The sequence below is a fragment of the Lepidochelys olivacea genome (assembly GCF_965140295.1).
Source record: "Lepidochelys olivacea isolate rLepOli2 genome assembly, chromosome: 7".
Taxonomy (NCBI): domain Eukaryota; kingdom Metazoa; phylum Chordata; order Testudines; family Cheloniidae; genus Lepidochelys; species Lepidochelys olivacea.
The window spans coordinates 84775832-84920010 of NC_140417.1; the positions used below are offsets into that span (position 1 = coordinate 84775832).

The 144179-nt window shown below is 43.1% G+C and overlaps 2 protein-coding genes across 2 annotated transcripts; one reads left to right on the forward strand and one right to left on the reverse strand.

Moving 5' to 3' along the window:
* Positions 1 to 2813: 2813 nt before the first annotated feature.
* LOC311524121 (steroidogenic acute regulatory protein, mitochondrial-like) lies at positions 2814 to 13957 on the forward strand (the record flags this gene model as incomplete). The annotated part of the gene is made up of 7 exons (XM_084634912.1): positions 2814 to 2877; positions 4958 to 5080; positions 6440 to 6585; positions 7505 to 7663; positions 10351 to 10535; positions 11545 to 11638; positions 13578 to 13957. The coding sequence occupies 7 exons, from the start codon at positions 2814 to 2816 to the stop codon at positions 13677 to 13679; spliced, it is 873 nt and encodes a 290-aa protein (XP_084491038.1). The 3' UTR covers positions 13680 to 13957.
* Positions 13958 to 15710: 1753 nt separating this feature from the next.
* ADAMTS14 (ADAM metallopeptidase with thrombospondin type 1 motif 14) lies at positions 15711 to 120177 on the reverse strand. The gene is made up of 22 exons (XM_084633268.1): positions 119732 to 120177; positions 117959 to 118380; positions 99198 to 99354; positions 93817 to 94013; positions 62676 to 62759; positions 59414 to 59570; positions 49317 to 49422; positions 47236 to 47379; positions 45652 to 45784; positions 44845 to 44958; positions 40849 to 40997; positions 39575 to 39750; positions 38037 to 38170; positions 37058 to 37181; positions 34768 to 34851; positions 32045 to 32208; positions 30828 to 30993; positions 27969 to 28101; positions 27065 to 27272; positions 25907 to 26036; positions 24895 to 25005; positions 15711 to 21829 (listed from the first exon to the last, which is right to left on the reverse strand). The coding sequence occupies exons 1-22, from the start codon at positions 120060 to 120062 to the stop codon at positions 21201 to 21203; spliced, it is 4053 nt and encodes a 1350-aa protein (XP_084489394.1). The 5' UTR covers positions 120063 to 120177; the 3' UTR covers positions 15711 to 21200.
* Positions 120178 to 144179: the final 24002 nt, after the last annotated feature.

Genomic DNA, 144179 nt, shown 5'->3' on the forward strand with positions numbered 1-144179 from the left:
TCCCTCAACCCACCCAGCAATATTGTTAACCTATCCAACTATACTCTCAGCCCAGCAGAAGCAGCTGTCCTATCTCGCGGCCTCTCCTTCTGCCCCTCCACCCCCACGAACATGTTACAGTTCTGTGGTGACCTGGAATCCTATTTTCGACATCTCCGACTCAAGGAATATTTCCAACATACCTCTGAACAACATACTAATCCACAGAGACCTCCCTACCAACACAACAAAAAGAAGGACTCTAGGTGGACTCCTCCTGAAGGTCGAAACAGCAGACTGGACTTCTACATAGAGTGCTTCCACCGACGTGCACGGGCTGAAATTGTGGAAAAGCAGCATCAATTGTCCCATAACCTCAGCCATGTGGAACACAATGCAATCCACAGCCTCAGAAACAACTCTGACATCATAATCAAAAAGGCTAACAAAGGAGGTGCTGTTGTCATCATGAATAGGTCGGAATATGAACAAGAGGCTGCTCGGCAGCTCTCCAACACCACTTTCTACAAGGCATTACCCTCTGATCCCACTGAGAGTTACCAAAAGCAACTACAGCATTTGCTCAAGAAACTCCCTGAAAAAGCACAAGATCAAATCTGCACAGACACACTCCTGGAACCCTGACCTGGGATATTCTATCTACTACCCGAGATCCATAAACCTGGAAATCCTGGGCACCCGATCATCTCAGGCATTGGCACCCTGACAGCAGGATTGTCTGGCTATGTAGACTCCCTCCTCAGGCCCTACGCTACCAGCACTCCCAGCTACCTTCGAGACACCACTGACTTCCTGAGGAAACTACAATCCATCGGTGATCTTCCTGATAACACCATCCTGGCCACTATGGATGTAGAAGCCCTCTACACCAACATTCCACACAAAGATGGACTACAAGCCGTCAAGAACACTATCCCTGATAATGTCACGGCTAGCCTGGTTGCTGAACTTTGTGACTTTGTCCTTACCCATAACTATTTTACATTTGGGGACAATGTATACCTTCAGATCAGCGGCACTGCTATGGGTACCCGCATGGCTCCACAGTATGCCAACATTTTTATGGCTGATTTAGAACAACACTTCCTCAGCTCTAGTCCCCTAACGCCCCTACTCTACTTGCGCTATATTGATGACATCTTCATCATCTGGACCCATGGAAAAGAAGCCCTTGAGGAATTCCACCATGACTTCAACAATTTCCATCCCACCAACAACCTCAGCCTGGTCCAGTCCACACAAGAGATCCACTTCCTGGACACTACAGTGCTAATAACCGATGGTCACATAAACACTACCCTAAACCGGAAACCTACTGACCGCTATTCCTACCTACATGCCTCCAGCTTTCACCCTGACCACACCACACGATCCATCGTCTACAGCCAAGCTCTGCGATACAACTGCATTTGCTCCAACCCCTCAGACAGAGACAGACACCTACAAGATCTCTATCAAGCATTCTTACAACTACAATACCCACCTGCGGAAGTGAAGAAACAGATTGATAGAGCCAGAAGAGTTCCCAGAAGTCACCTACTACAGGACAGGCCTAACAAAGAAAAGAACAGAACGCCACTAGCCGTCACCTTCAGCCCCCAACTAAAACCCCTCCAACGCATTATTAAGGATCTACAACCTATCCTGAAGGATGACCCAACGCTTTCACAAAACTTGGGAGACAGGCCAGTCCTTGCCTACAGACAGCCCCCCAACCTGAAGCAAATACTCACCAGCAACCACATACCACACAACAGAACCACTAACCCAGGAACCTATCCTTGCAACAAAGCCCGTTGCCACCTGTGCCCACATATCTATTCAGGGGACACTATCACAGGGCCTAATAACATCAGCCACACTATCAGAGGCTCGTTCACCTGCACATCCACCAATGTGATATATGCCATCATGTGCCAGCAATGCCCCTCTGCCATGTACATTGGTCAAACTGGACAGTCTCTACGTAAAAGAGTAAATGGACACAAATCAGATGTCAAGAATTATAACATTCATAAACAAGTCGGAGAACACTTCAATCTCTCTGGTCACGCGATTACAGACATGAAAGTCGCTATTTTACAACAAAAAAACTTCAAATCCAGACTCCAGCGAGAAACTGCTGAATTGGAATTCATTTGCAAATTGGATACAATTAACTTAGGCTTGAATAGAGACTGGGAGTGGCTTAGTCATTATGCAAGGTAGCCTATTCCCTTGTTTTTTCCTACCTCCTCCCCCCAGACGTTCTTGTTAAACCCTGGATTTGTGCTGGAAATGGCCCACCTTGATTATCATACACATTGTAAGGCGAGTGATCACTTTAGATAAGCTATTACCAGCAGGAGAGTGGGGTGGGAGGAGGTATTTTTTCATGCTTTGCGTGTATATAATAAGATCTTCTACACTTTCTACAGTATGCATCCGATGAAGTGAGCTGTAGCTCACGAAAGCTTATGCTCAAATAAATTGGTTAGTTTCTAAGGTGCCACAAGTACTCCTTAGTACACTAAGTAACACGGCTGTTACGCTGAAACCTGTCAGTAATGAGTCTGACTGCCCAAAACCAAGGGAAAGTGCTGACTGTAAAATGCTGAAACAAACAAAAGCAGTGATTTCTCATTACTGTGGGTGCCTCTCTCCAGCCCCCCCCTCTGGTTGCCTTGTCCTTGGATGCTCCTCATTCCCAGCTGCTTTCTAGAAGCATGGTCCATATCATCAGGTGTTGTCCTTCAAAATCACTATAAAGGCATGATTTAGTGCCATTGTCAGCTTTTACACTGAATACAAGAGGCAGCAGACACCTCCACACCATGTTGTCAGCAACTTTCAAACTGTGCTGTGGGATCTCACATGAGCACCTCCGAAAGATGACTGGTAAGCAGAACTCTCCTTGGTCTATAAAGCAGAGCATACAATATACTGTAAATATATTCCTCCATGTAGTGTCAACCATAGAAAAGTGTTGTCCTCTGAATAACTGGTGTGATTCTACAGGACAACCACAATAAATCGCTATGTCCTATACAGTGGACGCTCTCAGTCGCACAGAAAATAGCATCAGTCACCACTCTATAGATAAAATATATATGTATATATTTATATAGACATATAATCAGACAGACACATTTATAAACAAGCTGACATGTATATGGTGCATATATTCCTATTTTGCTATATCATGTTTAGGAAGGGTCAGATTTTAATCTGTAAATGCTGCTAATTGTTCTTTCCCTTTATGCAAAAAAAATAGCATAAAAATGGGATCATTAATAATCAACATATATAGGGAGGGAAAGTTGAAAACACATGGAACCAAATCCTGAGACCATTTATATCAGCTGAGGATCTGAACCATAGGATACGTTGCACTGGTAGACAACAGGTACCTTCTTTGCTAGCAGACCTAACAACAAATCATTACATATTCTCATGGTCAAAAATTATGACTTGGTTCCTGAATTTATTATATTCAGAATAAACAACATTATTAGTATCTTGGAGAGGAACAGTAGTTCCTGCTAGTGCAAAAATATCAACTTAGAAATATCTGGAAATAAACATTGGCATCCACTGAAATTTATCATCAAAAATCAAATCCTTCCAAACCAGATTATTGATGCCAGGGAACAATTCATTGTGATGCCCATGAATCAGATTTCCCCCAACATAGTGTTTCTTGCTGCACTGTTCTGCAGAGAGACCCTGTTCTATGATACAGGGATCCTTTTTGCTGCAGTCAAGTGCAGTGTATTACAGTAGGATGCAGGGGGAGGGTGTGTTTTGAAGCAGATATTACTGATTTATCACAGAGGTGCAGAACTGCAGTGAGACAGGGCTACAATGATGTGCAGCAGCTCAGTGAAATATGATGCAACATCCTGGGATTAAAAAAATGCACTGTGCTCAACATTTTAACTGTGGCTTTCATTAATTTATGTTTTAGACAGGAAAATGTTAGAGAAAACTGAAAAAGGCAAACTCCCCTCATTCCTCCACTGGAATGTTTTTGACACCCAAGGTCAAATGGAAGTCACGGACTTGATGCAGGAATTACTGGATGAGTTTCTAAGGCCTGTGTTATTCAGGAGGCAAGATTAGATTATCTTAATGGCCTTAAATTCTATACCTCTGTACATCTGATTCTTTTCTGCAAGCTACCAGCAGTGTGATGTCATTAGAAATTTTCACCATACTGCTTAAGTGTCCCTCATTTTGTGGGATGATACTCATTTTAATCCCCAAATTACCTGCATTCCACACAAATTTGATGTCCCCTTACCTTTATTATTGAAAACTGTTTACATTAAACTAAAAGTATAATGAATACTGATGTTATAAAAAGACCATTTACCCTGATGGAAGCAATCCCACAGCATTTGAAGTTTCCTCTCTGAATATTTGGTTCATGCTCCTTATTTTGGGCCATCATCACAAAGTTGGCTTTGACAGTTCATGAGGCCAACACACACCTTACTGAGAGGAGTCCTGCTAGATCGGATTGAAAAATCGGAACATTTCTCATGAAAATTTTCCTGTAAATTTTATCCCTGTTTGCATGAAAAATTTTGAAACTCACCACTTTTCTGCCAGGTAAAGATGCCTTTTTTACTGAAAAAATTTGAAACTTTTTGGTCATCTCTACAGTTCCAGGCAATTTTCTGGCAGTTCACCAGATTCTTCCCTCTCCAGACAGTTGATTGCTACTCTACCATGGCTGGAAAAACCACCTGTTATGAGGCAAGAGGTTTCTTTAATTTTATTTTCCAACTAAAACAAACTAATGCGTAAGGCAGTGAAATGCCTTGCCCAAAAGCCATCCACGGTCATCCAGTGAGCGAGTGAATCTAATTAGTATTCTCTTTGCTCTCAGACCTTTGCCCCAATCTCCAGGCCAATATGCCCCCTTACTGAATATGATACATTTTAGCAGCTGTCTATGTTTGTCCCCCTGTAGGTTTGAAGAGAATGGCTCTCTCAGCTATTGGGCATGACATAAGAGGACTCATGTCAAAAGGATCTCACTGCCTGTCTTCTACAGTTCCTGATTATATTCAGAGGATAATGTGGGAGGACCCTGGTAAGAGTTCTGTTTATCACAGATGCTTGAATGTTGCATGTCCTAAGAAATCTCCCATAGGTGGTTCCTCCTGCAGCTGGCACAGCCTGTATGTGCTTCCTGCAAACCCCTGGATGGATGGATGTGTATTAAGACTGCCCTGAATGTGACTGATCTATAACCAGAGATAGTGCTATACTGCAGAGAACACAGAATTAATGTTATTCTCACCATATGAGAGGTCTCAATACCTTGAATAATTCATAACCATCTCAGTATTGGCTAGCGGCCAGACTTTTGTCTAACCAATGGTATATTCATCCTGAGACTTGTAAGAGAGACCAAATGAACTTGTCACAAAATGAAATCCAAAAAGACTTGTAGCAAAGGTTGAGTCCAGTCAACAGTGTTTTGTAATATCTAAACAGTGTTTTTAGGCCCACCTAATAATTACCCAAAGATTTGCAGATGGGAACTACCTGTCCTGTTCTTTTGAACCATTCATTGGAGAGGCAATGTGGTATATGGAACACTACTAAATAGTCCCCATCTGCATTCAGTTTCTATCACATTACTGGTGGGAACTAGTTTTAAGTGCAATTTTTAAAAAATACTTTTCAGCAAGTCAGCTCATAGCTAGTAAGTGCCTCCTGCAAATGGTTTTGATTTTATCCAGTTGTGCCCCATCTCTATTGACCAATACAACCATGGTCACTGAAGATGTTTTTATACATCGCACTTAAAAACAGTTTCGTATAATGGTAAAAACTGATGTAGATGCAGGTGCCTATATGTCAACACTGGGCTTTTGAGAGCCGTTGTCCAAGTGAGGCTGTTGTAGACAAGGCTTTTCATTTTGTTTTATATATGTGGCTTGATTTCAGGAAAATTTTGTTATAGTGTGGTGGAATGATGCTACCTCAAGTGTTTGGGCCAATCAGCATATTGGTGATAGTTTATTTGGATATTAATGCTATTGCTTAAAAAGTCACCTGTTTAAATGGTTTTCTACTTTAAAGATATTTTATTCTGCAGTTGCGATGTCATGACCATGACTCATAGCCTTCTGACATCAACAATGGGAAAACTGACTTAAATGGCTAGCTGGCAATGGGATGTTGCTCTGTACGTTATATTGGAGAGGGCCCCCCAAGCAAAGATGTTCAGGTCTGGACTTTTCCAAAGTCAGAGACGATTCAGATCTATCTTCTTATAGGGTTGGGCCTGAGCTGAGAGGCCCATCAGTGCACACTGTAATTCCACACACAACTCATAAAACAGCAGATCTATTGTGTATCCTTATCAAAGGCCAGAGTATATAGGCAAAGTAGGGAGGCTTTTGAACATATATGAACAAGTACTTTGCGCTTGCTCCTGTAGCTGTGGATCAAGAACATGGCTCTGATGTTAACTCCAGCTGGTTTTCAAACATGGAGCTTTCCTATGTGAATCAAGGAGAAGCCACCCTGCGTGGAGCTTTAGGGATACTGCAAAGGCAAGATGGCTGGCAGACAGAAACCTACCAGGTACAGTCTTTGCACTTGTTGCCTTTGTTACTCTAGTAGTCCAAAAAAGTTTCATGCTGAGAAAATCTTGGGGGATACGGAAGGGCTAGATGGAATTTATCACTTCCTCTTATTATTGTTAATAACGATCTCTAGCAATGCCCTCCCCCATAGAGCCCCTTTCAAGATTAAAGGGCCAGTGTCAAAACAGCAACGGCAAAATGTCTATCACATTTCCACCTGCCTGTGCATGGAAAGGACTATGTGTGAATTAGTTTGAGAGGCTAGAGGGCTGTGTGTGTGTGAGAGAGAGAGAGGGTGACTGCCAGGGCATATGGTATGAGTGAAGATACAGAAAAGCAGGTAGATAACAGGAGGGCTTACAGGAAACTATTCTACATTATGGTCAATGTAAAAGGAAACAGGTGCAACTTCTAACAGACAATTGGCTAAGCACACGCACGAATACATTAAACAAATAGACAAGATGAAAAGGCTTTGAGGGGAAGTCAGTCAATCATAGTCCCCGAGAAAGTTCAGAATGTTTATGCTACAAAATTAACAGACACCAACTCATGTCTGTGTTCTGGTTTTTGTTATTTATGTGCTTATATATTAAGACCTTTAGAAGGATAGTTTCCTTTAGCTAGAAAGGAAACAGCAAGCACAGAATGTACCTCTGGTGGTGAATATTTTATAAATAAATAGTAGTGACATGATTTAAAGATAATGACTTTCATCTATAAAACAAATGGTGATGAAAAAGGACCAAAATCATTTATTAGAAAGGCCCATTATGTCAGTGAATGAGTCAGTGCCAATCTGTGCATGACCTGGCAGGGAGTGCGGGCAGGCTAACTGATATAGGCCTGGGTCCTGATTCTAGCACACCTACATCATTGTGATTAGGATTACCCTGCCATGTGTTCTTTCATCCCAGGGAAAAGGAGAGTTGGTGCTGAGTACAGTTCTTCCTAGGCTTGGCAAAGTCTTCCGAATGGAGGCGGTGCTAGGCGTTCCAGTGGACCAGCTATACTATGAACTGTTTGAGAAGCTGGAGCAAATGCCTGAGTGGAATCCTACCCTTAGTCGAGTAAAGGTAAATGGAGAGATGGGTCTGGGCATTCTACAGCCTCCAGTTTCTTGTCTGCTACTGCTTTGCCTGCTCACAAATCTCTCCCAAAGCCTCCTGCAGTTATTTATTTACATTTATATAAATGCTCTCAGGACCCTTGACAGAACTTGAAAAAAAACCACAGCCAAAATAAACACCCAAATATAGCTAAAGTGCAGCAGTGTCCTTCAGCATAACCCTCCAGCAGCAAACCAGGCAACTCAGGAGCTCAAATCCCCTCTTCCCACTAAGTAATTCCCCATTTATGACCGCTTCCCACCCACACTCCCCTCCATTTCCAGTGCCTGGATAAAGAGCTGAACTTTGCAGCATGGCCTGAAGGTCAGCAGGCTGGGGTTATTTCAGGCCAAGGGGAAGGGTGAATTCTAATGCCATGGGGCCATTGTCAAGAATACCCTGCCAGCAGTCCCTTTGTGTATTGTATATGCCAGTGGGGCTTCAGCTCCAGCTCCTCTGCTGATCTCCGCTGTGACAGTATGTCACAGGGAAAGAGGTGGTCTCTCCGATAGGTAGGACCTAAGCCATTTAGGGCTTTGTAGGTCAAAACCAAACTCTTCAGACCTTACTTAAAAATTCACAATCAGCCAATACTGATAGTGGAGATCCAATAGAATATACTTGTGATAAGAGTCTCCACCTACGGGCTAGACCTAGGCTCACAGGAACCTATATAGGATCTTAGAAGAGAGAACTGTATTGAATGTCAATGCCATTCCCTGAAAGTGCAGGATATAATCCCAGACAACATTGCACAGAAGGACTCAGGCTATTTAGAAGAGGTAGAGCCTATTACATACAACTATTGCACCTTGCTGAGAACATGGACCTCAAACTAAATGCAGTAAAAGAGCAGGTGTTAAAGTGGGGCATGGAGTTCTGATACACTAGCATATATTTTAAGATTTACTTGAGAGTGAGAGCGCGGGAGGGCTTTTTGTTTTGGATACTATATTCATCAAGAAAGAGGAAGTAAAACAATTTCCTTGGGCACCTTGATTGTAGGAAACTTATATTGATCATTGTCAAATATATTAGTGACTGGTCCAGGAGACCAAAGATGGAACTCAGAACAGGGCTGTCATCCTCTCATTGTTTGATCAGCTGTTAGATATTTGCACAGGGTCACAGCAAACAGTAAACTGGAAGAGTTTAATTTTTATACAGAAACAAGCTGCTGCCTTTATGCCCCCATGCAGACATCAGTGTGCAGAGTTTCTTTATAAGACCATCAAGTAAAGTGACCATTAACTAATGCACAGATAATGCTAATTAACTGAGTGAAATGAATGTATGTGCTGAGTCATTTAATGAAGTCCATGTAAATCACAAAGTTCACAAGTCAGAGATGTACAGCGGAAACCTATTGGAATGCTGACAGCCACTTGGATAATTAAACTGATTGTACGAAGTTCTTTGAAAGGGTCTTCAACAATAAAATAGAGAAACACACCTCCTCTCCCCACCCCAAGCACAATAGAGGGTTGGGTTCTTAATAGGAGGTCAAGTACCTAATCAGAAGTAAAAGAAATAACTAGTCAGAGCAGAAACAGCCTTTTCCCATTGGCTAACAGACTGCAGATCTGACCATTCCTGCCCTGGGGTGTTTTCCCAGAAATGTTCTGTTCTTCTCAGGACCCAAGCCTGCTAGTAATGCTGCTGCACTGCAGTGGGGGGCATAGCACTGGGAGTAGATTTTGAGTGCATTGCATCTTAGAATTAAGTCTCTCTAGTTTGTTTTGATTTGGCCTCTAATTCCTGCTCTCCTGAGTTTAGTAACTTGCTAGTCAGAGATCAACATTACCTCTGCTGCATTATACCGCAGGGCACATCCCTGGCTAGCTTCTACACAGGCTAGTGGAGTCACACGGTATTTTCTAATCAGTACATTCTGTCTCTTTCAGCTTAGCTTCCACACTAGTATTAGAAACACTCCCCACCCCTTTAAAGGAAGTAATCGTATTAGAGAAGTACCTAACCCATAAACTATTGCTAGCTAATAACATTTCTTCTTAGGTCAACAGGACTAACTACTTCTTACAGCTTATCACTCCTAATATTGGTTAACCCAAGTTCCTAGGGGCAAATCCCCCTTATACTGTACTGGGAGGATTATTTAATTATCCGCAGCTGGTCAAGCTCTCCCACCCTGCCAGTCCCTGCACTTAGCGCTTGCAGCTGTGATCTTTCCTCTGCTGAGGAAGATAGGGTTAACCCCAACCCTGCCAAGTCTTGGTACAGGTTGATACTTTCCCAATCATGCATTAAGCCTATATATTCAAGGAAGGAACAAGGTTCTAAATGGGGCATGAAGTCCAGCCTTTGCTCCTGTAGATATGCCTTGATCATAGCAGCTTTGGAAAAAGATGGGAAGGGATGGTTAGAACATTCCACCTCTACTACTCAAAGACGTACCAAGAATACATTTAAAGGTGGGTTTCCACAGCTGTGGAAAGGTGCTAGCAAGGAGAACAGGCATTTGTTTTGCAAAACCATTAGTGCCTTTAAGGGAACAAAATGGCCAGTTGGTTCATGGGCTGTTGTCACCCCCTATGCTTGTTTGGAAGGGGACCGGGTTTTCCAGACTGTTTGGTTGTTACAGTTTCCCATCCAATAGTTTATATTCAGTTCTTTGGTTTGTGTCCTTGCTAAAGATCCTTCAAAGAATTGGGAAGGACACCCTGTTGACTCATGAGATCACTGCTCAGCGCCCTGGAAACCTCATTGGCCAAAGGGACTTTGTCAGTGTACGGCACTGCTGGAAGAAGGAGACAACTGTGTATCTGGTTGGCACTGCAACCCACTCCGAGTTCATGCCCGTGCAAAAGGGGCAAGTCAGGTGAAGGCTCTGAATGTTAACAGGAATCTGTGCATGCATTATTTTAGCATGTGTGTTGTGCACTCAAGAGGTACATCTTCCCTATAGGGGGGTGTGTGTGTGTGTGAGAGATCACGAATACACAATTTCGGTGGAATACAAATATGTTCAACACAACACACATCTAGGGCCACACAGAAACCACTCTTCTGAACAGTTAGCACCTAGCAACTGCAAGGCAGGTAAGGCATTAAATAATTGAGCTTTTAAATTTTATTTTTAACAAGGCACCGTTACAAGTGAAGATCCCAGCCCTCTTTTGGGCCCATCACAAACCCAGTGCACAGGTAGACACCAGTATTCATCTCTAATCAGGAGATCTGAAACAGAATAAGGTGCAGCTCAGGAATGTGTTATCTTGGTAGAAGGGGCAGGACTGGAACGGTAGGGTCTGATGCAGATTAGGCCTTAGGTGCATTAGATGGGCTGTATAGAGTGCTCTACTTGGTTTCTAGCCTACATCGCTGGTATACTCCATTATTTTCATGAGCTTTAAATCCACTTACAAAGTATGGGCCTGACCCTACAATAACATCTGTACAGGCATTCCCATGTGGCCACGCAGAGACACATTAGCTGCAGGGGTCTGCCTGCACAGAGGTCATGGAAGGACTGGGCCTAGGAATCTAAAATGAAATGTGACTAGTGAGGTGATGCCTATTAAGATGAGAGCTGATACCTGTACAGTTCAATGGCTAGTCAAACTTCTTTCCCCAGGAAGAACTACCCATCCATGGCATTATCAGACCTCAATACATGTACTTTTAATCTATTTGTATTTAATTAATGCACAATTGGCTCAGTCCAGTAAGAAGGGATGTCATGGAGAGCTTGTAAGCAGGTTTCAATGTAAGCAGATGTGTTAATCCAAACCTGAGATGGCTAGAGCTACTTTAGTGTCCAAGTCAGAAGGTTCAGTTGGTCTCCCTTCAGAAAGAAGCTAAATTCCTTTTTCTCCCCCAACTGCCAGGGCTGAGTCTGGGTTGAGCTGCATTGTTCTGCAACCATTGGAAGGTGACCAATGTCAGACTCGCTTCACCTGGCTCCTGAGCATGGACCTCAAGGCAAGTTCATGCTGCCTTGCTAGGATATATGACCACTTTGCTATTGCCACAAGTTGCCACATGCCACCTGTGGGAGGGAGACGTGCAGTATAAGGAGGACTGAAAGGCAATGATCCTTTCTGGGAGCTGGGGAATGGATTGCTGTAAAATAATAGCCAGGCACTGACTTTGCGCTCCTTAGCATGGTTTGTCATCACATTAATACTGGTAGCTAGCCAAGCTGTATATACTCTCAGGAGCCCCCAGGATGGGTGCATGCTCTTTTCCTTTGCTTCAGGGAAGGAATGCACAGTGCAAGCTGACACAGTACTCCTGGGGGAATTCTGCACCACTGCACATGTGCAAAATGTATGTTCCCTGCAGATTTCTTTGCTTCCCCACAGAAAAATGACTTTCTGACAGGGAACCAAAGGGAAGCCACAAGAGCAGTCTTGCAACCTTCCCCAGCAGTATGTTTCAGGTGCCCAGGGCAGCCAGCGGAGAGGTAAATCACTGTGGAGCACAGAGTGGGACTGAGGAAGACCCAGCTGGTGGCTCCTACTCTGCACCGGGCTCAGCTGCTTGTCCCAGCTGGGCTGGGGAGGACAGGACTTGTTCTTCCCCTGTATGGCATCCGGGGCTGAGTCAGACCCTCCCACAGCTGTAGGAAGCTCTGCAAACTCCCCACCCCCGACCATGCTTCCTGCACCCATCACTCCTTAGGTGCAGGGGGCCAGGGGCTCACTGTACAGGGAGCTGCTCCCACATCCGCCCAATCTCTGTGCATCCAGACCCCCTTATAGCCAGACCCTCCTGCACCCAGAGCTTCACCCCCCTGCACCCAGAGCCCCACTCCCCCCGCACCTCCCCAATCAGCCACTCATACCCAGATCCCCACCTTCCTGAGCCCCAACCTGCTACACCTGAATTTCCCCACCCCACTGAGCCCCACTCCCCCAGCATCTTGACCCCCTCACTGAGTCCCCCCCGCCCAGGCCCCCCTGCTGAGCTCTATTTCCCCCCCCACATAACCCCACCGCTGAGCCCCAAACACCTTCACCCAGACCCCCCTGCAGAGTCCCATTATCATTGCACTCAGAACCCCCCAACAAGCCCCTGTGCATCCAGATCCACCCTGCACCCAGATCCCCCACTGAGCTGTCCACACCCAGCTTCTCCCACACAGAACTCTCTCAACCCACACCTGGATCCCCCCACACTAAGCCCCTCCACACTTGGATCCTACCTTGCTGAGCCTGCCTGCCAGCACACACCTGGTGCACCTGGCACGGAGAGGGCAGAGGCAGGGGTGTTTCTGGGGCAGGCCTGGTCCTTGCACTGTGTCAGGTTCAGGTGTAATCTCATTGCTGAGTCCGTTTCCCCGGGGGGAGAGAGGGGGAAGGAGCTGCACAGTGATCTCCTGATCTCCCACCTCTGTGCAGCCAGTGGCCTGTGCTCCCCAATGCCATGCTGGAGCCTCCGGTGTTTTGCAGAATTTTAACATATTGTGTGCAGAATTTTTATTTTTTTGCCCAAGTTGTGCCGTGTGGGCAGGATTCACCCCTGTGCTGACACTGGGACAGGAACTGAGAGGAGGCATCTTACACCTCCATTGTTCAGATTAGCTCGAATTGCCAGGCCTTAGGATAACCTCAGGTCTCTGTCCTTGTCTCCTCTAGTCCAACCTAGTATGACCCCTGACCCCAGGACTACTGCAGTGGGTGTACAAAGCTGACACAGCCAGTCTGTACCTGCAAAGTGTCCCCCTCCCTCTAATCCACATATCCCCCACTCTGGGGACATTCCCCAGAAGAGACTCCAGGCTGCCAGACTCCAGAATTTGCACCTACATGGATGGAGTCACTCCAGCCACTCTCTCCAAAACTGAGCTGAGGCTGGCAAATTCGTTGCACTGAAATCTTCAGCCCTGCTTATTTAAAGATGTTTTGTTTTTTTTAAGGGATGGATCCCCAAGTCCATTATCAACCGTGTCATACCTCAGTCTCAAGTGGACTTTATCAGACACCTACGCCGGCACCTTTCCACCACAGCACACCCCTAAGCTTCTGGGAGGACGGACTCTCTCACAGCACAAGGCTGCCATAAAGGGAGAAGGAGGCTGCAGGAAACAAGGGCTAGGCCTGTGCCTTTCATGTTTACTTAAACGCTGCTACAGCCAAGGCGGCATTATAACTGGAGATCGGCTGAAAAGCAAAATTCTCATCCTGGCGTGAAACACCCCAAAGCTTGGAGGGTGTGCAGCTGCAGCGCATGGGCTGCATTGTAGGGCTAGGGCCTATAGGGATGGTTTGGGCTTCTCTCTACTTACGTCTTTCTCCACCACTTTTCTGTCCAGAGCTGGACTGGGCAGTGTCCCCAGCAGCCAGCAACATACAAGTTGCGATCCGGGTAGCTTGTAACACTAACAGGAGCTCAGTTAGGGGCTGTTGGGCTGTGTCCGGAAGTGTGGGGATGTCACTGAAATAATCTGTGCTCCCTTGCACTACATTCTGCCCAAATGACAAGGCACTTGCCTCCAGAGCCTAAGGATTACCCCTAACTGTGAGCTCACCCCTTCCTGTACTAGAACAGTAATATGGTGTCTGGCTCCCTCTAGTGGTAAGTCAGCTCCTACCACAGGACCTACAAGATATTTTATACTTTTTCATATTAACTTCTGTTCGACGTTTATGAAGCAGAGTTTCTCTGCTCTAGTCTGTTGCCAGTTTCATCTGACACTGAAACACTTGGGTGCTGGTCTTTGGCTTGAACTGGTCAGTCACCTTTTCTTTAGAAAGTCGAAACTCATTTTTATTTTTCTCTAATTTGATAGTACCAGATATTAAGAGGGAAGCTTCAATCCCCAGAGCCCTAGGCCCTGTCTTGATTGGCAAAAAGGGTGTGTTTTTCAAACACGTTAGCCTGTGTCTTGACGGAACTTTCCAGTCTTATTAAGCTAACACATTTGAAGCCATGTTAGCAGGCTGTGCAGTAGCCAAGGATGTAGTCAAGGTTAAAACAGGGCCAGGTAACATGGCTTCAAACATTCGAGCCTAGGTCTTGATGGGGCTCTCCAATCATGTTAAGCCAAGTTGAATGAGGTAAGACACTTTTTGTCCATCAAGGCAGAGCCCTGGCAATTAAACTGTACAGAGAAGAGAGATAGAATTGCAGTGAGTTACAAATACACTTGGATTCCAGTGACATTCTAATCTGTGAATAGAGGTCATGATCTGTCCATGAGATGGGATTTCCCAGTGGTTGCATTGCTACACATTTATAACTAGGATAAACCATACTAACTGCTCCAAATTAGAATCTTAAAACCACTGGGAGCCATTTTTCTGGCCCTTTAACTAGCATGGCCTTCTTAGAAATGGGATGTTTGTTTGAATGAATCCATCCCCATTTTGCTCACCGAACAGATGGCCGCATGTCTCACTGCACAGAAACTATGAAACATAATTAAAACCAAACACTGTAATAGTGGGTCAGACTGCATGAACCAAGCAGGCTCATCTGGTTTTTATGAAATGTAGTTATTGCAGCCATTTCAGTGTGCTTGCTAATTTATAAGTGTGTGTGTTTGTGTGTTTCTTGGGTCACTCTCATTTACTGAATAGAAACATTGCCAAAATGTCTCTAAAATTTCATGGGACACAGCCAGGAGTGTGTGTGTGGGTTTTGTTGAAGTTAAATAAAGAAATGAAATACTGTTCTCCTTAAAGCCTGAATTAACTGATAGTGCTTCTGATTTATACCCCAGCCAGAGAGGTGGACTGGAGGTGAGGAAAGGGTTATTGAACACAGTCCCCTAATGATAGAAATATGGACAAAGCTCATTCTTTGGATGTTACACTCCACTAATCCAGACTCAGCAGTACTGCATACTCACTTTAAACAGGTGCAAGGCAGTGGAGTCACTTTTATAACCCTCCTCCCCATATCATTCTTCCTGAACCCAGAATGAAATCTACTTCCTGCCCATTCCTTCCCTCTTGCATAACGCACAGGGAGCTACAATCTGGGACTACTGCCCAGGACCCCTGCTACTGCTCAACCCACTTCTCAATAATCACACACAGGTTGCATTATTCACATGGTATATTTCCCCCACTGCCCTCAAAAATAAACCAACAGAAAAGGGTGAGGGCAATGACTGGATTTTTTACATTAAGAGTTTCAAAAAAACCCCACCACCAACAAAATTAATAAATATTAAAAAGCTCTGAATCTTATATGTACAAAACTTTACACATCGTAACACTGGACAAGGTTACATCACAGGAATGATTTGACGTGTTCATCGGCCCAGGAGGAGATAGGAAACTATCCCAAGTCCCAGCTCCACTCACCCGGTTAGGTATCAGCTGCAACATACAATCTTCTTGTGGGTGGGAGTGGCAGAGGTCGGGGAGACAAATCTTCACTGCTGTGGGATGGAGAGATTGGTGATGTGACTTGCCCCATACACATAGTATCATTAGCTGTTGTGACAATGGTACATCCCTGTGCAAGACCTTAAACTGCACCTACTTCACATAAATTTGAGTCTCACTGTTGTGCCCAGCTCTAGTGGTGACTAGTGTTTTCTCTGGGTTTGCAAACCAAGTATGTATTAGGACCTCACCAACATCAAACAAATGCCCAACTCACTATAGATCTGTCTACACTACGCAAGAAAACCATTTTAGGCACATCAATCACATCAACTGGTTTGTTGTGTTGCTTGTCCATGCAACATTAATACTTTTGCAGAACTCTCTTGGTACATCCACACACAATCTTACAACCATTGTTGTACCAGTGGGTTCCAGGATTCTTGAAGCACCATCCTACAGCACTCAGTCATGTTGCAGGGAGTGAGGGCTTTGGGGTAATTTCCAAATCTGACATACTGCACTGTGGAACATAGGCGGCAGGAATCCGTGTACTGGTGTAGCTGCTAAGCCTATAGCTTCCTGCTCACAGTAGGGACAAACTACTATAGACGGTGCTTATTCAGCCAGTCCTGAGATAAAGACTTGCTCCTAGATGCTGCAATACAGAACTCATACAATGCCTGGGACAGCTGTTGTGTGTGGAGTGCAAGGGCCTGCACGTGTGCTGCTTTCTGGAGACATCCCAAGCAATGATGGTTAGCAATCATTTTTTAATGCTTGAAGTAAACAGGTTTTGTGAGAGGCAAAGAGCAAACGTGTTGAACCTGCTTGAGGGAAAAGTTTTGCTTCACGGGGAAAAAGCTGAAAAACCGCCTATGTTCATCTTAATCCCAACACTGTATTGAGTTGCCACAGGCCACAAAACTAGCAGGAGAGATGCATGTTACCATCTCCAGCAGGGAACAGTTCCCTCCTCTTAGCTTTTCCCTGTGGATTCAAAGTAAATGTCATAACAGATGTGGCCTACAAATTACTAGTTCACGTTGTGATTTTGGAGCTGATGCAGTGAGTCATCACAATTATGTACTACGTTTTAGTGCATAATTTATATTAATTATGTGCTATGTTTATATAATGTGTCACACCCACCCCTGATGTCAGGGCTCTCAGTTTGACTCCACATGTGACAGGTTTCCAGATCTTAGCCATGCTGGTACACTGGGAGTAGTTGTTGATGAGATGGAGAACGGTTCCTACCCCACCCCAAACTCTCCAGAGGCTGGGGCTGCAGTGGAGCTGCTGGCATTCTGGCACTCAAACCTGCTCACAATACTGATCAGGGATGACCACTGGCTACAGACAGTAATTGTGGAGCATGATGCGGTATTTTCTAACCCATTCGTCCTAGTGGGTGTTGCCATCTAGGTAATGTACCTTGGTGGGAGCTGTAAGCTTCAGGTGAAAGTCTTAGAAAAGAATGCTCTTTAAAGAGTAAACAACACACAAAATGAAGCATTATCTCTGGCATAATAAATAAACACTGACACTCAAGCACTTCCTTAAAGAGTTCATAATGATATTTCAGAGGGACAAGCCACTAATGTTGTGTGCAGTTTGCAGTAAGAAGTTATCTAAGGGCCAGATTCTGATCTGTTACACCAATGTAAATCTGGAGTGACTCCATTAAAATCAGTGAGGTTACTCCAGATTTACATTGGTGAAGCTCTTGCCAGAATTAGGCCCAAGGTTTGCAGCAAACCTATGAAAGGGTCCATGATGGTTCCAGAAACCTGCATGCCTCTATCACAGACATCCTGTTACTACATTTCCTTACATGTGTTGTTTGTTTTAAGAATGCTTGTTTCTTACATTTTGGTAAGGGGTCTGCGATGGTCTGACATGAAATTGCACTAGCTCCCTGAATTAAATGAACCTTTGTAAACCAATCAGGTTTCTGCTTTCACTAAACCCATTTTATACACCAGTATAAAGTGTCTCTGAGGGACAGCGGGTCACAAGCAGTTTGCATTCAGGGACTGATTGATCTGATCTCCAATAGCTTCAAATTCCTTACAACAGAAACTAACCAGCTGCAACAGACCAGGCCGGTATTATTGATACAGCATGCACAGTGTACCAACTAGACACTCTGTCCATGGCTTCCTTTTCTTGGGCTAAGTCTCCCGCACTACACTGGCCTTTAAATACTTAATGTAGCCTTCAGAAGCATATAGCTGGGACTCTGAGTTCCGAGCCTGCCAGTGACCTCACCTCAGGCCCAAAACACGTGGGCAGCCCAGCTATCCCTCCCCTGTCTCAGATTCAGAGAGAGAGTTCCCTACCCATCTTGTCAGCCACCTGTGAGGGTGCAGAGAGTCACTACCAACCCAGACACTCAGCATTTTTTGCCGTTGGTTAAAATGTCACAGCAAGCCTTCCAATGCAGAAGGTAAAAAACATAAAAATGTAAGAGGCAGTAAAGAAAGAACAAACCATTTTTCACTACTCCCCATTCCTTCCAAAAGGCCCCAAAGGATTTCATTAGTTTAACAAATTATTGTTTTTTTGAGCATTTCTACCCCTTTTGTCACTTTGGTGTATGTACACTTCATTCATATTATAGAGCTCTTCTTCTTGCAAACATATCATTTAAAATTAAAGCCTTAAAAGCACTAACCAACAATATATGCGTATGGACTGGATTACACCTTGTTATGGGCTGAGTTAAAACCTCAATGCAACTGACATATGAATGTGACCTCCACTTAAAATTGCTGTGAGACATTTAAGGAACCACACTTAAAACAAGGCCAAACAGAGCCCACTCAGGAGTTTTGGATTGTGTAGGTGGAGGGGTTAAGTTGGGGGAGAGAGGGAGAACACACAGAAACTAAAGACAGACAAGAACAGAGAGAGAGGCACGCAAAAATCAAGAAAGCCAAGCAACAGCCCGTGAGCACAGTGTGATCCTGGACAAAGCTAGTGAGAAAAAGCTTTTGGGCTGTTGGCTAAAGAGGCTTGGGGCAGTAAGCTAAGGAAATGTCCCTTTGCTCTTGATTCCTCCTGCGATCAGAGAAACAGGGCTTTGCACATTCCTTGTAAATAAACAAGATTGCAGCAAAGAAAATAGCAGACTCCATCAATTGTTACTTCCAGCTGGAACATCCCCATGGCCCTGAAATTTGACTAGCTGCTCGGGTCAAAAAGGGGTAACAATATTTTTCTCTTTACAGCATCCTTTTGAGGCAAGTGAGCGTCCTGGTCTCTGACACAAGAGGAAGATTATCTAGGCCCCACACCTTCTGGATGCTGGGCATCTCCTACAAAGGGCTGGACTTCCTCAGCAGCCAAGTCAAGAGGAGGTCTGGACCAGCCCTTCACACGAGGCGGATCTGACGCTTACTGAGCTGTGAACACTCCATGAGGCTTGCAGTCTACAGTCTGAGGGCATACTGCAGATCAGCTGACCCACGTTCTTTCCTGCACTAGTGACAACTACAGGGGCACAATCCTGCTCCCACTGAAGACAGCAGGGAATTTTGTCACTGATTTCCGTGGGAGCAAAAGTAAGCCCACAGTAAGCACAAATTTCAGAAAAATGTATTTTTGAGAACGCATTTGCAGCTGGACTAATGTCTCAACATCCGTCTGCCAAGCATGGCCTCGCTTTCAAACCCACCTACTATTCCAGCAATTTTGCCTACCTTATTCTCATTTGCAATCGTCCCTCACCCGCCTTTGCCCGAACTGTTGTCTTGTCTTATTTGTGTCCATCTTGTCCAGATTAGGCCTGGCTCCTGCAAAGCACTGAACGCCAGCTGCAATCTTCTGAGAGCTCTCAACTCCCACTGAAGTCAGCCCTCTCAGGAGATGTTCAGCACCTTGCTTGACTGGGCTCAATCCTGCTCGTGGAAGTTTTGCCATTGACTTCAGTGGGAGCACGAACAGAGTCAGACTAGATGGGTATGTCCACACTGCAATTGAACACCAGTGGCTGGCCCGTGTCAGCTGACTTGGGCTCACAGGGCTCAGGCCACAGGGCTGTTTAACTGCAGTGTAGATGTTTGTGTTCAGGCTGGAACCTGGGCTCTGGGACCCTCCCCACTCATGGGGTCTCAGCAGGAATCAAAACAGCACCTTATAGAACAGTTTTAAAGGACAAGCACACGCCCCCACAGCCAAAATTTCAAATGAAGAGAAGTGCATTGTGGGAGCCACACGTCGCTAACCAAACTGTTCTACGCAGGGGCTGCTCTCCTCAGGACCTTCAGGCAACACACTTCTGTCACAAACACAGGAATCTGCAACATATTTATGTACTGAATTCCCTCATTTTCTCTGTGGTTAACGCCACCCTCCTTCCCCCACTTCTGCCTCCTTCTCTGGTGACTGACCTTGCCATTGCCTCACTACGTAGGGCCTCCAGACACAAACACAGGCTGCCCACCTTGAAAGGACACCCTACGCAGCTGGAGACAGGTTGTGAGCGAAGTGCAGTCCAAGGACCACCACACCCCCTCCCAAAGAAGCCAAACACCCCTGCCATGTACCATCCCTCTGCCAGCTGGGTCAGGATGCTGACAGCCCCTCCCCTGACCCTGCTTTTGAAACTGGGTCTCCCTATCCACATGTATGGAGTACAAGTCCATCTGGCCTGCTGTTCCCTTGCCCCCTGCTCTGCTCTTCACTGAGGTTAAGAATAGAAAATCTATTTGCAGCACCATTTCCAACAGGATTTCAGAGTCCACTGTGATCCTTGCCACATGGATAACAGCAGCAGGTGAGTGAGGACTGAGCTGAGGGTCAAAAGGTCCTTTCTGTTGCCTTTTGTTTTATTGCTCGAAAAATCTCTTTGTAGCACCTTGGAAGGAAATGCCCGATTGATTCAAGCCACTCTCTGAGGTAACCAGGGGTGGGCTGCACAAACCATGCAGGCTCAGCCACTGCTTGGGGTTCATTTGCAACCCAGTGGCCTGTGCTGTTTCTTCCTTTTGTTTCTTCCTTTGATCTGATCTTTTTTCATTATTCCAATAAAGAATGAAAAAGTGCCACTGCCGAAAAGTCATAAAAATGAATCCATTTTTTCGGTAGCCTTCCGTTCGGTTTTTAATTCTGTGTCTCATCTGTTTCCGAAAGTGGCTCGGAAACTCAGCTGCTCTGCCCATGTAAACCGTCGACAAGAGAGACTTTGGGAAAATACTTCATGTCACAACAGGGGAGGAGATCCTGAGACTGTTCCCCAGCTGCTTGGTTTCAGTATTATGCCTTCTCCGTCGTGCTATGCCCTGGGAGGGGACAGAGGAATCACTTTCGCTGTGTGCACCGGCAGGTTTGTTCAAGGCTGGAGAGAACCACTGAAAGGCAGTTCTGCCCCAGAGTTCCCCAGAACTCTGCCCTGCTGCAGCCTGCCGGCTAGGAGGTAGTGGTCTTGAGGTGTCAACTTTTGAAGCATCATCGACTGGAGTGCCCCGAGACTGGGTCGCAGCATTAGCCCAAGAGGTTCCATGGGAAGCTGAACCTTCTGTGCTGGACAGCTGGACGTGAGCAGCTTGGGATGCATCTGTCTCTTTGGCAGCTGTGCTTTGTATCCTATGTGGGCGGTGCCGGGCAGTGGGATGAAAGGGCAGTGGTGTGACTGGGCTGGGAAAGAAAGCACCCTCATGACTTTCAGTCTCTGAAGCACTTTGGTCTACACTGGGCGGCATGCTGGTGGTGGAGGCCTTTTTGCCACAGGACTCACAACAGAGTTTGTTGTAGCCAGGGATGGAGCAGTAGCGAGCCAGAACTTCCATCTGACAGAATATGGACTTGTCCCCAAGGCAAGGCTCTTCTGTGACAAAGACATTTATAAAGAAGCTAGTAAGTATAACCAGACATACAATAATAATGTGCACAAAATACAATCCAAAATCACTGCATACATGGGTTTAAAATTATCCCATAAAGCTGCTGTCAGAGTAAAATGCCATATTACACTTGGTGTTACATCATGTTTAGCATTGGTCAAATTTCAAATTCAAGGTTTGGTTTAAGCATGGAAAACTGTGAACTCTCCTGTGGTCCTCTCTGATCTGTAGATCTTGACTTTCTGGTTTCAGGCATGTTGGAAGCACTCAGCTCCTCAGAGGAAAGGTGTAACAGAAGTAACAAAATATTATTAATTATTATTATTATTATTAGAAAGACTGTGCATACCAAAGGTACAGCTTGCTTCTCTGCAGTACTTTGGTACTCCCACTTCCTAATAAAATCAAGATGTGCAAAGATGCACAAATGTTTTCTTAAATGAACCAAAATGGTGAAATGTTTGGCTGAAGGGATTAGTAATAGGACGTAGGACCTTTCCCCTTTAAGAGACCAGTTCAAATAAGGCAGGCATTTCAGCTACAATTGTCACTACAAACCAAGATAATCGAATGACTCCATTGTTTTAACTTTTCTAGATGACGTTAGCGTTGAGTGGTGGGTGCTGGAGTCACATTGCTGCTGGAGACATCCACCCACCGACAGGACAGAAGTAAAATCAACAGCAGTGGAAGCTCCCCCACGCCAACAGGCCTCAATGCTTCTGAGGAACAATCATCTTAAGGGATGAGACGCTAATTAAAGACTCCAGGCTCATTTAGGGCCTGATGCAAAGCCCAGTGAAATCAATGGAAGGCATTCCAAGGGCTTTGGATCAGGCCCTTAATCCTTCTCATGTCTACTTCTTTGGAGTACTGATATAGCAAAGTACTTAAGAACATGCATAATTTTTAGCATAAATCCCATTGAATTGAATGGAATTACTCTGTATGCATGTGTTAACATGCCTTGCTGAACTGGGGCCTGGGACAGGGACTTTGTCTTCTTCACATCTAGACAAGAATCGAGCATACTTTTGGCAGTAACAGATAAAAATGACAAGAAAGTCATTTGTTAGAATCATCTTCTGATGTTGACATTTGCCCACTAATAGAATGGGACTATCAGCTTAACCCAGAGAGGCCATTAAATGATAACTTCCTGTGACTACCTCCCTATCAGATTTGAAATAACTTAAAAGTTACTAATTCCCTGTCCATGTAGCTATCCAGTTTCCTACCACAACACAAGATGTCTAAGATTAGGAAAAGGCCACCTGACCCAACGTGTCACTGCTCTCTGTATCACCACAAGGACTTTAAAAAATAATGACAATATTTACAAGGGAATTCACGGGCAAAACCGATACTGGCGTTTGGCCACGTTTGTGTGAAAGAGAAATGTAACGCAAGGGATCCTTTTAAATGCAAACTCCAAAAGTTAGCAAATGACATTTCTTATCCATAATGGTAGTATTGGTGAGGCAAGGGACAGAAACCTTATGCTCAAATAAATCTGTTAAGTCTTTAAGGTGCCACCAGACTCCTCGTTTTTGTGGATACAGACTAACACGGCTACCCCTCTGATACTAGGAAAATCCTTACAACTGTATATCAAGGGCCACTAGATGGCACCCTAATTTCAGGGTTAGATACAAAAGTGAACCCTCAGTGACTTGTTTAATTGTCAAGGGAAAGACTCAGAAGAGAGTTTGGGTCATCCTCCAACTGTAAAACCCACAGAAGGGAGCAGGGAGGGTGGCAAGAGAAGAAATGGGGAAGGGAACCTCTAACACTTGAACAGAATGCTGCAAAGGTCAGGTTTCTGAACAAGCAGCTCAGGTGAATGCTGAATGCTGACTTTAGGGAAGGACAAAGAACAGTGTTAGTGGTCTGTAGGGAGCCAGGGTGGCCTCCTTCCAAACCAGAGGGTAAAGAGCCACTCTCTCAGCCTGAGTGGGCGGGGCCAGGCCAAGCTTACTCCACCCCCCCGGAAGGGGAGGGGTGGAACCGGAAGTACAAAAGGTGGGGCCCTTAGCCCAGTGAGGGCAGCACCAGGGAGGGAGACAGACACAGACTGCTGGCTGTTCCCTGCAGACCCTGCTGCCGAGCCAGGGGAGGCCCTGGACCAGGGGAAACCTGACCTTGAGGAAGGACTCGGGCTACCAGGACTGCCAGCCGCAGAGTGCCTCAAAGAACTGGAGGAGCTGGGCAGCGACCTGAGCCAGAGGGAGCCCGACACTGAGGGTTAGCAGGAGCTACCGGGGCTACTGGTGGCTGAATATCCCGACGAGTTGGAGGAACCAGAGGGACCCACTCGAGAGACCGGGTAGGAAGTAGCCCAGGGGCAGAACTGGACAGTGTGGTGAGTCAGTATTTGGTCAGCATGTTGCGGACGGATCCCCGCTGACCCAGTGGTGGGACCCTCTCCTCCCACCACTCTCAGGGCCCTGGGCTGGAACGCAGTGGAGTCAGGTGGGCCTGCGTTCCCCTACCCTGGCCACCCCACCGCAGGTAGCAGAATCCCGATAAAGACCATGGACGCGTGCCGGCGCTCCCCTGCCTGAGGGGTGCGCCACGGACGCGTGCCGGCACACCTCCCTCCGCTAACTCCCCATCGACAGAAAGGTGTGACCAAGGCCTTTCGGTGAGTCAGTAGCTCTCCACCGCCCCCCAGCGGCTGGGCGGACCAACTGAGACCCTGCTACGTGGTCTAACTTCAATCTCACTAAGCATGAAATAGGGAGATGGTGGGGCATTTTCCAGCACACCCATCTTAGCACGGTAGCATTTGACAACTTCAGACTGCAACCAAACTAATCTTGTATTCTCTTCTGGTGTCCATTATGGAGCATTAACCTTTTGATCTCCCTTTGAGAAAGGTCTCCACTAGCCTTCAAAAAATGGTGTCCTCCATTAAGTTATTTCCACTTCAGTCACGGAAGAGAAAGAGGGCGGCTTGTAAACATTTAATAGCAGAATCCCTTCCTATGTAATGCAGGTAAAGAAACTTCTGCTCCAAGAGACAAACTTAGGAAAAGTGGAAACTTACTTGAAGATATCTTATTAACAGGATTTTTGGGCCCATCCTGGGGTACCCACTGTACTTTCGGAGTCACATGATCACTGGTGTCTGTGTTTGCTGCAATACTTGGTAGCTTTCCTGTAGGTAGATCACGGCCAAAAAGTTTAGTCATAAACATTAGCCCAACAAAGGCATTTCCAAAAAAATTTGAGACTAGGTGTGGTGGGGAGGGTTACTTGCACTAGCCCTTGTCTTCTAGAGACCCACCTCAAGATTTTTTAAAGTAACATCGGCTTTGGGGTGCCTCAATTTTTGGGTGTGCAACCTGAGCCACCTTAAAAAGGGACCTGATTTTCTGAGAGCCCGTGCTCAGCTTTCTGAAAATTAGGCCTCGTAAGGAAACTTAGATTGGGCACCCAAAACTGAGGCATCCAAAACCACTGTTAAAAATCTTGGCCAAGGATTAAAATAAATTTGATGGTCTCACCTTAACCATCAATTATTCATACATCACAACATCCTCAGAAAATTTTACACGGTCTTTGGTCCTAAAGAAAGGACGAAGACTGGAAAGACCAGGAGTGCTATACATTTTGGTAATGTCAGTCTGGTCTGTTAACATTTTTCCCTGCTGGTCCTCAAGGTCACTTCAGCTGTGTTGCCAGTGTTTCATCAGCATTCCCCTGACGCTGATGGAACAAGAGGGCTTACTGACTAGTACAGTTAGCAGCACAGCACAGGTACTCTACCAAGACAGTAACAGTGGCTGTTTTAAATTGAAGCGAATGGGAATATGTGAATACCGGTATCTAGGGAAGTGGATTTTCAGGAACAACCTGAATCCTTAACTTATATCTTGTAACACCTTCTTCTGCTCCTCGGCATGTAAGCTATATCACCCTCCATAGCCTTACACATCAGTAGAATAGATCTACATGCAAAGGAGTCCAACCTGTACCACATCACTGACCGTTTCTCAGTTTGATTCCATGACTGACTCTAGGAGAGTCTGCTCCAGTGACATTTCAGCTCCTCTCACCTGGGCATGCTGCCATTTTGCAGACATGGACAGTCTCTGGTTTCTCATCTTCACATTGCCCAATGCTATTGTCACTGGCCTTGCACACCACCTGGCGCTGCTGGATGCCTTCTCCACAGCTGACTGAGCACTGTGTCAAATCACCAAGGAGGGGAAAAAATACACCTATCAGTGCCGGGGGAAAAAAGCAGGGATGGAGACATCGAAATGCACCTCATGCTACCAGGAGCTTCAAAAAGAACTCTGTGTGTGTGTGCGCACATGTGCAAGACTATATATAAACACACACAAATTAGTATTCAGACCAATGGATAGAGATCTTCCCGGCTCTGGTGAAATTTGTCCCCTTGGCTGGATACTGCTTAACCTTCCAAGCCAGAATGACTTTCATCTCTATATCATGAAGGTACCTCTGGAGATGAAATGTTTGGCTTCTCAAATGCACTGAAGTGAATCAAATACCAAGTATTTCCCCCTAGCTTTGATAACACTGGTCACCCATTATAAGCGCCCCCCGCCCCCCATCCCTACTCTGCCACCAATGACTTAGCTTTCTTCTGGGCTGGACAGAGGCATTACCATGCCCACATATACACACCCCTGTCTGCCTCTAAAAAGGGACTACATGGAAAGCTACTTTTCTCTTGTCTTCCTACAAACCCAAACAATAATATCACCTGCCGTCTATGTCATTATCTAGTTCACTATAGAATTCATTTGCTATCTAGGTGATTTATATTAACCCATAGCAAGGAATTCAATGGAAACCATTCTGTTGACTTCACTGGGCTTTGGATCAGGCACTTAAGAGTGAAACATATCTCCAGATAATGTTACACTGTGTGTGCTGTATAAAAATATCCTCCTGACTGTGAAAACGCTCTCAGCTCCCACCAGAATAAGGGAGGTTTCAGTGCTAACCCCCAGCTACTTAGCATGGCCACTGGCCACCAATCACCAAAGATTGGTGGGTTTTCCATGGTAGTGAAGCAGGTTCTTTTGCAAGTCAGCAGGCTCTCGAGATGTATGATGATCATGCTTTCTGGAGTTTTTGAATCAGGTAACAACCAATTACACTGGAATTGTAATCTGCAGATCTTTGGAATAAAAGCTTTACTATACAACATTGTATGCATTGCAGAACCTGGGCTCACGCACCTGGGACCAGGCCCCTGTCCTCCATTGGGCTGGACAGGGCAAGCGGCTGCAGGCCCTGCGTGTGTCCGGTCGATCTCCTGTGCAGTATTTGGTGTGTACCGTCCGGTTCGTGCCATTCAGGAGGTGCTGGACACACTGCACCACCCTTATCTGAACTCCTAGCTTGCCACAGGACTTGCTGCAGGCTCCCCATTCCTCTGCCATCCAGCTGAATCATTAAAATACAGCACTGTCAACAGGTTGAAGGGGAGAATATTTGGATTTTTCAGATTCTGATTGGCTTATCTTTCTGGAGCTTTGAGATCACAGATTGAGAGTCCTCAGAAGAGATCTGGAAGCTCATATTCCTAGCTGTAGCACAGTCTTCAGATTAAGGAGCAAATCCTCCTCAGGTGTCAACCAGGATCATTCCACTGAACTCAGTAGAGCTACTTGATTTACAGAAGCTGAGAACCTGTCTCTCTGAGCCTTACAGTTGGGTTTTCTGCTGATCTAATGTGTTGGACTCCAGTAGGCCAAACAATGGCAAGTTTGTCTTGGTCCCTCTATGACAGCCTGCATAACCCATTAGGAACAGTTATGCCTTCCATGACTTAAAGTCATTGTCAGTTCCCTCGCACGTGTCCCTGCCTTATTTGGACAGTACTGGGTCACCAAGATTTTATCCTTTTGTACTTTTCAGGATGGGGGTGGGATCAGGGGGGGATTTAAAAGAAAACAACTTACTCTTTGCAATATTTGGATCCCTCCACCTCTTTGACTTGGGAGGAGGAGGGAGAAAGGCTGCTCATGCTAGCTCTCACATCAACGCCAATAATGAAAATGACCAGAGCCTCCTGCCTTAACCCTGAGAACCTTCATGCAGGCACAGCACAGTGTCATGATCATAGGGGGGAGAACTCACGCTGGCTGGGAGCACTCCTGCGGGTTACATCGCCTCCGGATTGGCTTGGGTTTCTTGCCATTATCACAGAAGTTCCGATGCACCATCCGGTTATCGCTTTTCCTCCGACAGCCATACTTGGTGTACTGGATGCCTGAAGGAACCACAGAAAGAAAAATACACAGGGAGTAAGGGAATCACAGGTATACACACAACTTGGTTTGGAACTCCATCTTGATAACCATTAGTTGGATCCCCCTAATTAGCTCGTCTTGCTTTTCTGCTATGACTTTGCACTCCAACTTTGGAGTTCAGCATGTCATACAAGGGGCCATAATGCAGCCAGATAATACTTCCTCTAGGCTGTACACACACAAACACACAAAGGCACCAAATATATTTGCAGTCAACAAGGAGGTGGTGGTGAGATAATGCTACTCAGTCTGGAATACCCCAGTCATTCCCATATTCCTGCCTGACCCATATGGTTGCTGGCTGCTATGTAGCAATGGGAAATGCCATTTCACCTCTGCAAAACTAGGACCAGATTCCTGACTGCAATCCAATTCTGCTCAGACACAGTGTGAGTGTGCAAGAGAGTAGCTCTAATTTAGGCCACTGCCATAAGGTCCCTCAGGGATCACAAAGCGGACATAGCGGACGAGCCCCTGAGCTCTGGTGAATTTTTGACTATTGAAAAGAGTTTGATGGGCCTTAGTTTGGAGCTTACTTCCCCTGATGGAAAAGAAAAGAATCCACATCACAAGAGAGACCCAAAATGTTAGAATTTGGCATACTGGTCACATTTGCTTGCAAAAAGACCAGGTCTGGGCTAAGGTAGCCTGAAGCATGAGCTTCCATTCACTCTTCAAGAGGGTGGTCCCTCCATCTCAGGATTATGTTCATTGGTGGAGTACATATAAGAGAAGGTCATATTGCAGCCGCTTGTAGCTAAAACAAGGACTTCGGTTCCATCTTTGCCAGTCCCTAAACCTTCCCAAATGCCAATATTTATTTTTTAAAAATCACAGTTACAAGGAAATGCGGACAAGCTGGAGCCATCAGATCTGCATTGACTTTTAAAAACTGATTTATTTCAATGCTCTGGATAGAGTTTACATTTATTTGATCCATAATTATTATGATTTCACCTGCCTTGAAACGGGAGCTATAAGGATTTGGTAACTTGTGTAAGTGTGGCGTCTTATCCATTCATTTGGGTAACAAGCACCCCAGAACCTGCACACAGACACACACACTTCCTGTCTCTCAGTGTAGGGAATGACCCAGGTACTGGAGGGAACAAACCAGCAATGACAGGTGGAAGTGTTACTGGGTCTTACAGGTCTTTCCATTTCTGTAATTTGCTATGATTAGGCCCTTCCCCAAATCTGTAAGAATAACAGTGAGATGATTTTCATTTGTATAGAGCCTGGGTCTGTACTTTTAAGCAAAGCTTCAGAAACCTGACTTAAAGACCTGGTTACATTTTCAGAGATCCTCCTTAAGTGAGATTACAAAAATTGCTAGTGCATCTTGTGATTGTGCAAAACCAACATTCACACATAAAAAATGGCACCTGTGTGCACAATTACCTGTTCTGTGTGCACAAAAGATATCCACTCAAACTTCTGCAGGTGTAATTAAAAAAAAATATTGAAAAATATGACATGCATTTGGAGTGGAGCTGCATCAGAGAATGCTCTGCAATAATTGCAAAGGTCTTTATAACTGTCATGGGGCAGCCCCTTTGGTGCCCTCCAGCGTCATGCTGCAGCACATCCCATGCACGTGCCTGTTTCCCCTTCAGTGGATCATCCCAGAAATAGTGCACAAAGACTTTCCAAGGATACCTAGCCTTTGCAGGGTTAGTTTATTACCAAATAAAGCTCTGTGCACATAAACCATAACAACAGCCCCACAACCATAATCCAGAATTCCCCAGCACAGTCCAAATAGTACAGTCAGTCTCCAAGTCCCAATAGTCTATGAACACACCAAGTATGGTCCCATCATCTCTCACCATACTCAGGCTCTCCAGTACAGCTCCAACATCTCTCACCATGCTCACCTTTCTAGTATGGCTCCAGTGTCTCTCACCGCACCTCCCCCAGTCTTAAGTCCTCTCCTGGCTCTCCAGCTCAGCTCTCCGGCTCAGAGAGCCAGCAGGTATCTCTCTCTACTGCTTTCAGCCTTCAGCCGTTTCCAGCCTTTTCTGGCAAAGATGGAAACTCTCTGGCCCAGGAAGGTCAGCAAGCTAGCCCCTCCATTGGCTTCTTGGCCCTCAGCCCTTTTCAGACTCCCAGCACTGGCTCAGGAAAGTCAGCAAACTAGCCCTCCCTCTTTTCAGCTTTCCCTGGAGACCTCCTCCAGATTCCTGATCTCTGACAGCTATCACCTTCCAATCCCCTGACTGACCCGGTCTGTTGTCAGGCTCTCCCACTTATATGGCCCAGGTCCCATCTCTTAAAATCCAATTGGGAAGCAGCTGACATGTCACAAGTGCATTGGACCACCCCAAAACTTCCTAAAGAGGCCAACCTCCCTGTGACACTCAAATTATCATCTTGTAAATCCCCGGTTCTAAGAAGCCACAGAAATCTTAAGCAAATGGGAGCATCAGATGATGCATCAAACCAGACTCAGAAATAAAGCAGTATATCAGAGTACTGCCAAAGGAAGTTAGATTGGCTCCCCAAGCATGCTGGAATTTAAGGCTTGGAATTGCTAAAGAATAGAGAATTAGGTAATTAAAGTATATGGATATCTAAAAACCAGAGGTACTTTGACTCATACTGTCCTACAGGTCCAAGAAATCTGACCGCAACATACATGTGACCGAGTATTACAACTTAACAGACATATAAAAGAGAAACAGACCTCCTCCGCAAGCCTTTGAGCACTGAGACCAGCTCTTGAGGGCCCACTCATAGGAATCCATCTCTTCAAGAAGGACATTATTGTTTCCAATCACTGGCAGCAGGTCTTCATGGATAATGTACTTATACATCAGGCTGCTCTTGGACTCATCTTCCTCTGGGATAACCTGTGATCAGAGAAACAACAAAGGCAGTGTAGAGGCAGCAAGGAAGAGAGAAAGAGAATGCAATTGTGGGAAAGGGTGAGAGTGGAAGGAGGAGAGGAATTAAAGAGGACGCAAACAATGACAATGTAGCATATAGACACATAACATGAAAAGTAGAAGAAAAGAAAGAAGAAGAAAGTAACAAGGAAGAAATTAAACAAGTACCACAGGTAGAAAAGAGAAAACTTTTAGTTAACAAGAAGAACTCTTGATCCATTCAAAATATTTCAATTAATCTAAAATGAATCATAGAATATCGAGGTTGGAAGGGACCTCAGGAGGTCATCTAGTCCAACCCCCTGCTCAAAGCAGGATCAATCCCCAACTAAATGATCCTAGCTAGGGCTTTGTCAAGCCTGAGTGGAAGGATTCTAAAATACTCACAGAACATACTCTGTATTGGACCACTGCACATGTACAGAAGATGCCCATGACATATCAAAATATATGCTCAAACTCTAGACTTCATACACAGAACTTTCTACCTTATCTACATAAATAGGAACCTGTACTATAACTTTAGACAGACGAAGAGGCATAGAAGCTTTGTTTGTAACACTCAATATCAATAAGTGAACATGTATTCCAAGACATTGGGGGGCAGGGAGGATGAGCTTTTCTTCCAGGGAGGCATGGGGAATCTAGATCCCGTTAATGCTGGGAAAAGCCAGAACAGGGTGTGTATTGGTAGGCTATGGTTGTATGCCTTTATACATTGTCAGATGCAAGGTCAAAAACATTCAGGCTTCTAAGAAGTGCATTCATAGTGTATTTCTGCACATCCTGAAGTATCTTAATCATATTAGATTATGGCTAGTTACTTTCACTTTTTAAAATAACTTTTAAGAGTTTTGTAGGATTTACGCCCTATGTCCTTCCACTATGAAATTCGGCCACTCCATTCTACACTGTATATCAGTCTCTTCTAGCATTTGTAACAGTGATTGCACTGTGTGCTCTGCTTCAGTGAATGACTGAATGATTCTCCAGAGGAGAAGCCAGTGTGACTCACCAGCACACTGATTGCTTCATGCAGGGGGCCGCTGGTTTTCAGGCTCTCCTTGCCATTCTCAATTGTGTATTCCCACTCCAAGCCCATCTCAATGAAGGTTTTGCTTTTGGCTTCCTTGGCTTTGGCATTAAGGATGAAGTTTCCAGTAGCTTGATTCTTAACAGCTGGGGAAAAGAAGTTCACAAAGTAATTTTCCCCTGTCAAAGACTTTTAGGGACACAAAAATGAATTGTGAGCATAATGCATGGGAATTTAACTGATCACAAGAAATCCCTAAAGATGGGAACTGTATGGATAGAACTTCATGGTGAAAATATTCCTCATAACAGATCAGATATTCATAAAAAGAATTCAGGCTCAGCTGGTTGGTCTTTTGAAAATCTGGCCATAAGTATCACAGTGGGAGCAGCTGGGAGCTGAGCAAACGGGAAAATCTGGCTCTTGTTTAGGTGCCAAAATGAGCGCTCAGCACCTGCAACTCTAGTCCTATATATTAGCAATTGTATACTATTGACTGTAAGCAAAGCAAGTCCTATTAGTCTTTCGATTGTGGCCTAAACATCAGAAAGGTTAATGCAATGTTATTCAAAGGATGAGACTGCAGGTCTGGACTGTGCCATGGGTTAATGCACTAGATCTTTACAGAAAAACATCTGGGCTCAAATAGTAGCTTAAATGGCAAGTCAAATGGGTTTGCCCACATCACAAACCGACCATTTAAGATAACACCCCTAGGAATCTACGTACAAGGAGGCCCAAAAAGGAGATAGCAGAGGTGCTGTGGGTCAAGAGTGAGATGCACTGGCAGAGCTGTGTAAGGCCTAGGACTGGAATAGCAAAGTGTACTGCCAGTTGGAACTGAGGGGCACTGGCAGAGGCCTCAGGCCCAGAATTCAAGGCGACACACAGGCAGATGAAAGTGTCCCTTTTCAGCCCTTGTGTCACTTGTCTCCGCGGTGCAGAGAACAAGGCTGTGAGCAGCTGCTCATGGAAGAGCCTGGATACATTCCATTGAATGAACAGGCATGTGCATGTAGGGCTGGTGATCAAGAAAGGGGCCTTGGCAGGGAATAACCCTTTAAATGTGTAAAATCTAGTGACCACGCTCCACACCATGCCTCTCCAGCCTGAATCTCTTATTTCCCCACCCTTTAAGAGAATCACACTCCCTCCATCCCACCTCCCAGTTGTTCCAGGGTCCCCCTGCTTTCCTAACATTAACTCTCTTCATCTTCTCTAAACAGTCAGTCTGGTTTGACCGTGCTGCTGACATACCAATCCCCCTGACATTCCAACTCATCCTTTGAATTAATGGTCTTCTGAGCAGAAAGAAAACACACATACACATACACACCCTTCCTATGTCTGAAAGAGATTTGGCTTCAAGACCCAGCCCTCTGAGAATATACCTCACACAGAGGCATATTGTGTGATTTCTCACTACAGGATCACACAGGCAGAGCTCGACTTGCCAGCTTCACTGGAAGGTTCACTAAGAAGGATTTTGGAGACAGCAGAAAAGGAAAGCTGCAAATTGAAATGCAAGAGGCTGGGGAACAGCTACTCCAGCTTAACTCCTTGGTCATTTTCAAGTAACCTTCTCTCTCAATCGTACGCACACACACAAATACTCACTCACTCTAATGTGCTTTTAAACAGAGCGGAATAAGAGAAACAGAAGGGTCACTCTATAGAAGACCTTAAAGGCCAGGATGTTGCCCCGCTGTGCCTCCCTGGCTTAACCAGATACATGAGCTTCCCCTAGTGTGGAGAAATCCTCAAGTGGCCTCGGGCCAGCACAGCAGCTCCTACACTATCCCCTATGCTCCTGGTATAGGAAGATGTGGCTGGGGAGCTGCTCTATCTAGCCAATCCCCAGTTGCTGTAAGGTCCCTTGGGAGCCATTAGCAGCCAGTGCAGCTTAGAACAGCCATAAGGATGTTCTTAGATGCACCGCAGGACAGGCTTGGCACCCAGCAGCCATAGGACTGGGTGGGGTAGGATGGGTATTAAGGTTGTCCCTTAACATCCTTCCCCTCTGAAACTGTACCAGGCCCTGTACCTTCCCCCCTGAAACTGTACCATCCACAGAAGGCCCCGTCCCAAAGATTTGGCCCCAGGACTCTACACTTTCTTTTTTTTCAGCTGACTGTTAGTGCTCATGGAAGTGAAGGAATGGAACCAGTGGCTAGCGCCAGCCATGACCAAAGGCAAATGTTGTACTAATTCTTTGGCCCTCTGCTGCCAGCCCTGCCAACATACCTCAATTCTGACATGGACCACGCCTTGCTATTCCACTCCTGAGGACACACACCCAATTCTGCCCAAACAGTTCAATTCTTCACCACCCTCTGTTATTCCATTCCAAGGCTCCTCCTAAGCAGCAACTGATAGTCAGACAGAACTGGGCTAAATTGTCTGGTAGTTCTGTGATAAGAACAAATGTTAGTCTTCTCTGACGTTTGTGCAAGAAAGTGGGCTGAGAGCTACTCATTTTACTGTGATCAGCCTTTTGCACTCAGTTTCCCATTTTATCCATGCACCTAAATATTTTGTGTGTGCAACTGCCCCTTTGCACTTCCATACACATTTTGAAAGTGTGACTACCACATCTATTTTAGAGAACCCAAGTCTTAAGGTTTCTTTGATTAAACAACACTAGGCCAAACTGGCTAACACCCACCTCTGAGTCTGTCTGTGCTCTCTGGTTGTTCAGTACTCACCAATGCTATGGGAGGCCGGCTCCATCTCTTCTATCTGAATGTATCTGGCCCCAGCCGGAATCTCAAACATTTTCAAAACACCCACTGAAAATCAAACAAAAGTAAAGCATTCTCAAAACTGATAGCAAAGCAGGCAAGTTTAAATTCTGTGGAACACTCCCACTAGGTTTTGAAACCACAGGATTCTTCAGTGAGAGAAAGGAAATGGAGAAGAGCATTTTGGTTGGTGCATTTACCTTAGGTTTTTGCTAATGGTAAAAGACTGGTTTTATATAACTGTGTTCACAAGATCAGCCCCAATCCAATTATGCAGATAATAAATACAGTAAAGCACTAGGAGGCAGTTTACTGAGCTAACAGGAAATGTGTGTTTTTATTAACTATGGGTCAAATTCAAAAGATCCAGTGATTCAATTCAGATAATCATCCAAAAATATGGATTCTTATCTAGAATGTATATGAACATGAGTCGTTTGCCCTCCCATTCTGCAGTTCTCTCATAACTCTGTTTTCTCTCCTGAAACCTCCCCAAGATTTGCCTAACAGTCTCCTAGCTCCCCTTCTTCTCCCTAAATCTTACTTCAATGAGAGCCTTGCAGCTTCCTATCTTTCTCTTTCTGATGACCCCACCCCTGCAAAAGTATTGCATTATCCTTCTCATCTCCTGGTCAGGTTCCCAGCATTCTGTGGCTACCCCCTGCACTCTTCCTTGCTCCTATCACATCTCTCCCTTCTTGCAACACCATGTTTCTATAGAAAGGCTCTTGCCTTTCCACTACTTTGTCCTACTCCTAACCCCTGTGAGATATCAGCTAAATAGACAGACATTTTCACATGGATTGCTAAAGATACTGTAGTATCTTGACTACTCTTATGCAAAGTGGTGCCCCCAGCAAAGCTCTCTATCCTTTCTCACTTCCTTCATAGTGTCTTGAAGGGTCAGACTCCAAGTGGCATCAGTGTGATCCCACCCATCTGTTAGCAAAACACCTACATGAGGATGTATGTCTTGAAACATGCACTGAAGTTGGTAAGGTTGGGGGCTCAGGCTGATCTACAACAGAAGCAAGCTCCATAACCTTCACAAGGTACGCCCTGGACTCTGTCAGCTAAATGAAGCTGCCACACATGGGCACAGACAGGGAAGCAGTAGCTGAGATAGCCTGGCCCCAGCGCACCAAGGGCTTTGTAGATGAGGACCACAACCTTGAACTCAATAGGCAACCAGGACCTGATCCAAGCCCCACTGACGTCAATGAGACGTCTTCCACTGATTTCAATTGGCTTTTGATCAGGCCCCTGGCACAAGGGGGAAAGCAGTGGTATGATACAGTTGTGCCAGTTTGTGTGGTTTAGCAGATAATCCACCGTGTGCTGTAAGAACTGTAACTTCTGGGTAGTCTTCTCCTTCAGTGCATTGCATCGGTCTAGCCTGGTGATGCAATAGCTTGAATCATATAAATTGACAGATAATAGATAGGCAGAAAGAAATAGATACCATAAATAAGCTGTTGTAATTAACTGAATAAATGATTCGGTCCTTGCTCAATCAACAGAAGACCAAGCACAGTTCGGAGCTATCACTTTGGCAGTTATAGAGGGCACATCCTCAGGAAATGTCAACCGGCAGAGCACCAATGAAGTCAGCAAAGATACGCTACCTGACGACCATCGTATCTGAGCACAGAACCAGCACCTGGACATCAAATTTCTGGGCTTTCATTTTGTTTGCCAAAGGTCTGCAGAGTAAGGCAAAGGTCTAGTCTTCTTTCTCGGTATTTATTTTTCATTTCAAAATGCAAAACCTGGATGTAAAAGCCCATTGACTAATGTGCAGTTGTCCAGAGGCAACATAAGCAAGCACTCCGAGCCTGTAGATACACTTCTGGCTAGAAAGACATGGCCTTCATTTCAGCAGCAGTATCGCTCTGTAATGGTCTTTCTGTTCTGTTTGTGCTGTGCTTCTCACAATGGGGTCCTCGTCGATGACTAGGGCTCCTACGCATTACAATAATACAAATAAATACTACTACTACTACTGATGATAAACTACGAGATGTAGTTGTACTTCTGTCTGTAGGGCCAACTTCTCATTTCAGCGACACCCGTGTAAATCTGTAGTAATTCCAGTGGACTTCAACAGAGATACTCTAGAATAGGTTTACACAGGCAGAACTAAGAGGAGGTTTTAGCCCACAGATGGATTATATTTGTTACGTGCAAAGGTATATTAAAGCAATCACTTCCAAAATATGAACACTCTTCCCCTACTCCTGGGCCAGACTCTCACCTGGCTGCTTCGGGGATTTGATGAAGGTCCCTTTCACCGTCCGGCAGTGCGAATTGTCACCCCCACAAACACCACACTTGTCATCCTGCTTCAAAGAACCAATTTCCTTGTCACATCCAACATGCTGTCACCAAAGAGGGAGAGAAAGAGATTTTAAAAAGGTCACATATGTAGAGCCTCAAAATGCAAGGCGGGCATCACACCTCATAGCTCATCCTGGGCTTTAGCCACCCTCCAATCTTACAGCAGTATGACAGCAGTGCAGATGTGTATGGCAGGGGAAGATGGTAATTACTTTCCAGCGCAAACCCTCACAAAAAACTCTGCCAGCTGGTGAATCATTCTCACTAGCAGTTGCTCCCCATGACAAACGGGAAGATGGATCTGATATCATGTGCCCTACTTCTTTTATGGTGCTAGGGAGCTTTAGGCTGATGTAAGCCTTCAGGGTGGTCCTGCTTCAATCCTCTGCTACACTTGACCACCACCTGGTAGCTCCAAGTCCCCCTACTTCCCTCAGAAAGAGTCTATAGGGGTGAACTGTGCAGACTCGGGTGCCAACTTTGGATGGAAGTCTTAGCCCATCCACCACTATAATCAGCCACTCCTCTACAGGCACATTTGATTCTCTGTTTACAAAAACAGTGTGAAGTAAATAAACAGAACCTAGAGGAAAGTATTTAACGGGCTTCCCCACATTGCTAGTTGAATGCATATGAATTGCCTCCTACACACACACAGCTTCTTTACCATTGTGAGTGCCAGGGAAGCCTGGGTAAATAACAGTGCACCTAAAGCTTTACTTACTCTTCACACAGTGCTCCAGTTTAGAAAGGAATTTTAGATTCCTATGAAAAATGTAAAATGTTTAAGATTCCACTGACTCCAGAAATGTTCATGCTTGTTCCCTCTCTCTTCCTCTCATTTGAATAGAGGACAGGCAAAAACTGCCAGACCCAATGATTAGTTACATACGTACCACACACTCCCCCCGAACACAGGCACTGTAGTGGTCTCTGTAGCTGCATCTGGTACCATCATGAACCACCTGGTTCATGAACACCACATCTCCTGTTTCCTCTGACTGACAAATCAGTTCACACTTCTGAGCATCTGCAGCAAAATACATATTGAAAAACCCATGTTCATGGAAACAAAATGGAGTCAATACAAAATACAAAACTATCTTAATAAGAGGAACTCGCTATCTTGAATTAGAATGTTCTCAAGAGCCATTCCCTTCTTGTCTCTAAGTCCCTCCTACATTTGCCATTCGGTACTCTATATTCTCTTACAACAAACTTAGGGAGGTGGATGTTCACCGCAACATATTAAGATTTCACTCTGGCAGAGCAAATGAAATGATCTAAGAAGTACATGATTGGGCAAACAATTTTCAGACTTTGTTGAAATCTGAAATGATTGTTTATGTAGTGAAACACCAAATTCTGCCTGCAGATATGCACGTCAAGTCCCTTTGACATCCTCACAACTGCAAACACGTTGAGTCAGCTGGTACTACAAAATCACTTGATTCCTTTAATTCAATGAGAGTTGTGCATATCTGAGGACAGAATTTGTCCCACAACAGCTACAAATACAATATATCGTCCAGCACTGTAAAGCAACACAGCATTATGAAAAGACTGTAAAACAGTGACAAAAATCCAACCTAAAAAGGTGCAGACAATAAATTTATGTTTAAAACAAGCAGCAGATTCTCTCCTGTATCACAGATCCTATTGGTGAAAGACAGTGGGGGAGATATCAGAGCACTGATTATGGCTCCCCGATTCTGTTGGCTTTTCTTCACTGTCCCCAGCCCTGATGTAGGTCAGACCAACTACCTATGGACCGCACTAACGAATATCCGTGGCACAGGAAAATCAGTTTTGCTCCTCTCGCTTGCCTGGATCTAGGTGCAGGGGTTTTATTTCCCCTGCAATTACTGACAATATCACAGATAATGCAAAGAGCATTTTCCTGCTGTATTTCAGGTACTTGTGATGTCCTTAGTGCTCACAACGGAAACCCTCAGCTTCTGTAGGTAAGGGAAAGTGAGTTTTGGGAACCTAAAGGGCTGGTGATGGAATATGGAGCTTTTCACCCCTGGTCTTTAAAGAGCACTGAGATAATACAAGCATGAAAGATATCACATAAAACCCAATTCAATTTTTTCTCTTTCAATGACAGCTCAGTGGGGGGGGGTCTTTGATAGTGTCCTACCAGTGTGAAAGGCATAATCACATACACCTGTAGGAGCCACTACAGTAGGCAAACAGTGGCAGCAGTGTCATTCCAATAGCAAGGAAAAAAATATATACAGGTCATAAGTTGTGGTAACTCAGGACCAATCCCAGAACTGTCCAAAGAAAGAGCTATCCCCATTGCCATACTGTAGCCTATCCAACCTCTTCTGAATGGTCCCCAGGGAATGTATGCAGCCCACAAAGCAAACAGAAGTCCGGTCGATGGCTACACTAGCACTGCCTGGACGAATGGGCTGTCTCCACTCACCATCATGGTGCTCATAAGGAAGCCACGTGTGTTTGGAGTTCTGGTGGGTATAATAAGAGTTACGCTTAGAACACTGCTGGGCACGGAAATCTTCATAGGGTCCACGACACTCTTCAGTATTGCAGACCTGGTACTCATAAATGGCACCTGGGCAATGGCGCCCACCATAGGCTGGACTAGAAAATAAATAGGGGGATAAAGAATTTTGAAACTATTTCAGAAAGGGGTACTGAGACCTGACGCAGCACAGCTCTACTTGGGATTGTGCGTGAGGGAGGCTTTCATGACTGCCTCTCTGAAGCATGGAGGTTCTAATACAATAGCATAAGGTCTCATGAAAACTTTAACTCTAGAAACACCGTCCACAGGTCTCCGTGAAATCTTTTTTTCTCTTCACTTGACTGACTTTCCCCACAATCCAGTCCAGACGACCATCATGTTAAAGGACAAATGTGTACATAGAAAGACTTATTTATATTAGGTTAGTCATTAAAAGCACCAAAGTAACAGTGAAATCTGGTGAGCCCACAATTCATACCTATCACTACCAACTTCGTGCTACTTTGACAGTCCATGTGAGCACACTTGGCTCACAGGTTAGGATTCTTGTCCCCTGCCAGCATGTAAGAGCAATGAAGTGGTACAAAGTACACGTGTATTTCCATAACTGCGAACTGCTATCACCAGGTCACTGAGCCGAGAAGCTGGGTTTGATCCGTTCGGAGCCCATCTGCCTTAACAGTGCTTCCTTATTGTTACTGCTCCTCTGGGCTAAAGGAAGGTGACCAGCTCAGTTTGATTACGTCAAGCTTCAATCCTATTAGGTGCATGTGGAGAGAAGGAGTTAAACAAATTGTAGCTCAGCGTTTAAATTTAGGGATTACAGCTGGGATTTTCAAAGGAGCCTAAGGGAGTAGGATAAACAAATCCTATGGGAGTTAAGAGCCTAATTCCCTCAGGCTCTTTGACAATCCCATCTTACATATCTGACCATAAGAGATGCCCATGATTTATAGCAACCCAAACGAAGAAAGGATGGACAAGTATATCCCTAAAGTTTGCTAGGCTCTGTGAAGGAGAGTTCCCTTTAATGCTCTGACACTCCATGCTGTGGTACCTAGGCATGGCCCTTCCTCTCTCCAGTTTATTCAATTGTCCAGAACTTCGCCTTCCTTATGACTGACCTACTGGAGGAAGGAGGAGGAGGCCGCCCTGGTTCTCTGCCACTTCCAATGCGGCCAGGTCTAAGAGAATTAGCAGAAAGCCAAACTTACGGTGGGTTGCTGCAGTTCCTGCTGCGGGAGCGCACCCCACCCCCACATGTCCTGGAGCAGGAGCCAAATCTGGACCAGGAACTCCAGCTGCCATCCTGGCTGTAAGGCTGCTCTGAAGTCTTCCAGATGCAGTGACCCTTGAAACACCACTGGAGCAGGAGAAGAAACGGGTTACTGGAACACCTGCCTCTTCATAACTGTCTAGTGGTAGTGAGGAGAGAGATTCTATAGCCACAGGGGCACCCGGCTTAACAACATGGTTTGGAATCTGGGTCTCCCTCTCCTATCGGTCAGATGGACATGACAGACAGTGGCGACTATGAAGTCATGAAACCTTAACGTAATAAAGAAAGATCTCGGGGGCCTGAGTGGAGGAGTGGACTAATGAACTAGCCTATCCCCTCCGGAGAGCCAAATTCAAATCCTGACATAGGTCACCAGTGAAAGTGAGCTGGGTTTGGTGGTTTCATCCTAGTTCCCATTTGTTCACTCACATTAGGTAAAACTTCTGCTCAGAAGGCTAGGAATGGTTGGCAGGGTTCACTGCACAGGTACAGTTCTCTGGGTCCCAGCACCAATATATCAAAGGACATCACAGATCAGAACTGAGGTGCATTGGCAGAGCTTGCACAGCATTTGCCTCTATTATGCTTGGTTCTCACCATGTGCAACAAACTTCTCACTTTCACAAACACAAAATTCAGTAACAAAAGTTATAACAAAATCTCCCATAAACTAGAGATTTGTCTCCATGAAAATTGCCTGGCTCCAGAACCTCAGCTACAGCCAGAGAGCACACAGCTCAGTTCAGAAAGGGGTGTGAAGGCTGCTCTAAGTCAACAGTTGCCAACGGTTCTAAGGGGCACATACAGCACCAGAGGCACTGGAGGAATATAGAGATGTCCTAGCCATGCCTCCTTTCTCTCAGCCACACCCATTATGCTGGCACCCTGTGGCTGGTTCTGCTAGCTACGTGCCCAGATTACAATAGTGAAGTAGCAGCACGACACTCCAGGACCTGAGCCATAGTTTTGGTTGACTTTGGTTTTGGGCTTGATACACTGCATCTAATTATTGCGGACCGCAGGGTGTATCCCATGGATCCCACAGCGTGAATGGCACGTGTCCCTCAGCCTCGCATTTAAACAGACAGTGAAGCAATCCAAATCCAGTGGCTTTGCCACAAGAGCATAGAATTACTCTGCGGCCAGGACTAATAGTCTATACTACTTCAGAGGAACATTGTCAAGCAGTTGAGGCTCAAAATTTGACTTTCCTTAGAACTGTTACAAACTGATGAAGAATATCCCCTAGTTAGTAAATATATAGGGCCAGATCCTCAGCTGGAGTAAAACAGCATAATTCAACTGAAGTCAATATAATGCTTTATACTAGCTGAGGGTCTTGCACCTGGTTTATTTGGGGTTTTTTTGTTTTGTTTTTGTTTTAAATCATCTCTTCATATCTGAGAAACTGAAAAACACAATGGTCACTGTTTATTCTTGACAATATCGTATGTTTGCCCCATTGCTGTAGAGACAGAGGCAGAAAGTGCATGAGGACAAGTTCAAGTTTGTTACCTGTGAATGCACAAACCTTGCTAGAAGCTGTTGAATGCACAAACACACATCATTAGATGATTCATCTGCAAGAGATGCCCTTTAAGATCCTTTTTTATGTAAATTGTTTTTTTGGGTTCGTGGCTTGTCTTTCCCTCAACCCGTTAACTTTCTGTCTGTTCAGACACTCCAGCATGCACTGCATTGATGATGTCAATAACCCCTGTCATTAGCGCTGCAGTCTGCATATGAGGCAGGATAAGTCTGTTTGCATTCAATATTCAGCAGCTTTCTACATTTTCTGGATTTTTACATTTGAGTTCTATAGGATATCAAATAAGAATATTCAGCCAAAGCATTTCCTTGGCCCTTCTGCAGGCAAAACTCTTGTTGAAATCAGTGGGAATTTTGCTACAGTAAAAACTGAGTATAAATTTCAGGATCTGATCCTTTAAGGGGAAAATGTTATTTTGAATAAAAAATGACTGGCTGGAATGATGTAATTGAGATTGGTCCTGCTTTGAGCAGGGGGTTGGACTAGATGACCTCCTGAGGTCTCTTCCAATCCTAATCTTCTATGATTCTATGACTTGCCTTATCTCGAAAGCATTTGGTAACTTCTAAAAAAGTTAGCTTGCTTCTTGACAAATCATGTCCAAAAATATTTGCCAAACTGAAAAGGTCCCAACCATTAGGAAAAGGAATATTAGGAGGCAATAAAATATGGATAATAAAACAAATAAGCATTTTAGCAGGTTTGGCTGTATTCCTAGCTCTGCCACTAAACAGTTGTATGACCTTAGGTGAGTCACTTCATCTCAGTTTCCTCTGCAATCCTTTGTCTTTCCTCTCTATTTAGACTGTTAAGTTCCTCAGGGACTGTCTCTTAGTCTGTGTCTGTATAGCACCTCGCACAATGTGTCCCTGATCAGTAGATGCTACTGTAATAACAACAAATAATTTGATACGCTGCATAGGCTTTCACATCTAGTCAGCCAATTCAAATCCAACCCAGGCAGAGATATGGAGCTGTCTCTACAAGGTCCTTTTTTGAAATGGGTTGGTCTTCTCAGTCCAGATCAAGACAAGAATTCATAGCCCCAAACCACCACCACAACTGGCATTAACTAGCCCCTTTTTGGCAGCCACAGGAGAGAGGAAGGGAAATGAACAGGGCTGCAGACTGAACTATCTTTCACCTCTAGAAGCGACAGCTCGTGATCAGGGTTGAGAAACACTGGCAGGATGATGCCACTGCTGCCCATGCTATGCCTGCTGTGTGGATAAACCACAGATTTCAGTCTCCAGATGTTTCAATCTCGGCACCTTTCACCACCATTATATGTAATGTGCACACACACACATTTACAACCTAATTTTAGAAGTTCTTGACAGGGCTCATTTAAGGACAAGCTGTTCAATAAGGCAACATCTTGTGTGAGATCACTGTGACTTATTTTAAAGTTATTAGAAATTGTTCATTATTTTAAACATGTCCATCCACTATGACAAGATTTCATTCTCAAATGTTGGCATGATATGGAATAGGAAGTTTCATACCACAACATCTAAGCATTTTATATCCAGATTTCCCCTTCAAATAAGTCTATTTTGGGGGCAGCTTCTTCAAAATGCAAAGTTTTCTGCTGTCATTGCCTCTGGGACTTCATGGCTGAATAAAACGCTCCAGTTGCTTTTCTGACTCATTGGCACTTGCATACTGTGGTAACGAACATTATAGGAAACCCTGAAGTAGACAGATCCTGTGATCAAGTCATAATCCTGAATTTATGACATCACAGTCTGTTACCATGGCATTAACTGTAACATCACAAAGTTAGCAAGCAGTGTGGCTTCACTTTAGAACAGAGTAGCAGGAGCAAATGGTCTGTAAGGAAGAAAATCCCTTGTCTGAACATAGATGTACTGGATAATTAGGGAAAAAAACAACAATAACTGTACTCCTTTAAGTGAGGAAAATGTTGAAAGCCACATAAGTGGAAATGATTATGAGTGAGTTATTATAAAGTAATGCTTAGCATGGACATTTCTCTCAAAGGCGCACTGTTGTCTCTAAAGGAATGGGCCCTTCCAATCTTTCTGAATAAAACATATGGTACAGAGCAGATGTAAAAAGAGATGTGCTTTTCAAGATGCATGAGACTATAGTTCCTCTTTTTCCCAGGCCTGTAATTTAAATATGACTTACAAACACTTTTCTTACGGAGTACAGTGTACATTCAGTGTGTGCACGTGCCTGGATCTGCATGAGTCAGTCTGTGCACGCATAAATAAATATCAGTGCATGTATCAGTGCGTTCGCATGCCTCAGCATGTATGTGCATGTACATTTTTGAATGTACCATTATGATGAGGGTCATGTCTATTTCCCAGTAATAGTGAATCCAGTTTGTATCCTGCCCACTACCGCAGGTACCTTGCCTGATGAACATTCGGTCCCATCCAAGGGGGGCCCTTTCTTCGTTTTGCAGAAGTAAGGGTTATCTGGATGGCTGCACCACAGCTGCTTGCAAGGGTCAAAGGTTCTGAACTGTGAAGCAAACAAGAGCCCTTCTGTTATTGTAATGGGTAGATAGTCTAACCACCTCATCCACTCCCAACCCTGAAATTATGAGCATGTGAGAGAGAGAGCAGGTAGAGTCAAGAACTCTGAACCTTTCCCATTGCAGAGATTCAGACCCCAGGGAGGCAGAAGCAACATCATGAAATTAGTTTTGAAGTGAAGCTGAGAGTGCCTCTTGTTTCAAACAACTGTTTTCAACCCACTTGGACCCCTTCCCTCTTCTACAGTCTGAATGTGGACAATCCTAGCTCCTTCATTTTGAAGTTGCTTTTCTAACCCCCCGTCCAGAAATTTGTTGCAGCTCTTCCATCGGGCCAACAGAAGATGCAATCATCCTCCAGGGTGCTCTCACTTCTGATCCAATCTGGTGAATGGGAGGGAACAGAAAAGACTGGAGCCAGTCCCTCCACCCTAATCCTCTTGGAGGCTAAATAAGCCTAATAAACCACGCCAGACAATGACGTGACATTGACATCGCAGAGACATCGCAAGATGCCAGCAAACCCAGGGCTACTTCACACTTGGCCCACAGAACCGCTACGCAACAACCCCCCCGCCACTGCCTCCTTAGTGCACTCTGTCACTGAGTGGGACTTCCTTTCATTCTACAGCCAGAGAACGGGAAAAAATCCAGACCCTATTAATAGGAGCAATACTCACAGCTGTGCATGTTTTGTAACCCACACCAAAGTCAAAGCGGCACTGTTCATCCATAGAGTAATTGATTCCCGGGAGCTCTGGTAACTTGGGCCATTCATGCTCAAAGGGATCGTCTAGCAGGCAGTCATAGGAACTGCAATGACATCAGGCAAAGACAAAGTTGCATTGAATGTTACAAAATCTACTCTTTCCCCACACCTTTCTTCTTTATTGTTTTGTGATTTTACCTATCTATTCCCCTGACCTCCTGTATTAAGACATCTTTACTTTCTTGACCCTCCCCCACAACCCTTACAATAGCCACCACCACCATGTGCATTTTTCCATCAGCTAGGAGAAGATGATGCATGGCCTCCACCATAGCCACTTCACAGGCTGGGAGCAGCACCCTCTGAGAAAAAATTTGTCTCTGCTACAACAGCTCTGGCGGTGTCCATCATCACTCGCTGACAACTCCTCCCTTGGGGTGAAGAACTGGCAAGTTCACTACCAGGTGCCTAACTGTCACCATCAAGGAAAAACTCTACGTTAGCAATAGGTGCTATAGTCACAACACATGCAAGGTGGTCAGAAGATTCCAGTCCAGGATTTATTGCTACTTCTCCTTCCCAAAATAAAAAGGTTGAAATGAAACCAAATCCTGGCTAGATTCAGCTGGTTATAAAGCTGTTCCTCCTGTAATTCTTTTTAAATTTTGCTTCAAACAAATGCCCAACTTACTGGGGCGTTACACTTTCTGCAAGATGCAAAACACTGGCCAGTCTAAAGGCTAGGCAGGGGCATTGCAGGTAGAAACATGTGAACTGCTCAATTCAAGCTGCAAAATTACTTAACATCAACTTTGATGTGTCCTCAAAATAGCAATGATTCACTTGAATTTTGTGTGAGAGTGTGTGTGTGAGAGAGACTCTGTGTGTGTGTATATAACTTTTTGTGAACCTCAGCTTCAGCGATATCTGCATCTTTTTTCAGGCTACTATTTGCACAGTCCGTTGAGTAAGAACCTGATTTGTTAAGGCAAGTCACGGGAGGAGGTCACATATTTTTCTACTGTGTTTCTGAATGGCTAGACCTATCCCAGGTGATCAGAAGTGTCAGTTCAGCAAAAGTCACTTTCACATAAACATTTTTTAATGAAGATATGAACATGATCTTTGGAGAGACCCAGGGGCTCTCCCTCCAGTACGTTTTTTCATGTGTTGAGTATGGTATGTTCTGAGCCTATTCAGCAATGATCATCAGTCCATAGCACAAAATTAACAGATCAATAAATGCAATAAATGCAATTCATTATATCACTAAAAGAAGGGGAGAATTAACAGGGAAGCTAAAGTAAGCACTATCTTTCAAGGTTGGGGTTCAGAGACTAGAGTTAAGGCCCTAAGAGAAAGTTTATATTGTGTCTGCTGCACAAGATTCTTTTTGGTTTTGCTTTCCTTATTCAAATGTATCTTTGCAATAAGAATGCTTCCACTCTCATTCTTCCATGTCTACACTAGTTCATACAAATGCATGCAATCATTCATTTGTACAATAAAAACATAGACTAGCTAGTCTAAATCATAGTTGTTGAAATTGACCTACTGTATGTATCGGTTCAACTCCTGCTTGCTGCATCGGGACCAATGGTAACGGTGGAATGCAGCTTGCACTAGTGGTGCCATAATGCTCCCCATGCTGGTCTCATCTGCACACCGGTTCCCCTGGCCATCATGTTCCATACCTAACCTGTTAAAAAAGCTGGTGAGTTGTGTTCCAAAGGGACATGCCAGATAGACAGTTATCAGTAGCATTTTGGATAAGGACATTTCCTGTAAAAGCCTCTATTTAACTGGATGAGGAAGGAGGCATATTTACTGCATCTCTTCCACTGGTTGAACCAATAGTTGCGACTTTTCCAGCATTCCATGCGATTCCTGCACCAGTAAGAGTGCTGGTCTGCACAGAGACAGAGCAGGAATAAAATGCAAGGAACTGAACTTACCAGCTATGGCTATTAGAACTAAGAGCCGGCCTCTAGGATATGGCTCAGGCTCAATTCAGGGGCATAAGAAAAGTCTTTGTCCAAGACAGGAACTTACAGAAGAGGCTTCTAAATTTTTCACAGCTAAGATCCTGAGTAGTGATGTACTAGAAATTCAAGGATTGCAGACACTACAGGTCCTAGCAGATAATGCTCCATTTTGATCCTAACAGTCCCTTCTGAGTTAAATAAGGAGCCTTTTTTGATGGAACATGTACTGTCTGCCTGCTGCACACCAATTCTAAACGTGGGCACAGGCACAGACCTTGTTGCAGAACTTTATTGGTCACATTTGGCCTGTGGGCTTCAGTTTGGGCATTTTTTCTTTAGAGGAACTTCAGAATGCTGACTTGAGAAAAACTCAAATGTCTGAAAACCAGAAAATGCAAAGTTAAGATTGCCCATGAAACTTAACACATTGACTGCAGCTGGAGTGTATGTAAACAATTCCCATTGGCTACTGCCATGTCCAGGGGAACAGAGGGTAAGTGGCATGGATATTCTTTTTTTTTTTTTTTTAATTTTATTCTCTAATAGTGCTAGATGGAATCCCGTGAGAGACACTGAATGGATATATAAAAGGAGGTGAAGAGACGGTACATTTCTGGGGTTGATAAAGTAAAGATATGTGTGTTAACAGGGCACACTGGTGCATTGCTGAAAGACGGCAGAGTTAAGGTTGCATAGGCAACCTTAACTCTGCATTTCCTGGTTTTCAGAAGTTTTGAGTTTTGCTCAAGTTAGCATTCTGCAAGATGACATACCACCAAGCAACCTTAACTCTGCATTAATGTAGGTTGGGTTTTTTTTGCCACTGAATACATATACATACTCCCATTAGCATTGCTGAGGAGAACAGAATAACGGAAACGAGATGGAAGAGGTCTATTCATATCAAGATCGCTCACTACAATATTATTTTCAGAATGTTTGTCCAGTCTAGTTTGAAATTATTCAAGCAATAGGGCTTTCTATCACTTTGTTCAGAGCCTACTGTTTCTCACTTTTGGAAATATTTCTTTCTGTGTACACCAAATATTGCTATTCTTGATTTCATCCCATTATTCCCTCTTACAGCCCCTTGAATCACTCTGTTCTCGACTGAGAGGCTGTTGTACTCACAGGAGAAGCAGGCAGACAACCTGGGGGCACTTGTACATACCAGAATGTGTCTGGTAATTAAAGGACTTTGGAGGTTATAGTTTATATCTATACATGAGTAGTAGGTGAAATTTTATGTTTCTGCCCACTTTACAGCACCTCCACCTACAATTCACGTTTAGAAACAAAACACAACATCCAAGGACATTCAATTTCCAGATGCATTCTGGTACCAAGGTGACAGATTTTAAGATGTGCAGATATGTAGACTGTAAACTCTAAGGCAGAGATTGCCTTTGAGTTGCTCACTAGACTTACTATACTACAAAGAGATTTATTCACTCCTGTATTTGCCCGTTTTGGCAGCCGTGTCAGTAACTTGGAGGGCCATTATTTCATCACATCACAACTTCTCATACGTCAGCAAGTCCACTGCATACAGCAATGCTGAGCCTGGGGGACTAAACACCCTGCTGAACTACCATGCAACAATGAAGAAAAAAAAAGATAAAATGTCCAACTGTCTCTTCCAATGACTTACACATGGCCGGTCTCGTGGGCAACCACGAATGCTGAGGAGAATCCATCTTCGTGGTTGAGAGTACAACTGCGTAGAGGGTGGCACATACCAGTGACGGGAGCATAACCTGGAGCAAGACAGAAGACAAAGCAAGAGAAAGGAGGTGGGTGGTTCAAGAGAAGGGAAAAACCACAAGCTAGAGCCATTCCAAATGTATTTCATGCCCAGCTCCCTGCTGAGGGACACGGAATCCACAGCTGCCTGGGAATATAAATGAAGTCTATCAGATGTTGCACCGGCTCATATCTCACGGAGGGAAACGGGCCTGGAGGGTATTAGAATTACACACTGTTTGAACCTTGCCTTGCCACCTGCAATAACTGTGTTGCATTCATTCCTGGCTCATTCTCACCCTAAGGGAACAGAAACATTGTCCATATCTTAAACAAATGCACCAGCAACTGCTATAATCCAATGGCCACCTGTTCAGATGGATTGAAAACATATTTGACAGCCTCCTCGCCCCTTTCTGCACCTATTCGCATCTCTGACTGCACATCTGACTTGCCAGCTCCTTCTCAGATTAATCTCATAGTAGTTTCCTCTGTAATTTTCCTCAGAAGCTTGTTGCGCTAGGTGGCAGAAGGGATTGCTCATGGGTTACAGAGTCTTTTACCCTGAGATTGCTGTTTCGACTCTGGTCCAATCCACAGTCCCGAAAACCGTAATCATCTGATGGCTGTTTGATAGCCTATGTCAGTGGCTCTCAACCTTTGCAAACTACTGTACCCCTTTCAGGAGTCTGATTTGTCTTCCGTACCCCCAAGTTTCACCTCACTTAAAAACGACTTGCTTACAAAATCAGACATAAAAATACAAAAGGGTCACAGCACACTGTTACTGAAAAATGGCGTACTTTCTCATTTTTACCATATAATTATAAAATAAATCAATTGGAATATAAATATTGTACTTACATTTCGGTGTATAGTATATAGAGCAGAATAAACAAGTCATTTAGTTTGTACTGACTTCACTAGTGCATTTTATGTAGCCTATTGTAAAACTAGGCAAATATCTAGATGAGTTGATATATCCCCTGGAGGACCTCTGCATACCCCCAGGAGTATGTGTAGCCCTGGTTGAGAACCACTGGCCTATGTGAAACGGACTGGCAGTCTCAGCCCAGTTTATAATAGAGAGGTGGACACCAACTGACAATCTCGTCAGACAAAAACTTAATCAGCCTGGAAGCCAATCTACCTTCACAGTTTTCCAGGTCAAGGAGATGGGTGGTGTGGAGCAGCCTGTACGCTGCAGCTGCCAGCGCAATGGATATACAAGGGATAGTCTCTGTGGCAACTTTCATCAGCACTAAATACAAAAAAAAAATCCCTCTGACCCTGGAATGCTCCCTGGCATTTCAGGCTCTTTTGGGGCAATGAGCAAATGGAGAGAACTGATCAAGGATGTGCGGGAAGTTCTCCCCCATCCCTCTCACAAGTTGATTTAATTTGCACTAGTTATTCAGCAGTGAGTGACAGTATCTGGAGCAGTGCCACAGCAGGCAAAACTAAGAGGGCAACGTGTCAGGTAGGTGGCAAGAGGGGAAAACAAACACTACCAAGAAAGAAACCTAAGCCAAGGAGTTGACCAAATACCTCAACTGGTGAGTACCCACTGGGACATGGACATGGTTTCTAGTGAGGTCATCTTGGTTGCCTGTGCCAAGAACAGGCTAATATTACACTTACATACCCAAACATTCCTAATATTTTCCATTCCATAATGGTAATGCATCTTGCCTAACCAGACTGCATGTGCAGAATGGCACCACTGTTCAATTTAACCCCATCTCCTCCTACAGGCAGCAGACGAATGTACAGATTCTATGTCGATATTGGTGGCTGCCACCTTCTGCGCCACGGGCCATGAGCACCCAATACAGCTGATGATTCTCATTGCTCTGAAGAAATTCGATATAAAACAGGCCATAGAAAAAGCACCCCAGCCAGGGCAGCAGTTCCTTTAGAGGGTGAATTTGGGGACTAATGAAAGGGAATGGATGAGAGGTAAGCATAATGTGTACTAACGTGCAAGGTTACACAAGCAGCCTTGTCAATGCACCTCTGTGCTAATCTGCAACACCCCTCAACTCTCCTATAGCTGTGTGAATGCTGCACTTCCATCCTGACCTGCAGATCTCTACTATACACATCCCGGTGCTCTCCAGACCAGAGATTACAAAAATGAAGAATTATGTGGCTGATAGGACATGGACAAATGTTCACAAGGAACTGAGATAGGATCATAGAGCAGGGAAGGATATGCATCTACCCAGTACACTATCCTTCGATCAAGTCATGTGCAGTGGGTCAGCTGTGCATGGCGTAGCAGATTCAGTGATGTCCCATTTTTCAATCTTGTGGGGAGGGGTGTTTCATACTTCATTTCTGCCAAATTCAAATTCAAGCTTTTCGAATGAACTCTGAAATATATGGCTTTTAAAAGACCCTTTTTGGGATCCAGGGAAAGGCAGCTAATGAAGGAAAGGCTTATAAGTTCTACAGAGGTTTATTAAAAGTGGGGCCAGATCATGCTGTGCCACTTTGTCACCAGGCATTTTTGGATAGTAAAGATATTAAAGGAAGTCTAAATGAATTATTTATGGAGCTGAGCTGCTACTAATCAGCAGGAGATGGGAGTTTGGTGACCATATTCTCACAAACATCCATGTTCTCTGGGATAATTAGGATAGAGGAGAGGATAATTAGAACTGTAAGAATAGTTCAGGTGGAAATCTGAACCCATCAGAATCAATCCCATTCACATGTGACAAAGGAACTCAAACATATGAAAGTCTGGGTTCAATGCCCTTGGCATAACGTCATAGCCTGATGCTGCTTGCCTCACAGTGATCTGTCAGCACAGAAGAGTCTGCATTCCAGAGGATGGGCACAGGGAAGGTCTCTGTGCATGGGCAAGCAGTCAGCTAAGAACGCCCCTGAACTCTGGGAGCCTGTCCCTATGTCTGCTTTCCATGCCGCTGCCCATCTTATTCCCACGCTCTGGAAACTGATGCTTGGTCTATCCTGAAAAGTTGGCATTTTAAAGCACATGAGCTTGCTGCAGTGGCACTGAAATGTCCGGAAATGTGCACAGACACACTGTCAAAACTCTCAGTGCCAGATTTATTACTGTGATCTCTAAGTTACTGTAGCTTCCATGTTTAGTCATTTTGGCCCAAATTTGTTCCCACTAAAATCAATCAATGATCAGTGCTAGCAAATAAATCAATGCAGCTGACCTTAACAGGAGCGGCGCTGTGCTCTAACGACTGTTTCAGCCTGACTGACTCCCTCCCCTGGCTGGAATCCCTATTTTGAACATTGACACTATGCTGCCATTTTTCCAGGAAGCTCGTGACTGCAGTGACTTCTCTGTACTATGTATCTTCCAGGCCATTTGTTTCCCAGAAACCCAGTAGTGGTGGAACAACCAATATTAATTACTCTGGAACAAGGTGGAGTGGGAAGGATGTGAGTGGAACTGAATCTAATTCATAAACAATGGATTAGTGGATCAGCACTTTGTACAGCTGGCCAAGGATGATAAAATAACACAAAAGTGAATAGTTTCCTGAGGACTCCTCCCAAATGAAGGTCCGGAAGACTTTAGTAGTTGACTCCATGGCCACCCTGATAGGACTGAATGCCTGCAGTAAAGGCAGTTGTTAAGAAAAAAGGAGTTCAATTAAATCGTTGTGTAATTCTTTACACTTGTGCTCTCTGTCTGTGTGTTTACCTCATGCTACAAGGAGTTTCCAAGACCAGCAGCTATGTTCCAGTGTTCCCATAGTAATGGTCCGTCACAAGTAAGGTAGTCAACTGGGCAAACACGGAACTGGACAAGACATGACTTCTAGGCTTCTAGAGAGACAATGGATTGGGGTTCCGGCCATGAGAGTCATGTTTGTAAATAGGGATCTTAAGGAGGTAAATAAACAGGGCCCTTCCAGGGACCTTCTGGAAATGCACTGAGAGAGTCATAGAAGCTACATATTTGGGGCAAGGGCCAACGGTGTAATACACCTCTAGGTGCTCCATGGTTGGTATCCTAGCAGCCGCCACTGTTAAACAGGGATTTGGGACAGGGAAAAAAGAAGCCTCCCTGAAATAGTCTGAAGGAGGCAGCTCAAAGACTGAGCCACATGGAGCCCAGAAGAGACTAGGGAAGAGGAGAGGAGGGAGGAACGACAAGAGACCATGTTGTCTTATTGGGCTGTGCTGGGTCAGATACAGCCAGTTATGACCATACTGCTGGGCACACTAGCATTACTGCAATACAATCCCCAGGCCATTAAAGAGAAATCAAATAGTGGAAGATGGGGAGCAGGACAGGAGCTACTGGGGCTTTGACTGGTACAAACAACACAAATACACTTCAGGAGGACAACAAGGGGGGCATATAGCTAGCAAGTATGCAGCAGTCTCCCAAACAGCTGATTCCTAATCATTCCTTAAGGAGAGTTCAATAATGGTACAAATAGGCACCAGTCAATCAAATGACTACTCCTGACTTTCAATCATTCCTATTTATGCGCCCTCAGGGTGCAATGGCCAACTCTGGTAGCTGCCTCTGACTCGAGCTCAATAGTGTGGACCTTCTGAGATGCGTGCGCACACACAGTATGTGCCATGTTATGTGTATGTTTATTGAGAGACTGGATTGAGTACTATTTGGTGAATATGTTATTTGGCAATTTTGTCAGTTTTCAACAAATAATTTTTAATGATATTCAACCAGCTCAATAACCGGTGAAATACTACTTATCAATTAAATTGTTTGCTAAAAAACCCAGCAATTTTAAGTGACTAATTTGTTTGAATATTTTTTCTGACATTCAGCCAATTGTCCTTAGAAACAGAATGTATATTTTCTATAGAGCCTGCTTACTCTGGAATTTTCAAAGGATCATAAGTTTCTTAAAATACCATTTTTCTTTTTTTTCAAACCAACCCAAGTCAAGTTCTTAAAAATGTAGCCTTCTCTTTGAACAAGTATGGTGAGAATTTTTTAACATGGAAAATCTGCGTTCACCCTCTCCAAACTCACATGGCTAAAGGGACTTTATTCAAACTCAAACTTTCAGACAAAAAAATATTATCTTCAAAAAAAGACCGATGCACAATTTTTGAGAGCTTAACGAAATCATCTGCTCTTGGTGAGGTGGTGGTCAAAATGGCAAGCAAGATGTAACAGGCTGAATCAAGAAAAAGACAGAGAGAAATGCTGAGAGTACAAGAATCTCATTGTATGGGCCACACCTTAAATACTGTGTTCAGTTCTGGCCAAACCTTTTAAATAAATATATTGAAATGGTCCCGAGAGGGTGCAACAAAAATGATTAGACCCATGGAAAGTTTTTCTATTTGAGGAGAGATTGAATAGATTTTGTTTAGAGTCCAATACTGAATGGTATAAGGAAGGTCAATTTACTCTCTCAAAACAGAAGACCACCAATGAAGGACAGTACCCAATGAATTAAAAGGACAATCCATTTGAAAATGATAAAAAAATTACTCAAAAAATACTTAACCTGTGAGCCTCACTGGCAAAAGGTTTTACTGAGGCAAAAAGCACAGTAGGATGCAAAAGATGAGGAGATATTTATATGGATAATAAAAATGTCCTAAGTTATCACAGCTAGCATTACAAAATATTCAGTAACATAGATGTTCGTGTTTCCAAACACTTGCTAACCACTAACTGGATTTAGCAAGAAACTTCCTCCAGCAACTGCCTGTTATCAAATTATTGCCCATTATTGAGGGTTTACTCCTTCCTGTGGCATATCTGGTGCTGGTCACTGCAGAGGAAGCTACCAGCCAGATGAACCATTAGTCTAACCCATTATTATAATTCCTATGTTCAGGCAAAGACCAGGCACGGAAAATTTCAAACCAATAGATTAATGTTTTGGAAAATTATGGGCATAGGAAAACAGAATGCTATAATGGACACAGTTTGCAACCTTAACTATAGTGGCTTCACTGTGTACATGCTATAGGGGGAGGGAGGGAATCTTATTTTGCTTCAGTTTAAAAATTCATTTTTTTCTTCAGTTTCAATGTGCGCTTGAGTGTGTTTCTGAATATGATCAACTTGATTCCCCTGATTCTGACACCTTGTGGGACAATTTCAAGAATAAGACACTAGCTACTGCCAAGGATGTCTTTGGAATAACAAAGGAAAAACAACCTGACTGGTTCGCCGTGCCTGAATATCTGCTGCTCCCACTCATGGAAAAGAAGAAGCAAGATCGCTTAACTTTACTTCAACTCTACTAGGTCCAGAACTCTTACGCTTAAAGAGGCTACAGCTGTGGTCCAGAAAGCCATCAGAGAATGTGCCCAGAAGTATTAGCAAGACCTGTGCAAAAAAATTCAGACCTGCTTAGAAAGAGGGGACATTCGTGGTACCTATGATGGAATCAAAGAGGCACTTGGTTCAATTTGTAAAAAGACTGCAAACCTGAAAGCGAAAGATGGTAACCATGCTGACAGACAGGCAAGAACAACTTCTCTGTTTATCAGGGTTGTGTCCTCAGTACCTTCCTTTACGGCTGTGAAAACTGGATCACATACTCTGAACAGGAGCAGAGATTGAACAGCTTCCACCTTCGCTGTCTCAGAAAAATCCTTGAAGTCACTTGGGACCAACAGATCACTAACTACGAGATCCTTGAGAGAACCGGCCTACAGTCTATGCAGACTACGCTGGACACTCACAGACTTCACTGGCTGGGACACGTGGAACATATGCCTCAAGATCATCCGCCAAAATCTGTGCTCTATGGCCAACTCAAGAACTACTCACAATGCAGAGGAAGGCCAAAACTTTGATATAGCGACAAGGTCAAGCAAGGCCTCAAGAAATTCAGCATTCCCACTGACAACTGGGAGAACCCTGCCTACTGCTCAGTCTAGAGAAGCCAGGTCAAGGCTCATGCAGTCATCATGGAGAGCCATAAGAAACCCCAGCCTGAGGCCTGCAGGCATGCCGGGAAGCAGAGTGTGCTCCAACCTCCAACTGGTGAATGGATATGTAGCCACTGTGGGAAGGTGTGCCGTTCATGCAGTGCACTCTTCTCCCACACTACTGTTAAGCACTATTGACTAACTGACTTTGCCATCTTTCCTTTCATCTCTCAAGATGTTGGATGGCCACGTAGTCCACATATTTAGGCTAATTCAGACACCTGTAATTTGTTTTATTGGGTTGGACTTCCCCATGCTATGGTTCTAGACTCTGAGGTCGGTGGCTCAGTGCTGTTCCCTGCAATTTGAGCCAGCTATGCTGCTGCATTCTGGCACCCATCCGCTCACTCAAAAATACTGTGTGAAGAACTGAATGACTATGGATGTCTACTGGAATTAATCTTTGAATTCACTGGTCCTAGGAAATTAAGAGGAGCTATTCCAATATGAAGTCTGTCAGTTAAGCACACAGATCCTATTGTTTGTTAGTTTGCACTATGTACTAGACTAAAGCACTCTGCTTTGGAATAGAGTTCTATGGGCTTGGCAGGTTCTGCAGTTTCTTGTGTGGATGAAGAGCAAGGGTGGACCTGTGATCAGCTAAAGACTGATTCTTGGAAGAGCTAACAGAGGCTAGCTCAGGATTCTTTTCCTATTCCTCATCCTTCCCACACATACCAGAATGACTCAAACCAAAAATGAATGTGTTTTTATGCAATGTTCCAGTTACTGATGTGTTTCATTATCTTCATCAAAAATCTCAGACATTGTCACCACAGAGGGAATGAGTAGAAGGAAGTCTGGAACTAGTCCTTTGAAAATGATGGTATTCAAAAAAATGGAACCTGCTAAGACAAAGAAAGGAATTAACCCTCATATGGCCACAGAAACCCTGCCACAGACACTCATTTTTCAAAATGAAAACGAAATGCTGGAAGGCACTTCATCAAATTCACTGATATCTGAGCTTTTGCGTTCCTATGCACAGTATAATCTCAGCCTCTAAGGTCAGAGGGCCAACAGAAGCACAGGAAGTGCAAGGGAAGAAGGCTTTTTTGGGTTCATGGAATGTTCCCATTCTCAGCTCTATGGTGACCAAGGAACTGGCCCTTTTAAAACCAGGTTTTAAAATATTTTGTGTGCAGAGGTCCTCCCACTGGGCACAATGAGCAAAGCTGAAGTTTTATGCTTTCTTTACATTGTTGTTGTTTTGGTTTGGTTTGGGTTTTTTTGCAGTACCTGGGACATTATTGATAGGTAAGTGTCTAATGTCCAACATAGTCCTAGTTGGGTTTGTGATGACCAGGAGAGCCACATGATGAACTGACAGCCAGGTGTAAAGATTTCGGATCTCTCGAGACACATAGCAAGACTTATGTGCAGTGCTGGGGAGGAGCTTGGTGGTTCTGGTACATGTAGGTACCAATGACAAAGGGAAAGGTAGGAAAGAGATCCTGGAGGGCAAATTTAGGCTACTGGGTAAGAGATTAAAATCCAGGACCTCCATGGTAGCTTTCTCTGAAATGCTTCCAGTTCCATGCACAGGCCAGTTAAACAGGCAGAACTGCAGGGTCTCACCGCATGGATGAAATGACGGAGTACGGGAGGAGAGGTTTCAGTTTTTTTAGGAACTGGAGAACCTTTTGGGAAAGACAAAGTCTTTACAGGAAGGATTGACTCTACCTAAACCAAAATGGTACCAGATTGCTGGCATGTAGAATTAAAAACTTTGTATAGCAGTTGTTAAACTAAGGGTTAGGGGAAAGCTGACAGATGAGGAGCACATGTTTTGAACAGGGACATCCCTTAGGGGAGGATCTATAACAGGGATTATCTATATTCTAGTAAAGAGGAGATGATAGAAGTTGATAAATACAGGTAGGAGCTGAAGAGAAACAGTCAAATGAAAAGAAGTACCATTCAATTACATCACATGAAGGTGGACAACTAAATATCGACAAATTTTATAACTGCTTGTGTACAAATGCTAGGAGTCTAAAATGGGTGAATTTCAGTACCTGGTATTAAATGAGGATATTGATATAATAGGTATCACAGAAACTTGGTGGGACCATAATAATCAACGAGACACAGTAATATCAGAGTAAAAAATATACAGAAATGACAAAGTAGGTCATGCTGGTGGAGAAGTGACACTTTTTGTGAAAGAAAACAGAGTCAAATATAGTACAAATCTTAAATGAATCAAACTGTACTACAGAATCTCTATGCATAGAAATTCCATGCTTGAATAATAAGAGTATAGGAGTAGGAATATACTACCAACCACCTGCCCAGGATGGTGACTGTGACTGTGAAATGCTGAAGGAGATTAAAAGAGGCTATAAAAACAGAAAACTCAGTAATAATGGCAGATTTCAACTCATAGATCAGTAACTGGTTAAAAGACTGGAAACAAAGGGTAGGAATAAAGGTCAGTTTTCAGAATGGAGAAAGATAAATAGCGGGGACCCTCGTGTATCAGTACTGGGATCAGTGCTGTTCAAAATATTCATAAATGATCTGGGCAAAAGAGTAAACAGTGGCGTGGCAAAGTTTGCAGATGATCTAAAATTACTCAAGATAGTTAAGTCAAAGCACACTGCAAAAAGTTACAAAGGGAACTCACAAAACTGGGTGACTGGGCAAGAAAATGGCAGATGAAATTCAATGGTGATACATGTAAAGTAATGAACATTCAAAAACATAATCCCAACTATACATATAAAATGATGAGGTCTATCTTTCTTGAGTGGTAACAGCTAATTTATTTTGCAGTCATTGTGGATAGTTCTCTGAAAACATCTACTCAATGTACAATGGCAGTAAAAAAACCTAACAAAATGTAAGGAACCATAAGGAAAGGTCAAAATAATAAGGACCCCCCTGGGGTGCAATTTTGTCTTTTCTCCATTCCTTTTATTAAGTTCTCATCTGTATAACTTTTTCCAAAACCTTTCTGGACAGTAACCTCAGCCTGTAGGCACACAGACTGTGTCAGCAGGAAACCCCTTCCAATTACTGGCTTTCCCCCAAGCCCAGCAAACTGCACATACATGATCGAGATGAATACAGTACCTTGCATACCTGCAGGACCAAAATCTTGCCTGGTGAGGAATACGGCATGGTCATGGTATTCAGCATGGTCTGGGTCTGAGCGCTGCTGAGAATGGGCCCAGCGGCAGACCTGTTCCAAGCTCCGAGATGGGTTCCCCCGCTCTATCAGGCTGACTGACTGGGGGGGTGAAAAGAAAGGAGGGGGCATTACTGGGTGACAATGAACCTGTCCAGAGTTTTGAGGTAGAGGGTATGGAAGATCCCCAGATAGAGTTTCCACAACATTAAAAATGAAAAAATAGTGTTTTAAATTTCATAGATCATAGCTTAAAGCCAGCAAGGACCACAAGATCATCTAGTCTGACCTCCTGTATGTCAGAGGCCACTAAACACCACCCAGCCCCGCGCTCTAAACCCAAAAGCCAAAATCAGACAGATGAATTACTGCCCTCAAGAGACTAAGCTCTTGTGTCCCACAGGGAGACAACAGGAGGGGCCAAGGTGCACCGGTGCCCAGTGCCCCTCCGATGGCAGGGAACTGATTGAGATATACCCAGATGATCCCAGCAAGTGACCTGCATCCTGTGCTGCAGAGGAAGGGGAAAAACCCCCAGGTCACTGCCAATCTGATCGGGGGGAACACTCCTTCCCGACTCCATGTACGGCCATCAGTTAGTCCCTGAGCACATGAGCAAGAACCAGGCAACCAAGCAGAGAGAGAAAATGCTTCATGCCACCTCAGAGTCCTGGCCCACTCCTCTCCAGCCACGGCCATCTCTGATGCTTCAGAGGAAGGAGACCAAAAAAACCACAAACAGAATATATTTGGGACAAAAAAAAATCCTTCCTTGGCTCCTCCCAGAAATTACAGACATGCAGCACCCCCAGGAGTGGAGGCTGTCTGGCACACAGTAAACAGAATAGCAGTATGGGGAGGGCTAATGCTGGACAAAGATCCCAAAGTAAGTGCCTAATCTGATGAAAACCTAGGTAAGATCTTCAAGCACAGCAGAGAGGATCTTGATTGTTAAGTCTTGTTCAGATAACCCATACATAGTAAACTGCATGGAACTCAATTACTGTAGAAGGATGAAAGGCTGAGTTGGCCCTGTCAGGATTGCAACCTGTGGCTTCTAGTTCACCTCTCAATGCTGAGACGTTCTGCTCTTGACTCCCTTGCATCTTCAGTATATCATCATCAATTAGATGCCAGCATTAACACCTTAGCTGAAAGGCCAGACACCCTATCTCCTTCCTCAGATGGAAATGATATTCTATTGTCACCTGCCTGGGGGGTGCCTGCCACACTGTGGGCTGTCTCAAGTCTTTGATCACTACCATCAGGATGCATGCAGTTTCTGCTCACCAGGAATATTTCTCTCATAATCAAGTATCTTCCAGGAAATGCTGGTGTTCTGTATCTCCAGCAGCTCATAAAATGTCTATTTGCTCCAGTTCAGCAGTTACCAGACAGAAAAACCCTTCCATCAGTATAGGTTGTGTCTACATTACAGGGTTATGGCAGTACAGCTATGCTGGTAGGGCAGACATACCCTTTGACTCCTTAAAGGTGTTAAGGGTGTTCAAGACCTCAGAGAAAGCTCTTTATGCCATTTTGCTAGCAGCACCACAACACTTTGGGCTTGTGCTGTACATTATAGCACATTTAATGAGAGGATCTCAGTGTTCCACCTCAGCTGACCAGCCCTGTGATTTAAATATTCTAGTAAGTGACAAAATCAGAATTTGAACCCATGATACTTGACTCCCACTCACTGAGAGGCAATGTTGTCTAGTGGACTGAGAAGCAAACTAAGCCTGACTCCAATCCTGGCCCTGACACTGATTCACTGTGTGACCTAGGGCAGTTCACCTAACCTTTCTGTGCTCTGGTTTCTCCATTTGTAAAATAGGAATTCAAATAGTTACCTGATGGACTGTTGTGAGGATTAGTTAACACCTGTCCCCTGCTTTGAAGAGGTGAATCATGAGGGCCCCAGTTTGGGAAAGCATTTCATTAAGTGTATATCCATATTCAGGATAGCACTTAAGCCTATGCTTCACTGGAATTCAATGGGACTTGAGCGTGTGCGTAAATCCTGTCCTGAGTAGCAACATTTTCCTGAATTGGGGTTTATGTAAGTGCTAATTATCACTGCTAGTAGACATTAAACCACACGGTTGCTGTGCACTTAATTCCCTTTTGAAAGGCGACAGGGGAGTATTGTGCCTTGACTCTTACTACATACTACATGCGCCCTCCACATTGCTCTTTGTCTTGGTGAAGAGCTCAAAATGAGTGCAGCTATAGCAAAACAAAAACCAAAGGCCACAGAACCAGTCCAAAAAGCTTCTTCTCGCTGCACTGTGGTGTGACAGAAAATCCCTGCAACCAAAAATTAACCTCAGTTAACCAAATAAGATGTTAATTACTGAGAGATTAACCCTCCTGCCCTACCCCTTCCCAAGCCAGCTCAGAGCTGTAGTCAGCAGCAGCAGTGGGGGAAGGGTAAGAGCTCTCAATCAAAAACACAGGGGTACTGTAAGGCACAGATGTCCTCATGTCTGCCTTCTATAGAAGGAAAATCTTTGGAGTCTAGGAATTTCAGCAAGTCTCACGTGAAACTGAGAGCGATTCAAGATAGTTTCGTTTCAGTCTGGCAAAGCCACAGCATGTGACAGCTGCTTACAGAGGGAATGGAACTAATATTTCATATTTAAACAGAAATCTATTCGCCTTTCACACTTTAGCAAAAGATCAAAAATAGCTCATCAGAGCAGGAAACTTGCCTTACTGTTTGTAAAGCATTGTGCAAATTTACCGCACTGCACAAGTTATTTTTAACAACAATAATTGTATCTGCATTTAAAGTAAAGCATTTGCTCCTTTGTTTTTCCATCCTAGCAGGTCCTGTGCTGAAGTTACAATGCTGACTGCTGACCTTGAGATCCCAATCATTTCTACAGTAACGGATTTTGATACCACAGACATATGCACAGAGGATTAGCTCAAGGAGAAGCTTGGCTGTGAGGAAGAGGATCTCTAATGCAAACACTAATATAGAACTAGAATGAATCCTGAGTCATCTGCCCAAACATACACACCAATCTGAAAGGAGAGGGTGCAGACAGACAGGGAAGTTAGCTGAAGGTGATGTTTTTATAGACATAACCCAGTCTGGAAGCTCATTGCATCCCTCAGCCCAAGCCTAAGCATGCTGTATATTGTGACTGTCCCCTTCCCCTAGAGAGCATCTTCTGCTCACTCCACCCCTGTATTTACCTGTCTGTATCCCACCATGATCATTCTGACCAAGACAATGTTAATGTGAACCCCCAAGGACTCGTCGTGGTAAATTTCATCCACCTAAGAAAAAAAACAAAATAGAAAATAAAGTTAAAAATAACCCTACTATTTTTTAAAAAGAAACTGGCTTTTGAAACGTCCTCATGCCTTCATCAATAGGCAAACCTCTCCAGATCCTATGACAGTTCAAAGGATCTGTTAGCTTTCTTCATGTGACTATTGATCTAAACAGGTGCAGTGGAACACTAAGGGTATGTCTACACTATGAAATTAGGTCAAATTTATAGAAGTTGGTTTTGCAGAAAATGTGTTTTTACAGTCGATTGTATGTGTCCCCACACAAATGCTCTAAGTGCAGTTAGTTGGCAGAGTGCATCCACAGTACAGAGGCAACCATCAACTTCCGGAGCGTTGCACTGTGGGTAGCTATCCCACAGTTCCCGCAGTCTCCACCACCCATTGGAATTCTGGGTAGAAATCCCAATGCCTGATGGGGCAAAAACATCGTCGTGGGTGGTTTTAGGTACATATCATCAGGCCCCCCCTTCCGTCCTTCCCTCCGTGAAAGCAATGGCAGACAATTGTTTCGCACCTTTTTTCCTGGGTTACCCGTGCAGACGCCATACCACAGCAAGCATGAAGCCCGCTCAGTTCACAGTCACCGTACATCTCCTGGGTGCTGGCAGATGAGGTACTGCATTGCTACACAACAGCAGCTCATTGCCTTGTGGCAGCAGACAGTGCAGTATGACTGGTAGCCATCGTCACCGTACTCCAGGGTGCTCTTTTAGCTGACCTCGGTGAGGTCGGTCAGGGGTGCCTGGGCAGACATGGGAGTGACTCAGCCAGGTCATTTCCCTTTTAAGTTTTGTCTCATGGCGATTCAGTCCTGCCAGCAGTCGTACTGCACCGTCTTCTGCTGAGCACCCAGGAGATGAAGATGACTAGTGGTCGTACTGCACTGTCTGCTGCCAGCAAGATGTATAAAGATAGATGAAGTCGTTCAAAACAAGAAAAAGACCAGATTTCTTTTGTATTCATTTTCTCCCCCAACTCTCCCTCCCTCCGTGAAATCAACGGCCTGCTAAACCCAGGGTTTTGAGTTCTATCCTTGAGGGGGCCATTCTGTTTCTCCTTGATGCAAAGCCACCCCTTTTGTTGATTTTAATTCCCTGTAAGCCATGTTGTCAGGCGCCCCTCCCTCCGTCAGAGCAACGGCAAACAATTTTTTTCAGCGCAGACGCCATAGTACTGGGAACATGGAGCCCGCTCAGACCACTGCAGCAATAATGAGCACTATAAACACCACACGCATTATCCAGAAGGATATGCGGAACCATAACCTGCAAGAAAAGCGAAACCAAGCGAGGAGGAGGTTTCCCCTGCAATGTGCACATCATGGTGTCAATTGGGCAGGTTCATGGCGTGGAACGCCAATTCTGGGCCCGGGAAACAAGCACAGACTGGTGGGACCGCATAGTGTTGCAGGTCTGGGACGATTCCCAGTGGCTGAGAAACTTTCACATGCGTAAGGGCACTTTCATGGAACTTTGTGACTTGCTTTCCCCTGCCCTGAAGCTCAAGAATACCAAGATGAGAGCAGCCCTCACAGTTGAGAAGCGAGTGGCAATAGCCCTGTGGAAGCTTGCAACGCCAGACAGCTACCGGTCAGTCGGGAATCAATTTGGAGTGGGCAAATCTACTGTGGGGGCTGCTGTGATGCAAGTAGCCAATGCAATCACTGAGCTGCTGATATCAAGGGTAGTGACTCTGGGAAATGTGCAGGTCATAGTGGATGGCTTTGCTACAATGGGATTCCCTAACTGTAGTGGGGCAATAGATGGAACCCACATCCCTATCTTGGCACCGGAGCACCAAGGCAGCAAGTACATAAACCGAAAGGGGTACTTTTCAGTGGTGCTGCACGCACTAGTGGATCACAAGGGACGTTTCACCAACATCAACGTGGGATGGCCGGGAAAGGTACTTGATGCTCGCATCTTCAGGAACTCTGGTCTGTATGAACAGCTGCAGCAATGGACTTACTTTCCAGACCAGAAAATAACTGTTGGGGATGTTGAAATGCCTATAGTTATCCTTGGGGACCCAGCCTACCCCTTAATGCCCTGGCTCATGAAGCCGTACACAGGCAGCCTGGACAGTAGTCAGGAGCTGTTCAACTACAGGCTGAGCAAGTGCAGAATGGTGGTAGAATGTGCATTTGGGCATTTAAAAGCACGCTGGCGCAGTTTACGGAGTTGTTTAGACCGCAGCGAAACCAATATTCTCATTGCTATTACTGCTTGCTGTGCGCTACACAATATCTGTGAGAGTAAGGGGGAGACGTTTATGGTGGGGTGAGAGGTTGAGGCAAATCGCCTGGCCTCTGATTATGTGCAGCCAGACACCAGGGCGGTTAGAAGAGCACAGGAGGGTACGGTGCGCATCAGAGAAGCTCTGAAAACCAGTTTCAGGAATGGCCAGGCTATGGTCTGAAAGTTCTGTTTGTTTCTCCAAGATTGAACCCCCTCTCCCCCGGTTCACTCTACTTTCCATTGAGCTAAGCACCCTCCCCTCCCCCCTTCGATCACCGCTTGCAGAGCCAATAAAGTAATTGTTGCTTCACATTCATGCATTCTTTATTTATTCATCACACAAATAGGGGGATAACTGCCAAGGTAGCCCGGGAGGGGTAGTGGAGGAAGGAAGCACCGGGTGGGGTGGTGGAGGAGGGAAGGACAAGGCCACACAGCACTTTAAAAGTTTAAAACTTATTGAATGCCAGCCTTCTGTTGCTTGGGCAATCCTCTGGGGTGGAGTGGCTGGGTGGCCGGAGGCCTCCCCACTGCGTTCTTGGGCATCTGGGTGAGGAGGCTATGGAACTTGGGGAGGAGGGCGATTGGTTACACAGGGGCTGTAGTGGCGGTCTGTGCTCCTGCTGCCTTTCCTGCAGCTCAACCATACACTGGAGCATATGAGTTTGATCCTCCAGCAGCCTGAGCATTGACTCCTGCCTTCTTTCAGCAAGCTGACGCCACCTACCATCTTCAGCCCACCACCTCTCCTCGTGGTCATATTGTGTTTTCCTGCACTCTGAGATTGTCTGCCTCCACATATTTTGCTGTGCTCTGTCAGTGTGGGAGGACCGCATGAGGTCAGAGAACATTTCATCGCTAGTGTGTTTTTTTCGCCTTCTAATCTTCGCTAGGCTCTGGGAAGGAGAAACATATGCAGCTGGTGGAGGGAAAAAAAAGGGAGAGTGGTAGTTAAAAAGACACATTTTATAGAACAATGGGTACACTCTTTCACGGTAAACCTTGCTATTAACATTACATAGCACATGTGCTTTCATTACAAGGTCACATTTTGCCTCTTATTGGGGGTCTGCCGGTTTGGTGTGAGAGATCACTCACACAGGGCCGGGCAACAGAATTCGGCTTGCAGGCAGCCATGGTAAGCCACAGTCTTTTGGCTTCTTTAACCTTCATAACATGTGGGAATGGTTTCAAACATCAGAGCCCTCATTTCCCATATGAAGTAGCCATTGGGTTGGTCATTTAACATGGGTTGGCAATTTAAAAGGAGGGGCTGCGGTTTCCGGGTTCACATGCAGCAGAAACCCAATTAACCCCCCCCACACACACACACACCCAATTCTCTGGGGTGATGGTTTCACCCCTCCCCCCACCATGTGGCTAACAGCGGGGAAGATTTCTGTTCAGCCACAGGCAAACAGCCCAGCAGGAATGGCCACCTCTGAATGTCCGCTTACTAAAACCACCCTATTTCAACCAGGTGACCATGAATGATATCACTCTCCTGAGGGTAACACAGTGAGATAAAGAACGGATGTTGTTTGAATGCCAGCAAACACTGGTACCATACGCTACAATGCTTTGTTCTGCAATGATTCCCAGCTACGTGCTACTGGCCTGGCATGGTAAAGTGTCCTACCATGAAGGACAGAATAAGGCTGCCCTCCCCAGAAACCTTTTGCAAAGGCTTTGGGAGTACATCCAGGAGAGGTTTATGGGGATGTCCCTGGAGGATTGCCACTCCATCCCCAGACACATTAACAGACTTTTCCAGTAGCTGTACTGGCCGCAAATTCCAGGGCAAATTAATAATTAAACATGCTTACTTTTAAACCATGTATAATATTTACAAGGTACACTCACCAGAGGTTGCTTCTCCGCCTTGAGGGTCCAGGAGCCTGCCTTGGGTGGGTTCGGGGGGTACTGGCTCCAGGTCTAGGGTGATAAACAGATCCTGGCTGCTGGGGAAACCGGTTTCTCCGCTTCCTTGCTGTGAGCTATCTACAACCTCCTCCTCCTCATCATTTCCTCGCCCCCAAAACCCGCTTCTGTATTGCCTCCCACTCCTTGGACGGAGTCAAAGCACAGGGTTGGGGTAGTGGTGGCTGCATTCCCTAGAATAGCATGCAGCTCATCATAGATGTGGCATGTCCTGGGCTCTGAACCAGAGCGGCCATTTGCCTCTCTGTTTTTTTTGGTAGGCTTGCCTGAGCTCCTTAATTTTCATGCGGCACTGCTGCAGGTCCCTGTTATAGCCTCTGACCTTCATGCCATTGGAGATTTTTTCAAATATTTTGGCATTTCGTCTTTTCAGCCAGAGTTCTGCCAGCACAGATTCATCTCCCCTTACAGCGATCAGATCCTGTACCTCCTGTTTGGTCCATGCCGGAGCTCTTCAGCGATTCTGGGACTGCATGGTCTCCTGTGATGATGGGCTCTTCAGGGTGACCTATGCAGGTGAGCTCGCCATGCTGGCCAAAGAGGAAATGAAATTCAAAAGTTCGCGGGCCTTTTCCTGTATACCTGGCCAGTGCATCCAAGGTGAGAGTGCTGTCCAGAGTGGTCACAACTGAGCACTCTGGGATAGCTCGCAGAGGCCAATACCGGCGAATTGCGTACACAGTACCCCAAATTCGACCCAGCAAGGCTGATTTCAGCACTAATCCCCTCGTCGGGGGTGGAGTAAAGAAATCAATTTTAAGAGCCCTTTAAGTCGAAAAAAAGGGCTTCGTCGTGTGGACGGATACAGGGTTAAATCGAGATAACGCTGCTAAATTCGACCTAAACTCGTAGTGTAGACCAGGCTTTAGAGGAGACACTGTCGGACAACATCTTTAAAAAGCAGTTTAATATTTTGTCTCTCTTGCAATTGCTTCTTCAAAACTTGAAAATAACACTTACAGTAACTGCTGATCCCTTTCCAGGTAGGGCTGGTATAAACAGTATCTCTCTGAAGGTTCAAACCCTATTTCAGCTTGTTAATCTCTTTTATCCCATGGGAGTCTCTGGTCACAGTCAAGAGATTCCCTGCTGAGTGATACCTCAAGGATTTACTCCGCCCTTGTGTGGTACAGTAGCATGTTCTTTAATTTCCAGATACTGAATGCAGCAGTGCCAGCTGAACCCCTCTTTCCCCTCACAAGACCGCCAGTGTATTAGCTAGATCTTTCTTCCGAGCTGCTCCTGCACCTACATATAAGAGATTGCTATTTGCTGTAGTAGTTCTGGTTTGGGGGAAGGACTTACGTAGTATCCCAGCTCTGGGGATGCAGTGCAACAGTCCTTATGAAGCAGGTATTTCTACACGTGGCTTTCATTACATCCATTTTAAAACTCTCTTGGGGAATACAATGCAATCATCCCGCACTGTGGTGGTTCCCTCTCCAAAAGGGTCTTGTTGCTAACTCCTTGAAGAAAAAGGCATTGTACTGGATAAGAAGCAAGTGACACTAGCCCACTACTGGGGGTGTAGTCCCAGAAAGGGGACACCCCAGATCACTCTCAATTGAAGGAGACAAAAGCATGCTGGATGCAGGTCCTTGTCCACACCATGGACCACCAATGGCTATGCAGGGTGTGGAAAGTTTTGCAAATCGCAATTCAGCTAGGTGGACATCCATTCAATGCTTTAAAATGTGCGTTATTGCTTTGATACATCACTGCCCAACCCCCAGCCCTCCAAAAGCACTTCACACCCACCCCCATACCAAAAAAAAAACACCAGGAAAAGCCTCTGATAAAAAGCTTTCAGAGTCTCTCTTCCAGCTATGCTGTTTTGGGCTTTGCTGGAGAAATTGTCTTTCTGCCACTGCCAAGAGATCCTACCAGTGGTTCTTTTTGAGAGGCAGCTGACAGAAATGTCCCAGGGACACCAGAGGATAATACAGAGACAAAGGAAACTTGCTAGATGTGATTCAACTCTCTTCTCTCTCTCACCACTCCCTTCAGTACACAAGCCCTTTCCTCACCCTCTCAAAGCAGACTGAATTCAATCTGTTCCCACTCACTCTGTGAGGTCTCTCCAGACCACTTCACCTTCTCTCTCCTCCCAGCTCTTCGCCCCTCCCTTCCTTTCTCATGTTTGCTATGCATTCATCTTATGAAGTCCTAACTCACATGCCTCTCCGGAGCAGGAAATGGTTAAAATAATCTTCCCTTGCTTCATTTGAAGAAAAACACTGTAAAGCAAAACGGACAGCAGGATGACAAGGGTAGAATATCCTTCCTTTCCGGGGCGCCTATCACATAACCCACATGAAAACGCCTTTCATTTCTGGAACATAGTGGGCTGTTTGTCTCCAGACAGGGCAAGAGACAGACTCCCTTCAAAAGATGTAACACCAAATAAATATTTAAACACATACACATACACCTACACATAGTCTGTTTGAACAGTCTCCATAGTGACACTTAAACAAAGTCCCAAAGCCTTGCCTAACCCCACTCCCGCTCCTTTCCTCACTCTGATTTTGATATACAAAGTCATACATGGCTGGGTGCAGAATTAGTGTCTTTCTTTTTTTAATAAATGATCCATTTTTAAAAAACAAAATTTCCAAATGATAGGACGCTTTGCTGTCTGATGATATCCCTGTTATCATCAACTGAGTCCAGAAGAGCTAGATTTCCCATGGCAAAAGGAGGCCTGCAAGGGTCTTTCCCATCAGCTTCAAAAAAACTTTTCTTCCACATATGTTTAAAAGCAGAAATTCAGGTCTTGTCTACCCTGCTTTTCCTGGAAGACCCTCTGGACAGCTTGAGAACTAGTAGGATCATGACATCACATATAACAAGCAGGTGGAAACCTGATTGAGTGAGGGGAAGTTATTTTTATTCAGACTGTTTACAATATTTATTTACAGGTTTTGTTTGTTTGTTTTTTCTGTTAACACCTATTTCATGCATCATGTGCTGTAAGAAGAAGAAAATATCTGTTTCTTAAGATTTAACACCCAGCACCTTACAGTTAAAGTTTTTAATAAAAGTCTTAAAACATAACGGATACCTCCAACAAAAACAGAGAGGAAAAGACTTGACATTCTTTAAATTTCTTAGGTAAATACAAGCGGGAAAAAAATAATTTAAAAAATCAGCCAAGATTTCCAAAAGTCAAGAGTGATTTTGGGTATCTCGTTTTTTGGATGCCCAACTTCAGGCACATTAAAAGACCCCGCTATTCAGAAAGTGCTGAGCAGTGCCCCTCCCCCTCTCTGATAATCAGGTCCCTGTAAATTGTCTCAGGTTGGGCACCAAAAAATCACTAGTCACTTTTAGAGATCTTGGCCCTCAAACCTTCATTATACATCATGGAGAAAAGGGACAAAGCCAAGATTTATTCTTTGCAGGTCACCTTTAAGAGAGACAAATCCAAGGTCTGAATTCTTACTGCTATTCCCATTGGTCCTTGCCTTCCATAACTCAAGAAAGGGTTTTCTTGCAGTATTTCACCGAGAGAGAGGATATGGGACAGCTTTAGGGGCACAGGAAATAGGTCATTGCAGCAGAAAGGAGCACTAACATGTGCAGGTACTCTTTGTGCCTAGTTATCTCATGAAATAATCTCTGCGTGATAGAATGTGTCAATTTATCATCTGGCCCAACAAAAATTATCATGAAGCTCGAATCTTACAGACCTCACAGGGCTGAGTCTGAATTTTTTTTTTTAAAACCTTGCTACTGCTATTCTCCTCAATAGCCTACTCTGTCCTTTCTTTTGGAAGCTATTGGAGAGTCCTACAGTAAACAGCTGCCCAGAATAAAATTTTAGACTAATGAACCATATCTGCCAAAAGTGATAACTTGCATCCCAGTACAACTTCCTTAACACACTAATAATGCCTTTTGGGAGATGTAGTCCATTCAAACCAACTATATCCCGGTGGAAACACAAAGGGGGCTGTCTGAAAAGTGGAAGGAATAAAGCCTGAAATACTGAAAATGCTCTTTAAAATGGTTTTATTGATGAAGTCAGCCACTAAGCAAAACACTTGCACAGATGCCAAGAAAGCTAGTCTGTGCGTGCAGCTCCAGTGACAAAATATATACAAAAGCAAGAGAGACATCCGTGGCCCTCAGCCACCCACAAAACAGATGTGAATTTGGCAGAAAAACTGGTCTGTAAAATATTTTGATTTTTATTACATCAGACTTGCCTTTTTCAAATGCTGATCAGGTTAGCACTGCTATTGGGGGCACACAGCTGGAGTGGGGGTAGGAAGGGTTCCAAAGCTATCAGAGTTGTTTGCTAGTTCCTCAGTCTCCCAACTAAACCACTGGAAATACAAAAGCCAGAAAGAACAGGAAGACTTGTGGCACCTTAGAGACTAACCAATTTATTTCAGCATAAGCTTTCGTGAGCTACAGCTCACTTCATCGGAGTCGTCACAGATTTAAGCAAAAGGTGAACTGGATTGCCAACTATCAGGAAATACATTTAAAACTGTCAGTTACAGTCTATAAAAAAATGTATAGTATGTCAGTAAAAATGGTAAGTTACTTTAAATAGTTTCGTTATTTCATCCCAGAGAGAAATATTTTTCCTTTACTCTTTCATAAATTTGCAGACTATAAGAATATTTTAAATATGTCATCCATATTTATGGGACTTTTCTGTTTTGATGGCTAAAATTGTGGATTCTTTAAAAATTCATACAGACGTTGTATGAAGCCAGAATTGCAATTTTCCAAACTACATTAATACTTTTTAATGTATGGAACCTAGAATGTATATACTTATTTTATATTTGAAATGGCATCAGTAATTAAAATCTGGAGTGTAAGTCAATTTGAATACAGTACAACCTTGCTAAATTTCTCTAGGGATTAATACAGCTACTAAGAATTACTGATGTTTGCAAAGGAGTAATTTAAGCCCTGATCCTGCAACTTGTTGTGCACAGGCAGACACAATTAAAGTAAGCAGGACTGCCTGTGCATTTATACAGTCTCGTCACATGCAACAAGCTGCAAATAGCCTTAGACATTTAGGGCCTGGTCCTGCAGCCCTTACTCACACGATTTGTCTCAGTGCTTCCTGTGAGACTGACTACACACATGCAAGCAAAGTTTGCACAAATGGGCACTTATTCAGCAAGTGCAGTAAGCAAGCAAAGAAGCCCAACAAAACAGCAAGGATAATACACCACAAAATGTTCTCTGATAATGTATTCAGCAAATGCAGCTCAGTGGAGCTGTGATAATATTTCATAGCACATTAGTAAGCCTTTTGAAGTATATTTTGTAAAAATAATGAAATATTTGTAGTAATTACTTGATTATTCTTTCTTATTGGAAAAAGAAAGCTTGGTTCTCTGAGAGTCATAAGCAGTTATCTACCCATCTTGGAATTTCTAGCATATTCATCATCATCATATCTCAGCACCAAGATCTGAGAGTCTCTTTGAGAACAGTTCTATCCATGTGCAACATAGTGATCCAAACTGCACTAGCTACTTACAGACCAGAAAAATATTCTGGCACTGGGAAGTAGAAGAGAACTGGAATTAGTATGACACATTTCATACTAAGTTCATATAGATCTCAAACGTGTTTCCCAAGCAATGAATTCAAACTTGATCTAGAGTAGCACAATGCTTATGGGAATGGTTGTAGCCATTACGGGCTCAAAAATAGATTACGTAAAAGCAAGACACTGGAAACTATTTTACTGAGAGAGGGAATTCTATCCCTACTCTTTTTTTAAAGGAATGTCTTGGGATCTTTAACTTCCACCTGGACAGCTATATGCAGAAAGAACCTCAGCCTAAAGTCTCCCCCAGATGACTGTTGCTCTAACGAGCAACAGCTAGTAGCTCCTACCTTTTATGTACATAGGTGCTGAAGCAGAAATCTAATTCTCTACCACCAGATAGAAATCAGGGTGGTTTCTACAACACTTTAGGAAAGTAAAGGATACATATCTGATAGAAACGAATGTGACTTTTACAGCTTAATTTTAAAAAAAAACCACACGTGGATCAGCATTGCCCAAGGGGTAAACTGCACAGCATATTTTTTATATCCAGATTATATAATTGATTGAACAAAATCAAAAGTTTCTGCACTGGCAAGACGCACCGGGGTGCGCTGCTTTCCAGTGTGATGAGCCCGACCCCAATCAGGAAGAGTTTCTAGGAGGAACGCCAGCACGGCCAGCTCCTCCTGCCCTCGGGCTAAAGTGCCTGTTGAGTTAGAGAAAAACTGGCAGAGCTTCAAAAGCACACCAAACGCCAGCTCCTTTCTGAACCTGACAGCTCTGACCTGAAGCGCCTTAAGAAGCATTTTGGCAGCTTATGCCACCCCCTCAACTGGGTTGGACTTGGCAGGAATGGAGAGGAGGTAAGAATGAGGGCAAGGAGAGAGGATGGGCAGCAAGAATTTGGGAGGGGAAGGAGAGAAGAGAAGGGAAGAAGGGAGAAAGGGAGAAGAAGAAGGGACATCAAGAAAAACTTTAGGTTAAATCTGCCAATTGGTAGCAGTTTGTTTCTCTCCACCACGTGAAATAAATCCCTTCCCTTGTCTCCACAACTCAAAGATGATTAATCCTTTGCCATATACACTTATGATTTCAAGTTGGACTGAAGCTGAAGTGGACAGGAGGTGGGGGCACGGAGGGAATCCTTGGCCACTCTTCCTTTGCAGGAGATGCTGTTATGCTTTCCTTTCTAATCAATGGGAAAGATACAGTTACACAGACACTGGAATATCCTGGAACACACTCAAGCCTGCACTGAGTAGAAAAGCAGAGTGGCTACTGCTGATGGAAACCTTCTGTGCACTTGTTTCTAGGAGCAAGCCCCAGAGAATATTTTCATTGCCATGTGAGGAGCATTAAGTGAATGGCATGACTCTTCATGCCCCCTGCTGATACCATTAGCTGGTCAATGTCTTAAAAGAAAAATCCCTCTGTGCATTTACCTTCTCAGCAAATTAAAGGGACCAGACTACATGAAAACAGCTGGCGTTTTAAAACTCTTATTATCAGACTCATCAAATAGATTATATACCCAGCCCCCATAATGCTGTGATGAGGAATACCCTCCAAACCCAACATGTCTATTTAATAAACAAATTTATCACCAACATTATTGCTAATTCCTAGAGTCTACCTATGATTTAGGTGCCCAACAGCAAGAAAAGTCAATCTGTATGACCCTGTCTGGCTGTATAACAGTAGGTAACATCAAAGCTCCTAGGACTGTGCTGACACGGTGGATGATGCTGGTACAGTAAAACAAGAAAGTGAACATTAAAATACTGAATACCATCTCTCCTGTCAGTCACTTGATAACCTTGCCATTCCATCAGGTCCTTTCTGAATCCGGCTAGTTCTGGAGGTGAACTTTACAATTCTGCCACATACCGTGGGAGCGTTCTGATGCTCCTAATTCACAGTGAGTACTTGCCCAAATACAGCGCATATCACTAATATGTAATCATGCAAGAGGCATTAGAGGTCTGCATGACAACAAAACACATTTGCAATTTCTAGACTTCACTGTCTTTGAGCAATGACTTGACAAAAAAAATAGAATTTTCCAAATGAGCAAAATCAATGACATTTCAAAATCCCAGATCTCAGATTGAGTTTGGCAAGTTCATCTCAAACTAACTTCCGCCCCAATTTCCATGCCAATAAGAACTTGTGAAGAATCTTTTCTGGAGCTCTAAGGGGGGTCGGGGGGGCAAAAGCATGACTTACTATACTAAGTATACTCAGAGCTAATACTAGACAGCACCTTACATTTTTGGGTGACATACAAACTAAGTTGCTCTCCAAACATTTCTGTAAGTTAGGTAAGTGTTATTATCCAGATTTTACATATTGGGAAACTGAGGCATGGAGCAATTGATTTGTCCACAATTGTACTGCAAGTCAGGACTTCCTAGCTTCTAGCACCAATCTTCACCCACTACACAATATGGCTTCTCAACAAAACAATAACAAATGTGTGAAGAGCCTCATATCCAAACAGGCAACCCTCTCTGTTAACCACTTTACAACATACAAAAGAAGCCTGATGAAAGTTATGTTATGACCCTTTTAAGCTGCAAGTGGCTACAACCCTGCTGGATTTGCCCACCACAGAATGTAAATGATTTCCCCGTGTGGGACAGAACTGGCTAAATGATTTTTGCTGGTCCCTTTTGATGGCCACTTAAGACAAGTTTCTCTACATATGAACTTTGAAATAAAAAGGGTAGCTCATACCTTGGAGCCCTTCACATATAGCTGGTGATTAACACTGCCCCTGCTTAGTTACTGTACCAAGTTGTCCCTCCTTGCCCCAATGTCAGCTTTAAGAAGGGACTTTTCACGCTGAACCAGACTTGTAAACCAGTTTGCCTAAATCATAATGCTTTGACAGTTATTTTCTGTATTCACCCTGTCATGGCTGAAGATGTGTGTTTGAATAAGAGCTTTCTCTCCTTCCCCTCCCCTCCCCACCCCCAATATAGCACCACATTCAGCTAGTTAGCCCTTCAAAGTATTCAGGATAATACTTAATTTTTGATATCCCAATCATGGAAGTGACTGTGATCTCAGAAATGCATCACTGTGACTGGACTGCAAGATCTAGGCAAAAAATAAAAATGGCCTGAGAAGGGTAACGTTCCTCATTAAAACACCAATATCTTGGATAAGACTGTCAAGGAAAATTGTAATACATGAAAGGATACGTGCAAGCCTGTTGTTCTAAAGATTTTCCCCAATGCGGCAATCTCCTTTCCAGGGTTAGAAACCTACAATCCACAGGAAGTTGTTTCTCCAGCAAGATTCTTCCAGAGGAAAATCTTTTCTCTTGAACATAATTGCCATCTAAAAGTAGTTTGATTTTTCTAAAATCTCTTAATAAGGCTTCACTAAAGTTCTGTTTTGCTGAGAACTTACAAACAATGAAATGCTTCACAGAATGGTAGGATGTAAGTCACTCTTCTAGCAGAACTCTGAATCAGGAGGTTTCCTTAGTAACCCAAAACAATAGGAAAATATGAAGTAACTTTGTATTGTCAAGCAAATTCATTGGAAATATTTTATCACCCAGGTTTTCTTAATAGGTAGATGCAGAGCATTGGTGAGAAAACACCAATAGGAAATTTCCTAGGCTGCAGTCTGGTTCCAGTGAAAGAAATCTTTGTCTACCTGCCCACCCCACTACACAGAAGTAGAAAATGAAAATCCTTCTTCCAGCAACTCAGTGAGTTTCCCTCTGCAGAAGGCAGAATTCCTGTTATAGCTACACCATCTTTGTATCTAATGATATTGGTTCTACTCTGCCTACTGTCTCAGTTCTGCAGGTGGATAACATGCCCAGAATTAGTTCTGTGAGCACAAAGCATGTCCAGAATTGGCTCTGCAGGGAGAGAGAGAATGCCCAGGACTAGCTCTGCAGGCAGCTTTCAGAACGTAGAATAAGAACGAAATCCAACCCCCTGAGTTGATGACTTTGCATCTCATCTTCAATTCATTCCCGTGCTGAGTTGAGAAATATGGTATCGATTCCTCTCTGGGTAAATCCTCTAATCACCTGTCAAATCAAATGCTGCAATGAACATTAAAAACACAAATGAAAACAGTGTTTAACTTCAAAAATCAGAACCAAACTGAGTGATGACTCCCCAAAATCTAATTGAAGGGCACTTACAGGGAACCAGTGTGGCCTGAAAATTGGGAGAGATGGGACCTTCTCCAGATTAGGGGTGAGTGGAAATTCCAATTCCACTGAAGGATTCTGGCTGTGTTCCTTATAACTCTTTGCGCCAATCAAAAGGGAGCAGGAGTCTGAAATCTGATAACAGATCAGGGATTAACGCTGGGGAGTCCCACAGGGCTCCTGCTCTACGCTTGTTCAAAACAGTAACAGAATCAAGCTTTTTACCATGTCCCTCTGTTTTGTCTGTTATAAATTCACACTCCTTGCTCTTTATTTTTCCTATTCCCTTTGGCTGCAGATACTGTAGCTCCCCTGCTGCCAATATTTGCTCCTAGCCATTATGGTCTTGTGCCACATAGCACACTTAGGCTCCTCTGCCTGAACATGGCTGGTTGCTTTGAGTTAGGTCATATTTTTAGAATATAGTTTTATCTGTTTGATTTCTCTGTAGGTTCTTGTTTTACCAGAACTTTCCCTCCAAATCAGAACCTGAATGCAAACCCCAAATCCTCCCCGCCAATAACTCTTCCCTGCTATTCAAGCTTCTTCAAGAGCAGCTTATTAAGCAATCATGCTCCAGCCCATATACGCTAATATCCATTTATGGAGCCATAGCCAACAATTTTCTGTATTGAGTGCAATCCCCTTTCTTCTTTTGTCAGAGTGGGGCCCAGCCTGATCATTAAAAATATAAGCGTGAGTGGACAAATGCTGGTGGGAACTCCAGAGGAGAAAGCAAAATGACACCCTTTATGTGACAATGTTCCCCATGAAATCTCCTTAAAGGGATTAAAGATGCACGCATACATATAACAAAAAATCCCCATATAATGAACAGGATGAAGTTCCTGCCCCACTGGGGGAAGGGTATGAAGGGGGAAAAAGCTGACAACCTTCCATCCTTTCACCTCCCAGCATGGGCCATTCTCATCCCACCACCTTTCAGAAATTCAGAAGGATTTAGAGGTATGGCCAAATCCCGCTGCTATGATATGAACTCCGGTAGCAGCAGCAGTCAGTGAATGGAATGGTGATGCTGGGGTAAAAGGAGGAAACAACTCCTTTGCATTATTCTTTAATCCTAAAATCACATTTCCCATGTCTCGGCTTTAGAATCTCAGAGTCCCAGGCTTAATTGGTTAATTCCCTCTTCATGAGCTCAACGGAATGACAACAGATTGAAAAGCAAAGCTGGGTACAAAACATTTCCTCTCCTCTGTCCCTGAAACAACGTTAGATATAGTCTTAATTCCCACCCCCAGGAACCCCACACCCATACAGTGCCTCTCTCACAGAAGCTGTATAGTCACCGAAAATGCTCATGAATTCTAATATTATTTTTCCCACAGGCAACAAACTTTACAAAGTAGGAGCTTTAAAACAATACAGATAATCAAATATTTATCTCTAGATGACAACATTCCGGACATATATAGGGATGTATACTTAGCTAATTTATCTCAGTTATATAATTAAGTTTATACTAAGTTCTTTGTTGGAGAAAATGCTTTAAAAAAGAGGATGGTAAGAGGAAGACAATTGTGGGAGAAGAAGGAAATGGAACGAAGATGAGAAAGAGGGATACCTACTACCAGATATTCCACACTATTTTTCTTGGAGGATCATGCTATAAGATAAGTGAGCAATGGAGCTGCTGGGTGCTCTATTGTAAATCTAGCTCTAATTGTGTAATACATGCATGCACGGAAAATTTAAATTTGTAGCTATACAGTACTGGCAAAGATGCTGCGGTTGATCAAATCTCAAGCTTCTGCGTCTAGGGTGACCAGATGTCCCTACTTTATAGTGACAGTCCCGATATTTGGGGCTTTTTCTTATATAGGCGCCTATTACCCCTCACCCCCATCCCGATTTTTCACACTTGCTCTCTGGTCACCCTATCTGCATGTAAGTTGGTCAATCATCTTTGGGGCTCAGAGAGGACTTTCCCCCTCGTATTCAGCACTGCACAACTTTTCAGGGACATTATGGGAGCATTGAGAACAATGGGCTTCATGAGGTACTGAGCTCTTTTGAAAATATGACTGACTCCTGTATAAACCCATGGAAGATGAGCATGACCTATGACAGTCTCACAAATCTGTGCTCCTGTTGCAAGAGGCATTTCTAGGGCTAAGTTCATATTATCAGAGGTCATAGTCAATATTCATAACTATTTCGCAGTCCGATACAGTTTAAGGCCAAAAGGGACCATTAGATCATCTAATCAGACCTCCTGTCTATCCTGATTTCTCCATGAGCTACAAAACATCCTGGATTTCTAAGTGTCAGTAGTTGTTCCTCATCCATTTACTACTTGCTCCCATGGAGTCCCTAGTGCAGTGTCAAACAGATAGAAAAAAATTCACTTTTTCCCTCCAAATCATCTGGTTTTTCTCAAAATTTCAGAAGTCCAACTTTTCTTCCACCACAGATCAGTTTTCAAAATCCATTTGTGGCTTGAAATTCTTGTTTTCCAAATTTTCCACAGATGTACCATGGTGGTCATCTTTGGCAATTTTAGCTTTTCAGTGGTTAAAAAGAAAATGATCCACACTCCCCAAAAAAACACATGCATGCTTGCGTGCACACACACGCACACAAAGAGGAATCCATCAGAACAGCACAAAGAGGCAACCAAATCAGGGGAGGTATGGTGTTTCATCGAGCTCCCAAAGCCAAACAGAAATCTGCCCCTCTACTTTTTCCCATTATCTGCAACTAAATAAAGTAAATAAGCAAGTGACTACCAATTTATCAGTAAGTTTGATCTGGGAGTGAATTCATAATAAAGGGTCTGCCTGGTGTAATTTAGAGCTGCCTGACGTGGCCCCCAGTTGGCCACTGGATCATGATAAAGGTGACACTGATAGAACCTTAAGTGCAGCAGTGCTGTGCTAAGCTCAGCAAATGCCAAGCTGACAATAAAGCCTATGTACTATACGTGACGCTCTCCCAACTCCTCCCTCTTATGGCTCCATTTACTTCCAAAATCAGCATTTGGGACACTGGATAATCAGGACACCTCATTAATGCCAAATGGTCACTGTTACAGATTGAACCTGGCTCAGTGTGAGAATCTGATGGGAAGGATTTTCCCCCTCTAATCAGATTAAGGTGGCAGGAACTAGTGGACCCTCCTAATGAAAAGCCAACAGGCTCACAGAGAGCAGCCTAAATTCCTTAAGCAGAGGATCATGTGGGAAAATAGCTTTTTTCTTTCAAAGGTCTGGAAAGCCCAATGCTGGGAAGTTTATTTGGTGAAGGTTCTGAGAGCCTTCTCTCTCTCCCTCTGTCTGGATTTCTGTAGTGCGGTTTCAGAGCCTCCAGCCTGTTTGTATTGGAATGCATGGCACACTCATTCAACGAGTCATAGCAAATATATTGGACCTGATTCTCAGGTCTGGCTGATATGAAGATACTGGTCCTGATTCTCAAAACTGCTCTGGTCAGGAGCCAGCTTAACCTGCCAGCTGAGCATTCCCCTGACCTGAAGAAAACCCTTGCTGGCATAAAGCCAGCATTGCTGATACTGTGTTACACCCTCGCAGCATAGGCAGCATGGCTGGCCAAAAGGAAGTGTGGCCAGGGTGAGACGGTGCCTCGGTACTCCAGCAATCCCCAGCGACTGCAATGGCCCTCCTGGACTGTTGGCTGCCTGGTGCAATTCAAAGCAGCCCAGAGTGGCCCCCCAGTTGCCCATAAGACCATGGTTTAATCTTAATTTTCCTTGCTGAATAATTATCACAGCTTCATCGGCCTTGAAACAGGACCTCTGGGTACTTTGAGAAATGGACTGGAAGGTTGTCTACTGTGACGTTGCACTCTATATGATTTTATTAAAATATGCTAATGAGTGTGAATCTAATATAACTGGAATATGCTTCATGCAAAAGGTCTCTTGTAAGGTATCATTACAAAGTTTATAATCTAGTGAGTGTGGTCATCCTATTTGTATAGATGTATCACTCTTGTATCTGAAACTAGAAATATGAAATATAACTCTGAGGTCCTATTGTAGTATTGCGAAGTGTGGGCCATTAATGGTGGTTTGGAATCTTTATGGCTCCCATCAACCAGGACAATTGACTGCGGATGGCTCTGTTTGCTTGCAGGCCTTCCTGTGAGTCAGGCTGGGACAAATGAGGGCTTGGAGTCTTACAGTGACATGTGATCATGTCACCTGAACTGGAATACACCTTTAAGCTGGTGCTTTTCCATTTAGAAGGAAGGGTGGGAACCCAGAGAGGGACAAAGGATTCCCACTTTCTGCAAAAGATATATAAGAGGGTAGAACAGAACAAAGGAGGCTGCAATCATGAGAAACCTCCTAGCTACCAACTGAGCTGGAACAAGGGCTGTACCAGGGGAAGGATTGTGCCCAGACTAGGAAGGTGTCCAGTCTGTGATAGAAGCTTATTGAAACATTTGAGGGTGAGGTTTTATCTGTATTCAGTTTTCTTATTGTATTAGGTTTCGACTTGCGTGTTTTATTTTATTTTGTTTGGTAATTTACTTTGTTCTGTCTCTTATTACTTGGAACCACCTAAATCCTACTTTTTGTATTTAATAAAATCACTTTTTACTTATTAATTAACCCAGAGTATGCATTAATACCGGGGGGGGGGGCAGCTGTGCATATCTCTCTATCAGTGTTACAGAGGGTGAAAAACTTATGAGTTTACCCTGTATAAGCTTTATGCAGGGTAAAATGGATTTATTTGGGGTTTGGACCCCATTGGGAGTTGGGCATCTGAGTGTTAGAAACAGGAACACTTCTTAAGCTGTTTTCACTTAAGCCTGCAGCTTTTAGGGGACGTGGTTCAGACCTGCGTCTGGGTTTGCAGCAGGCAAGCGTGTCTGGTTCAAACCAGGCAGGGCACTGAAGTCCCAAGCTGCCAGGGGAAACAGGCTCAGGGGTAGTCTCAGCACATTAGTTGGCAGTTCCCAAGGGGTTTTCTGTGATCCAACCCGTCACATCTACTTTCACTGTTTCTTTGGTAAGTGCTTCTGTGTCCTGTGCTGAGACAGCGTTTGAAACTTCTAATATGATTCCTTCTTGGTGAAACGTATTTACCAGAGCAATAGGACACGAAGGCACCAGCAATGGATGTATCTATCACTGTCACAAAAAGCTGTACTGCATCCGGACACCAACCCTTTTTAGACTGACACCTACAAGCCCTGCAGTAAAATTAGGTCACTCACTTCCACAATGAGGCTCCAAATAGTAACTGCTAACAGGTGCATCACAGGAAAGGAGAATGGCACCTTACCACCATTACAACGTCCAGAATTAGTAGCTGTTGGAAGAGGAGAGCTTTATGCTGTTAAAGCCGGCAGGGAATAAAGCACTGGCATGTTTATGCACCGCTACCTTACAGAGAGGCTTTTTACATATCACCCATCTCTCCCCCAGCACAAGACTAGGAAAGATATTTTTTGAGTAGAGAAACCAAGACGCACACTGCAAACCAGAAGAAAAATGGATTTGGGAACAGTTTTCCTAAAGAGACACTGCTCACATTGCCAATGTGAGACTACCAATTAAAAACAAAATAAAACTTCTTCTAAAGGTTCCCTGACAAACCAAGCTGGATAGAAAATGACATGTCCACAGCCTTGTGGGGACTGTGGAACTGTTACAACACAAATCACAGCAGCTTCCTACCTTCATCTTCCTCTACAAATATAGTTCCATTCTACTTAACACAGCTGATGGGCTAATGGCCCAATGCAGCCTGGCTGCTGGAGATATGCTTCCTCTCTTGTACTCTTTTGCCAGGGGTAGTCGCATTAGACATACTACTGCAACCTGGTTGGCTTTCTATTTTGCACTGGTTAAGTGCCATTATCATCACAGTCCAATTGTGCAAAGGTACAGTAACTCCTCACTTAACATTGTAGTTATGTTCCTGAAAAATGCTACTTTAAGCTAAACGATGTTAAGTGAATCCAATTTCCCATAAGAATTAATGTAAAGTGGGGGGTTAGGTTCCAGGGAATTTTTTTCTTCCAAACAAAAGGCTATATTTTATATATATATACACAGTATAAGTTTTAAACAAACAATTTAATACTGTACACAATAGTGATGATTGTGAAGCTTGGTTGAGGTGGTGAAGTCAGAGAGTGGAAGAGGGTGGGATATTTCCCAGGGACTGACTTACTGCTCAGTGATGAACTAGCACTCGGCTGAGCCCTCAAGGGTTAACACATTGTTGTTAATGTAGCCTCACACTCTACAACGCAGCACGAATGGAGGGAGGAGACACAGCATGGCAGAGAGAGACAGAGACACACATTGTGTGTGGGGGGGGGACCATAGATACACACCGTGTGTGTGAGAGAGAGACAGAGACAGGCACTGCCCTTTTAAGTACTCTGACCCCATTCTAAGTACACTGCCTTTTTAAGTAGATCAGCAAGTTGAGACAGCAGCTGCTGCCAGCAAGCTCCCTCCTTCCTGAGCCCTGTCGTGTTTCCCCACCCCCGGCTCTGTGGAGATGAGGTACAAGATCATGGGGAAGAGGACACCCTGACATTAGCACTCCTCTTCCCTGCCCCTCTGCACAGCAAGCAGGAGGCTCCCAGGAGCAGCTCCAAGGCAGAGGGCAGGAGCAGCACAGGGCAGTGGGGGAAGGGGCAGCTGAACTGCCCAGCACTTGATAGCCTGCTGGGCAGTTGCCGCACAGCGAACTAGGGGGAGCTGATAGGTGAGCTGCCGGTCCACCCTGGTTCCAAGCCCCCACCAGCTATCTGCAATGAGCTGCTCTTCCTGCAACCAGTAGACAAAGCAGGCGGCTGCCAAACAACATTATAAGGGAGTATTGTGCAACTTTAAACGAGCATGTTCCCTCATTGATCAGCAACGTAACAATGAAACAACGTTAACCAGGACAACGTTAAGTGAGGAGTTATTGTATACAGTATGAACCACCAGCTTTTCCAGGGCAAGGGGATCAGGAGGGGAAGGCACAGGATGCCTGATATTTAAACACAAACTTCATATATATGAATACTGACACATAATTTTTGTTTACCTTTGCAAGCTCAACGTACTTCCAAAAGGGTGAGGAACGAGTTAAACCGGTGTTTATATACAGCAATGAACAACTTGTTCACCAGATGAAACTATAGTTCAACAAGCATTTGTACAACAGTGTTCTCAGAAAAGAGAAAGTATTTGTTTCCAAGCACAGCTGCAGAGGTTAGCAATTCCACCCTCCCCACACATACTTCTGATGCACTGCCACAGAAGGATACAACCACACAGCTCTCACAAAGCCCTGCAGAAACTCCCATGCCATGCTCCTGACTGCAGCATCCAAATACAAACCTCAAGTTCCCCCAGTGTGAGCTCCTCAGGGCAGAAGTCCCATCTTTCCTACAGTACTCAGTTGTTCACAGCAACAGCTCAATTAGCCTTCTGACAGTGAGTTAAAAGGGTAGTGCCTCTTTCTTCATAGTGCAGGTTGTTAACCAAGCGTGACCTCTGGTGGGAAAGGTCTTAGGGGCATTTCTCTTGTTGGTCAGACCACTGGTGCCTCAAAGACCTGACTGGGTTGCAATATGGAACTGAGCTCGCCCAGAGGTCATGGATGTTATCTCAGAGTCACAGATCAGTGGCAACAAATTAGCAATCTGTGAATGATGGCATTTGGGGTGACAGTTCCCTGATGCATTCAGCCACGGTAATGTCCGTCAGTAAAGGAGATGAACACGGTTAACACTACAGTGTCAAGCGCCTGACAAACTGCACTGGCCCAAAGACTCTGCATAAGGGACAGAAGCACAGAGGGGAGGGGTGCTCTTCATTGGCTGAGAATAGCGAACTACTGTGAAGGGGCAAAAGCAGTGGTGGAGAGGCCTTTGACCCTGCAGTGGGCTGAAAGAGCCCTTATCCTGAGCTGCGAATTGCTGGTATAAATAAATGTAATTCTGTTTATGTTACAAGAAGTACTTCTTAGCCTATGAACTTTCAGAATCAGGACCTGGGCAAAAACTAAAGATGGTTTACATCTGAATACACCTCCATTACACAAGGGTTGAGTAGACATCTGGCAATAGATTTTTCAAAATATTTGTGGCAAGTTAGCCCCTACATCTCAGTTTACAAGCACCAGTGGGTAGAAATCACTAACACACACCCAGAATAAATGGCCCAGTCCTCCACTGGCATAAAATACCTTGAGATTCTTGGGGTTACACCTTCGCAAGAGCTGTGATGATTCTAAAGTTTGCAAACATCTCTTGATGAGCTTCTGAATTCATTGCTCATCCAACCCTTTTACTTAGGATATATTTAGATTTTAAAACTCCAGGAGTCTTGGCTCTCATTTGAGCCTGCCTCACTCTTTCTAGTTAGTCATACCGCACTCCAGCCTTGCCATGGCTGAGCTACCAGCTCGTTAAATCCTCCCTTGTTACAGTCCTGATGGCACACCAGCCAAGCCGCTCCTCTTTAGCCTTGCCTTGAACTAATGGGATTAGTACTCAGTTGTGTGGTCTCGGTCAGGCTGTGATTTATAGACGCTGGCATCGTCCTCTTGTGCACTCCTTCCCAATGAATCCCCAAGCATCCTCCTATCCCCTGTGTCCTCCAGACCACAAAGCACAGGCTATGCGGCTGAACTGCACATTCCACTAACATGTTTTCAGTTAAAAAAAGGAAAAACAGAGAACTATTATAGAGGAATGTTACCGTCCAGCACACTCTTGTGTTCCCTCCGCAGTGCCAGGACAGTCTTGTCAGTGCTGTAACCTGTCTTCTCACTATGGCTATACTGTGTAATTCTCACGGCACACTTTTGGCTCACCAAGTGCATTTTAAAACCTCTCTCTGCTGAATTCGGTACTTTAGGGAATTACTCCAACAGTAGGTAAAAGGGAAGCAAGTCTGTCAATCTGAAGTGGGGGTGATGTGGAAAACTCCACACCAAGACACCTTCCCCCCCTCCTCTACATAAACATCCTGTAGCCCTTTGTGACATCATGACATGGCAGGGGACTGGCTTGAAGAGAAGGCTCAGAGGGGTCCCAGACAATGATGGATAACTAGCAGGTGAGTCCATTAAACTGTGAGTATCGCCCATTGAGTGCAAGAGATGCGTCAGAGCCAGAAGCAAGAAAGGAAAGAAAAAGGCCTCCTTGGAGGGAAATGCTTTGGTAAACTATTCATTTTGCATATTACCCAATGGGGTCATGTTTTCCCCTTTTATTGATCTTTTCTTTTAAACTCATTAAACTCACAAATGGGCCCTTTATTTGAAAAGACAGCTGTCCCTCTTTCACTCTGCATAGCATCCTGAACATTCACACAGTGAAAAGCACTCCCTGCTGCGTATAAACCATGAAATGTGTTTGAAAATAAAGCTTTTGATTAAAACTGACAATTCTGAGCTTCCCATGCTGTCCCCCAAGCCGAAAAAATGACATCATCTGTGACACCAGCAGTGTGGGGAGAGACCAGTGTCAGAGCATGTAACCCCTTCCCTGCCTGATTTCAGAGCAATTTAACAAATCAATGGGGCCTCACCCCAACCTCTGTTCATGAACAGATAAGAGACTTACTTGCATTTACAATTCTTGTGCATGCAAATGACAGGATTTAGGCACATGAAACCTATTTGCACAGGCAAACTGTGGTTTACGGATGTGACAGAGCAAAAGAATTGTTACCATGACTGAGCACACAAATGGAGCCAAAGTCAAGGGCCCCCTGATAAACTAGCTTTTAAGATTTCAGGGAAATATTAAAAATATTTTACTCTCATCCAGGCTCTGACATTCATTGATGTCTTTCAGGAAGAGAAGCGCACTCAGCCAACTACAATGATCATTTTAACTGAAAATGTTATTTTAAAAAATCGTGAAAGCTGCCCTGAGGACTCCATCTCCACTAAGCAAACCTCTCAAGACACCACTTTAAAGAGGCTCCAATGTGTGCAGTAGTTAAAAGCCATCTGACCTTTTGTTAAAGAACAAGTAAACATCTTCTGCTGGTCTCTTTGGGAGTTGCTTAAGAAGATCTCATGATAGAATCCTCACTTTAAATCCAGTGAGACGCATGTGGACTTTCAGGCAAACCTGGATGTTGTTAGCTTAAAGTTGAAATGCAGAGCTCTCATAAAAGTGTAGTAAGCAATGTAAAGTCCCTGGTCACTTACAGGATCTCTGAATGGGCAATTACACCTTACATGAATTATCTGGAAATCGGATCTTCCCACATATGCTGAATCTATCAATTTCCATGATCAAGATTCAAGATTTCCTCTGCAACAGCTGAAGGCAAAACAGATACCCAGCCTTCTCAAGCAATTCCCAGCTCTGTCATCAACTGCTACTGGGGAGAGATGGAATCCCAAACTCAGGTTCTGGCAGGTAAGTAACAAAGGAACTGGATTTTCACCACTCTGCTTCACCGCTTTGTTAGCTTCTTTCTCTCTGTCACTCTCATCTTCTACCTTCTTCCATATTCTCCTTCCCCACATGCCTGGAATACCCTTTCTAGTCCAGTACACCTCATACTTAGCCTTCTTTTTATTCAAGTCTCTTTCTGAAAACTCATTTCCTCTATAAAGCTAATAATGCTACACCATACCTGTAAAACATAGCCACAAACCTTTACTGAAAGAAAAACAAACACACAGTAAAATGATATAATAGTGAACACTCCACGGCCCTGATCCTGCAAATATCTACCCACATTCTTTGCATATGCAAGTAGTCTAAACTGAACTCAATGGGATTACTGACATGCGTAAAGCTAAATAAGTACATAAGGATTTGCAGGATCAGGGCCTAAATTACTACCATGCTGAAGGGCTCTTAGTGAATTTTTGAGTTTATCTTTGTCTGACTATTTACCCTCTAAACTCTGGGGGCAGGAGCCTCATATTTCTTTGTGCCTTGTACAGCATTGAACAAACCCTTGGTGGTTAATAAATAAATCAGGAGAATGCACAAGAATAAAAATTTTCACATACTTTGTTTTAAAATGTAAATCTCCCTGTAATTTTAAACCCACTTGTATATTTGGGGATGGCAACAGTGTTAAACACTAATGCAAGATAGCAATGGAGGATGATAATGCCATTTAGGAATGCTTAAGGAACTGCACAGTACAGCAGGCTCACGGTAATCTCTCAATGTCAGAACTATGTTTATTGCAATGAACAGAAAAGAATTACCATGAAGCATTACTATTTCTTTATTGTTACACTGATATGCCTTAAAATTCAGACTTCAGGAGGTAAATAGCTAGCAGGTGTGTTAAGAATTTAGCTAGCTGATTGACTCACACTGACATTAATGGGAGACATACAAGTAAATCCTTACATCTCACACTGATAATGTACCCCCAGCCTGATTGGCACCATAGCGGCTGCAATGCGAGTTAATGCTGTTTTGGTTTCTACATTTTAAAAAGTCTTCAGAGATTTGTCACTTCAGAGCTGGTCATGCCTGCATAACACTTCCCATGACGCTGCAGAAAAGAACTGAAACAGGGAGGAGAGGAAAATGCATGAAAAAAAGAATAGCTGTTTTCATTCTCCAGTTTCCAACTGTACAGAAGTTACCACTCAGTATATCTCAGCTGGTCCACCTGACATCACGTGGGAACATCTCAGTTATGAGAAATAGGGCTTTGAGCACAGAATCATAGAATCATAGAATATCAGGGTTGGAAGGGACCTCAGGAGGTTATCTAGTCCAACCCCCCACTCAAAGCAGGACCAATCCCCAACTAATCCACATCTCTAGCTTCCAGACACCAAAGCAGCGAACAAAAAAGCAGGAAAGACAACAGGGTTAGAAGGAATTTCTCTTCAGGCCCCATCTGGTGCACAGACACTGCATCTACTCTGTCCTGGCATGAGACATTGAGCCAACGAGGAAGGGAAATGAAGACTGAGGGAGGAGGAGGGAGAGAGAGAGAAAGACCTTTGTGAAGACTGTTCATATTTGCAGCTATTTCGGTGTCAAATGCTCAACAGTGCAAATGCTTTGAACGATTAGCAGTAAAATAAATACTGGTCTTCCAGGTCAACGAGCTCTTTGGGAATATGCACATTTTGCTTTCTTTTTTGTTAATAAATGGTTAAAGGAAAACTCCTACAGGTCAGTAGGAGAGAAGGTCTGGAATAGGGTTCTGGGGAAACCAGGAGAGGCTACTCAGAACTGATAGAGAGGAGCTGAGGATTGCCAAAGGGGAGCTTCGAAATGAGGGAGAAGCTCCTGACTTTCATCATGAATAGCTGCTCTTTGAGCACAATTTTCGAAAGCACCTAAGTGACATAGGAGCCTCTGAAAATTTTATCCTTTGTCAACATGAAGCAACAATTAAATAAACTAAATGCAACAGACCCTTCTCTGTTCACTCTGGAAGAACAGCTTTCACAGCATTTCCTGGACTTTTGGGGGACAGTTTTCAGAGAGGTGCAGAAGGAGGTGACATTTCTCTCTCTCCATCCCTCTTGGGAACATCCAAAACAAACTGGACATTCTTGGTCTGTCTTTGCTGAAGAAGGCAATGCGAATGAACTCCACACTTTTGTTCTCTCCCTTTCTCCCAACCTGCCCACCCAACTTCAGTGCCTCTCACTCAAACAGGTGTTCTGGACAGCAGCCATCATCCACAAGGCCTCTGCAGAGATTTTCATACAGAGTTTTTTGTTTAGATCATAAACGCCCAGCTCTAGCCTGTCAAGAGTTCTGCAAAACCATGAATTGTTTATATACTTGCAGAGAAAGCAATGCCATTCTTGCTAATATCTCTCTTCAATGAGGACAGTGTCAGTAGAGCAGTGTTTCCCAACCAGTGTGCCATCAGACTCAAACAGGTGTGCAGCAGAATTTTCTACATGTGAGAACAAAAACTACATGTGAGAACAAAAAAACCCCTACCCTTTTATTTTAATTGGTGTCGGAGCCAGATCGCATTCTGTACTTTTCCTCTGCGGGACGAGGCCCCTTTCAAATATTATGCATGCATCACGTTCCATTCCCCAAAGTGAGGTTAAGAGGGACAAACAGTAAACAAAGATGACATGCCCTGATGAATGCAATGCACTGCAATGAGCCTTTGATGATGATGCACACAAAAAAACATGTAAGTCAAGCCTAAGTTTTATATTTATATTTGACTCAGGGTAAAAGCCAGAATGAGCCGGACCTGGGATTGCATGATAATTAATTACATTGCATTTTAAAATGGTGGAGAAAGTTACACACACTTGGGAAGACTATTTTGGGAATGAGAAGAAATGACTAATTATTAATTGTTTGTCATCCCAAATTATTATTCTCAAGTACGTATCACTTTTTCCACTGAGCATGCGTTTGTCCAGAATTCTTATATTTAGCTTTAACGTTAGTTTCCATTGTTGAAAATGTTAATTCTGGCACAAAAGACAGGTCGCAATCTACCATTAGCCGCTATGGTGGTTTTGATTTTAACCCTACTAGCCTCATTCTGGATTGGCTCATAAATACTCATGAGACAAAATTTACAGTGGCCTATGATATATGCCACATTACGCTATGCTTATATGAACCTGACGTAACGGGAGGTGAATGCATTTTTCAAATCTTACAAAGCTCAAAAGTTACAGTGGTGAATTTTGAATTTATGACCCCAAAATGGACAAATATTTAAAGAAAAAAGATTTTAGCAATTTCACATCTACTTGCAGTGATAAAGCTGAACCTAAAACTAAGAAAGTGAAAGTGTTGAACCAACACTTCTGTGAGAGCGAACCTCAATATAGGGAACCACCTTGCACTCTTCCACATTGTCTCATGTGCAGGGAGAAACTCTCAAACAAAGCCACGGGGACAAATAAGTTAAAATGACACCTTACAAGCAAACATTCATCCCTTGCCAAGAAGGACATACTTTGTTTTACACATTTGAGGGACCAGAATGAGAAGCAAGCACGACTGATGATAGACTATGCAACTGTTTCTGACAAAGCACTGGAAGCAAGCTACATGGCTGCTAAGCTTGTAGCAAAGACCAAAAAGCCACATACAATCACAGAGACATTAATTTTACCAGCATGCAAAGAAATCGTGGGAGTAATGTTAGGTGCACATGCAGTCAAGGAAATTGAAAAAGTTCCCCTTTCAGATAACAATGTAAGTCGCCGCATTGATGCCATCAGGTGATATTGAGATGGTGCTCGAAGAAAAATACAAGTGGAAAATTTGCATTGCAGCTTGACGAATCAACAAGTATCAGTGGCCATGCTCAACTCTTGGCTAACGTAAGGTACGTTGACAGAGACAGTATAAAAAAAAAATTCTTATTTTGCAAAGAACTGCCAGGTCACATGACTGGAGAGGATACATTCAGCGTGACAACAGCCTACCTTGAGGAAGGAGAACTTCACTGGAAAAATTTTATCAGTGTTTGCTCCAGTGGGGCAACCTGCATGACTGGCAAAGTGAAGGGGTTTGTAAGCAAGGTCAGGGAACAAAACCCAGATGTGTTGGTGACGCACTGTTTCCTGCACCATGAACCACTCGTCACCAAAACACTGCCAGAAGAACTGTCTTCAGTTTTAGATGGAGCAGTAAAAATAATGAACTTCATAAAACTGCAGGCCTTAATATCATGCATTTTCTCCTTGCTGTGTAAGGAAACAGAAACAGAGCATCAGAGTTTACTTTTCTACACTGAAGTACACTGGCTTTCCCATGGAAAAGTTCTCTCACGCTTGTCTGAGCTGAGAGAGGAGATCATAATGGTCCTAACTTCGGAGAAATCATGGTACATGGACTTGATCGCTTATGTGCCATGGTGTGCAAAGCTTGCCTACCTGGCTGATGTATTCTGCCACCTCAATGAGCTGAACAGGAAAGTGCAGGTAGATATGAGCATCTTCCCTCCAACATGGATAAACTGCATGCGTTTAGGTCTAAGCTGGCCCTCTGGCATGAAAAAGTAGCAAAAGGAACAACAGAAGTGTTCCCCTTGGCAAATGCAGCAGATCCTGCTGGCACTATTTTGGTCAATGTCATTTGGAAAGTTTGGAATTAAAATTCAGTTCATATTTTCCTTCAATTCATAGAGAAGTTTTGACTGGTCCTTAGAGTTCCTCTGCGATGCAAAGTGCTAAGAACGTTACAACAGCAGCTCAAGGTCAGCTTGCTGAATTAGGGAAGGACCACATTTTGAAAACAAAGCTTGATGATACGCCCTGGGACTCTTTCTGGTTGAAGGTGGGAGGTGAATATCTTGTAATCTCTGACCATAGTATCTCCATTCTGTTGCCCTTTTCAACCTGTGCAAGTTATGGTTTTCAAGCCTGACTTACATCAAGAACAACCAAAGAGAGCAGTTGAGCTCAGTGAAGCACGAGCTCCAAGTGGCACTGATAACATTTCCTCCCAGGGTTAAATGACTCTGCGCCTCAAGACATGCTCAGGTGTCTCGTTCAAAGTTTTTCATTATTTATTTTTAATTTTTGTATATAATTTGTTGTCATTCATCACAGACTGTGAATCACAGTGTGCATCGAAATCAGGGGAGCATTTCAGAGTTCCATTCTGTCAGGTGGAATGCGAGACTTGCAATCTCTGGAGTTTGGCTTTTGATGTTGCTCACTTCCAAAGCCATACAAAAGAAGAAGTGGCTCAAAGATGAAAAAGTAATACCGCAAGTCTTGATACATAATATCATTAGTTGATGTCTCTTGATTGGTACAACTTTTGTATTATTTGTTAATTATTATTAACATCATTAACTGTACTGTACACACTGTGAATGGCAAGGGTGGTAAACAACTTAAACTGAGGCGATAAGAGGGTGGGTTCATTTGGAGACAATATCGCGGTGTGCCTCAAAATAATTAAAGGTATCACGACGTGCCGTGGCAGAGGAAAGGTTGGGAACTACTGCAGCAAAGGGACAGTTCACTTGAGTTCTCTCCCATAACTATGCCTTATCTGCACTCCATCCCTTTCCCTCTTTTACTGCTGATGGTATTTAACGGGCTTGCTTAGCTCCCTCTCTCATATACTGCAGCTCCGAAGCTGTCTTCCAGATCTAGGCTCACATATGGGGAAGAGAAGAAAAAATCTTCACCCCTTAAATAAAACAACTGAGTGAGCCACTTAAACACCAGCCAGATAGCAACAAACACTGCCTACTTCCCCTTCTTGGGACTCCCAGGAACAAAAGAGGCACAGATTAGGAAGCCGTTTTGAGACACTCTGCAGTAACAATGCACATACAGCTTGATGGTGCAATAGCACAACTGGGTTCGATGAAATAAAAAATCCACAACCACCAACCAATACAGACCAGTAATATTATGGAGGACACTAAAGAGTCTTTTTAGCATACGTGCAACATGCCACAGCTGGCACGTGACCAGGATTCATCACTGAGTTTGGTCTGCTGGTTGAATCTATGGCTTCCCCGGCCCAGGCTGGGTACTGACAGGGAGTGCAACATGAGCACTGATCCATGCCCCAGTAGTATGTCATTTTGCCGTGGCTGAGACAGTCACAGAGATGAGTAGAAAACCATTTGTACCACATATCCACTTTTCATCATTTCAACTACTATATTTGTTAACTGTTAAAGACAACCCTTCTCAAGGCTTATTTTTCAGAACAATAGATTTGGGACATCACAATAAGTTTTGTGTCAGAAGACTGTGATGGCAAAACAGAGGGTAAGGGCTTCACTACAGGACCAAACTAGGAGGGCACCCTCAACTCTGATCCAAATATCCAAGAAAGAGGGGGAAATTACACTAAAAATAAAACTGTCTTTTGTACACAGGCCCCTTCTGCCTCCTGTCTGACCCCAGTGTGAAAATTCCTCTTCGAAGTCCAGAAAGGAGAACCAACAGCCTTCATCAGGCAAATCCATCTCTCTTCCAAAGGCACCCCGAAATATACCTGGATTACTTGACTTATTGTTATTCAGAACTCAGCCAAACTGCTAGTGAATAAACTGGCTATAGAATTGCCACTATATGAAATCATACACACGGCATATGTAAAAAAAGCAATGCTTTGCATAGTAATTATCACTACCCATTTCTATTTGCATCCACTCAATCTCCACAACCTCCCACATCACTTCTAGGAGCAGTGCTTTATAAACAACAAAAGAAAAGAAAACCTCACTATGTTCATGAGTGTGAGGACATAATTCTGGACGTGTTCCTTCCCATGGAACCGCACAACTGAATCGTCCACTGCCAGCAAGACCTCAATGTTGTAGTCATCCTTCTTGGCATGGCGTCTCTTCCGGTCCACTTCACCAAGCCGGTCTTCAATCAGGTCCAGTGAGTTTGGGAGCTCACCCACGCTGAAGCTTGGAACTGTAGGGGTGAGAGGAAAGAGGAAATGGTGAGAGATTTCAAGGCTGCTGCATGCAGAACAATGTGGCTTTAACAATGTTCCCTGGCTCTAATACAGTTACTTGTCTATTTTCTTATATGCATGTGTCATCTGTCTGTATGAATGCCTATAAAATACCTGCCTGCTCCCTGTATTGATTCATGCCCCTCTACCCCCAGCCCTGCAGTGCCCAGTGAAGGAGAAGCTGCCAGTATATTGACTATAGGGGAGGAGTCTGTGGACAGAGAGCCCTGTGTTTGTTCCAGTTCCCTGCCCCTCCTCCTGAAGGTTCTGGAAGGGAAAACACGGTTTTGTCAGCATGAGAAATAAAGACGTGCCTGGTGGCTGTTTAGCAACAGAGCTACAGTGTCTGGTCTTTTATTCCATTTAAGGAGAAGGTGCATGTGTGCTCCAGTTTCTATTCACTGGGGAACTGGAATGCAGTTTTAGCTCCAAGGCCCAGAACCAGCCGTTTCTAATGTCAGCTTTCTCTGGCAGTCACGACATCTCCAAGCCCAAAGGACTCCTCATCCTGGGTGCCAAAAGAAAGGTCACTCCCCATGTCTGCATACACCTTGAGACCCCACGCTGTGCCTACCCTCTCTGCGCCTCTGCCAATAACCATGGAACAAGTGGCTATTTCAGATGCTTTTTATTTCTGCAGTGAAATGTTATCATCTCCCTGACAGGAAAAACAGCAAGTCCACCATTCTGAACATTTTTTGGCTACTGTCTTGCTTAAAATCTCTAATGACAGCAATAAGAATGCACCTTTACTTTCACTATTACTGTTCAGGGTTTGTATCCAGGATTGAGGCCCCATTGTGCTAGGAGTTGTACAATACACATAAGAAGGACCATAGACCAGCAAGATAGACAGGAGAATGCAGGAAAGCGAAAGGGGATGGGAAGAGTGATCAAAGGGAGACAAAAGGAAACAGAAAGTTAAGGCCCAGACCCACAAAGGCATTGGAAACAGGCAGCTAAATACCTTTGAGGAGCTGGGCCAAAATCCATCAGATGTCATTTCTGGAAGCAGCACCTCTTAGTGGCCACTGAGAGCAGGCATTGCCAACACCAGAAAGGATGAGTTAAGGACTTGGAGCATGTTTTATTTTAAAAGTGACTATCATAGTGGTGAAAGGTACAAGATTAGACATCAAAGGGAGATGACGTCCAAGGATACTAACAGCATGGGAAGCAGGAACATTATCAATCCCACTCCTCACTGAATTCAACCTAAATTCACCACCCAAGCCAAAAATCTGAGTAAGTGCCCCCAAAATGAGTTATAAGCGTTCTCTGAAGACAACAACTTATAGGGGCAGCTGGGAAACCTCTCCACCCCCAGGCCTCTTGATAGCCACGTGATTCTTTGATAATTGTGCCCTATTGGGAGCATGTCATCTAGTTAAATAAAGCTGCATGACATTAAGAGAATTCCATTGCTCCAAACAGTGAGTCACATAAAGCATCTCTCTTCTGGTGTAAGAGCTCGGACCTCCGCACAGCACATCTTGCAGGAATTTCTGTATTTGCCAATGAGGGGTTCGTTTTCAAGCAGACGGATGAAGACTGTGAGGCTCAAGCTGTGAAACTGTGTTTAACATTGATCAAGAACATTAAATATAGCAAAGCAAAAAGCTAAGCTCTCACCACAAGTCAGACTTTGGCCCCAAACCTCCATCCTACCACCTTTAAAATAACTTAGCCAGTCACAATGTTTCAAGAAATTCCTTCTCTATATTTACCCTCTCTCCTTTCTACAGAGCAAGCTTTGACAGACACATCACACATTTGCGCCAGAGTTGTCGATCCACTCTTACATGATGTCCTCATTGGCCAGGGGCCTGGTTACAGCATAGAATGTGCAGACAGATGGGAAAGACCCAACAAGAACGCAACTAAGTAAACACAGCCAGGGGGCTTTGCCTCAGGTGATGTATTCACTCTTCCTATGGTAAAGCTGTTCTTTTTAAAGTGAATTTAGTGCTCATGAAAGGTGCCTCATGGCAGCTCTGATTACCCACCACATAGCCAACAAGTGATGGTGACTTGCAGGGCCTGATTCCCCCTTCCTCTGTACCCTGCACTATTACTCGTGCAAAGTGGGGGTAACTTACTTACCATTCTAATGGGGTAGTGATTTACATCCACTTTACAGTAGTGTAAATGATGAGACAAGATGCAGGGTAACAGAATCAGACCAATTGGATCCACACAGGAAACAGTGATTTCTGGATGGCATCATCATCACCTGAGCACTCCAATCCTCCAGCCTCCTCTAAACAAGAACTAGTAACAAACATGAAAGGCTCCACCTCCAACCAACAGTCCCTATAAGTCATTCATCACCTTTTCTTTGCCCCTATTGCTTCATGACCATTTGCAAATTTTTTTTATCAGCTATACTTAAAGAGCAGCTGACATCACATGGGAGACTTTTAAAATCCCATTCTCTTCAGAGGTAATTCTGCTCCCAAAACATGCTGCATTTTTGGTGTCTCTCTTCACCTCCTTCTTTACTACTGAAGTACATAGGCTTGCTAATAGAATCTTTTCTTTGTTAAGATTTATTTGCTCCTGCCTCCGTTCCATGCTGTGTTTGCAACAACACAACTTGTAGCTGTGGAAATGAGTACGATGTTACAAGAAGGAGACAATGCTAAAGAAAGTTAATTCTTACTCAAACATATACAAAGTGTCAGTGCTTTACAAACTGTGGTCCTGATCCTAAAAGCACTTCTGCATGCACTTAACCTTATGCATGCAAGTAAAGAAGTCAGCAGGACTATTCATGTGTGTCAAGTTAAGCACATGCTCAAGTGTTTACAGCCTCAGGGCTATAAATAAGTCACACCTCATGCCCAAAAGACCTAACAATCTAAAAAAGAGAAGACAAACACGCAGAAGACAAGACACAGGACAAAAGTTCAAGAAAAGGAAGATTTAGGGATTGTTATTTACATCCAGAAAAAATCAACACCTACTTTCACTAAGTATATTCAATTAAAACAATCTACACATCTGTCTTCAAATCAAAAAAGTTGAAAAATTACAAACCATTACAGCCATTTTAACCTCAATTCACCCTTATCCCAACTCCATTTTGCCCTGGTGCTTTAGCTCATAACATGTGAGATTGTCTATTTTCTCCTTTCTTCTTCGCCTTGTCTCTTTATGTCAGTGCTAGGGGAACAAGTGGCTGACAGCAAAATCAATTTATTTTAAAGATAAATCTCACCTTTTCCTGTTGCTGCTAGGAGGGAAGGGGGAGAAAAATTTGAAATTTGAATCAGAACTCAGTTCCAAATGTTGCAATTATGGATTCTCGGTACAACAGACCAAACCATCCAATTAGTTTACTTAAAGGAAAAGCCTACAGAAAACACTAAACCTAACTAGTACCTTAGCCTCACTTCAAAGCCTAAGGTATTAACTCTCATTGGACCCCCAAACACTCATCAATGCTGAATGTAAATCTGCCAAGAAGATAGTTGCCTCTGTTTAAGTGATCACTCAAGCGATTTTTCATCATTTTTAAGACTTTTTTTTGTTCACTGTTGTTGATAACAATCCATTTGGGGGAGTTAAAACTGAAACTGGCTCCTTTCTGACAATTCTGTTTCCTCCAACACATTTGCCCAGGCTGGCTTGTTACTGTTGGGTTTCTCAGATGTGGCTGGGCTGCTGGCACTGATTATTTGTTTCTCTTTTTTTCTCACTCTTATTTTTTTTTTTTTAAGGAAAAAGAGCAGACTTCTCTGTGAAAAGTTAAATCATAAAGACAGACACCCTGTAAGTAAATAGTAGGAAAAAAAATTAAGCAGGCATGATGTAGGCCTATGAACTAGACAGCATCATTTACATATATTGTCATGACACTTAAGGTTCTAGAAAAGCAGGTGCAGAAACATTGGACGGGGGCATCTCAAAATCGATTGAACAAAGCTGACTCCCCCCTCCTGATTCCCTAGCCCCTCACCCCTTTCTCCACAGCAAAGCATGGACGGGAAATGCTCATGGTCCTTAGTTCCCCACACCCTGGAAATGATGACTCTCCCTGAGGGCAAATGGTGCTCTATGGATATTGGAGGCTAGAGTGATCTAGTCTGGGCTCCAGGCAGTTACAGGGAGCTCTCACCAGTTTTTCAAATATAACTAGATGAAAGTGAGACTGATTACACCCATCAACCAGATAAGCTTTGTTATCCCTAGACACCAGCTCCCTCTGACACACTGAGAAAGAGAGATCCAGGGGGAGTAGTGCTTAGAACAAAGACTGGACATCAGAAGACCCAATTTCTAATCCCATCTCTGACAATGTGTCCTTGAGAAAGTCACTTAACTGCCTTTGTAACAAAACCTACTTTACAGGAGTACTGTGAGGCTTAATCAGTTACTGTTCATGAAGCACCTTGAGAGTTTCAGGTGGAAGGTGTTATAGAAATGCAAAGTATTACTATTATCATTACTGGTTTCTTAAAACTGGCCTTCCCATAAAGGCATCCTTACAGTATTATGACCAAGAACAAGATCTTTAATTGCACTGAAACCAGTACGGAATTCAAAAACATGCCTTATGATACTGAAGAGAATAAATGAACTCAGTGACAGCAGACTTCTCCATTTCAATATTTATCCAGGGAGAGGAGACTTGGGTTTTCTCTGCACCCAGTCACCTACATTTTTATTTTTCTACAGATAAAACACAAATCATTTCCATTCATTGGAACAAAATTATGGAGCCGATTCATCCCGAGGTACTTTCACTGGATTTAGGAAACTCTAGCTGCCAAATTCTCTGGTGCTTTAGGGCATAAAGAAGCCATTAAGCTTAACAGAGCTCCAAAGGATTTTCACCAGGATTCCTCCCACTTCCCAGCACAGGTATCATGGCTGAGCAAACAGCATGGCTAGAGTGATTGCCAACTACCAGAAAGCTCCCTGGGAGCTGTGGGTAGCCAAGCACCATCTAGAGCAGCCCAGGTACTCTAAGAAGCACCATGAACAAATATACACCTGGTTCAGGGAAACAAAAAGGTTGCTGAAAGCACCCCTCATCAATCGGATTTCGTGCCCTAGCGCAGCTCAGCCAGAGCTAATGAAGCATGTGCATGCAGCATGTAGTAAACTCACGCACTCACACACACACACAGTCCTACCTTCATTATGAAGATCCTTGTGTGATTCTGCTCTTTCCTGTCTGACAGCGGATCTGCGGTAGACCACATGTGCCCTCCCATTCTCTTCCTTCTCCTGCTGCCCCTTCTCCAAAGGCTCAATGAAAAACTCACTACTGTCCGTCCGAATCAGGCCAGCCTAGAATGCACAAAACAAAAATGGGAAAAGGAAAGAAAATACATATACATTCACAGTACTGCTAAAAGAGTGCATTAAAGGGAACATAGAGTGAAAAGGAACACCAGAGTACAAGACCACCCCCATAACAGTGTGGACAAAGGCAATTTGCATTAAACTCTTTAACACTAGAGCATCACTGCTCGCTGCAAAAAAAGAGAAAGGAAGAAAATATAAAAGTCTCATGTTCAACAGCCAACTCCTAGAGTAAACTTGGATACTGTATTTAATCAATAAACTACCGACAATGACAGCTGGTGATGGAAATCAGGATAATTTGAAGTCAGCAAATTCACTTTACTTATGACCTTAAATTGGAAGAGACACACTTGCACATTCATTAGCCCACCCTTCTCAGACCTCACGTTATTGCCAGAGACATTTTTGCCAATATCCATAGAATTTGGAAATTAACTGATGCAACTACTTGCACAGAAAGGTACTACTCAACCAGGAGTGTGGCAGTTTCGGTCCCTTATGGCATAAGCTCTTTAGAGCTGGGACCTGTCTTCCGTGAATTTTCTCTGAAGAGCCTAGTACACCTGCGTGCGCTATAAAATAAAATAAAATGCACATCAACAAAGACTTTAGTGACATGTTCAGCTGTTTCTACTCCAAAACACTGTCTTATGTTCCATGATAATTTACAAAAACAATACCCACATACTAACCCCTAAAGATTGGAATAATCCTTATGATACTGCCTTAGATCCCTTTAGACACTTCTCAAAAGCATTTTAAACACTTTTGCAATATTTAGAGTTATTCACTCAAAACTGTGCAGAAATTCCCATTTCAGCCCCAATGGGGCACATTTCCCCTCCTTGTATCCTCCATTGGCTCCCCCTTCTCCACCACAAGCTTGCTATCTCCATCTGTAGCCATTTACAATTAAGCCCTGCCCTATCCATTTGATGCATTTTACCATAATGTCAACTTCCACCTGTTCTTTACCAACATACTAGCCTTTGTCATCTGCCAGTATGTTGCTTTCTCAAACACCTCCATGTTTCCTCCGATGCCACTCCTTATGAGTGGGGAAAACGCTCTGAAAAGATCCACAAAGCCTCTACCTTATCCTCCTTCAAATATCTCCTTAAAAGTACCTTTACTGTCATGTCTACAATACAGCTGATTAGTTCAGCCCTCTTCCTATCATACAATGACGTACTCACATTACTGCTGTCTTGTCTTGGACAGCATCTTTGTATCATTCACGTTTTGCATCTTGTCATAACCTAAATCGCAAGTTCTTTGGGGCAGGGACTGCCCTACTATGTGTCTGTAGGGTGCCTAGTATAATGCACCCCCAATACTTGACTGGTGCCCTTAGGTGCCACTGCAATACAAATAATAATTTCCCTTTGTTTTCCATACCCCACTATTCCCCTTATAGTAACGTGGAATAACTCATCACTTTCCACAAAGGGCCTTCGTTTGCAACCCTTCCATCAGTCCAAGAAGCAGTACTTTCTTTGGGAGACTCAAGAGAGGTATCTATTCAAATCAAATTTGTTTTGCAAAACTGATTGACAATCTATCAGCAAAGATAGACTGAGTGGGCATCTTTTAGCTGTTTAATTTCCTTTGACTCTTGACCACCGGCTGTAATAAAAGGTCCCTCAACTTCCCCTTCTTGATGGAAAAGAGGAATGAATGAAAAAACAATTTCAAACTAAGCTCCTTATACGGTTACAAAATCCCTTTTCTTTTGATCAGTTACAAGTGTTTCTATTTAACTCATCCACACCCTGGGATCCATCATCTATCATGCAACCCTGCTTTCAAACTCTAGCAACCCTCCAGGGCCCTCCCCAAAGAGGAGATGGTGAGGACAGAGAGGGAAATCAGCCATTCTACCAAACATATTAACTCCACTCACAGCTACAAGAGGATCATCATCCTTAGCCATGAAGCCTTTTGAGAACATTGAATGAAAATCGACTTTATAAATACAAAGTATTATGACTAGTAATACCTCCCAGACAAGGAAAAGATGTATGAAATAACAAATGTTATTAGAAATGTTTTCTGGCAACCACCTGTTCTTAATTAGCATTAAGCTTCCATTACATTTACCTTGAAATTGACCAAATCAGTTATGCACTGAAACTCCAGCTGGCTAGGACCTTAGGCAATCAAAAGGAAATCACACACTGAGGGATGTCTAGTTTTAGCAAAAACAAGTACAAGGGTCTAGCGGTCACCAAGTCCTTACATCATATCACTTTTACTTCATCCAGCATCCAAAAAGCAAGTTCTTTCACAACACACACATAACAGTGCCCTTGGAGACTCAGTGGCAGGACTAAATATCTTTCACGGTTTTAAAAGTTTTTTCCCCTCATTATTAATCAACAGGCTCCTTCAGGAGTTTGAAACTGAACACTGTCATGTTATGAAAGTTGTTGGCCTCCATCATGCACATGTATGCTAATTTGTTCCTGCAGGCTTGCCCATGAATGATGGGCTGTCCACACTGGCTTATTATTTTATGAATGCCTGTGAGTACCAGGCTGAGCATGCTGGTTTGTTTCTATAATATTGCCTATGAGCGCTGGGGCTGTACATACTGGATTACACATCAGTACTAGGCTACTGGAAATTTTTTTAAGTGCATTGAAAAGCACTGTGTTTTACAAGAAGTACAAACAAATGACTGGACTTGGGAGACATATTTAGAAGGGATAGGAAAGGCAAATCAGGGGCCCTTCTAAGCTGCCTGTGTCATTTGATTCCCTTCATATTTGTGTACAGTTGTATTCATCATGGCATTAGCCAACCTGACTTGCTTGTACTCCACCAAATTTCCTGCCCCACTTCAGTTTTGTTAGCTGCTTAATGCTTTTGGAAACAAGTTTTTCCCAGGGAAAATAGGTATATTTAGTTGTTCTAGGATCGTAACAATGGCCTAAAATACCATTTCTCAGGCCCTTCCCATTTTACTATAGCCTTATGAAGGTCTTCTTTCTGGCTGCTTCCCATAGCTCCGATTAGCTTGATTACAACTGCAGACTCCGTTACTAGTTGGTGGCACAGCCCAGGATAGACTTGATCAATGCTGCTCTGACTCCAATCCCTCCTTTCCTCTACACCTGCCTTTTTTCTTCCTTCTCTTCAGATTCCCCTTTTCTGTTCTGCTCTCCCCCTGTGATGTAATCTTATGAGAAGCTAGCTCATCATTGGGTGGTGCAGTTCTGACAGAGGTAGCTTTCTACCTGGATTCCTTGGGCTTTGCTTTAGCTTCCATCAGCATAGCATCTAAATGTTTTCCATTCATTGTCTTCCTCCCACTGAACATCTTATTGTTAACAAGTGGGATGGTAGAATCAGTGTTGTCAGCCAGTCATTATTCTCCTCTTCTTCTCTCCTCCTTTTCACATCTCTTTGTTCCCCACAACTCCTTTCCTTTCTCCTTCCTTCAACTCTTACTATTCTCCACCTCCACTCCTTAATCTATTTGCATATTACAATCCTATGAACTAAAATGCCTTAACAGTCTTGAATCTTATTATTAAAACTTTAAATATTCTTCCTGGCTATGAAAATTGTGCTTTCCAAAGTGGAACAGGACCACAGCAGTAGTTTACTGCTCATGGAAACATCCACTGACCATTCAACATTATATAGGATTGATTTAATGACACAACCCACCTGTTACACAAGTATCATTTCTTGGGCTTTTCCTTACTTCACTACTTTAAAAATAGAGTATTTAACACAGAGATCTTTGCCTTCCCTATAGTCTCCTGTACTCCCTATGCTATTATTGAAGAAGGCTATGTTTGGACATGGGCTTCTCACCTTTGCAAGCCAGCTCCGCCTGTTTGATCATGTAGTGTGAACTCATGACTTTCTAACCGTCCTATTGGCCAAGGAGTGCTGAAGCCACTCATTAAGGGGACAGTCAACCAAGTTAGACCCCAAATGTACCACTCTTTGAAGGAAGATATATCCCAGGAGGATTCTATTATTTTATAGATGTAGGCCTAAATTTTCAAAAGTCACTAGTGATTCTGGGTGCCTCAGTTTCTGGGTGCCGAACCTGAGACACCTTAAAGGGGCCTCATTTTCTGAGGGTGTGTGCTCAGTACTTTCTGAAAACCAGACCCCTTTAAGATGTCCACTTGAGCACCCAAAATCACTGGTCACCAACTAGGATCTCCCTAGTAAATCTACCACGAGTACGCTACCTAGAAAATTTAGGCCATACACATACACGTATGTGAAAGGGATACACAGGAGATAGTTGCATAACTATGTGATAACTGCAGAGCCATATGGTATGTTGCAGATATCATGCAACCTTCAGCATCACAGGCCCTTCCACGTTTCTGGGAAGTACTAGGGCATCAATTTGTGTGTCCTGTTGGTGCCAACCATCTCAGCTCTTCACCCTAGTTCTCATAAACCCAATTACAATGGCACCAGAGAATTACACTGTCAAAAAATGCAAAGCCATCCTACTCCATTTTTCCTTCAGATTCCTAACAACATTATTATGCACTCACAGATGTTATATTTTTTAAAAACTCTCCAAATTTGAAAAATACTTGAAGACACTTGGTGACATTTAAAGGCAACAAATGTAACATGGATAAAATACTTTATGCAACACATCACCTGGGAAAAATCCTATGAATCAGCATACTGGGACAACCATAAACTTAGTCCAGACGAGTGACATTTAGTTACCTAGGCCCAGATCCCCAAAGGTAATTAGGTGCCTAACTCCTACTGAAATCAATTTTGTCCTATAAATGGAATGTGCTTAACAAGGTGCTATTGCATACCCTGAATTTTAGCTATAGCTGTCTCTTTCACTGTATTAAGATCTTTTCCCACCATTGTCAAGTGTTCAAGATATGGAGAAAGCTCATTAGCTAATATAGGGAACAAAACACCATAGAGTTGCCAACTTTGCATTTCAAAAATAAGGGACTGTTTTCTTGGCACCCTTGCCCCACCACTCCCCCCAATATTATTAATCAATAATAATAATAACAATCAGTACTCACCTACATTCACCGGGGTACTTCTTGCTGCTTTTTGAAGCACTCAGCTACTCCCGATCTTGTTGTACAGAGATGAAAAAATAAGGGACATCCCTTGTAATAAGAGGCTGTTGTAGTCACAAGGTAACTCCTATTGAAATCAGTGGGAGTTGGGAGTCTAAATAATTTGAGGATCTGGGCCTTACTACCTTCTGGACCTGTACTTAAAAAGGCTGGATATGTTGCTTGAATGGGGTATCAGAGTTGAGTATCAAATGAAAATTAGTCTCCTGTTTCCATTTCCTACAAATGCCACAAACTGACAAAAGGAACGCATGTTTTGTCTGTCCTACCCATCGCTTTGCTAAATTCTTTTCTGCTTCCCTTAGCCACTTACTAATAACAGTACTGATTAATAAATAATAATACTCTTGTCTGTCATTTTTTTCATATTTACAAAGTGCTAATTCACTTCATAATGCTCAAAACTAAATTGGTTGAAAATTTTTGAACAAAATTTAAAAATAATAACAATAATTGACTGTTTTTCAAAATTGAAAACTTTCACAAAACAAGTCTGAGTTTTCCTTTTTCAAAGTTTTTCTGAGATTTTTTTTTTGACAAAAAGTGTAACGTTAATTATTCTTTGATGTGGTTATCATATTTTGTTTGTCATTTTTCACCTTTCATTTGACATTTTCAGTTTTCTTGTTTATTTTTTAAAATTTATTTTCCATTGCCAATTTTGATAAGCCAAACGATGCAAACATTTCCAAACAGATCATTTTGATTTTGAAGGTTTTCAATTTAAAAACAGAAAAACTTAATTTAAAAAAATGCTGATTTGAAAAAGGAAACAAATTCCACTGAATTTTTTAGGTTAGTTTAGTTTAGTTTCCAAAAACAAAAGAGGTTTGCTTAAGTTTTAGAAACCTCTGTGAAATTTCTGTTGGTGTTTGAACCAATTCTATTTACAATATCCATAAAAGGTAAGTATTTATTATTTTCCCTTTTTTAAAGATGGGGTAATAAAGCACAGAAGTTTGAGCCCTGACCCTGTGAACTCTTACACATATGCTTCACTTAACTCACATGAGTAGTTCCACTGATGTCAGTGAGACTCCATGAAGTCAATGGGAATACTACATTAAGCATGTGCTTAAGGAAATCACTGAATCAGGCATTTAGCCCCAGATTTTTAAAGATATTTAGGCATTGCTGTGCTCAGTATTGCAACGCCTACCTGATTTAGGAGCCTATGTCTCATTTTCAAAAGGGATCTAGGTGTTTAGGATCCTAAATCCCTAAGTGCCTACGTCTCTTTAAAATCTCATCCTTAGTGACTTGAGCAAAGCCACATAGTTAATCAGTGGCGGAGATAGGGTTAGAATATGGGAGTACCTGGTTCCCAGAGCATTTCTGCAGTTTTGAAATTGCGCACACAGCTAATTATGTATGGTCCGAAAAAAAGTCATATTTTCTTGTCAGTTAGATACAAAATCCATGATGGCCTTGGACAAAAATTACTCGCCTGTGGTTTTTTACATTCCTGTGAAGCTAACTGCTGTGGAACAATATTGAGGCAAATAACTCAGTAAAATTCAAAAGAGGATTAGACATTGTGAGCCAGATTTTCAAAGTCAGACAAATCCAAATTACTGTGCTTGCCTAATTTATGTTTGCAAATCTTTGATGCATGTGTGTAAATCAACTGCTTGTGATGCTTAGCTGCCAATGCATTATGAATAGTTGATTATGGTATGCACATAGAAGACTCCCATGTATATGTTAGACAAGTGCAATAATTTTGGCTGCTTCATTTTTGAAAATCTGGTCCTATATGAGAATACACTATGAATTTACACTAAGAACAATTAAACTTCAAGGGCTTTCAATCCTTATGTTTTAGAATTTAAACTGGCAACAGGAAGAAATAATCCCCACCTTCATACACGATAGTGTCATACATTTTTAGTAGTGCATTACAGCGGGGGAGTTTGCCTTGTTCTGAAGCATCCAGCCTTAGTCAAGAGAAGAGATAGAATCCCCAAGTAGTCACTGAGCAGTTTGAATGTTAGTCATGTTGCATACAGGAACATCTTTCCTTCAGAAAAGAGACAATGGTGTGTGTAGCAATTCAAGCAATCCTATTGCCTGAATATACCTGGGTGATTTTGAATTTTCTTTTGGAACTAAGTCACAGCTGTACATCTGCTAGTGACATATCCCAAATCAAACCAAAACAGGAGCCTAATGTCATAATTTTACCTCTCCTGACGGACCCGGGACCAACCATTTCAGTGAACTAAATCACGTGTTTCTCTCAGGAATCTTCTCTGCAGAGCAGCTCCAGAGTTTAAGCAGCTCAGAGCCAAGTGAGATTGCTTGGCACAAAATCCTGGTAGCCCCAGGACAAGACGACAGCAGGCAATGCTTCAGCAATCACTGCCAACGTCTGCAACCACTGCCAGCTGCCTGTGACCACTGCCAGATGCCTGGTACGGGTTAGAGCTTCAGCAATTAGGGTGAAGAGAGGGAGGTGATTACATCTTAAGATACTGAAGATTTCATTAATTATAAATTTGAAAAATCACAAACTTCAGAGCTTCCCATATCAGTGTAGAAACACTAACAGTTTCAGTACACAAAAATTCCACTGGCTTTTTGCAATACTGGTGTTCTTCTACCACTGGAAAAAAGAGGAAAAAACAATAAATAGCCCCCCTGCTGTTGTGGGAGGCACGGGGATATAAATTGCAGTAGATTGAGTATTACCTAAGGAAATTACAAAGGAGCATTTTTACTAGCAGGAGACACAGAGTCATTTGTAAAGTCTACAGTGATGCTGAGTGTAAGCTTCCAATCCATTTATCAACGTGCAGAATTCCCACTGCAAGGCAAGTGAAACACTAATGACTAATGTGCACACTTAATCTATAATCAAAGTATTCTAATAAATAAAAAGCACAAATCACAGTGGCCTTTTGGGTTCTTGAAAGAGAAGGAAGGCGCTTGGTACAAGTTTCCGCATTCTAAAACGAGTATTGCTTTATTTAAATATTTCATCTGTGTAAGAATTAGAGTGACACAGCAAAAAGCTCTCAGATGCAACAACCCTGGTTCAAAATCCTTAGCCTGAATCTTTACAAGAGGTTTATTGGGTCATCAGTTATGCAATGAGTTTACCACTTCTGGTCTTGCCCCCACATCTCGACTCCATCCACTTACATCAGGAGATCCAATAGTAACACACCATTTTAAGTACCACACCAGTCCTAGTGGACATCAGAAAACAGGGGCTCCATTCTGCCCCCACCCTCTGCAAATGCAGCGTGAGGGTGCCTGTCAGCATCAGTCATCGTCTGTTATTCTCTCTGCTCCTCATATTCTTAGATTACATGGGCATTCTGCACACAAGCCTCCTCCCTAACGCTATGGTTAGGGCATCATGAGGTAGTTCCATGATAAATGCATGAAAACCTTTTTATCACAAAGGGCCCAATCCTCAAGTGTGTGTTAAAACAAATCACATTGTAAAAATGGCACAACTTGCAGGGGTGCAAATTAGAGCTAATTATAACCTGATTGACCTGACTTGTACATTTTTTAAATACTAACTAGAACTAAATCTGTCTTGGCAAGATGGAAATATTGTTGCTAACTTAAGAAACTCACTGTTTTATGGAGCTGGCTGTAGTTCTCAGTCAAAGATAATTATCAAAGCAGGGCTTGCCCTAATCAGTCTTTGTGACAGGATTCCACCATAAACACTAGCAAATATATTTAAAACATTACAGTAAACTTATTTCTATCTAGGCTCAATCTTTACAAAGAGTACTGGGGAAGAAGGTTGGAGGATGAGCGGGGTTTGGGAGGGGGAATGTTAGTTCTTCACTGATTGTCAATGTACACTGAGGGACAGCGGAATTCACAGAGCTGGAGAGATGCCAGCCTTCCGAACGGAAGCCAGACAGTTGGGCTCAGAGATGGCCCACAGAGCCAAGGGTAAATCTCTCCCCCCATTAGTGTTTCCTCTATAATCAGTGGGTAAAAGAGGCTCAAACACCCACAAAAATATAAAATTACCATTTCATCTGGATAAACAGTACTGAGAAGAAGTGATACCTGAGCAGAGGTGCCTTCCTTCAGCTTAGACATTAAACTGAGCTCTCTTTCACCTGGAAACCCATCAGTTAGGATTCATCCCTTCTGTGGTCCGTTCCAGTAGAAGGCAGCACTGTGTTAAGCTGGCAACTGCGTTGGCCCACATTACTGGTATATAAGCACAGAAGCTGTCTGTCCTGGGGAGCTGATCTCTTGACATATTTCTAAGGTCCAGATTCTGATATCTATACTCATGCTGGGTAGGTGCTTACTCCAGGAGTAGTCTGCCTGAAGTCAATGGTGCTATTCCATTAAAGAAGGGGCAACAATTCTGGCCCTAAAAAGGGTAAAGGATAAACCTGTCGCCCTGACCTACATTCCCTCCTCTGATAAACAGGTTCTGATGTTTGACAATTGTTGTCATGAGTGCATGATGGCTGTGGCATTTAGCTGGAGAACTCTATATATGACCCATCACATTGGAAAGTAGTGTACAATTCCCTAAATATGAAAGGCACTACTCAAAACCAAATTCTGTTCAATAATAAAATTTATTGCACAGATGGTATGTTTCAAATGGACAATGTATTAAAAATATTACAAAATTAATAGCCTTTTTGAATATGTTATGGCATAGTACTCTGCACCTTAAACAGATCCCATATGTCATAATCTGGGCAGCAGTGTAACACACTTCCAGTATATTTTATACATTGTTACATGTGGAATAAATTGTATAAAACACAGCAAAGTATGGAACAAATATACTGAAACTAAATTAGAGGCCTTTTTAGCCACTTGGATAACTCTAGACCAGTACATTACTTGCAAATGAATATGGCTTGATCCAGCACAGTTCTGCTCGATGAAGTTACTGGGAATTGAGGTCTCTATCTGCCCTATTTACCCTGTTGGTCCTGCGTCACAAACTCAGGAACATGCTGAGTGGTGATGTGGGATGTGTCTAAATGTTCTTCCCTCAGACTTTAAAGTGGGAGCCAAATTCTCCCCTCAAATATGTTTGCCTCGTTTCCATTAAAATCAATGTGAGTGGGACGCTCATTTATCCTGAGGGTAAAATTTAGTCCTACAGCACTTTGGTTGAAGCTGAATGATCAGGAATCAAAAAGATTAGCTTCAAATGTGAAGAGAATTATTGAAATGGGACCCATATGTACAGAATTAGTGCACAGCTATGTCTGAGAAACGTGACTCCCCTGCAGACTAAATTTCCCAGCTTCCTCCTTTGACTTGCTCAATCTTCCACAAAGAATAACAGGCTATATAATGAACCCATGACCCTGCAACCAATCAAATGAAAGCTAGGTAGCTATTTTTTTTTAGCAGATTTAATGCTCAGGAAAAATTAGAAAACAGAACTGGGTTGAGCCTGGCACAGTAAAGGCAAGAACTGTGCAAGTTTTTCCTGCAAATCTTAGACAGCACACCTCAGTCTTGATCTTCAGCATCTCCTACTGCTTTAGTTCTGGGCTTCCACGCAACCCTGTCTATGCACATCAATCCTGACCTGCAATAACCTTCCTGTTCTAGTTATGGACCTCTCCTTACCAGAGATTGCCAACAGTGCAAAAGTGTGCCAAAATGAGCCATGGTTTTGTGATGTCTACGAACAGGGACTATTCTGAACTGTTACTTGTGCCCTAAATTGGAATTTTAATCTAGGTCTTGCAGAGGTCAAAGTCAAGGGGAGAGAATCACACCACTAATTAGCTCTTCAACCAAAATAGGGCCTCATTTTGATCTCACTTACACCACTGCAAATTAGGAGTAACTCCATTCAAGTGATAGCGTTACACCCCGGTAAAATCAGTCTCAATGAGATTGGTATAAGGCCTATAGTAAGCAATTAGATACACCTCTTATGAACCTTTAAATAAGAGATCTGTCTCCCTCCTAACACTAAGCCCATGTTCCAGAAATTACAAGCATAGTCCTAAAAGACCAACATCTACATTTTGGGGTTCAACCCTTCTCCTATTGAGATCCACGGCAAAACAATCTTTATATTCAATGAAAGCAGGAGTACCCCTTGTGGAGGAACTTACATAGTGCACAACCCTTGGGAAAAAAGATTCAAAAAGCAATTTATTTATCCCTTCACTTTCTTTTATTGCTGCTTCTTAAAGACAATGGGACCTGATTTTCTGTTGTTAAAATGCTAGCAGTCTGATGTGGTAGCATTTTACTCTTACTTTGCCCGAGAGTAAATGACTAATTGCAGGATAACAGAGAATAAGACTCACTGATGTATAAATGAATACATTTCCACAACAACCTAAATTCTTCTTCTAATGGTCCCTGCTGTGAAGACACAATCTTGTGTTCAAAGCATCAAAACTGGCAAACATCAAAAAATGGCAAAACTCCCATTGCCTTTAATGGGGCCTGGATTTCACCCCAAGTCTGTTTCCCTGGAATTGATTGTGATGTCACAAATTCAGCATTATCTTGTTACTGCAGCACCAAAAAGGAGAAAGAGAAGTGATTTAAAGGAGAATAAACCTTTGCTTCTAAAAAAATATCCTTGATTATTAGCAAAGAAAATTATGAAAGACGCAGGCACTGATCACACTAACTAGTGGTCAAGTATACTATTTTAGCATTTCTCCCCAAAATGGGAGTCCATCTTCACACCTGAATCCAGTGTCTCATATAACAGCAGGATATGCTCTCTCCTCACCAGCAAAGGACCTCTGCAATTAACAAAACACCGTGACAGCAAGATACGCAAAGACACGCAGAAAAACCGACAAGGGCTCTGCTGCTGATCTGGGTCTGTGCAATACTCAGTTGCTCTAATTACTGTTCCCATAAAAATACTTGGAATCTTAGCTCACTTTCATGTGTGTGTGTGTATATATATATATATATATATATATAGTAAAACACTGCAAAAAAATGAGATTCCTTAACTTCCAAGAAAACTAAGGAGCCTGCAGAGGACTGTGTCTGGAGGGGAATGTGTGATGGCAAGTCAAAAGATTATAGCTATTCCACTCTCACTGTTTCTGAACTCAGGGCCGCCTTTGAAACGAATATGGAAGACAAGGACTCAACAGCCTATTACAAAAGTACCGGAGCTACCCATGACAAAATTTTCCAACACAGGTGCCTATAGCTAGGCATAAAAATGGGAGATGCTGTGGGCTCAACACCTTTGAAATCAAATCAGGCTACCTATTTACATGTGTAAATATGGATTTCGGACAATAATTTTAAGCACTTTCTAAATAATCATGGTCCCAGTTCCCAGTTTTGACACAACATAATTTATCTGTACATGTTCTTCATTTGACTTTATCAACACTGTGTGGTACATCTACACTGCAATAAAAGGCACACAACATGGCTACGGCTGGCCTGGGTCAGCTGACTCGGGTTTGTGGGGCTTGGGCTGTGGGGCTAACAATTGCAGTGTAGACGTGCTGGCTCAGGCTGGAGCCCCGGCTCTGAAATCCCGCGAGGATGATGGATCTCAGAGCCCAGGCTCCAGCCCAACATCTACATTGCTATTTTCAGTCCTATGGACTGAGCCCCGTGATCCAGAGACAATTGATCTGGGCTCGGAATCTCTGGGCCACAGGTTTTTTATAGCAGTGTAAATGTACCCTTAGTGGCCCACACAAGCTATACTGGAATATAGGAGCTATACTCTCTTTTTGAAGTTCATGGATAACTGCTAGTAAAGTTAACAATTACAGGACATGTGCATAACAAAGGGAAATGCAACAACTCTTTGGCCAGATTCTCCCCTATTAAAGGGGCAGGTTTGTACAGCTCCACTATGTGATTATGTACATATTCTTCTATATTTCCCAATTATCGTACTGCCTACCTTGTAAATCAACACACCCACCTTTTCTAGGCTTAATCACATCTGCAAATACAGTGTGGTTATGATCAGAAAAGCAACTATAAATATTACCTTGAAAATTCTGCCCATATCTGTTCCCTGAGTGTCTGCTGAATTTCTGAGTTTTATTTAGTAAAACCAAGCTTTTATTCCATTCACTTATAGGTCCACTATGGGGGCCAGATCCTCACCTAGTGTAAATTGTCATAGCTCCAGTGAAGGGAATGGAGCTAGGACAATTTACACCCGCTGAGGATTTGTCCCTGCATGCAGAAGAGCAAAACTAGATAGTACTTTGGACAAAAATGTCATTTGACACCCTGAAATCACAGTCTGCACTTAGGTCCTGTCCTTCTGACCCCTCCTCTCCCACTTGGAGATGCCACTCCCATTCCAGGTACTTGGACTAATGATGGGAAGGAACTTGCTGCTTGGGGCAAGGAACAAGAAATGCAATGTAGGGAAAATTAGCAGCCCTTTTCTTCCCCATGATTCTACTTGAGCTATAAAGAAAGAAAGAAAATACCGAAAGGCAACATATTTATTTTTTAAAAGATTTAACATTTTGTATTGATTTAGCTTGGATGACGGGAGACACCGAAAAGTGAGTTGCAGCCATTGGAGTATATGGTTACTGAAGCTCTGAAAAGCAGCATACTGCAATTCTACTAATCTCGCTCTGCAAATCAGCAAAATCCAATGAATCCTGCTCTGCAAATCAGCAGGTCCTACAGAAATACTGTTTACTGACCATTTTTGAATGTATGGTTGAAGATACAAAACCCTTTATCCATCTACTACAAGAAAATTTCTGGACAGTTTAGTATGTCTTTGGGCTACCAAAAGCATGGGGTCCAATTAGTGGTATGTGGTAAATTAGCCAATGGAAAGAGGCATTCATAGACCTCTGACAAGGCTGAGAATTGTTGTACTCACTGGGTCATTGACTATGTGAAGAATGAGAGAATAAGCTGTTACAGGGGTAAAGGGGAAAAGAAGGAGCATAACTATCAGTGGACCATGACAAGAGGCAGAAGAAAAACTCCTGAAAGTCAAACAGGAAAGAGACACTGATCTCCACTCTCAGGAGCCAGGAACGGGGGAGTCTCTGCATACCTACCCATTAACAAAGCAGAGCTGTCCTCCTCTTAAAATCTTAATTCTACCCTACCAGCCACCATTCCTTTCCTCCAGGTGAACCAGAGCTTTGATCACTACACCAACCACTGCTTCCTAAACGTTATGTCAAACCTCTCCAACTTCTACAGCACACTGCATTCTGCAGCAAACTGTAATGCAAGGGAAACATCCGCAAACAATTTGTTATTGAATTCAATGCAGCAAAGACCTTTTCTGAAATTTATTTTAATATATAATTCAATACAAAGACTTCCGTTCAAAAATGATTTCTCCATGCTGCTCCGAAATTTTGAATTTGTTGCAAATTCCAGCACAATACACAAACCCCTGCCAATGTGAAATGAATAGGTCATTTTCGTCCATTTCTTATGCTTGGCCTATACACAGATTTTGTACTGATTTAACTAATTTGGTTCGGGTGTGGTTTTTTTTTTTACCAATATAGTTATACCAGTAGAAGCCCTAGTTTGGATGCAGATACAGAATGATACAGGTAACTTATACTAGTTTAACTTATTACCTTTCCCGTACAGGAACAGTTATCCCAGTATAAAGCATCTTTATATCAGTATAACTACATCCAGACAAGGGGGGATTGTACTACTTTAACTATACCAGTGTAGTTCAAACAGTACAATTTTTGTGGGTAGACAAGCCCGAAGTATAGGAGCATCCACATCACATGCTACCTCCACAATTGGGGCTATTGTCATTAGACTGAGCAGGGAGCCTGAGGACTGAATGGGGCGAGAGAGGGAACACCTCTGACCTCCTGCGGTGAACTCTCCAGGTCAGAGGTGAGGTATATTGGTTTCAACTCCACCTACCCAGGCTTTTCCTTTCTTTGGAGCAGAGGATTTCAGTCTCCAGAGCTGTCAGCCGGGCATCCTTAAGAACTAGATTCATTAAAATGTAAAGAAAAGAGGATCTGCATCCCAGATTGCAGGTGGATACAAATCCCAGGCTAAGAGAATACAGATATCAAACAGCACAAAGGGCAACCTTAAAAATGTGCACTTCTGAAGAAAAATGTGTGAGTGTTTTGAAAGTGTCTACCATTTCTAGTGGAATCCATCATTCTGCACACAGGAAATCTTGCAGAAAATTGGAGAATCTTCGACTTGCATTCTTGTGACCCAGGCAGAGCTCAGCTAGTCTAAGGGATAGCACAGTGATGGTGAAATCAGGCAGCTCAAGGAAGCAGTGTGATAGCATCACTAGAATAACTATAAATAGTGCCTTCAGGTACCCAAAGAGAAACTGACTGAACATCCCATCAAGACCTAGTGCCATAAACAACTGTTTCTTGGAGCAGCTCATTTGGAGCAGACGTTACTCTTGATTTGGGCCTGAGTAAAACACAAGAGTTGATTAAGGAGTGGCAGTGAGTGTGGCTGAGCCACCAAAAGCAGTAACCCATAACATAACTGTTTGACATCGTCATGGGATCTGATCGGATCATTGCACTTGATGTCAGGTTAAAAAATTAAAATCCATTTGCTCAGAAGGGATGTTCCTGAATATAGCTCAAGTGATACTGTGACAAAATAACAAATATTGGCATGTGGAATAAGGAATAAATGGAGTCAGACACAATATGAAGGGCAAATATCCAAAGATGTAATAAATAATAAGGAATTTCCCAAGTGTATCAAAAGAAGCCTGTGGGAATATCAGTTGTACAAAGAAGTGATGCAATAACTCAAAAACTTAAATACTGTAGCAATAAATTAGCAATACTAGATGTAGTTCACCCATCAGTTCTAAAGAAATTAAAGTCTTGAAATATTAAGACTGAGCTATTAACAAAAACATGTAAGTTATCAGTGAAAAAAGTTACTATAGTTTGCTAGAGAAAAGGAGGGCAGCAATAGAATACCTATATTTCAAAAGGTGCTTAGTGTGATCTCAGGAATTCTGTAGATCACTGAACCTTACTTCAGTATCAGGAAACATAGCAGAGAAATTCCTTGGAAATAAAATCATAAAGCCAAATGAGTATAATTTGATATGAACCAGCACAGCTCTTGAAAGAACAAGTCACACCGCTATAACCCATTAGACCTTTTCAAAGGAGTTAACAAAATAGTGTCTAAAATGGAATCAGTTAATACAAAGCATTTACACTTTCACATTTTTGTAAATGAAGCTCCTCACAAAAGCTTATTGAGGCAACTTGGTAGCCATTTAGGGCTCAGTGGGAATTACAAATGCTCCAGCATGTGCTCAGCCCTTCGACTGGGAAGTCTCCACCTAAGCCTTGATCCCACAATGGGCTCCATGTGGGTGGTCTCATGAGCCTGCACAGAGCTCACTACAGACCTGAGGCCTTATTACTGTATTACTTTTACTTATTAAAAGCTCAGGGACTTTGTCTTTATACCTGTCTCTAAAGTGCCTAACATATACTGTTGGTGCAATACAAAAAGCATTTGTGGTGATCATCACCATCACCACAGGAAGAAAGTGAAAAGTCCTCTTATGGATTAAAAACTAGAGTAAAATTAATGGCCTGTTCTGAATGTGGAAAGTGATTACTCCTAGGCTGCCCTCGGGATAAGAATCAAGACTGGCATGGTTCGATATACACCATTTATTAGAAATCTGGAAAAGGGGGTGATTGTTCAGGTGGCAGAGTTTGCTATGAACAGAATGAACACAATTAAGGTTACTCAAGATTAGAGACCATTTTGAGAGAAGATTGCTCCCCCTCCATTGCACATCATAATGAGAAGGGACCACAGCTTGGGCCTGGAAGCAGACTGGGGCAACACAACATGCTCTCCTGCCCCCAAGCTCACAGAAGTCTCTTCTTACTAACAACGTGCAGAAGACATCTCCTTATACTAATCCAGGAATGCTGTCAACCAGAACTGCAGCAGAGCTGGGGAGCAGCAATCCGACAAGGCAAACACCCCTGGGACATCCACTGGATTTGGAGTGGATTTCCTAGACAAAGCTAATGCTCATCCAAAGAGAAGAGCAACTAAAACTATTAAAGACATATGGATGATTCAGAGTAAGAAATTATCTAAACATTTAGCAGTACTTCATTTGGGAAAAGAATAGTATGAGGAAATATCATAGAGATATAGAAAATAACAGGTAGTGGAGAATGTTTTGTAAGTGGTGTTTTTTGCCCAATTCCTATTATTAAAGGAAAGGGGTCAGTCAATAAAATTAAAAGTTAACAGAAGAAAACAAAACGCAAAGAACATGTTTAATATGCAATTTACCATCAAGCTGTGAAACTCCCTGATACGAGACAGCAAAACTCCTCCATTCCTGACTTAGTTGTAAACTAGTAGTGGGTGAGATGATTTTACATTGTTTAAATACACAGATATACATATATATTTTGTAAACCACTATGGGGGCTTACACTTACATTATCTCAATGTAAGACATAATTATTACATTAACTTTGTAAGGGTCTAAAGTTATATGAACAAAAATGGTGCCTGCAGTTACACTGACTAGGACAACAATGACAAAGGCTGTCTGACAAACCTCATGCTTCAGGGCATAATATAGGAGAAGAGACATGTTGCACCACCAACATTGACCTCTCAGTCAATTAAACAAAGCTGATTGTTTCTAAAGAGGCTCCAATCCTATGCTCCTTACCCAGAAGATTGATGCAGGAAAGCAAAAATAAGAGGACCTATAGGCAGTGAGAGATGGACATGAAAGGCAGAGGAAACAGATATCTTCAGGGCAGAACCCTTTTGAGGGAACTAATAGACAATATACTGTAGGCCAACTAAGGGAAAGCTAATCCATGGCAATGAGCCAATGAATGACAACCTGCTGCATGATGCCGTGGTCAGCCTACTACCAGATAACATAGTTAATTGGATCTGTAGTTCATCTCTCAAGAGTACCACACACAGGGCACTACAATTCAAAATCTAATGAGACACACAGAGTTGGCCAGAAGGTTCCTGCCCTCAATATTTTCAAGTGGAGAGCAAGTTTCTAGGAAAGCCTGGCACTGCTGTGTGCTGGAAGAGAAGAACCAGCGGGGTTAACATACATGGAAAAATGTCTTCTTGGCTTGTACGTTTCCTTCTGTACTAGAAATAACCTCACATTATAGAGCTGGTCATGTATTTTTGGCAGCAGGAGGAGCACTGAGGGCACGTTGAGAGCAGACAGAATCTCCAGGGCAGGAGAAGGGCATTGCAAATAAGCAACCAGCATCTTCCTGTTATACTTTTAGATGGAAAGTTTAATTTTAGCAACAAACCAATATCGTCAAACTTGTCATAGGCCTCTTTGCTCATTCCTTGGATCGCCAGCAAAGAGGTACTAGAAGCTCTGATGCTAGTTGCTTCGATACAAAGCCAAAATTAAATAACCAATCATAGAAAGACAGCAAAAGTTAAATAATGAGGCAGAAGAGAAAGGGGGAACATTTGTCCTGAAAAAGGGTGATCTGCCTTCTGCTTACCAGTCCATCACAGTTGCTGATAACGACAGTGGCACCCGGCATGCCTGAGACGTCCCCAGTGAAGAGACACTCCTGCTGGAGGGGCTCTCGGAATAGCACTTGAAAATCTTCCTGCCATTCAGCAGAGGCTCCAGGTGGCACAAGTCGACGGTTGGGCTTCAGGCGGAGATGCAGTTCTTTCCCAAAGACCGTGACATTGAAGTATAACAAGCGATTTTCAGCTCTGCCTTGGTGCAGTGGCTCATCCAGGGTGCTGCGGGCCACCCTGTGCCGAGCAGAGGGTGGGGTGGAAGGATGGCTGGCTTCAGGACTGCCTGCTGCCACTAAGCCAGATACCATGTGCGAGAGGAATCGTCCCTGGCAATCTGTACTGAAGGGCACAATCACACCATACTCACTTAGCTTTCCAGACAGGAGGTGCTCTAGTGGAAATAAATACAGATAGAAAGACTTCAATACATTCAAAGCAAAGAGCAATCCTTTGTAAATGTGTTATGAAAACTGTTTCCTCCATGGTACTATATGTTAATTTCCATATGCATCAGGAATTTCATAGCCATTTCAACACTGGATTTTCTTGTTAAATTAGATAAACATGTTTAAGCCAATAAACTTTCTCCCACTCCTATAAACTCCAGTTTATTCTGTGTCTACTTTGTATTTTTAAATTAGCAGGCATATCAAATGTAGCAGAATAAAGTCATCCTGACATACACTTATGCCTCTTGCATACCTAACTAACACCAAGCATCCAAACTATTTATTGTTCAGCTTCCATCTAACATTACTTCTCAAAAACAAGGACTCCCATTAAAATAAAACTATATCAGCATCAATTTAGAAGTGTTTGCTATGGACCCCCAGTAGGATACATACCTCCTTATTGCAATTTCCTATCACAATCAGCATAGCACAGTTCCAGCCAGTTACATAAAAATACACCTGTCAAAACAGCCTAAAACACCCCTATCGCCTAAATCAGAGAAGGCAAAAAATAACCAGTGGGACATGCAGACAAATAGAAATTACAAGCATAGGAGTCTAACATTTTCAAGTCAAATATAGAAATGTATCTTTTTAATTGGCATGTTATTGCACAGATTTGATACTAAATTTACTTAGTGTGGGTGTGTGGTGTATGACAAAAATAACATGGGACACAGAAAGGTAACCTGTGTTTTCAATGAGACTGATGACTGAATTCCAATCCTGCATTCTAACTTTTTAGGCAATTGTATTTTCCCATGCACACTTAAATGCCAACTAAAATTGCTTTGCAAATCTGACAGAAGGCCTGGCACTTGTAATAGCAAGCGTGATGATTTCAGTTTGAGCCTTTGATTGCCACTCCCTGCCCCCATCCCATCTTGAGAGTGTAAATAAGACTTAGGTAAGGAGTGGGGGTTATGCAAAGAAAGTATTTTTCTGCACTTACTGGCAATATGGAAAAATGCTAAATTCCCACCAGTTTAAATAACTGAAAGCCTAAAAACAGTTCAAAGGAAGGGAAGATGGATGGATGGACGGATGAACACACAGATAGAGAGATTCACACTGGAGCCAGGAGAAAAGGAAAGGAAATTAAACTCTTAACATTACACTCGTTTTCCCCTCTGTCCAACTCCCTTCTGTGAGCGCCCACTGCAGCCCTGTTGGCATTGCTCCCGTGAATCTCCCTTTCTCGTTCTGATCTCACGGATTTAAGTGATGTCTGGCTGCTTTAGGTTAAAAAGAAAAACCAGCTCCATCCGTGAGCGAAGGGAACTCTCCTACCTTCGGGTTTTGCTGCCTTCGCTGTAGCAAACCAGTAGCTGAGAGGAAACAAGCAAGACAGCATCACACAGAGATAATCCATTTGGCGCTGGCGAAGCGTTTTCTGGCGGCTCCAGGGAGCAGCTCTCCAGAGGCAGATGGAGTGGAGTTTCTTCCCCTCGGCTTCCTGCTGCTCCTCCGGGAAGCCGGGCGGCGAAACGGGCTCTGGTGAGCTCAGCAAGGCGCCCTCCTCTTGGAGCGCTGCAGACTGGCAGAGGCAGAGGCGCACGCAGAGCAGGAGCCGGTGCTGCTGGTCCCCGCCGCACGGTGCACAAGTTGGACAAGCCCCCATGCAGCTGGCAATGCAAAGTGGGGAGGAGGGAGGAGGCGCTGGCTGGGAGGGAGCCCGGGAGGCTCCTGCCGCTGCCGCCGCTCGATGCAAGGCTGGTGCCAGCTGGGGGGTCCGCGCAGTGACGCCGGCGTGTGAGTGTCAGGCCGGCTGCAGAGTCCTGGGGAGGTGGGGGGCAGCGAGGGCCTCTCCTGGGGGAGGCCCAGACAGGCGCGGAGGGGAGGTCCCTTGCACGTGGCGCTTTCAGCATTGCTACAGCTGCCATTAGCAAGCGGAGTGCAGATGCAGACCCTGGGGAGCCCCACGTTAGGGCTGCTAGCAGGCGGCTGCTCTCCTTCTCTTGCGAGCCAAGACCTGCCCCTCTGCTCCACGGCATGGATCGGGACCGCATTTTGCCGCCCTGAAACCCAGCAGCCTGGTTAGTGGGGCCCTGTTACCGGGGCAGCCAAAGGTGCAAGGTCTTCAGCGAACACCAGCGGCCGGGAGGCTGGTCCCTGGCTTTCTCAGTGTACCTGTAAATGCGGTGTTAGTCCCACAGCTTTGTTACAGTCTAAGGAAAGTCCATGATACCGGCACAAACAACCCAGTAATTCTTGGGGCCCGTTATAAGCACTGGACGTACAGGGACGTTCAGATCCCGCTAGCCAACCATTATTATGCAGCTACAGGCATCTCCAGCCCATGACCGGGTTACTGGGCTAGGCGAAGGCAGTAGACATGATATATCTTGATTTTAGTAATGCTTTGGACGCAGTCCCACGTCATATTCTCATAAGCAAAGTAGGGAAAATGTGGTCTAGATTAAATTGCTATAAGAAGCCTACGCAACTGCCTGAAAGAAAGATCATACTCAATTTAGAAGTAATTATCAGTGGTTCCTTGTGAAACTGGGAGGGCATTTTTAGTGGGTTCCACAGAGGTCAGTCCTGGATCTGGTACTATAAACTGTTTTTATTACTTACTTGGATGATCGGAGTGAAGAGCATGCTTATAAAATTTGCAAATGACACCAAGCAGGGAAGGGCTGCAAGCATTTTGGAAGACTGGATTAGAATTTAACATGACCTTGACAAATTGGAGAATTGGACAGAAATCAACCAAATGAAATTCGATAAAGACAAGTGCAAAGTGCTACACTTAGGAAAGCAAAACCAAACGCACAGCTACAAAATGGGGAATAATTGGCTAGGTGGTGAGTCAACAATGTGATGCAGTTGCAGAAAAGGGCTAATGTCATTTTAGGATGTATTAAGACCAGTGTCATAGGTAAGATACGGGAGGTTATTGTCCCACTCTATTGAGAACTGGGGAGGCCTCCGCTGGAGTGCTGTGTACAGTTCTGGGCACCGCACTTTCAGAAAGATGTGGACAAACTGGAGACAATCCAGAGGAGAGCAACAGTGATAAAAACTTTAGAAAACTCGACATGTTTAGTCTTGAGAAAAGACGACTGAGGGGGAGCCTCATAACAATCTTCAAATCTGTTAAGGGCTGTTACAAAGAGGAGGGTGATCAATTGTTTTCCATGTCCACTGAGGGTAGGACAACAAGCCATGGGTTTAATCTGCAGCAAGGGAGATTGAGGTTAAATATTAGTAAAAACTTTCTGACTATAAGGATAGTTAAACTCTGGAATAGGCTTCCAAGAGAGGTTGCGGAATCCTCATCATTGGAGGATTTTAAGAACCAGTTGGACAAACATCTGTCAGGGATGGTATAGGTTTACTTGGTCCCACCTCAGCAAAGGAGGTTAGACTCAGTGACTTCTCGAGGTCCCTTCCAACCCTACATTTCTATAATTCTGTGAGGAATTGAGAAAAAGGGGTTTCCATCTGGAAGCTCGAGGAGTGGATCTAGTGAGCTACTTCTGGTTTTCCACCCTGACTTTGGGTCTTCATCTATACTGAAGCTAGGCAATGACAACTGTTTCCCTTTTTCTTCTCCACCAGGAGGCTCTGTAGAGGGATGCACTGAGGCCAGCAAGGAAAATCCCTCATCTGATGCACTGAGTTCTGGAAGCCACATTTCATTAAATAGCCACTAATTGGATGTCTGCTTTGCAAATCACGCCCGCACTCACTTTAACACAAAACAGACCTCCCACCTGGGACAAAAGTATTTTTTCTTTCCTATGGTTGCCAGTCCACAGTTTTAGCCAAAAAGAAGTTTTGCTGATGTGATAGTGTAACACTTGCTTACACAATCAAAGCGATTTGTTGAAACACTGCAAGTACCATCTCAAGCACACACAGAGAGGATGGAACTTCCTGCTAACCCCCAGCCCCACCCCAGCCCCCCCGAATCAAATACAACAACATAACACAATTTAACGCTAAGATATAGCACCATCTATTGGTGCAGCTGCCTTTTGCACTAGTCATTACATTATGCTTGAAAATTGAATGAGAACCCAAAGAAAAATGGCAAAATTGATAAAAGCATTAGAAAAATGCAAAGAAAAAATTAAGGTCCCAATGCAGCAATGCACTTAAGCACATGCTTAACTTTAAGCATGTGAGCAGCCCCATTGAGTTCAATGGATCTTTTACAGAAAAAAAAATCACAGAAGCTTTGTGAGCATTGGCACCATTTGGATAACAACAGAAAAGTATGTAGGTGAAGTGCATAAGGACTGATCTGTTTCCCTATTCAGCCGGTGCTTTGCCAGCATCTAACTCTTTACTTTGTGAAGTGCTTTTGATTCAGCCTGTATGAAAGGAGGTTCAGAAATGCAAATATTATTGATATACCTATATATGGTGCAGAGAGAGAATGCCGCAAACTAAAAGAATGCATAACACTCTAAACAAAGACACAGAAATCGAAGCCCCATCATTGTGATTCTTCACAACTGCCTTTTAAAATCATTTACAATTTTAATTTCATTTCAATACTGGTCTGTGCACATTAATCCATTCTGGCAAAATTGTGTCATACCAAAGGTGGATCCTGATCAAATAAGCCCGATGGGCTAGGACAAACCAAATTATTTTAATCCCTTAAAGAGCATCTTATGCCTCAAGAGAAACTTTGAAAAAGATTTTGTTTAGGAACAGTGGTGTTTACTTTTCATAATTCCCTCTTTTTTATTATTAGGGACATTTGAATAAGACTAGGATCTTGTTTCTTAAAATTACATGTCCTGCTGCATATTCCTCACCTGAAGCCATAAGACTTCTTTCATCTCATTATTTCCACATCCATTGAATGGAGAATTCTGTCTGCAGGTGAGAGGTATGCAGCAGGAATGGAAGTTATCCTAAGGACCTCAGTTCCCATATACCTAACCTTATCACTAGTGATAAAAATGAGTGAAGAGAAATACAAACAACACTAGCAGAATGGCTTTTTAACTACATCTGTACATCTGTAAATTGCCCAAGAGGCATCAGTAGCTCTTTAAGAATAAGAGTTATGGAGATATCTTTTTGCTTTCTTTTGCTTTATAAACTTTAAGTTGTGATTAGAACTTTAAGATAAGTTGTCATTCTTATCAGTCTAGTGTGGGTAGAAACAGGGAAAAAAAGTTCCAACATTCCTTGCCAAACAAGAACGAGAATGACAAAGAGCTTAGAAATATAAACATCATGAACGAGCAGAAACTATCAGACAATCAGACCTAGCCTTTCTCGGGGCTTATTCACAAACTCTTCTGGGCAAGAAGAGAAAGTAGGGAAAAATAGGGGAAAGAAGTAGCGTAACAGAGATCCTAGAGAAGTAGTAAGTGCATTACTTCCACTGAATCTTTTCAGACTAACCCAGAACAAATATTCTCCTTAACGTTAAACAGCATTTCAACAAATTCTAATACAATACTCAGCATGTATGTTCACTGTAAAGATCCCCATCAGGAAACTGGCACCATATGATTACAGCACAGGTGATGTCTAGATCCATCTAGAACACAGGCCCACTAATGACTTACAGTCCTGCTGGTGAACCTCAATTGTTGTCCCATGTATTAGAGACCTACAACAAATAAATAAATACAAAAGATATTATAATCCTATTCATAAGGGTTGTCATGAATATTTACTAGGACTGTCGATTAGTCACAGTTAACTCATGCAATTAACTCAAAAAAATTAATCATGATTAATCGCAGTTTTAATCGCACTGTTAAACAATAGAATACCAATTGAAATGTTTTAAATATTTTGTATGTTTTTCTACATTTTCAAATATATTGATTTCAATTACAACACAGAATGCAAAGTGTACAGTGCTCACTTTATATTATTTTTATTACTAATTTTTGCACTATAAAAATGATAAAAGAAATTGTATTTTTCAATTCACCTCATACAACTAACAGAGTGCAATCTCTTTATTGTGAAAGCGCAACTTACAAATGTTGATTTTTTTTTGTTACATAACTGCACTCAAAAACAAAACCATGTAAAACTTTAGAGCCTACAGGTCAACTCAGTCCTACTTCTTGTTCACCCAATCGCAAAGAGAAACAAGTTTGTTTACATTTACAGGAGATAATGCTGCCCACTTATTTACAATGTCACCTGAAAGTTAGAATAGGTGTTCACATGGCACTTTTGTAGCCAGCATTGCAAGGTACTTATGTGCCAGATATGCTAAATATTCATGTGCCGTCCAAAATCTGAGAGGGACGGGGTGTGGAGCATGGTTTCAGAAGTCTTAAAAGAGCAACACTGAGATGCGGAAACTACAGTTCCCAAACCACCAAAAAAGAAAATCAACCTTCTGCTGATGACATCCGACTCAGATGATGAAAATGAACATGCATTGGTCCACACTGCTTTGGATTGTTATTGAGCAGAACCCGTCATCAGCATGGACACATGTCCTCTGGAATGGTGGTTGAAGCATGAAGGGACATATGAATCTTTAGCACATCTGGCAAGTAAATATCTTGCGACACCAGCTATGACAGTGCCATGTGAACACCTGTTCTCACTTTCAGGTGACATTGTAAACAAGAAGCGAACAACATTATCTCCTGCAAACGTAAACAAACTTGTTTGGCTGAGCAAAAATTGGCTGAACAAGAAGTAGGACTGAGTGGACTTGTAGGATCTAAAGTTTTACATTGTTTTATTTTTGAATACAGTTATTTTTTGTACATAAGTCTACATTTGTAAGTGCAACTTTCATGATAAAGAGATTGCACTACAGTACTTCTATTAAGTTAATTGAAAAATACTATTTCTTTTATCATTTTTACAATGCAAATATTTATAATAAAAAATAAACAAAGTGAGCACTGTACACTTTGTATTCTGTGTTGTAACTGAAATCAATATATTTGAAAATGTGGAAAACATCAAAAATATTTATATAAATGGTATTCTATTATTAACAGCATGATTAATCATGATTAGTTTTTTAATCATGCAATTAATCACAACTATTTTTTAATTGCACAATTTATCGCAATTAATATTTTTAATCGCTTGACAGCCCTAATATTTACAACATCCGAAAACTTTAGATCTTACAAAATACAGGAGTACAACAAATAGTGCCATGATCTTGCGCAACGCCCTAGGTGAAAAAATATAAGAATGTAAGAATGGCCATGCTGGGTCAGAATAATGGTCCATCTAGCCCAGCATCCTGTCTTCCAGCAGTATCCAATGCCAGATACTTCAGAGGGAATGAACAAACAGGCAATTATCAAGTTATTCATTCCCTGTCGGCCACTCCGAGCTTCTGGCAGTTAGAGACTTAGGACACCCAGAGCATGGGGTTGCATCCCTGACCAGCTTGGCTAATAGCCATTGATGGACCTCTCCTCCAGGAACTTCTCTAATTTGTTTTTGAACCTAGTTATACTTTTGGCCTTCACAGCATTTCCCTGCCAATGAGTTCCACAGGTTGACTGTGTGTTGTGTGAAGAAGTACTTCCTTTGTTTGGTTTAAACCTGCTGGCTATTAATTTCATTGGGTGACCCTGGTTCTTGTGTTATGTGAAGGAGTAAATAATACTTCCTTATTCACTTTCTCCACACCATTTATGATTGTATAGACCTCTGTCATATCGCCCCTTATTCATCTCTTTTCCAAGATGAAAAGTCCCAGTCTTTAAGTGTGGGCATACCAGGGATTTATATACGGTCTTACTATATACACCTTTCCTAATTGTTCCTGCCATTCTGTTCGCTCTTTTAGCTGCCGCTGCACATTGAGCATATGTTTTCAAAGAATTATCCACGACTCCAAATCTCTTTCTTGAGTAGTAACAGCTAATTTAGGTCCCATCATTTTGTATGTAAAGTTAGAATTATGTTTTCAACTGTGCATTACCTTGCATTTATCAACACTGAATTTCATCTGCAATTTTCTTGACCAGTCATCCAGTTTTGTGAGATCCCTTTGTTACGCTTCACCGTCTGTTTTGGACTTAACTATCTTGGGTAATTTTGTATCATCTGCAAACTTTTCCAAGTAGGGTGACCAGATGTCCCGATTTTATAGGGACAGTCCCAATATTTGGGTTTTTTTCTTAAATAGGCTCCTATTACCCCCCACTCCCTGTCCCGATTTTTCACACTTGCTCTCCGGTCACCCTATTTCCAAGTCACTGTTTACCCTTTTTCCCAGATCATTTATGAACATGTTGAACAGCACTGGGCCCAGTACAGATACCTGGGGGACACCAATGTTTACCTCTCTCCATTCTAAAAACTGACCATTTATTCCTACCCTTATTTCCTGTCTTTTAACCAGTTACTGATCCATCAGAGGATCTTTCCGCTCATCCCATGACTGCTTACTTTGCTTAAGAGAACTTTGGTGAGGGACCTTGTCAAAGGCCTTCTGAAAGTCCAAGTACACTATATCCACTGGATCACCCTTTCCACATTTGTTGACCCCCTCAAAGAATTCTGATAGATTAGTGAGGCATGATTTCCCTTTACAAAAGCCTTATTGATTCTTCCCTAACAAATCGTGTTCATCTATGTGTCTGATAATTCTGTTCTTTACTATAGTTTCAATCAATTTGCCTGGTACTGAAGTTAGGCTTAGCAGACTAATTGCCAAGATCACTTCTCAAGCCTTTTTTAAAAATGGGGGTTACATTAGCTATCCTCCAGTCATCTGGTACAGGAGCTGATTTAAGTGATAGGTTACATATCGCAGTTAGTAGTTCTGCAATTTCCTATTTGAGGTCCTTCAGAACTCTTGGGTGAATTCCATATGGCCCTGGTGACTTATAACTGATTAATTTATGAATTTGTTCCAAAATCTCCTCTATTGACACTCAGTCTGGGACAGTTCCTCAGATTTGTCAGAAGAATGTCTCAGGTGTGGGAATCTCCCTCACATCATCTGCAGTGAAGACCAATGCAAAGAATTCATTTAGCTTCCCCGCAATTTATTTAGCTTCTCTCTTATCTTCCTTGAGTGCTGCTTTAGCACCTCAATCATCCCAGTGGCCTCACTGATTGTTTGGCAGGCGTCCTGCTTCTGATGTATTTTAACAAAAATTGCTGTTAGTTTCAGAGTCTTTTTGCTAGGTGGTCTTCAAATTCTTTTTTTGACCTGTCTAATTATACTTTTACACATGACTTGCCAGAGTTTATGCTCCTTTCTATTTTCCTTGGTAGGATTTAACTTTTTTTGCCTCTGCTTCTTTTACTTTCTTGTTTAGCTATGGTGGCACTTTTTTTGGTCCTCTTACTATGCTTTTTTTTTTAATTTGGGGTAGAAATCCTAACATTAAAAAAAGGAATAACAACATGTTAGCATGTTTCTGAGCTTATGCCTTTCAGAACAATTTATGTTTTCTGGAAGCAGCTATTATTATTATTAATATTAATTATTAATTATTATTATTATTATTATTTGTAGTATGATAGTACTTGGGGCCCCCAGTGTAAATCAGGGCCCCATTGTGCTGAGCACTGCACAAACACAGAATAAGAGACAGTCCCCGCTTCAAAGAACTTCAAAGAAATGAGGCAGAGTGTGGTGGAAAGGGTGAGATCATGCAAACAGAGTGAATAACGTGATGGTCTGCAAACTTCATGTAGTTCAACTTTTTTATTTCCTTTCTTTTAAATTATATCTGAGTGGTGGAGTTTTGTTGGGGGGAGATTAGCAAACCAGAGAGACCAAGGAAGGGAAAGACTGCATGTAGGGGAGGGGAAAGGCATAGAGGGTGGGAGAAGAAGCACGGGAGGAGGGGACCATAGAGACCAAGAGGAATGAGGTGAAGACACGGTGAGATTAGACCTCAGATACACTCAAGCTGGTGTAAACTAGGACCTCAAAAACATTTCAGGAGGTGGAACACCGAACAACTGACTCTGTCAGCCTCCTGGAGAACAGTACGGCTTTTCCAGTTTCCACGCAAGATATGCTGTGCTGTGTGCAAAGGAAACTGTGAAGTGGGAAGGGACCATCCACACGCACAAAAAAACTGTGTTAAGGAAGCCCCTCTGACACTGGCCTCTAACAGTGTGAAGGTTCCACTCTGTCCAGGGCTGATGGGGTGAGGGAGGATTCACATGTACCAGGGACCTCCCCCGACACCAGAGATGTCTGTGATACAGCCATTTTTTCTGCTTAAGTTCTTATGACAGCTGCACTTCAGTGCTCATGAATCACAGTATGCAGAAGAGATGTTGCTGAAGTGTCACTGTGGAGTATTAGATGAAAAGGAAGAGCTATGTCACATTTGGTGAGAGAGGCTTTGACTTTTCTTTCTTGCAGTTACGAAAATTAAAGCAAAAATGAAGCAAAAGGAAAAGCAACGAACCACCTTCAGAAAAGAGACAGACCAATTTATTTAAATTCAATAAGTTGAGAAAACATTGGTTTTTTTTCTAAATAAAGTATTTGTTTGATTTGTGTTTTGCAGAGTTCACTATAATTTGTTTTTTACCAAGAGAACCATCCAACTACCCTCCTCTCAAAAGTGCTGGCTTCACCATAACCAAATAACAGCATTACTGGTCAACAATTAATCTAAATGTGGCTGAAGCAGTAATGGCTACACATTTAAATTCAAGTCTCATATTAATAATTTTTGTCTGCAAACCCGAGTTACAGAGATAACTCAGGAAATACATGCAATTTGGCCCAATCCGGTAACATGGGCATGGGCAGATTGCTGCACTTACATGGAACTCATGTTGAAGATCTGTGCACAGAATCCCCTCCACTCACAGATACTCAGATAGCAATCCCACCCCACCAATAATATTACTCAAGTACTCAGGTAGCAATCCCACTCCACCTTAAATATTAAAAGTACTAATATTAAAAATGGACGTTGCTGTTCCCTAAAGTATATGATGATATCTTTACAAGGGAGAGGACCAATCAATCCTACTAGTGACAACAGCCAAAAAATAGAAGGAAACACCCTTCTTTTGGAGAGAAAAAACACTGTCATATTTAGCTTCCTTCCCCCTTTAAAAATGGGGGAGAAAAGTGAGAAAGGAGTCAGATTTTTCCTACCACAACAAAATTAATTTTTTTTTAAATTTGAACATTTTCATTTAGAAATTTTCTTCATAAAATGAAAAATGTTGTCAAAAACAAAACTTTTCTATAAGAATCTTCATTTTTGTAGAAAAGCCATTTGTCAGCAAAAGGGAAAATGTTTTGACCAGCTGTAGTATTAAGCAAATAGAGATCTATATAAACTGGAAATGAGTCTAAAAAATTACTCTAAAAACCTATATATTTTAATGGAGTACAATATCCTTTCTCTGGGTTTTTTTTTTAAAACCACCCCGGAGAATTATAGAGCAGGAATATAATTCTTTATTAAATTCTAAAGTATGGTTAAAAAAAAAATCTATGAAAGAGTTATCATTCCCTATTAAATTCTGTAGGGCTTTTCATTCAGTTACAATCAAAGATAAGATCACAGTTATTTTATGGAGCCTTATATCTCCTCTCTCAGCTAACCCTCTCAAAAAGAAGAACAAAACACTAGATTAGAAATGTTCTAAAACCTCCAGCCTGAGGTAGGAAGGGTCTAGTGTACAGGTTTGTGATCCAAAAACAACGACAATAGAATTCTTCTTGAAATGAAGAATACAGTAAGATAACATTGTCACACAGTCATTCTACAGATACAACCAAATAATCCAGCAAGGAAACATTTAATTGGAAGATAAGATATACTTCTACATAGAAATATACATCATTAACATTAAAAATACAAAACAAATTGTTTTCTTTTAAAATTGCTTTTAACGTTTTATAAGGATTGGAAAGACAGCAATGGGGTGGTGAATAATTCTACCCTTTGCTTATTCACTTTTTCCTCAATGCCTCTTTACTTTCTTGCAGCATTATTGCAATTTGCTCTGAAAACATGTTTTCACATCACCTGTACAGGATTGCCTATATCTGCCTTTGTTTGTTATATGGAGAAAGATCTGTAGCAGTGGAGTGGGAGAATTTAACAATTTTCTTCCATAACTAGTACAGTGTCATAATACTTTCCTTGCAGAAAGTTGCTAAAAAAGTGAGATACCTTAATTGAATATGCAATGCTGTAGTGCAGGCAGGAGCCAGGGGCACAGAGAAGCACCTGTGCTTCCAACAGAAACAAATGTCTGATTGCCAATAACCTGGAAGTGATAAAGATAGTCAGCAATCAGCATTACATCCAGGTGCTGTGGCCCCTTCACTCAGCTTCTTCAGTGCCTTACAGAACATCTCCCCTCTTTTTAGCTTCAGAAACACTTATTAATATTGGAAAGTCCAACAAGGCCTAACTAGAAACTGTAGCAGGAGGACAGGGTAGACCAGCAGTTCTCAACCTGTGGGTTGGGACCCCAAAGTGGGTTGCATCCCCATTTTAATGGGGTTGCCAGGCTGGTATCAAACTTGCTGGGGCCAGAGACCAAAGTCAAAGCCTGAGCCCCACCACCCAGGGCCAAAGCCAAAACCCGAGGGCTTCAGCCCTAGTTGGGGGACCTGTAATCTGAGTCTTCCACCCAGGGCTGAAGCCCTCAAGCTCTGGCCTCCTGTCCCAGGTAACTGGGCTTGAGCAGGTTCAGGTTTCAGTCCCCCATCCTGGGGTGGTGTAGTAATTTTTGTTGTCAGAAGGGGGTTGTGGTGCAATGAAGTTTGAGAACCCCTGAGGTATACTACCTGAACTTCTGGACTTGCTGGGTGTATGCATCTTATTCCACTGGCTCTCTTGGCTTTCTATGCTTCCTCCTTTCACTATTTGCTTGCTCTTTTCCTCCTTCTTGACTTGAAGCTTGGCCTTCTTTTTGGCTTGGCCTTTCTATTCATCTCTTTGGCTTTATGCTTGGCCTTTTCCCTCCTCCTTTTCTGGTTTGACCTTCTCTTTGACTTTTAGGCTTAATTTTTTTTTTTTTTTTTGTCTTTGACTTTAAGAGTGGGCCTTTTTCTGGTCTTTTCCCCCAGCCACCCCCTCTCCTTTGATTTTTTTATTTTTTCTCTCTCTTTTCCTTGGTTTCCACTTCCTCTAACAGCAGGGCTATGTCAGAACTCACATTTCTTGACAGAACAGGCCTTCCCCTTCTGCATCAGATATGTCAATGACATCTCTATAGCTCTTGGAGATTGATATTTTTCTGGGAGACTTAGTACCAGCACCAGCCTGGGCTCGGGCTCCTGCATATTGCTCCTTTCTTGTACAAAATTAAGAGGCCACACTAATTATAATTATAGAGAGCCTAGCCTCCCCAAGGACTTCTCATAATTCAGGTGCTAAGAGGTATTCTCTAGTCAACATGCTGCGGCAGTGATATGTCCCCAGTTTCAACAAATCTGCACCAGAAGTCTTTCCTCCAGCTTGCTGACGCCTGCGTCTGCCCTCCACCACCAGAGGTACAGCCTTTGGGGAAGGGGAACAAAGCTGGCTTTAAGACCTCCTCCCTATTCAGTGCTGCTCCAGGGACCAGTGCAGCCTATGGTGTAATTTGGAGCTACCAGGAGTTGCTCTAATTATGGGACACAGCCACAAACCCTCCTCCGGGCTGGCTATGGGCTACTCTGCAGCATAGCACCCCTCCTACCCTGGAATTTGCAAGGGGCCTGTGTGAAACCACCTATGACTGGCCTCTGCAGGTCCTACATCAGGTGGGAATTGTCCTTCATCCAGCTAAGAGGCCTTTACAGCCCCTGTAAATACCCACAGTAACATACAAGGATTGTGGCAGGAAGAATCTGGAGTGTGGAGTTTCAGTGCTTGGGGAAAAAGAAGTGGAGAACTCCTGTAATTCTGCAGTGCTGCGTGGGCAAGGAAAAGCAGAACTAAGTATTGGAGAATAGATTCAATTTCTCTCCCCTCTCATTTTCATTTTATTTGCCGTAGCTGTTTATTTGGTCCTTTCAATATTTACATTATTTTCATTTGTCCAAGTGAAAAACTATGCAGCTCTCTTCATCTGGAGGCGCTCTGCTTCCGTTGGCAAAAAAAGCATCGACGCTTGGTTCCCGCTCATTTTGAGCACTGCTCTTGTTCCCAGGATTACATTTGTTCTTTGTAATGAACACCTTTCTAGTCAAAACCATGAATAAACATATAACTATAAAATCATATCATATGCACATGCACTCACAGACTTACATGCTGCATGTGATCGTGTGGTGCGCTCTAAGGGTTTACTTGGCCTGTGTTTGGAACGTCTGAATTACTAAGAAGTGGTGAAGACAGCTAATCCGAAACAAGGGCCAGTATAACTTTTATACCATACTATAATGCATTCTGTACATGCCACATGTTACAGAAGATCTATTTTAGTCACACTGGAGGGAGTTCAAAAGAAAATTAATTGGGGTTATTTTTTGCCTCCATGTGCCTTAGTTACCATGAGTCCAACTGTGCAGGCCTCATAGGGAGAGGAGAGTTATAACTTATAAAATGTGAGAAATCTCTACACATTACCTAAAATAGCTTGTCTACCCATAATATCATGATTTTAAAATCCAATATCTTGGGACCTACCAGGGCTAGAAATGAGAGCTTAATTTCCCACTGGAAAGCTGCACGTTTTCTCTTTCCAGGGATATAAAGATCCCACTTTACAGACCTGATGTGGTAAAAGATATTGGACATTCAACCGGTCAGCGGCTCCAAGGCTTAATATTGACCATCCTGCACCTCAGGGCAGGGGGATTTGGGCAGAAAATTTTAAATTTGGGAATGGAAAAAGAAGACATGTCTCCGGCAGGTTGTTTTGTTTTATGTTCTCTTGAACGTGACTGAAGCTGCTCGGTGGATTGCCACCATATGTGACATTACATATATACAGAGAGAGAAAGAATGAATATGAGAGGAAGTTTGATGTGGTTGATTAAGGTGGAGTCCACATGATTTTAGTTTGTTCCTAAGCTCTGCATTGTTGCACAAGTTGTTACGACAACATTCAACACCCGTATACACTACTGAGCGTAGTGTGGTGTCCATGGTCCTACTGCCTTTACAGAGATAGTGACAGCCTCCCCCTCAAAGGACTGAAGAGAAGCGGCTGACAGTCTCTCCATGAATGAGCATGACCTCATCCCTCAGACGTGCAGAGCTGTGATTAGATTAAAATGGAAAATATTTACTGCTGCACCATGAGTGGTGAGAGGGAAGCATCCCTGATGCAAGAAAAAACATCAGACCCCCCCCCACCCCACCCCACAGCAAGTACAAAAAGCATGTTAACTATGAGCAGAGAAACCCATCTGTGTCATGGAAAAGTCCTTACAGGGACAGAGCAAGCCAGGAAAACAGCTCCCCAGAGAATTCCAGAGCCACATCCTGGACGAAGCAATTTTAATCTCTATAATGCACATTACATTCTTGTCAAGTTGTCTTAAAATACTGGTAAAATCCAGATCCCACTCTTCCCTCCCCTGTCATTTGTAGTCTTCATACCTACCCCTCCCAAGCCCATTAAAAAGGCTTGCTGTCTGCCAGGATACGGAGTTGAGTCTAATATCAAAAGCATCTGGGGGTTGCAGCAAAAAAGTGGGAGTCACTGAAACGGTTTGAAGGTTTAGGTAAATGACAGATACACAGCTAGACTTTTGCAGAAGTGGTACCAAAATAAGGAGAGAGGGCAAGTAAAATAAATGCCTTTCTGGAGAAGAGCACACCTGCACAGTGGGCTGATCACCTTTTCTGGAGCCCCATAGGACAAATAACTAAAATGTTGTGAAGCTCTGTCATCCTGTCTTGTCTCATCACCGTGCAATATGATGACATTTAGGCCTCAGCACTGCAGGGCAAAGACAATCCTGCAAATTGCCATTACACAACTTAGGGTGGAGATGAAAAATAGTGAGATGAGGGGCAGGCTTACCCGAGGCTCGCTGCAAAGACATCGTGGTCACCATACATGCCATGGCCAGCATTCGAGTTCTGTGAAGAAGGATTTTAAGAGTCATATTAAAAAGTTGCTTCCAACAGAGTCTCCAAGATTTTGAAAAGGGCAACACTTACTAAGATGAAAGAAATGAGCATTTTCAAGTGGTATTTCAAGTGGGTTTTAGAGGCAGAATGTGGGGATACACTGAGCAAATTTCAAGAGGGTTGTACAGATCCCTGGCAAAAAAAATGGTAGTAAAGATTTAAAGGCTTTTTTCTTCAAAAATGCACATGCCTGACTTGTTTACTCACAAATTCCAGTGTATTCCTAACGTATAGAGGTACATATCAATCTGTGTGCACAAATCAGGAGCTGCGTGCCAACACTGACAATTTTGCAAGCATGTGAATAAGGACACTTGTAAAAATATGTATGCACTTCTGAAAATCTGGCCAAGTTCCTATTTTGAGGCTCCAAAACTATTGTGGGCTACTGGGAACATTAATGAGAGTTTCAAACGTCTTGCAAATTTTTTCAAAAGCATCTTAAATGCCTCTGCGTTGCTGCATCTTTTATTCAAGACACTGTTAGAAATTGAAAGATAATTAATACAGTATATACTATGTGAATTATTAATGAAGACTCTGCACTTAACTAGTGACCACTCATGTGAAATTCCACTTTTACGTCCTATTGCTTTTCAGTGGGACTAAGTCACTTTGATACATTTCACAAAACGCCTAAGTGAAAATCTCCATTTCCCCTGGGCAGTCAAGGCCATCCAGGTATGGAAACTACAGTTATGTCATATAAGAACAGAGCCCTAACCTCTTCCCTTCCAAGAACACTAGTAAAACACAAACACATTTTATGGCTTGCTTTTGCAAGGGAGACTGCCCTCTAGGTTTCCATGAAGTCATAGAGATGCTCTTAGCCATCGTTACATTAAGCCATTTCACTTTGGTAAAAGATTCTATGGTGCTTACTAGAAAAAATAAACCAAAAACTCTGAAATCAAGTTATTACAGGGAGATCTTGAGGAAAGATATGCAAATGAAGGGAAACTCCTTCCTGATAATAGTAAATCTTCCACTAAATGGGGTTATGAGGATGTCCATCATTTATTAACCACATGGGTTTCTATAACTGGATCCACGATTACGAGACTTTTCTGCTGAACTACAATTACTGAAAGATTTTCATCTGCTCCTCCCCCTGAGGTGATCTCCAAATGCTTGCTGGAGTCCTGCGTTTCCCGTTTTACCATGATTTAGCACCTGGTTCACCTGCAGTAACCTTGCTCCTTCAGGCCTGAGGCCACACACTGAACTGCCAGCATCTCCACACTACTGCAGGAGCAAAGACTCAAATGGGCTGTGAAAATATACTGAAGATATTTTCTTCTTTTTCCTTTCTTTTGGAATTTTGGCCTCCCAACAGCAGCAGTCTAAAACCATAGTCTGTCATCTGAGTGGCATTTCTCCAATCCAGTATCCTTCTTTCCAGACATTTATATGGCACGGGGACCAAATGGCTTGCCATGGAATGGAATGCATGTTACCCTACAGAGGTAAATTTCCTTCTTGTGCTGGTTGATAGAAATCAGTGCTGCTCTTTCCTAGGGAAGAGTTCTCTCTTTCTTATAACTCTGAACTGCAGGTGCTCCAGATTGGTCCTTGGGATTGTTGTTCTAGCACTCATTTACCCCTGTTATTTCCCTTTGTGACCTTCACCCAACCCATGTTTCTATGATTTTAAAACCTGTCTTCTGTCTGGGAGGCTCAGCACAGCATCTGCTCCTTTTTTAGCTGACTTGGTGCCGTGGTGTTGAGCTGGAAGGAGCCGTTTGCAGATCTTACAGTAACTTGATTAGAAGCTCAAAATGCAATTTATTTCTCAATGGATTTTGTCCTTTGTCAAATTATCAGTGATGTCAATGCCTCTCTGGTAAAAGAAGTTGTGACGGTGCACCCCATAAGGCTTTATGGAAATATGCTTATGAATGTATATATGACATAACTGGAATATGTTTTATGCTACATATGCCATGTAACATATCTCTGAAAAGGTTATGATCTATTGAATCTATTCATCCTATTTGTATGCATGTATCATTTTTCTATTCAAAGTTATGAATAATGGTTGTACTTGCTAGATTTTTAAGTAGCCTTAGTAAAGCATTTGGTCAGCTTCTTGAGAAAGGAATGTGCAAATTAAGTGCCCAATCAAGAACCACTTAATGGACAATGGATCTTGGAAGACTCCAATCCACATAAGAAGTCTACATGAGGACATTCAAGGTAGCATGTGAACCATGGCTATTACCTGTAAGTTCTGAGCCATGCATGGACATGTGACTTGCCCACGTGACTTGCCCACGTGACTCCAAAAGTCCACCTTGGAGCTGGACTTTGCATAGGAGAGAGGAAGAGGTCTCCACCCACAAGAAAAAATCTATTTAAGCCTGTGGGAGACCCCTCCATTTTGTCTTCAGCTGGCTCAAGAGATAGCCTCTCCACCCCAAGGATACCTGAAAGAAACTGGAACAAAGGACAATAACTACAGGGGGTGTGAGTGATTGCTGGACCCAGACTAGAAGGAGACTAGTCCATAAAAGGAAGCTTACTGGACCTCCTCCGAGGGTGAAGTTTTTTCTGTATTCAGTTTTCTTACTGTATTAGGCATAGATTTGCGGGTTTTAATTTATTTCACTTGGTATTCACTTTGTTCTGTCTGTTACTACTTGGAACCACTTAAATCCTACTTTCTGTATTTAATAAAATCACTTTTTATTTATTAATTAACCCAGAGTATGTATTAATACCTGGGGGGTCAAACAGCTGTGCAAATCTCTCTATCATTGTTATAAAGGGCAAACAATTTATGAGTTTACCCTGTATATGTTTTATACAGGGTAAAACAGATTTATTTGGGGTTTGGACCCCATTGGGAGTTGAGCATCTGAGTGTTAAAGACAGGAACACTTCTTAACCTGCTTTCACTTAAGCCTACAGCTGTTAGGGGACGTGGTTCAGGCCTGGGTCTGGGTTTGCAGCAGGCTAGCGCATCTGGCTCAAACCAGGCAGGGCACTGAAGTCCCAAGCTGCCAGGGCAGGAAAGCAGGGGCAGAAGTAGTCTCGCCACATCAGTTGGCAGCTCCCAAGGGGGTTTCTGTGTCCAAGCCATCACAGACGTTACTAATTGTATGTTTCTGCAAAGGAAGCGTGATATATTGGGTTTATGTGAGCCCTATAAATACAGTGGCCCATACAGTTCCCTGTGTAGACACTGGAAAAATCAGTGAGCTCCCTCACAGAGTTCATTCTGGATTGTCTCCAGAATAGTGCTTGTCCTGACACCCTTGTGGAATGATCAGAGGGTTCAGCCTCTGCACTCCAAAGATCTACATAAATCTTGGGGGAGCAGGAAGGGCCAGGACAAGCAGAGGCCCTTTGCCTCTACTCTCCTTCCCTCGACCTCTGGCTCAATGGCAACTCAGCTCTCACTCCCCATCTGGCCCCAGACCACACCTGATTCGTGGTGCTGCTCAACAGCACAGAGCATGCGTGCAAATGAATTAATACTGGCTCCATCTTTATTAACATTCTAGCTCAATCACCGCACTGTTGAGATGAGAATGGTGATGCATTAATAGTGGATGGGTCCCTGTCTCTGCCTCCTCCTGACCTTGGTCTGCCCTCTTGCTAGCCAGAGATTTGGGACCTCATGAAAGGTCAGCTGGAGGTTCTGGTGGAAAGTATGCCAGAGTCAGCAATTCTCCATCTGTGGCTCCCCCCAAGATTTTAGTATAGAGAGACGGGGGGATGATTTTGGCCATTGGTCATTTGATTTTCCCTACTCTTTAATTTCTGGGCAAAAAAGTGCTAATGTAATACAAAGGAGAAGACAAAGTCTGAGCCTAAGCTTCATTACAGTGTCTTTTTTTATTTTGTTTAAGACACACTTGTTGAATACGGCTCTTAGCTCCTTGAGTGCTTGGGCTTTGTGATCTAACATCATTCCATTAAACTTCACCTGAGTCCTGCAGAAAGGAACCAGGATCCAAAGCAGCACTTAAACAGCCTGCCTTTCACCAATATTGTTATCTTTTTTTAGCTATTTTTAGATTAATTAACAAAAGTCTTTCTTTGCAAAGCTCCAACTACCTTTGTGCCTCAGAGTTCCTGGAAGATATTTTCTTTGGTGATATTACGTGATCAAACCTGGGAGGTTTTAGGCCAGGAAGTAGGCCAAAAGTTGCATGTTGGCCCATACCCTCAAACTATTGCATGTCAGCCCATGCCCTCAACAGTTTGAGGGCATGAGCTGACATGCAACTTTTGGCCAACTTCCTGGCCTAAAACCTCCCAGATTTGGGTGGGGATGGGGAGAGACAATGATAAATAGGAAAGCTGGTAAATGAAACTGTAGAGCTGAAAAACAAGTAAAATGTGCCAGAGACTTAAATCATGGTATGGAAACAAGTGCAACCCCAGCTAATCTCAGAAGCTTGATTGCAAGGTCAGAGCTGATGAAACAGGGTCATTAGGATTTATACTGACAAGCTTGGATGCTTTCCAACCTCCTCTGTAACTGGCTAACGAGGGAGCTAGTGAAAAAGGATAGAGTTAAAATGGATCTCCTTCTAGGAGCCATTTATCTGAAGCAGGAATAACTAATAGTTTCAGAAGAAAGCAGAGTTTCACAGATAAACGTTTACCATGACACATGTCAACGAAAAGTTCTTCTCTGCTTTAGAAAAAGCAACCAACCACTAGGAAGTCACACATTGTTGAAAGAAGAACAAAGGAAGTGTGGGGGAGGAGAGAGGGAGAAAGTGAGAGAGTGTAAATTAGACAACAACAACAAAAAGGTCCTTTCTTTATAATTATAAATCAAACCTAGAGAATGATTGAAGCTGACATTGAACTCCAGGTCAGCGAAACCACAGAGGAGTTCAGACAGTCTGCAAAACCTCAGATTAAATAAGAAAGCCACACAGAGGTTTTATTGACATCACTTTAAAAGCTGTGACCTCCAAGAAAATAGGGAGTGATGGGGAAACAGTGCAGATTTTCCTGGTTTTCAGGCTAGGATTAACCTGATAATTCAGCACTTAAAAACTCTACAATCTAAAAAAGTTAAGTGACAGTGCAGACCAACTCTTGTGTGCCAGGAGCATGATTCCCCCTGGCCCACCCTCCTAACTTCTTTTGTTGTGAAGGGTCTCACCCAAGCCACTAAGGTCAAAAATTAACTTTTGAAGATCTGAGTTAAAATTTGCCTCAAGTGACCCGTAAAATAAATCAGGCTGTCTCTGTATAGTTCCCAGGAGATGTTTGCCTGGATCACAAATCCTTAACCCAACTCTCCACAGCGGTCACACTGCTCAGCAAGCTTGCTTAGGACATAAATACCTTTAAAAATGTGGGCCTAAGGATTGTTGCTCAGGATTGCAATGCCTAACTGATTTAGGAGCCTCCTCCATCTCATTTTTCAGAGAGATTTAGGCGGATTTTTGTTCCTAAGTGCCTAGATCCTTCAGAAAATGAGAGTGAGGCTCCTAAATCAGTTAGGCATCACAACCCTGAGAACAACAACTAAATACCTTTAAAAATCTGGGCCTGAGCTACTATGGTGATGGGTACACTCTGTAAATACCATAATACACATATTAGCTAAATATCAACAAAAGCAATTGCTACAGGTCAAAATTCAGGTACATGAGTAGCAATGAAGAGTGTCCAAGGAGGGCAGAAAGCAGGGAGTGTAGATGTCAGGAATGAGAGGCTTTGGCAGACCTTATCCAAGAGAAGCTTGCATAGCACCTGCCTACACTATATCTAGCTCCAGACAGTGCTATTAGTCTCACCAAATTAAACAGTGAGACACTTTGGTCATAAAAATAGAAGTATGGAAGTTACAAAAATGCCTGTGGATTGACAAGAATGAAGTATTGTGTTCTGCACTGGACTGTGGAAGATGCTTTTACAATTAAGTCCTATTTTGGTTGGCTGAAAAGAATAAAACAGGATTGATGAAAGTTGCACCCACAGATGCTGGAACTTGGGGTTATGGGGGTGCTGCAGCACCCCCAAGCTTGAAGTGGTTTCTATGATATACAGGGTTTACAGTTTGGCTCCATAGCTCAGCATCCCCACTATACCAATTGTTGCAGCACCTCTGATTGTACCTGTGTTTCCAGTGTACAGTCCTGGTTTTACATGTTTAATAATTTATCTATGGAAACTTGGTCCAGGTATAGTATTTCCTTATTACATAGAATCATTGGAGTTGGAAGCGACCTCTGGTGAGTCATATAGATCATTCTAGGTAATGGCAGGACTGATTTCTATTCAAAACTGGCTCTTACACCACTCGCCAAGTGCCTTCCAAAAGTGCATTAAATGACATGATGAACATTGGTAATGTGTGGGTTGTTTCTTCTTTCCTCCTCTCCCCCGGGGGGAATTGTGTGTGCAATGGAATATTTTGTATTGGTGGGGTTTTGTATTTGTAGAGTTTTTTAAGTGTACATGTTGGCCCATTTATTTTAGAGAAGGCCAGGTTGGAGGAGTGTACCTTGCACTTAGAGGCAAAGATGGTAAAGTTTGTGATGGTCTTTAGTCCTGGGGGAGTTTATTCTGCTGTCACGGACTGGTCCCTCAGAAAGCTCTGTTTCCTGCATCAATGAGCTATGTCCTTACTGTAGAAAGTTCCGTTGTGCCAGAGGAAGGAAGCTCTCAACCACGGTCCTCATCCTGGAGCATTAGGAGAGCTTTTAGATCTTTCATTATTCATAAACCACCCCTGGGATATATTTCAAGTCTAGCCTTCAATATCTTCAGTCATCTTCTTTTCGCAGCTTGGTTCACTCTGTTATTGCTTTCATACAGGTAGCTATGAAGTTTTTTCTAGTGTGAAATATACACTTTCCCTGCTGCAGCTCAAGTCCATTACTTCTAGTTCTGTCCATATTTACTAATGAAAGTAATTAATCCCTGTCCACTTTTTAACATCCCTTTGCAAAATATGTAGATAGCTACCAGGTCTCCCCTCCATCTTCTATTCTCTAGGTGCAACTTGCCCAATTCACTTAACTTTTCCCCATAGGTCAGACTTTCCTGAACTCTTCTCTCTTCTCTCTCCTCTGAACTCTGTCCAGTTTCTCTGTCTTTTTTCAGGGTAGTGCTAATCAAAGCCAAGTAGAGCAGAATAATTGCCTCGTACGTTTTACATGCAATACTTCTCTAACCAATTGTCAGGGATCAGGCCCTGCAGCAGACTCAGTCTCCTGGCAACCCAACCGGCATAGCTGGCCTGCAGCAGACTACCTGATTGACTTCACAACTTAATTGGTCAGGAAGAGCAGCTGCCTGGCCGCTGGCTCTGGCTGCTCAATGCGAATCATGCCTGCAGCTGCACTTGCCCTTGGTGCAGCCCTTGTTCCAGTTCCTATTCCAGACTCTGCTCCCGCCTCAGTTCCCCTTCAGCTCCTGTCTCTCCCGTATTCATTCTTGGCTCCACCTCTGGTTTACGACTCTGGCTGACCCCCTAGCTCTGGCATTCGTTTCCCGCCTCTCCAGTACTGATCCTCGGCTCTGCCTCTGACCTATAATCTGTTTACCCTTTCTTCAGCTCTGGCATTTGGCTTCTGTCCCTCTGGCACTGACCCTCAGCTCATTCCTGGACTCAGATCTAACCAGTAGGCTGAACTTCAGCCACTAGACCAGACCATCCATGGCCCAGTCTCTAACACCAATGCAGCATTTCTCTCTCTTTTTTTTTTTTTTTTGCAGCATCCTTTTGCTTCACGTCCAATGTATTATCCATTCTGATTTCATCCTTTTCTAGGGCATTCTAGTCTGTAGTTGTGCATTTTATCACTCCTGCTCATGAGAACCTCTTCCATGAAGCTCAATTTATTTATATTAACCCAGTTCTCCATTTTATAAATACCAGCTGAGTTTTTAATCCTACTGTATCTTTCAAAGAATTTGAGATCCCTCCTAGGTTCATGCCAGCCACCAATTTGATTAACATACTCTCCAATACATCTTTCCAAGACATTAATGAATAGGTGGATTGAATGACATTGGGACCAAGATGAGTTTGGGAGTTTCACAAGGGAATGCAATCCCCAGCTGCGCTGAACAAAAGCTCAGGGAGCAGAAGCAAGGGTAGCTCTGAGCTATCTTACTCCTCCCCTTGATCCTGGGGATGGCAGAGAACCAAGCCATCCTCCAGCACAAATCAAAGCAGCTGCTGGACAACAGAACTGCTCTAACTTGGCCTAATGGCCATTCTACCAGCCGGGGATTAGTGGAGCATGCCGCACGCCCAGCTCACTCCCTTTGATCCCCAGGAAAATAAGTTACTGCACATCAGAGAATGTGGTTCCGATTCTAGGCAGTGCTTAACATCAGTTTACTTTCTATATGTAAAAACCAAAACAAAAGCAAACCCCACCACTTGATTTTAACATCTCAAAACCTAACTTTTTGGATGCAACTTAGTTTAGGATTTTAGCTAATTATTTCCATTTAATAGTTGCTCTACCCAGTCTACATCATTTCTCTAGTTTCCCTAAGAAAATGTCACATGGAATGACAGCAAATGCCTTCCTAAGTAGACATAAAAAAGAGCTATGGCATTCAATGCACTTTTTTCCTCTAAGATAAAAAAAAGTTAACTTTGCATATGTTTTTGTCAAAACCACGTGGATTTCTATTTATTGCCAAGTTTTCCTCTCAGTACACAGTGACTGGGTTATTAATTTCTTATCAAGCTCCCACTAATGTTACAATGTAGTGGTGTGTAAATCCCACATCTCATTTTCTCTCTCTCAAAGCTAAGAAATTTGCTTTTTCTACTCCTCTGGGTCCTCATTTGTCCCCTAGCAGTTCTTGGAAATAATGGTTAGGGTTCCAGTGTGATCCCTGCCAATTCAGGTAGCACTTTAGAGTGAATTTCATTTAACTGTATCTTTCAATGTCTTCTGTTTGGTTCCTGAACCATGAAAATTATTTTTTCATTTGCAAAAGTGTTTGGGAAATTCAGAAAGAAAACACCCCAAAGCTAGGCTAATTCTTCATGGACAGGAAATTCTCTTGTCCACAAAATATGCTTGCATATTAAATGTGCAAAACAGGTGTAATTTGTCATTTATATGTCTTACTAGCTGATATGCTGGTATAACAGGGTAGCAAAACATCTAAATGACAAATTATGTCTGCACTCATATAGGAGAGCAAAATTACAGCCACAGCTATTTGTACCTGGAGAACTATAGGCACGAGAAGGGAGGCCTGGTTAAAGCCAAAATGAAATCAGGGCTCTACACACTTTTACGTCGTTGGAAAGATGAAAGAAAATGTATGGTTGACAATAGCATGTGGCAGATGTCAAGTGCTAGGTATATTGTGCTAGACACTTGACTGTGTGTCAACCTACTGGAGAGCTCACAACCTTGCTAGCCTAAGAACATCAGGCAGACACTGTAAATCCCTTTTTGTTGGCTGAAAAAAGCCCAGTCTCTGACCAGTGTTTGAGGTTTCTAAGAGCCAGAAAAAATTAAAACAGAAGGTGATTAAAAGAGAGATGAGTACAGACATACGGTTTTTCTATAAACTAAACACACACAAATGTTTTTTATTGTATCCTTTCCTTTACTATTCCTTATCAGGGAAAGCTTCAATATACGAGAAAATGACTAAGCTTCCAGCTGAGAAAAGCTTAGTATGGCTCCTCCTGGCTTGGCTAAGTAACAGAAGCACCTACTTAAATGATAGGCATCCTGGTTATAGACTTAAAGGATCCTGATGGTTCAAGCTGCAGAGCAGCC

Excerpts from the sequence above, each read along its gene's own strand:
- ADAMTS14 (XM_084633268.1), bottom strand. The coding sequence starts at position 120,062 with ATGGGGGCTTGTCCAACTTGTGCACCGTGCGGCGGGGACCAGCAGCAC. Across the intron at positions 39,751-40,848 it reads AGGAACTGCAGCAACCCACC|TCCAGCCTATGGTGGGCGCC; the intron begins GTAAGTTTGGCT and ends TTTATTTTCTAG. Across the intron at positions 30,994-32,044 it reads ATGAAGCAATCAGTGTGCTG|GTTATCCCAGAGGAAGATGA; the intron begins GTGAGTCACACT and ends CTCTGATCACAG.